This window comes from Paralichthys olivaceus, chromosome 18 (genome assembly GCF_024713975.1).
Source record: "Paralichthys olivaceus isolate ysfri-2021 chromosome 18, ASM2471397v2, whole genome shotgun sequence".
In the NCBI taxonomy this organism is placed as follows: Eukaryota; Metazoa; Chordata; class Actinopteri; order Pleuronectiformes; family Paralichthyidae; genus Paralichthys; species Paralichthys olivaceus.
The window spans coordinates 8,932,007-9,076,185 of NC_091110.1; the positions used below are offsets into that span (position 1 = coordinate 8,932,007).

Here is a 144,179-nt window from a genome sequence, read left to right on the forward strand (position 1 = left end):
CTGAAGTGATACAACTCACTGCTATTGTGATGCAGTGTGATTCAACATGATCGAATTCAATGTAACAGAATGCAAAGCAAAATAATATAAAGGTGCAGGAAGACTGATTTTTAAACTTTTTACTTCACGTGTTACTCCAGTCCTGATCAAAATCAAAAGTATTTATATATATAATCACTGTGGTTGTATGGCTCCTCTGATAGAACATGTTTTGTGAAGCCACTGTGACCTTTGACCTCTGAAATCTGATCATTTAATCTATGATTCTACATAAATGTTCGTTTGAAATTCCCCCAAGGTGAACATGAGATGTTGCGTTCATAAGACCAAAAACTTTTTGTTGGCAGAGTAAGTTTTTTAATTTTATATTATTTCTTCAATTTGAGTTCCAGCACTACATAAATAAATGAAAACGATATGTATGATATAGCTTCTTATTTATCTTACAGATATAAAAGTGGTAACGATACAAGACAGGACATTCAACATCAATCTTGTTTTTTCTCTTGCAACTCCACTTCACTTCATTTGGTGGTGAAAACATTCTTATCATGCACAAACTGCATTAAAGTGCCATTATTGACATTTAAATATTTATCAGACCCTCACATGGGGCTTTTCATTGACCTTTTTATTATTCACATTTTTTGAAACTCATGTTTTGTAATTTTCTCTTGCTTCATCATTACTAAATGTTGTATCCTTCATTACCACGTCAGTATTTGGTTTGACTCAGGAGGGGCTGCAGGAGCCACCCTGCGCTGTAGATGTGGGTCCTGCTGAATGTTCTGCGGAGTGCAAAGCAGAGCATCATGGGACTTAAGGAGGATTTAAGTGGCACAAGTTGTGAACCTGGTGCGGATGCTCTGATGAATAATGCAATGGAGTCTGAAGGGAGCAACACAGTATTCTTATACTGGACCATTCTGGAATAAATCAAAAGACGACTCTAAAACACAGGTGCATCTGTTTGATTGATTCAATTTAGTTTTTTTAGCGTTAATTGTTGCTATTTATACATTTTGTTGTCGTACCTCAACAACTATAGGATGGATTGTGAAATGTTGACACACATAGCCCCCAGAGGATACTTCAACAATATTGGATTTGGAGATCACTTATAACTTTGAATCCAGCACCACCAGCAGAACTAACTTTTCCTCGGTCATAGTTTACATGAAACATCCTACTGACTGATTGTCAACTCACTAACTTCACGTCCGTCACCACTAGCAAGTGAACATTTCTGTGACTTTTTAAAGTTGGCAAAAATTGGCACTTGCATGGTAATTATGGACTTAACTTAATTTCCCATTTTATTTTGTAAAGTGTTTTCCTCAAGCTTTTCAGTAAGTTCTACTTCCTGTCATTGTTCAGTTTTCCGCAAGTTTTCTCTGCTCACCTGTTTTTAATCACCCAATCAGACGTCCTTGTATTTATACCACGTGTTTCACTTCCTGTTTGCCTTTGTTCTAGCAGTACTGCTGCCAGCTGCTTCAGCCCCTCCACCACCCCAGCAGTATATAAGTATTCACTCCCATCATATCTATGTAACCATATCTTGGGGAGTGATTGTCGGAGCCTAGACGCCAAACACTAACATGTGAGTTGTCTGACTGAATTTCAGTAAAATGTTTGAGCAGCTTAGTCTTTCTCACCAATTTCTAATATCCGTTTCTAACTAAATACGCACTGACGCTCATTGTGTCCTCTTCTACTCCAAATCCCCTTTATGGTGCATCACCCCTCGCGGCAGCCTCAGTTGTCTAATATCTCTGGCTTACAAACTTTATGCAGCGGCATGTCCATCCACCCGTTGGCTCGCGTACAGTTCATCATCAATGGCTGGGGCTTTACCTCCCGTGGTGGGCAGCCAAATCTGGCCTGCCACTCCCAGAGGTTTGAAGCCAACTGCAAACAACGGAGAGCTTTCATTTTCAATGAGCTGTTGCGCAACAACATCTGGGAAAGGGACCTTGAGGGACGAGCTTCTGCTGTGATTACATCAACAAACCAGCAATCCCCTCCTCTCTCCAACCCCCCCAACCCTCTCTTTGGAATCCTATTTTTTGATTTGGAGCCAGGAACAAGAATTTCTTTCACCCGCCACCCTCCCTTTTTTATTTATTTATTTGCTAATGATGTTGAAATCGGGAATCATTTTGTATTCTCAGTAATCATGACCATCTGGTGTTCGCCATCTGGCCGTGTTGTTTTGTGATCGGCTTGACCATGATCATAAGTAAAAAATAACATATAACTGTGCAAGCTTGGTTAAACTGAGCAATCTTAGCGGAATGAGCGATGTTCAGATATTTCCAAGCACAGGAGGTGAAATATAACTGAAAAACGTTTGCATTTTTGGATGTAAAACAGGTTATAGCAGAATTAACGAGGCAATGCTTTTATGCTCTACAGATAATTATCTGGTGTTGAATTTGAGACAACTCTGAGATAAGTATTCTGGGATTACACAAATGTATACGTTTCCACCATTAACACAAGAAACACGAGTGTGCATGCTGTAGGTGGGGGCAGAGAGATGATGATACAGGAGAAAATGAGGCTGGTTAGGGACCTAGTTAAGCTTCCTCTGAGCTTAAAATGCTAAACGATGTAGGCCTTTGTCACGCAGCACAAACTCCGCACCTGGGATAATGCACATGTTGCACAGACTCACAAACACTGTTACACACTTACATGTCTGCGTGACTCATACTTCCACACTCTGCTGTCAAGCAGCGCGCTCCAGCTGCCAAACTGTGTCTGCAGCGTAATCACAAAGACCAAAATAGCCACGTCTCACCTTTTCTTGTGATTTATATTCTTGTGAAGTCTACATCCATACATTTCTCCCTCAGGTTAATTACCTGGAAGATTTCTTCTCCTTGTGAGAACAATATACGATCATTGATTTCTTTTTTACATCCTAAGACCCATAATCATAGATTAAATTAATGAAAAAAAAACTCTTGGAATCCCACTGACAGTGAAGGTAAGACGGGCACAAACGTGCAATAGAAATGAACATAAAGTCTGAAGAAGAAAAGCAAATTAGAGAATCACCACAGAGGAAAACATGGTGAAAAAAAGATTCTCAGATTATGTATTTCCACTTTGCATGAAATGAATATTGAAGCCTCTGACTGGGAGGAGGCAGCAGAGTGCTGCAATGCAGTCTGTGCGTGTGCAGACAGTGTATGTGACAAAACGTCAGAGGACATATACTGCCTCGATATACATGCATGTGAAACGCAGCCTCCTCTGGGGAACAAGAATGTGAAAAACTGTTTACTCTAATTTCAGTTAATTCCAGATAACAACTCAGTGTCACCAAATAATACCTTAATGGTAGAAGCCTGTCTGCTGGGCTGAAACCACATTGCTTGTAAAAGCTAATGGTTTAATCAAAAGCTAAACAAAAGAGACTTGTCTCGTGTATACAGAAGCATCTGAAGCGGATGAAGGGGTCTCTGGTAAATACTGGTGCAGAGCGCACAAGTGGCTGCTGCATTGGGGACATTAGTCTGAAGAGCAGGAGAGAGCGGTGATGGTCGAGGGGGCTTGAGATGGGCTGTAGATTCACTTGAGAGTGCTGTTAATACAATTCTGTACATGTGCATGTGCATAGACAGGCATGCAAGAATGTAGGGAGAGCAAATGGATACAAATACATAGAGATGTTCCAATACCAGAATTGGAAATGCCTCAGATACTAATGCCAGGTCAGGAGTATGCAAATCTATGTACCACTACCACGTCTTTAAAGTAGTAGTTTCACCAAGATAAAACGTTTTTCTTTTTCCATCCTGCTCACACTGTTGGAGAGCTGATGATACTGTATATTGGGCCAGACACACACTTTATTCTGTGGATTACATCATTTTCTGGGATGATGCGCTAATTGAACTTTAAATTATTTGAATTCATGACTACACATAGGCTCCTACGCTGTATGTTAGAGATCCGGGAGAATTCAATTTGCAAACCTGACCTACATAAAAGTCCTTATATGCTGACATCAAAGCCTTGAAGATTATATTTTAAGCAGCGCCTGTGATTTATCTTCGGCTTCTTGGTTAACTGCAATATTAATCATGCAGCCAACTGTGCCTGGTTTATTATCTAAAAAAACCTGCAAATACAACAAAGTCTCCTCGTGCCTGTGACGTTCACGTTGAACAAGATAAAGAAAAGAATTCTCACGTTGCATGAATGGGGATTTTATTTCAGTTACACTCTGTTATTAGAATTGTTCAAGGTTCAAGGACAATTGCATTTTAGTATTTGGTCCATTGGTTTTATAACACCGTCTTGTCAGTCCAGACTGAATTTAACTAGATTAGTGTGAATATAAATTATTAATAGTATTTGTTTGTTAAGGAGGATGATCCCAGAGATTAATCAGGTGGTTTGTGTCCTTTCTTTGCACTTGAGCTGTCTGTGATCAACTCTTACCCTCCAGTGCCGCTGTGAGTGATGTGGGTACTGTTCTAGCATTACACACAAAGTGTCGGGTGCGCTTGTAAATGCACCCCAGTTAGAAGACAGAGAGAAGTGGCACTGAGAAACGTGAGAGCCTCTGCCAACCTTTCCTGAATGAGTCTACATTCGAGCTTAACCTGCACACAATGACACCTACACAGATAATTATCCCTAATGCAAATTAGGATTTCAACATGTAATGCATTATGTAAAGTGTTGTTTTACACTAGTGTTAATTCTTAAATGTAACGATGGACATATACTGCATCTGACAGATACAGTAGCATGTGTGCAACTGTAATATGTGAACCCACTGGGGAGAGCTAACAAGGAAACACTTCTCCCTCATTTATCATTGAGAAGTGGATTTACTGCACAGCTCTGTCATGTCTGGGTAACAAGGTAGAGGACATGATTAATTCAAATCGTTACATGTTCATATATGAAACAAATCATGTGGACATTTAAAATTACTTTTTTCTTATAATTAAGATGCTGTATAATATTGAGAACTGGCTGATGAAAGTATACCATATGGAATTTTATGAAAATTCATGATTACAAGCATAGAGTTGACACTCTGTGGTCCCTGGGGATATCCATATGTTATGTATATATATGTATATACACACGGTGGCCCTAAAGCTGAAAATGTGAATTTAGATTTGAGAGTAGATTTCTTGTGAAAATACATTCTTTCTCATGTGGATGTTGTTGTTATGATGCTTGAAATGGATTTACCAAAGTCCTGGGTCAAAAAAAGTAGTGAAATAATTGTATTAAATATCACATAAATGTGGAATTACACAATAATCTCATACATTCACATTAATATATACACATGATATAATATGTATACAATAGCATATACACATTATCCTGAAATTGAAATAATTCAAAACTAGCAGTAGGAATAAAATAATACATCGCTCTCGGTAAAAACCCTGAATCATCATGAAGCTTTTTTTTATAGAATAAAATAAATAACAGTGAAAGAATTGCATAATGAGATGAAACAAGGGGAATGGTACATGGCTGACCTCCAGGGCTAAGTACGCTGGCAGAGAGAAGGAAGGGGGGGGGGGACTGGAAGCTTTACCAGCTGTTCACCACGTGTTGCACCGGCTACATTATTAGTATGATGATGATGGAGTCAGAACATATATTGAGACTTGTTTTTCTTTGAGTTTCGATTATGGCTGCAAAACAATGATGGACAGCATGCACGTGAAGATGATAATGCATGCGTGTGTTTGTTCATGTAGCAACGTGTGCACGCTTGTATATTTGTATGCTGCCTTCAATTAAGGCAATGTTGGGGCTTATCAATCACGATGGTGCTCGTCCCCCTGTGCGTGTGGTGGGCGGCTCGGTCACATGTCCCATACAGCTGCTGTTTACCTTTGCTGCAGTGGCGAGGGCAGGACGTTACGTCGGGTCGATGGTGAGTTTTCATGATTTCATCATTTTGCCCTGGGATTAAAATGTACAGCATCTAAAAGAAGATTTCTGTGGATACACATGCGCAGGCATAGGATAAACAGGAGGAGACACGTGACAGCTGTGTCATTCTTGATTAGTGGGGGACGTCACCGTGACCTTTCCATGAACTATAAAGGCGGGAAGAGCGAGAACCTTCTGCCCTGACGTCTATAAAGGTGAAAAGTTGAGAGCAATCCATCAGTGGCTGTTATGTTCTGGCTCCAAAAATTCATTTTCTTGAAAGCTTCTTCATGGCTACATCGGTCAGTGGCGGGACACTGTCAGCTTCCCGACTCCCGAAATATGGCGACAGTTTGTACCCGCTCAGCTGGAGCCTCTCAATATTGATAGCTTTCTGTCAGAGGGGTTACGGCTGCAGAGCCAAAGGTTTTTTTTTCACGTGATGCATGACTGTGTGATGTAAGTAGGTGGACGGACTCTGAGTCATCCAAAGTCTGTGTCAGCCAAGCAGATTTATTGCCGGCTTGTAAGCGGGAGCAATGAAAGATGGGGAGAAGGAACATACACTGTCTTCAAATGTGTGTGTGTGTGTGGGGGGGGGGGGTTAATTTAATCTTATTTATCTTCATGCATTGTTTTCCAGAACCTACAGCTTTGTCCGTGTCACATGAAGAGAGGAACAGATACTTACAGGTCCTCATTAGTTAGTTTGAGCCTCAACTCTAAAGTCAAGCAGATTGATGATCAACAGGACTGTCGCTTTATTCCAGCGAAAAGATTAAAGCAATTTCCATAATCCATCAAATGCTGTAAACATGGACTGACAGCTTTGTTGCAGAGCCAGAGAAAAGTTTGCAGCAACTCACAGAGTCAGACACTTTCTGAGCTGAGCACCAAAAACAAGCACACATAGAAAATAAGGAGATTTTTATAGCTTAAGTTCTATAGGTGGATGTGTATGGTCTTTTTTTATTGTTTTCATGGTTCAAAGAGATTGAAGGGTTTCAAAAGAATTTCATTAGTCATTATTGTTTCCAGAATCTCTTTGAGGGCCACTTCCTCCAGAACATTTATTAAAAATGTGAATTATATTCAACAAGGAGATCCTGTTTTCACCCGTTTGTTTCTGTTTGTCAGCAGGATTAAGCAAAAAGCAAAATCAACGAATTTCCTTCGGTGGAACAATGGGCCGTGGGCCAAGACAGAATCCAAAACATTTTGGGGCCCATCCGGCCAGAACAGGCAGGTGTATGAGTTATTTACCACTTTCTCTAACATTATGAGATAAGGGCATTTTTCAACATTTGGACCTTGATTAAAAAAATAATAATTTGTTTTTAAACACAAAAAAATCAAATTGGGCAGAAGATTGTGAGGTTTGGGATGGAGTGGAGAAACCACTGAAAACAGCATTGGATTCCAATTTCCCGCTCTCTGTCAAATTTGAACAAAATATTTACGGACGACTCAGCCCTGCTTGTCTCTGCCAAATCCTGAGAAACAATATCTGAACCTCCGGCATCGCTGGATATTTTTACTATCTTCACCAGCCAATTGTTTACTTTGGGTCTCTGCCACCTTGTCCTGTCCAGGTACTGTATAATCAGCGGAGAGTTTCTGCCCACATGTTTTATGAATATTGTTTCGCTTTGCCAGGAAACCAATATTTATCCTGTGACCTCTCGGTCAGACGATGGCAACAACGCTGATATTTTCCGGAGCGCTGCATTAGATCAGATACAGTTCATGTTTGCTGCAGTGATGGATCTTTCACATTAATCCACATCAATGACACAGTAGGAGATAATCACTGATAATATGATCAAATTTGATAAATAAAACCCACTTTAACACTTCAGGGACAAACCAGACAAACTCAGCAGGTGTGATGAACAAATAAAGTCAATGATACATTTACATAAATAAACACTAAGTTAATAAAATGATATTGAACTACAAACTGCAGATGAGATCAGATGTCATTTCCATAATTCATTTCCTTTGAAGTGATTCCATCTCATTCTTGTGGGAATAGTTTTAGAGTTGTGTACTGTGACAGTAAAGTCAATGATACAGTGATCCAGGGACTGGTTAGCATGGTTCTCTATGGATTGTGGTTAAAATACAAAACAGGATTTATTTTCCTATCAATGGCCCAATACATACAAAATAGACATCACACACAGATGTTTACTGATGTTATAAAACACATGAGAATCTGGGTCATTTTCTACTTCTATAGAAATGTACTTTTAGGTCAGAGTCTTTCCCCCTGTTAAATCCTCAATATTTAAGGAGGGTGAGACGAGCAGAATAATATAAAAAAGACTAACAACTGTTCTCTCATCCTCTGGGGAAATAAGAGTTGCCGGAGATGAGGCACGAGAGGAGCTCTGACACCTCGAGCCAACACTTGAAGTTAACGGAGTCATGCTGAAGTGTTGCTGGTTAAATGTTGGGTCTACTGATGTCAAGCCTGATGAGCTAAGTGAGCCATTAGTGATAGATTCATTAGCCTGGGATCGAACTGGGGCACCTTGCCATTGTGGACCTGTTAATTATTCATAGGGAAGAGCTCAAAGGACTTAGACCTGGATTTAAAGCTTTGTCCTGGGCCTCTGTTGACCCTAATGAATGCTGAAAGAAAGAGATGCAATGTAAACCTCAGGCCCTATATGTCACCATAAAATAACATATCCCCTTACATATTCATGTAGTCAAGCTAAGGTGATTAGCATCAATACATTACCTTGTTTACTCAGAACTATAAACCTACCCTACAACCTGTGTTTTACTGGAGCCTAAGCATCTTGCTAAAGGGCACTTTGGTAATGCCGTGGTGCAGTTGTTCACAATTTAATTTCAACCAGTCTGATTAATTAACTAGCAAATAAATCACACGTTTAATCAGGAGTGACACCACACACTTAAAAAACTTGATTCCCAGTGATCAATGAAACATGACGAGATTGTGTCAGTGAGCAGCAGCTTCTTATCTCACTTTCAGTCACAGAGCATCATGAATATTGCATCAGTTTGTGCTGCTGTCGCAATCTAAGCCAATTCAGTGCGTCAGTGACGGATACTGTGTCATGTAAAAACGCAAATTAAAGACGTTTTAGGTGAACAAGTACCATTGCTTTATAGCAATAGAAAAATCCACAATAAGAGGAGGGGGGGGGGGGTATTTAAATTTGTTCAATACTCAATGGTCAAATCAATTGTAAGATTGTTAGAAGATTGTCTTTACTGACAAATGGATAAGTATCTTTATTTCTATATGAATATGTTGAGTATTTTGGTCTTTGAACTTAAGAGTGGAAGACCTCATGGGTCCTAATGAAGCAAAACTGAATTCCTTAAGGTCCTGGATAATGTGAATTGTTCATGGTTAAGGTTAGAGACACCTAAGAGAAACCTCAGGGGTAAGCATTTAGTAGTGATGGTTAATGTTAGGGTAAGGGACTAGGGAGTGCATTGCACCTGTTATAAGTAATGTTAAAGTCTTGTTCCCATACTGCAGTGTATCTGTGTGTATAAAGAAAGGGCCACATAATAAAGCTATTAAGTTGAAGCCAATCCTGAGACAGATCGGCCACATTACTGTAAAATCATTAGCTCCTTAGTAACTTCTCTGAAACGACACTAAATTATCCCCAGTGGACATGTCTCCACTGTGTTTCTGTCAGGAGTTGGAGATTGTGCACATGACTAACAGGCCTTTTCTCACTGCGGATATTTTGACATGTCAGAGCAGGAAAAGCATAGGTGTGATTAATAATCTCAGCAACCGACCGAAGTGTCCAAGGTAGCCCTGCCAATCAGCCAGCATGCAGAGCAGCAGGACCCTGGGACGGGCTCAGACACCGGAACTAATGTTATAAGCTGCAAATGTGTCAGACGATGCAAAATGGCCACTGCAGGAACAGTCTATGACCTGCTATTATTTAACCTTTGTACTACAGCATTTAATCTGTCTGTGCTTGTTTTTAGCGACACACTCTTGACCATTATATTTGACATTGTACTGTAAAGTCAACCCAAGATTTCAAGTTGTAAATCCCTTTAATCATATAATTCATATAATAAAAACCATTATTATTCTTTCATAATCATGCAACACGTATTTCTGAATGCGACAGGAGGAGGCTCATCATACATTTCATTTTATCGACGATGAAACTATCAATTCATTTAACGGGACCTCTCTGTTCCAGGCGACACTGTGACACACACACACTGGCGTCTTCATGAGGATTTGCCGACCCTAAACATAATCATACGATTGGTGGAGCTTGTTGGGGACAGCTTGGGATTAAGCTCTGCCGGAGGGGCTGAATTCAAGACAAGAAAGTTCAGAGATTAAGAGACTCTGTCGATGTGAAATGACCCTGACTGCTCCTTGACCACCTCTAAGCTCGCAACCTCTTCACCTTCATCACAGCTGTGTTCTCACAACACGCCGATCTGCTCTGTAACAGATGCAGTTAACTGGTGCTGCTGAGACATTTCACACAAACACACGCTGCACTTAGTGACCAGTGAAATTCTAATCACACAGGCACATTCACCACGCTGCATGTTTTTCAATGCTTCCCCTTTGTTTACCCTTTTTGTAAAATTTTGTAAAAAGTATAATCAAGCCTGAACACTGTCATTCTGCCAAGGTGAAAGCACTGTATGTGGTAAATGGGCAGAGCTGCAGGGAGCCTTGTTCTTTTGGGTGATTTAACCTTGCTGAGGCAGCAAGACGAAAACACCAGGAAGCCTCACGGCCATGACAGAGAATGAAAGAGGGCTGAGAGATGCAGGGGTTGGGGTTTAGGGAGGACAGCCGGAGAGGTAACAGGAGGATAAAAAGGGGAGGGCTGGCGTCACTTTTAAAAAACATGTGTTGAAAGAAGAGTATAGTCAGCGAGGAGGCTCAGTGTTTTCACAGAAAAACGAAGGATAAAGCAGAAGACGGATGAGAGGAGAGGCGACGTCACAGGTTACGTATTTGCGGCAGGTTCTGCAGAGTAACCCTTCACTTCATTTCCCCAGCCTTGGACTAGGAACACATCGTATCCTCTTACCCTAAAACGTTCTGAATTCATCTAAAATAATTCCCTCCTCTTGTTCCCTGCCCCAAATGCAGACAGACGCAAACATATGCCCATGCACACACACACACACACAAATACACACACACATGGGCGCACACTCGTCTGTCTGCAGCTGGCTGTGGCCTGCGCTGTCTGGGAGCTAGAGTACTTCAGATCACCATGGATTACTACGGGATTTTCCCAACAGCCTCTAAAATCTCTGGCTTTCAAAGTTTAGGCGATTTGACTTTTTGGAGCCATAATTAACATTTGGATTCCTCTCATACTCAGCCAGCCATGACGTAGCCATTGTTCCACTCGGGGGTTTCAACTCCCTCGTGGCATGGCAGACGTGAATGACCAGCATTTCTGAAATGAACCATGGATTATTCATTTAGCCTAAAAAATAAGAAAAGTCACTCTATAATCATGAGGGAATACTGAATCTACAGACTGCAGGTCCAGCCACTTTTAGGTAGAATCATGCCTTAGAGAGAAAGGACAAACTAACACACACGATATTCAAGACCTGAAATCTGCACCCTCACTAACTCAGCTGTTGACTATCCAGGATTCAAGATTATTGTCTATATACAGAAGGTGGAGTACATTTGAAATTTTAATTCAACAAGATTTTTTTCCTGAGGATGGAGAGTATGTAGGTTGTATGTATCACAGTCCTTGGTGTGTATGGTATGTGCACACCACAGTCTCTAAAGGTGTGTGTGACAGTCTTCGGTATGTCGGAGGTAATGATGCAGTCAGCGAGGCAGTACTAAGATGTGAGAGGTCCCAGAATCAGGTTCTCATTTTAATAATTCATTCACATTGTTTAAAGTAAAAGACTTAAAGGGATAGTTCACCCAAAAATGAAAATTCACTCATTATCTACCCACCACTATGCTGATGGAGGGATGGGTGATATCCTGTTATCCTCCTCTGGAGCCGTGTTCGCACAGACATGGTGTAAATGATGCAGTTTCAAGTTTAATTTGAATGTTGGGCTTCAGACACACGGATGAAACAGTATGGAGGCATTTCATGATATTCTTCTGTTGTTTTTTTATATATGATGAAGTGTTCTCGATTTACTTCAATTGTATTGGATTTGGGTGCAGCGGTTTTTACCCCTGAAATATAAGCTAATGAGTCCCCTCCTCTGCTGCTACAGACCACCAGCCCCCTTCTCATTCAATGTTTATTAATAACATGTATCACATGTCCAAATTACACCAGATTCAACTCTGTCGCTAAGGTGAACGGTTTTCGAGATGCATAAACCACAATCAGTCAGAAAGAGATTTCTGGAACTAGTAGAAAGACAGTGAGAATAGGAAAAGCCATTTTTCTTTCCTGATTGCTGCACAAAATTGCTTCCAAAGATTCAGAGAGGTAAGAAACATACAGTATGTTCGCCTCTGACTGAGCCAGAAACAGAAAACTGAAATGGGCAATCACGGATGCATTAGCAGGAGCACTTTGAAAACACATCTGGGTGGGTTAGAGTAAAGGAACAGTGTAAAGGTGGAAAATGCTGTGTTCCTTATATCTTCGATGTGTAAGTCAAGTCACAGCTCTCATTTCTTTACCTTCTCCTATTTCAGCTCAGCTGGTATCAACTCCGTTCTGACAAATCATGTTTCCTATAGGTTATCAAACATCTGGTCCTCGTGGAGCAGAAAAGACGATGGGATGACAGCGAAAGCAAACTTCGGAGGAACAGACAGTTGAACAAATCAACGCTGCTGAACACACAGTGGAATAACCTGTGACAGCCACAAGAGGATCTCCATCACATTCTTGTTTGGTTTTCATTATGACCAGTTTCTGAAAGGAAAAAACAACAAAGCAACTTTCATATATTAGACGGGAAACCTGAAATCATTTGTCTATAGGGTCATTCAAGCACTATGTTTGAATCTGCAAGAAGATCTACACACACACACACACACACATACTGATCAATCCTTTGCTCAGTAAGGCTCGGACACTCCTCCATGACTGTTCTGAAAGACGCCACCCGTCAAGGGATCAACGGACGTCAGTAAATCCATTACTAAAAATACTTGCCAATCCTTTGGGATTACTATGCTTAGCAAGTGGACACTGTGTATACCACAAATCTGGAATTAGGCAGTGAAATCACCTGATCCACCATCCAGGCACATGTGACCCTGCAGGGGAAAAGGTGCCTCTACCTGGGCCACTCCAGGTGACCTGCATCATATGTGACGGTCCACTTCGATTAGCTCCCCCGTGGTGTGAGGTTTGTGTGTGTACACAGTTTGTCGAGCCTTTGAGAAAACCTCTTAAATGATTCAACTTGCAATTGGCCTCAATTATTAGCCCTCCAAGCTAATCGTGATCAGGTGCTGGGTCACATTGTTGAAGTGATGCTATGTTGTAGCCACATTAGGCAGGGACTAACTGTGGCTGTGTCTTTTTTATGATAACAATTGTTTGAGGACGTTTCTCAGCAACATTCACTAATTTCAGCATCTACTCTCATACGTTGGTTTTCTTAGTTGTCTATAGGGAACTGAATATAATATAAAAATGTAGTTTGATGATAATAATACTAATTTGTGTTTTCCGACATCCAAATCATCAAATGATGAATCCATTAATGAATAAATATTTATCAGATTAATCAATTATGAAAATAATTGTCGATTCTGTCCCACAATACATTGTATGAGTAAACCAGTATGTGTGTATGGGTCAGGCACCGGCCACAGCTGAACCAGGCTTCTACAAAACTGACAGGACTGTTACAAAAAACCTCTCTCGCTCTGAGGGATGCAAAATCTCTTCCTTACGTGGTGTTGATAATTGTCAGAATTCATGGATATGAGCTTAAAGGTTAAGTGCAGCTGCAGCCTCATAGCTAATAATCTGCAGAGGTTAAACAAGCGCTCAGCTGTGTGGATCTAATTATGATATGGTAATGCCAACTGTCACATTACCCTCGCAAACATGTCACCGCTTAACTGATTTGATTGCGGCGTTAAGTCCCACCCCTCTGTCCTGTTGTAAGACGCAGCGCATGTGGATGAAAGCGTTTTCTTCTAACTTTTTTATGCTGTATCAGGATCCCAACAATCAACTAGTAGGGATTCTTCTGTTCAAATTCATAGGTCATAGCTAGAGTGACACAATGGGATGCCGTTCCTTTGTCTATTCAGAAATTGGGTATCTCGTTTAGATCTTTATGATGCTATACCCCATCTTTTTATGATAATCATCTTTTTGATTGAGCCTCCGGATGCTTTCATTCGCTCAGGCCCTTTGTTAATTAAGTCAACCTTGTTCTCCGCTGGTCACCGTCCAACGGCTCGGCATCATCCCTGAGTTCCATGATACCCTGATAGTCGCTGCTGGAGAGGGACCAAAGCTCGCAATCCTATTACAACACTACCATCTTCCCCAGCCCCAATCATGGTTTAGTTAAAGTACATGAGTCCAAAGAGGACAAGTGAATTAGTAGTCATGTCTGGGCCCGGGAGGTGGAAGATTTGTATTTTTAATTTGTGTCCGCTATTGATCTTTGTCTCAGGTGATTTACAAGAGAGGAAATGTTAACATGCAACATTCACCATATTATGAGTGTGATAAAAAAAAAAAAACTAATAAACCAACAGAACAGATTTATTCAATTTAAAGAAATAATGAAATGATTTTTTTTACTTGTTGTGACTACAAGATTTGCACTACATTCTGCCTTAAAGATATTGAGACCAGAAATATTGTCTCTTGAAGGAGAAACTATACATTGAATGACTTGCAGAAAATGAAAAGGGGTCAAGGGGGGGGCATTGTAACATTATGCCTCCATCCTTTAGCGGGCTGATGCTATTTGTGGCATAAGAAATGGCTGGCAGTGCAGGAGTATGTAATGTTTCATGTCCAGATGAGGTATTGACTGTAAGGGGAGATGACTGGATGTAATCTTAGAGACACAATGCAATATCAGCGGAGCCAATGGGACCATCAGAAGAATCAGGAACTCATTACTTTACCCAGCAGAAGGGAGCAGGACATTGGGGCTGAATGTTCTTTTCTGGATATTCTGTATTATATTGTGAGGCAGGATTAAGACCCAGCCGCTTAAACCTGATCAACATACAGTTTATTCAAGTGTTAGATGTAAATACGCAAAATGTATGAGATTAGAAATCCCAGGCATCCACTGACTATGATGAAAAATGTGTTTGAGGAAACAGCGTCGTAATTAAGGTCATCACACCCTGTGGTTACTTGTTCAGGGGTGATCCTGAAGTATCAGACGTACTTAACACACGAGGAACCAATGAAGAGAATTGGCCAAATCAAAATAAAGCTTTACCATCTCCTGTGACGCACGTCCTCTACCCTGTACGGTTGTTCTTGTTGTTTATTCCCAGACATGTGAATGGGCCATCTGGCACTTGCACTTTGTTCAATATCAGTATTACTTTAAGCCATAAATCTTATGCAACATTTTTGTTCTATCTCAGTACCCCCCCTCCCTGCCCTATTAACTGTGTAATTGAAGTTACACAAGCCCTGTGTAGGGGAAACAGTTGGCATGCAAGCTAATCCAACTCAACACAAACCCAGCTGAGGGAGAAAACACACACACACACACACACACACACACACACACACACACACACACACACACACACACACACACACACACACCACACACACAAAAAGTCAAGGAATGTCTGTTTTAATTAGAATAACATTCGGATCATTACATAATAATCCACTGCCAAACATGCAAAATATCCAAGCTAATGTCTGTGCGCAGCCAGCTGCTGTTTTGTGCAGCCACGAAAAGACAGAGTGCACGCGTGGGTTCGGCGTGGGTCTGTCATGCCACAGTGTAGAAAGAGGCACAGCAGCATTACTCACTGGTGCTCTCTGACTTCACAATTTAATCAGAATCACAGTTATTGCCAAGTAGGTTTTTAACATACATGGAATGTGCATGAAAAAAATATTAAGTAGAAAAGACTTCAGGGAAATATAAATACTTTTGTGTAAAGAGAAATAGACAAGATATCTAATGTGCCAGAGCAATGACTGGAAAGCTATGCAATAAAATTATATATACTAAGAATAAGGATAAGTAATAAGTCAAAAAAATATAAATACAAAAAATATGTATTTATGTATGTATAAATATATCTTCCGTTTGGTTTTGGGCCTGAGTTAATTTCACTTCCTGTTTTATTTTGTAGTTATCTGTGTTTCTCATTTCAGATCTGTTCACTTCCTTCCCTCTCTTCCTGATTAGCTTCCCACGTGTTAGGCCTCACCTGTGTGTTAAGTGTGTTTGTCTGTTCTGAACCAGTCTCACCTGTCTGTGAGTTTTCTGTCAGTGTGTCAGTGCCAAAGTGTTTTGACCTTTGCCTCTATGTTTTGGATACCTCTGCCTGACCTGTTCACCACATACACGGTGAGTCAAATTAAAGACTTAGACTTAGAATTTTGGAACTGTCCCCATGTGGGTCCTCTTCTGTGATCAGTCTTGACATAAAATGTACTATCAGCAAATTATTCTTTAAGTATTACAAGTACAAGGACTCAATAGAGAAATGTGATATTATTCATACTAATACATACATGAGAAGCAGTTTTCATAGTGAAGTTCATTTTTATGACCTCCACCAATGAGGTTATGTTTTTGTCTGGTGTTTTTTTGTTTGTTGGCAAAATTATTCAAAAACCTTTTCCATTAAATTTTGCTTTGCTTTTCAAAATTTCCGTTGACTTCTCAGAATAATTAAATGTTCCTTGTAGAAAAAAAGCATGTTTGAAAGTACTTACAATTCATCACTGGCCCACGGATATATGTACATAACTAATATAAATATAACAGACATGCATTCATGTACTTCATGTATACATATGCGTACATATGTATATATACACACACACATACATACACACAGTATTGCACAATGTATCCGTGTATATATGCTGGATACAAGTTTGTCTTTTAAATATTAGCTGATACCACAGCTCCATGTGAAAGACGGTGCAGTGGCTTGAGATTAGTAATACACATTCATGCAGTATTTGCCTCACAGAAGGGGCAGCAGAGGATTTCCCTGAAGAATCTGTGGTGACTCCAGCTCTTTCACAAAACGCTCTGCATGTTAGCAGTGAAGTCTGTGCTGTATGTCCAGAGCAGATGGGTTTTTGTGGCATGTGGCACTGCAACGAAGCCACCGTGGAGCGAGCATAAACTGGGGTATTCCTGCAGAGAAACAGATCTGTGCGCTCGTATCACTTCTGCTCCTCGTCATCCCATGATGCAAGATATTATTAAGAGCTACGTCTTATTATTACATCTGCTAAGGATGTTATGTTTTCACCATCTGTCCGTTTGTTTGATTGTTTGTTTGTTTGTAAGATTACACAAAACAACTGGTTTGGATTAGCATGAAACTTAGTGGAAGGTTGTGGTATGAGTCAGGGAAGAACTCAGATCAGAGAGTCAATCAGAGAGTCAATCCACAATAATATATATATATATATATATATTTATTTAAGAGATAGAGTTCATCATGGTGGAGGAGCTCCAACAGGGAGCCGTCAGAGCTTAAATAATAATTACTAACTCCAGTTTCCACTCAATAAAGCACCAGCCACAGTTTGCACAGGTAAGAACTGTATGCCTCCACTTTTTAAATTAATATCAACTAGGATTAATTGCAGTCTAGTTTTTAAATCTTAAATTCAACGATAGCTGGAAGGGTTTAGAAGTCTCTAGACTCATATTACTCATACGAGTGTTAAGTTGTTGATGTTGTAATCACCAAGTCAACACTCAACAGCTTCTGGTGTTTTGCACTGTCCTTCTGCTGTCACCGTTCTCCATAATAAGTGTCCTCCTCCAACACTTCACTCCTCTGCTATTTTCTCCCAGTTCAGTTTTTTATGTGTGTGTTTGTGAATCAAATTCACCTCCCTCTAAGATTTTCTTTCCTCTTCTTCTGGCTGGGTCTGTTTTCGGGAGCCATCCATCTTCATTTATTTTGGACTGGTGCCCCAAATAAGAGCTGGTTTCTCAAAACAGCAATAAATCCCATAATTCAATTATAAATGTCTGGCCAAACGTCTGAGGGGCTGCAGCCAGTGGTGTAATAGAGTAGTTGGTCATAATGCATTCTGCAAGACATTTGGCATCATCTAATTTCATCCATCAAGAGGGTTATGTTAGTTAGCGGCATCTTCAAAAGCTACTGAATTGTTTCCACCTTGGTGGAAGGATGTGAGTCAGGGAAGAACCCGTTAACATTTGATGTGGATGTGATTCATTTCGTTTAACATTGCAAGATTTTTTTCGAGAGTTTTACCAATTTCACCGAGAATAATTCATGGTTCTTGCAGATGTAACCCACTATTCTTGGTTGGGGGTGTGCTCCAGTTCTTCTGGCTGTGGGTAATTTGGAGGCAACAACTTCTCTTTAAAACATAAGGTTGTACTCTTAGCTAGAAAATGTGAATAAACACAACCTGTGAGTATTTGCCTGTTGTCCTCTGGGCCTGTTCTCCTCTGGGCTACTGGTTGGAGTGATCACAGTTGCTGCGTTGTATCTGTTGTGGAAACACCAGAGAAGCCAGTGCGATTTGTGTGGGTCCAGCTCAAGCGGTTGTCATGAATGGCGAAACCACTTCGCCTTGAGTGAGAGAAGCATTTCCTTTGACTTTGTAATCTCATTGAGCGTAAAGTTTGCATTGCGTTTGGTGTGAGCGTATAAAAGATAATAAAACAATGATGTATTAATCCTAATTCCTAAAGTGGGCAATAATGCTGTGGGATTATTCCTGTTAAATGTAAATCACACAGCTCTATAAGTAACTTAAATTATTATAATACCTAATGTGTATCATAACTTCGAGTACATGCACATACACGTCCACATTTCTTTGTAGTAGTTGCAATGCATCCAGCTTGCAACCATATAGTGCATTCACACTCTACATGTTGGATCGTATCTGCAACACCTTGAGAAGGTGTGATATCCTCAAGATGTTCCAACTTCTCTCACATGACCAGCGGCACCATCTCTAAGATCACACCGACGTTAACAATCTGTTTCACCGTGTTGTCTTCTATTATCACTCCTCTGCAGGAAGCACAACCTGCCAGGAAGCTGCACATGCTGCATGATATGATTCAAAAAAGAAAACAGGTCTCATTAACTATATGTACCACTGAAATACATAAATACATTCACTCTGCTCCTACAGTGTTGGCCCTCACCTGCCATGTGTGAAAGTGATGACAGTGGAGAAGAGGGGGGAGGGGGGCTATCATGAGCCACATTATGTAAATAAGGTGCAGGAGCATGTGCCAGTTAAACCGCAGTGCCGTGCGAAGTGAGACTATACAGGCGGAGAGAGGCTTTGGACGCCAGAAGCCGGGGCCGTCGGTAGATGGCGGTAACCCAAGAAACCTGATCCAGCGGGCTCTCGGGCACTCTGTCTCAGTTTGCAGCACTGAGCGGTGAAGGCACAGAGGAGCCGAACACTTTTGAAGGACACTAAAAAACGGAGAGAAACAGGAGAGCTCGCGGCGCGTCCTCTCCAGTTTTTACGCGCAGCCCTCCCGAGCCGGAGCCGGAGACGTTCCGCCTGCCCTGCCTCGTCTCAAAGCAGAAACAACGGGAAAACTAAAGGCACCATGGAAGACAAATCCAATTCATTCTCCAGCAACAAGGAGGAGAAGGCGGATGGGAATAATGTTTTTCAGAGGCAAGACTCCATACAGAAGAACAACACGGGCAGCCAGAACATGAAGGACCACGGCAACTCCGTGGGCTTCAAGGGGGAGCGCGAAGAGGCCATGGTGGGCTTTGACGATCTGGAGGGGGCGTCCAGGCAACACGGTTTCATGCAGCGGCAATTTGGGGCCATGATGCAGCCCGGAGTCAATAAGTTCTCCCTGCGTATGTTCGGCAGTCAGAAAGCCGTGGAGAAAGAGCAGGAGAGGGTCCAAACGGCCGGATACTGGATCATTCATCCATATAGCGATTTTAGGTAAGGGCTAGAAAAAAAACTCCCCCCTTTCTCCTCCTCACCCCTTTTTATCCACCCCTCCCGTCACCCCTGGGGTCCATACACTCTCACACATACCGCTCTGTCATCGCCCCCTCCCTCCAAAGCCCCTTACGCATAATCTACCCCCTGTATTTAAGCAATCAGGCTTCCGCAGGCTGAGGGCTCCACTGTCAAAATGTACGTGTGCGTCCGCGTGTGTGCGTTCCATTGCGGCATTTTTATTATAATAAGAGAGGAATGTGTTGAGGCTACAAAGGTGTGCGAGTGAGATGTCCTTGGAAAAAGCCCGGTGAATGTCAGTGGTTTGGAGGAAAAAGACGCGCACACAAGCCCAGGCTTCACACGCGCACACGAGCAGACACAGAGTCAGCTCCGTCTCTTCATTGCGACATATTTGGCTCTCGTATATCGGGGCGACAGTACCTGGACACAACGTGACAATGCCACTGCACCATCACGGGTTGTAAACATCTCATAGGCGGCGGTAAAACCATGGGCCTGTGTGCAAAACAAAAGATGCTCAGAATGCGGTAAAAAAAACGTGCAGGGGAAGAATTTAAAGGGAAAATGGCCGTGTTTTGAATGCATTAGTTGAAACTGATCTTCGGATCTGTTTGACAGCACTGGTGCAAGCATGAGTGGTGGGTTGTTTTCATTTTGTGCAGCTGCCCTGCTGAGGAAATGTGGTGGAATGTGTTTGTTTGGAGCTGCAGAAAGCATCATGCCACACTTGCTTCCCTGGCATCCTCTTAATGCCACAGGGACATTATCACTGTTTCTTTCTTTCTTTTTCTATTTGGCATGTGTTTCCTTCAGCAGAATAAACCTACTGTGCACTGTCCCGCTGAGAGAAGCTCTGATAATCCACAGGAGAAAGAAGTGAAACCTGCTAGTCATTTGTGGCACAGTGACTGCGTTCAGATGGTAAACAAATGAGATCAGGTTCAGACAGGACTAGTTCTCCACAAGCTGCGTGTTTACAGTTCACCACTTAACCAATTAAGCATCAGTCTGTGCACCAGTGTCCCCTGGCACGGCTCAGCTCGGCTCAGCACGGCGGTGACAGTCACCCCCTCTAGTTCTCTGCTGTAGCAACGTGCCAGGGAACATAGCACAGAGCTGTCCGTGGTGCTGAACTTAGAGCAGGCCTTAAGCACTGAGTCTTCACCCTGCATCAGGAGCACACGTGCCCTAAAAGTTGAATTCACTCTTTCACCACCGCTTCATAACTGTAGCTCTGTGCAAAAAACGATCAGTAGATCACATCGATATGTTTTAATACCAAACAATGCTCAGCTCCAAACTTTCAACTGCTTCAGTGTTCACTTGCAATTCCCATATGACTACACACAAAGTACTGCTAATAGGGAGATCCTGAGCTCACCCACACAAAAAACACAGACATATGCACATGCCCATGTGCACACACAGATGTACTATGATGGTGGGCATGGATTAGTAGCACAACACAACAGTCAATGACCTTAGCAGTCTGAAAACAATTATGTAAGGAGATTTGACCCCCCCTTCTGAAAGATGGCCAAGGGTAGGGCCAGAACTCTTCACTGATAATGCCTACCTTTTTTCAGTTATTAATTATTGTTTCAATCAATTGGAGCTATGTTCAAATGTGCCAAAAACTAAATATGAAATATAAGCAGGGAAGGCAGATGAGGCAGTAAATTCCTACAAGGGGTATGAAGGGGTTAAAAAAAAATTGTTTCCATGTTGTTCAATAAGATCAAACTAAAATTCAGACACACATTCAGACAAAACAAGAACAGGGCAATCAGAAAAGGTAGGGGAGGTAGGGGAAAGAGAAGCTCCTCTTCCTCTAGTGAAGACACAACCCTCGTAAATACCCTGGTATATATCTATCAGAGTCTGCATCCTGACTCCAGAGTGGTACTGCGAGGTTGTGTCCTACTGCTTTGAGCTCTCTGTCATGCTGGTGCATAGATGATGGAGGTGCAAGGGTCCACTTTGCTTGGCAGCTCTCCTTCCACTGTAGCATAAACGTTAATCTGTTTCTCTGCTGTGGGGCTTGACTTAACAACGTAATTATTTTTGGGGCTTTTATGTGTGCATCACTAGCAATCTTTGCATAATTGAATAACCATGTGCTGCCTGTATTCATTGCTGTACTTTGCATGACCAGAAGATAAAAACTAAAAACTGTTTTGTCCTCTTACTGAAAAGTCTTACGCAAGTACTGTCCATGAATGACACCACTATCCACATGGGCTTTATATTGCTTTGTGGGAGTGTTTGAAACTTAATATCCAACATATTCTTCGTACACAGTGGCTGCTTAAAGATTAATGGCAAGTTAGTAATATTCATTATTCATAGATTTTTAGAGAGGCCTCATGCACGGTCTCATACACCTCTGTTTATGCTAAGCAGTGTCCTTTGTGGCAGTCGAAAAGACTCAGTGATGTTTTCTCTCCCACACACAGAATAGACGCATGGGTTTGTTTCAGCCATCACATCATAGGGGCAGTGCCATGTTGTTGTCGTTTTGCTTGACATTGAAATTTTTCTCTGGTGCTTGTTATTAACTGTGCCGGAAACGGAAAGGCAATTTATTCTCAGCAATCTCCCCAGAACCATTAATAAAGACAGTTTCTGCAATAGCTGCATAGATGTCCAAATGTAATATTGCTACTTAATTATTCCAATAAGAACTTCTTCTTAGTTCTAAGTTTTAAGGGTGAATTACAGCTAGTTTTAGCCTTTTAGCATTTGCAAGTAAATGTATTGGTCTCGATATCTACAGGGAAAGATGTTGCAGATGTTTCTTTACCATATGATCACATAAATTAGTCCTTGTCTGATATTTCTTTCCAACATGTGACATCTGCAGCACAGTTTATACCCATTACGTTGCAGATTGGACAGGTCAGGCTGTGCTGAGTAAGATCGTTTGGGGTTCCCTCCGTTGCTTTGCAGGAGTAGTTGGGCATTGATTATGTTGTATTGGGAGGAAACGTACGAGAACAAAACGGGCCGGCTTCATGTTCAGCAGGATTATTATGATAGAGATTCCTCTGCCTGGTTTATTAATCCACCACTGGGCTGCCACGTTATCAGATTGTCACTATATTATTATGGCTATAATGATAAAACAATACCTATTGAACAATTCAAGTAATAATGCTGAGATCTTTCTGAAAAAAGTACTATGAAAGGTTTACATTTTGTTGGGATCTGGATATGATCTGGATTTTGTGAATCAAAATAAGTATGTTTTGGGGGGATCTTTATTCAGATATTATGTGGTTGTAAATTTTCCTTTTCAAACATATTGGAATATTAGTTTTATGTCAACAGTTTGCAGAAAATGTCTGTGCACATTGTATGTTTATCTGATGCAATATGCTGATTGAGTGGCCAGTTATCTTTGGTGTAAATATGTGCTAAACCCACCAGAATGAATTATCTTCAAGGTTTTTTGTTGTATGGCATTAACCAGCACCTTCATTAGCTCAGTTCATTGAGCTGAGTTGTAAGAACGGAACTGTATTCCCTCTTGGTTGGGTCTTATCATTTGAAAGCTTTTTTTTTTACCTGTGATTGGGGTAACATCCGCTCATTTTTTCTCAGCTCTCACAGGGTGTATAAATCAGCCAGAGGACCCAGTGTTGTCTCTGCAGCGATACTGCAGCACCCAGTGTTTGGGAACAGTGATCTAGTGATTGCATCTCCCACTTTTATCAATCAGAGCTGACGCTTGTGCTTCTGAGCAGATACACAAATTGACGCTGAACCCAAGAAAGATTAAAAAAAAAAAAAAGAACGGCAGAATGCAAAGCTCTTGTCGATGTAATTTCATAGCTGGGGTGGGACCTGTGGTGCACGAGTGGAGGTGAGCGTGCTGCGAGAATCACCATGTGAATATGAGTGGAGTGCTTAAGGTGCGCTGCTGGAGCTGTCAAACCTGAAGGAGTAGTCACTGAATGCATTGCTGGTGCTGGAGATGCGTGTTACAGTTGGGTTCACTGCACTAGCTGACTGGTTTAACTGGGACTGGCTGCATGCTGAGAACAGGGGCACTGGAGCAAGAGGCTGATACAATGATGTGGCGAGAACTGGACACAGTGGCAGAGCTGGGAGGCAGTGGCATGATTTTGACCAGCAAGTAATTTAGAAATGCTTCACAATGAGAACGTCACACAAATATCTGATCTTCATGTTTTTGAAGTCTGATTTGAGTCAAACGTCTTCCGAGTTCTGCTGCTTTAATTCAAGACACAGAGAAACATAATGTTTTATTCATTAGATAAGTGGGTGTCTCAGAGGTTAAGGCCAGTATACCACCTACCTCAGCCTAGAGAGAAATAGAAATAACTTAGAGATGTGGGCACTCAGTGGGATCTCATTTTCAGCACAGGGCAATTGATTATGGTAATATGTGAGGAAAAGATCCACCATTTACATGATTTGAAACAGTAATTTAACAGATAAGGATGATGAATTCTGCAGTGGTATGAGGGTATGACTGATTTATCCTATTGCTCACTTGTGGTTTTGAATCACTGTACTAAATAATATAATAAAATATTCTTTGTGTTGTTACACTGTTTTAAAATAAATAAAATAGTACATTTTCACATTTCATTCTCTAAATGATTTACTTTGACTCTGAAAGGTCGTTTTCTTTATTCTAAGTTAGCTCTCTGTTTAACCACAGGCTAATGAAGCTATCTTTATATTATTTCATACAAATTAGCAGATCTCTAAAAGCATCTTAATAATCAGGGGTTCGTCTGTATCTGTGTTCTTGTTCCCCTCAGATATGAATTGTTGCGTCTTGTGAGGCGATTATATAAAATGGATTTTAGCAGATGTTTTGACTCACAGCCCCTTATTCAACTTTTAAATATAAATAATTAAAAGTATAAATTATCTTGCACGTACATACTGTCTATGCATTAGCCCAGCAGGTCAAACTAAAGGGTAACAATACACTGAAATGTTGCATGTTGCTAGCATGTGCACTTAGGAGGAATGAAGAGCATCCCTCAGTGCATCATGTTATCTGCTCAAGGTGTTAAGTCAAGGCTCTCCATATGAAGAGTCCACTCCACAGGCCTCAGTTCGATGCCTGCTGGTGTAAAAATACTGATTATGGATATCAAGAACCACCTCACAGACCTCTGTTTAGATGGAGCAGAGACGATTATCGGACACATGATCTGTGGATATTTATAAATCCAAGGCCTCTGCTTAATTTACTTCATAAACGATCCATTACTTGGTGGCCAGTCTGCCAGACAGACAGGCAGGCAGCCTGCCAACTAGCCAGTCCATTTCCACCTTCGACAACAGGCCACGACCGGACGACGAGGCAGAGCAGAGGCAGGCGGCAGCGATGGCGTCAGTGGAGAGGTTTTAGCATGAGATAGGATTCCTGAAAGCTTCTATTTTCATTCATGGTTGCTCTGCCTTTATGCCTGATGAATCACGTCTGGCTCTGCTCATCACCAAACAGAGGGCAAGGACATAAACACAGCCAGACAGGACTTTTGGTAACAACACAAGCAGATGAGGTTGTCAGAACTCCCCTTGACAGCTTGTCAGGACCTCAGAGACTCGGAACATCCACGCATAGCAGACCAGAAATTTGTTTCAGCAATATGTGATCTAATGTACAGAACATTTGCTATAGCAGGAAATAAGTCACACAATAATAACAAAATTGGGATTTCTTTTTGGGAATGTTAGTTGAGAGACGGTTGTGGGTTTCGGTAACTACTTTGGTTGAGGCAAAAATATGATCCAAATTAAAAAAAAAAAAAAAAAAAATTCATGTTCCCCAGATGATGCACCAGAGACGTTCAGATACCAATAATAGAATCAGAAATGCATCAGATGCTGCTGAAAATGCCGGCTCAAGCTAATCTATGCACAGGGAAGCCCCACAAGTTAATGAGTGTGCCATCTGCAAGACTTTAGTTTAGCGGGGATTCACTAGTGTTGCAATCAAATCAAATCAAATTTTATTTGTTTAGCCCAAATTCACAAAACACATTTTGCCACAGGACTGGTGTCCTCTCTGTACTCTGTGTCAGCCGATACAAAAAGACCAGGTATTGTGATCTGTACAAACGAAATGGTATAGAAACATCTCTACGAGTGACACCTAAGTATCAGGATACCCAGGTTCTTGTCTTGTGGCGTCATTAAATCAAAATCTCTCTTTATGTTTGACCAAACACCTGCTCTGTACTCATTGTTTTTTGATTCCCTGCCTGATACAAAACATTGATGAGAAAACTGGATAGCTTCATACTCTCAGGACGCTTTCTAAAGATGTGGTTGCAATTCATCCTGATAACTTGTTTTAAACTTGTAGAGTCTGACCTGTTTTAAGTTAATTACAATTGTTACCGGCTCATTCTTCTCCTGCTTTATGGACTATTTCTAATTAAATGTCTCCATGTTTTCGCACTTGCGTTACTGATTTGTGTGTGTCTTGTGTGTGCGTTGCTCCTCGCAGGTTCTACTGGGACTTGATAATGCTCATCATGATGATGGGGAATCTAATCATCATTCCTGTGGGAATAACCTTCTTCTCAGAGCAGACCACCACCACCTGGCTGGTGTTCAACGTGGCCTCGGACACAATCTTCCTCGTGGACCTGGTCATGAACTTCAGGACGGGGATCGTCAACGAGGAGAGCTCCGAGATCATTCTCGACCCCAAGATCATCAAGATGAATTACCTGAAGAGCTGGTTCGTTGTGGACTTCCTCTCCTCCATTCCAGTGGATTATATCTTTTTAATAGTTGAGAAAGGTTTTGACTCGGAGGTTTATAAAACGGCCCGCGCCCTGCGAATCGTCCGCTTCACCAAGATCCTCAGCCTCCTGCGTCTGTTAAGACTGTCCCGACTCATCAGATACATACATCAATGGGAGGAGGTGCGTATATATACTTTATTATTTCATGAACAGAATAGAAAAAAGAAAAAATAGAAAAAGAAATTGACGTAAAAGCGGCGAGGCAGTGACTCAGAGTTCTCGTGCACTGTATACGCCTGTGATGTATTTGTGCAGCGGGGTGTGTCTTACCGTGGCTGGGTGCTTTCCCCAGCAGCACGGCAACAACCTTGAAAGGTTAATGCACAGATATAATTGTGCATGTATAAAACTAATGGGTGCTGTCAATCACCACCGGTCAGAAGGCTTATCTGTGGATAACAAGTGGTTTTGCCAGTTTCAGCTCATTGATGGATGAAATTAATTCAAAAGGAGAATAAGCAATTGGCTCCACTTCTGTGTTAGTTAAAACTATATAGTGGATATACATGGATTCAGTGTATAATATGCTGTAGTTTAAAATGTTATAAAGTGGTTTATATCCGAGGTTAAAGGAACTTCTGTCTGGATGTTTTGCTGGTGTCGTTGTTACGTGACTCTGGTGGATATCCTGTGAACACCCACAAGGTTAAACAAACACCGGACATAACCCAGAGCAAGACATTATTACCCTTCATCGAGTCACTGCGCTGCCTGACTCAGACTATTTAACCAAGCTCTAGTGTCCTCCTCCTCCTCCTCCTCCTCCTCCCGGTAACGATTTCATTACACTGACTGATCTAAAGATTGCGCTCCCCCACATCACGACCCAACCATTTCCAGCAGCTGCAGCATTGACACTGTGGCCGAAGCACCGATGTTATACATTTGCTCTGTTAAAATGAGAATAGGCGACCATAACACTGTCAACTGTAATGAGCCGGTCTCATGCTCGTCCTGAATGTCCTTGCCCTTCCTGCTCCCCGTCCACCTCCCACCCTCATTGTTATTGCTGCCGCTGTTATCCACGCTGCGTGTTGTTGTTGTAAGGGCTCAACCTGAGTGCACATACTGCATGGTTCACTAAGACATCTGTGATAATGGTGACCCAGAAATGGATAATTCACTGTGTAAAGATGTGTTCGGTTACCTAAAAGGTTGAATGAGTGAATATTTACAGAGCAGGAAACGATCACCCTTGGTTTTCAGTAGGAATGACCATCAGACTTTACAGATATAATATGTTACTGTGCTTCATTAAATAGTCTAAAAACGACCAGACCCACCTTTAAGGATGGAGCTTTGGGTTGAACATTATGGGGGTTGAGGTCACTGCCTATTTCCTTTGGTTTTGATGTATTTTTAGTGGAATTTTAGCCGAGTCTCAAAGATTGAAACATCAATTCTGAATAACCCCCAACTCCCACCTAAAAATGATAAACAGTTTTTCTAAGATCGCAAATTAAATTGAATCGAGAAAACCTCACATTTTATAGTGTGTTATTTTTACGAGTCACATTATGTAGATTTTCATGGACAATGGCGGTGAAGACAACAGTTCCCATGATCCCACCCTGCTTCACGACATCGTCAAACTAGGTCTTGTGTTATTGTCTTGACTAAGAGACCTCTAGTGGCCAAAGTAAAATATTGCTTATAGCACTGTATATGTTTAGTTTTCATTCCTCCTGTATATGACAAGAATGAAAAACAAAAACATTTTTCGGCAAAGTGTTCTCAAATATGGGTTTAGGATCGACAGACACAGAAAACACTCACCAACTGCAAACCATATTCTGAAAGTGGGCATCATATGGATTTCAGCCGCTCCGTGTTATCACCCTGGCATGCACGCTATGTGGGAAGTTTGGTCATGAAATTCAGATAAGGCAGCAGCACATTATGCTGCAGTATAGTTTGCAGGGCAGTGTGCAGTGGGAGGATGAGACGGTATGGACCGGGGTTAGCAACACAAATAGATGGTGCCGCAAGGTTAATGAAAATCTGCAGTGAACATGCAGGGAGGCAGTGCAGTATAGAGGGATGTGTCATAATGCCTGGATCCAACAGTCGAGCTCAGCCCTGCACCCTCAGTTCATCTCTCTCACGCTCACTCATTCCTCTTTGTCTCCATCCGTCTTTCTGCTCATCAAATTCTTCCTCTTTACTTCCCCCCCTCTCTTCCCCTCACATGTTTTTTCACGACCTCTTACTCACGAAATGTCATCCTCCTTTAGCACTCATTGTCTCAAGACGTTATCGCTTCTAACCTTAAAAATACAGATAATGTATAGAAATCGAGTATAGGTCGGCGCAACAACATTAAATGGACACGCCAAATAGTAAACGGCGACTCAGACACATCCACGGGAGACGTGAGAGGAAAGACAAGGCACTCAGTGGAAAAATTCCAAGCTGTCGTAACGTGTTAGGTGCAGGGTGCAGGATCAGAGCTTTAATGGAAGGACAAATGCAGTCTTCTGTGATCATAATGGATTTCAAGCAGTGAACCATCATTATATCAGCCTTAGGATGGACTCATCTTAGTTAATCAGTCAATTTTCTACAGTAAGTCATCTTCCAGCCTGTGTGTCCGTCATTTCCTTCAGCTGTTGTGATCTCTCTGCCCCACTTTTTCATTTTGTTGCCATTTCCTCTCTCCATCTGTGAAGTGTGCAGGCGGTACGGTCGGAGCCAGGCTGCAGTCAGACAGGTTTTTATCAATAGTATTGGGAAGATTCATAGGTTTCATTAACCTAAATGAGCAATAACCAGACAGAGATTGATGTTTGTTGAGAAAATGACCTGAAAGTTGGTCTCAATCTTCTTAATAAATATCTATGAGCTCTTGTGCTGAACCAGAAACCTCTTATAGGCATTACTGCTGGGAAGTGGCTGCTGGGTATTATAGTCAGGAACTGATGCATCTCATGTATTTATTAACTGTTTACCCTTTTATCGACATGATGCACAGAAATAGATATTCAAATGGTTGGAGTATGTGTTTAAGTAGGACAAATTCAAACAAACTTCCTTTTGGGCCAATTTGACAGTGCTACTAGATGCTACTATTTCTGTCTATGTGCACGATTCTCTGTATGTTTTCTCAATTATTCATTCCTTCGATTGCTCACACATGATTCTTGTGCTGTGCTTAGGGAAAGCGCTGTATACAGTGTGATGGTCTCCAGCCAAATGAAGGCAGGTTCACAAAGACATTCATTATTCAAATAAAATCTGTTTCTAGTGAATTTCAATATGGTTTTATAAGAGGACTGTTGGGCCTTGGGGAAGTTCTACACTCTACCGAGTTAGCAATTGGTCAAATGTAACGTGAACTCTGCCACATAAGGCATATATCACACAATTCTGCAGCATTTTAGCATCTTTCAGCTGAACGTTTTGGTTTCACATCCGCAAATCATATATAAAACTAGTATATCAGATGTTAATAATGTCCTTGAAGCAACATTTTCCACCCAGAGAGGTAAAGAAAATCCCTTACTCATAGTTTCCTATCACTAATGGTGACCTCCTGGGAATCATTAAAGACTGAATATTTAACAATTCAGTGAAATAATGAGAATAGTCATCAAGGGCAGTTTTTGCCCTTTCATTTTTAATTTCACAGGCATTTTTTTGGATCTTCCAAGGACATTTTCGCCCTCTACTCCTCTTTATTAATAATTCTACATCCCTTATGTTTCTCTTATTATTTCATACCCTCTCAGATAAAGAGCTAATTATCCTAATGACCTTACAGTCACGACAGACTGTTGTACTATGGCTGTTACCTTTGGATATCCACTAATGCAGCAGAGATCTTTGGGAGTTTTTTCCCTTCCAGAAACCACATCATCCAGTGCTGATTTTAATAATGAATGCAAACAGTAGACTGAGAGGGTATAACATTTTTAAACTGCTGCGGAGAATCCCCACAGCTCCCAGTGCCACATCTGGCTCATCACAGCAACCAGGCCTCCCGCCAGACCCCGACTCCAGCACAGGGGCTCAGGTTGAGCTTGTGGCAGGAGACCGGTCCCCAGGGGTGGCCTCGTACTTTCCAGAGCCTCGGGCAGAATCCTTCTGCTACTCCACGCATCAGTTACAAATCAGCAAACATAATCATTATAGCACCTTGTTTACCAACATACTGAATTACTCAACTTCTGTGAATAATGGCATACAGGATACAATCAGGAACAAAACTAAATCAACAAACAAAATCCACAAAAATTTCACCTTCAGGCTAAAGTTTGACTTACAAAACTACTGTTCTATCGTTTTTATAAGGCACAGTAAGCATTTAAAATTTATAACTGTCTCCAATTTAACTTGGCTCCTCCACCATTTGTTCTATTTTTACAGTCACTCTTTTACAGTGTTCTCTGCAGAAAAGTCATCAGTGATTGCCTTGTAAGACATCTGCTGGGACCTAATTATTGTTTCCCTCTGTGATGCTGCAGTGGAAATGTTAATGAATACATTACTATAACATTTTGACAGCTAGTTTAGTAAACTGCATAAAATCAGAGACCTAGCGTTATCCTAAGCTTTGATAGCTAAGGTCAATAATTGATATGTGACAATTTTCTTTTTAATAAACAGTACTTCTATTGATCAATTACATCTCTGGCAATGTGACACAGGTGTGTGTGAGTGTGCGTGCGTGTGCGTGCGTGTGCGTGCGTGTGCGTGCGTGTGCGTGCGTTCGTGCTCAGGTTATTGTTCGGGTTAGTCATGGCTGTGGTTAAGGTAAGGGATAAGGCTTTGGTTAGGCTGTCCACAAAGAATGGAACTTAATGCCAAGTCCTAATGAAAGCTGCACAAAAACCAGTGTGTGTATAATATGGAGACACTTTTCCTTTAATTCAGGGCTTTTTTTTCTCTTTACTGAAGAAGATATTGTTGTGTTTATTGTATTTTTTGTATTTCCCTGATTCCCGCCTCCTACAGTTAGTACTAACACGTTGAAGAAGCAGGACATGATCTCACCAGTTTCACCTGCTGATTACTCACCTGCACTGCTGTGACCTGGTTTTATTGTTATTTATATGTATTCTTATGAAATAGTGCTGAATCATCGCATTGACAGAAGCTACAGTATAGATGCTGGCAGATGTTTTCTCTTTTTTCAATGTCCTTGTTTTTAAATTTCTGGAGGAATGAAACTTTCATCATCATCACCTCCTGCATGTGTTTGTTCTTTATGGTGGGTGGGTTGTTTGTTTATCACGTTTATTTGATCCCTGGCACGCAATAAAAGCTTTATTTTTATCTTATAGGAAAATATACTGAATGTGCGTGTTGCACTTAGCAGCTACGGCAGCCCCAACGTGTAACTCCACTTTGTCTGTATCAACCGTCCTGTAAAAGTGAAACCTGTCTCTGTGAACATCTGATCAGATGGTTTCTTTTCAATCACCAATAATATATAATGTTTCTGTTGCACAAACCCTAACCCTCTGAATACACAGGTACTGCTTATGGTGGATATGTGTTTTTCACAGGGCTATATTTAGGAGGCAGTGTCTGCTGCAGCTGACTGCAGAGCATGATGCAAGTGATCTGTTTAATTAGAGTGTCTGCAGGGATCTGTCGTCCCAGCGAAGGTGCACAGTTGATTCACAGCTCAGTCGGTAAATTGATCTGAAAGGGGGGAAAATGTGAGCTGACTGACCTGGGTATCTAGTTCACTGCGTGGGAACAGTAGAGGAGATTTAGCCAGTGTAATGTAGTTACACTGGCTAAATGTGGTCTCCACTGAAGTAACACATATATTATTGTGCACAGCAGACATTTCTGTCTAAAGCTTCTATATCAATAAAAACAGACTTTTCAAGTCAAGGTATCAGACAGAGAAGGTTGAAAATACAGCTGCTTCTCTAGATTATTTTGTGTTTTAATCAATTCTTTGAGAATTAATTTCACTTTAAAAATTATTTAGGTGATTTCTTGTCCAATCAAGATGACAAAACCTTAAATTGCTTACCAATCATGAAAAGCCCCAAAAAACGGATAGGTTCACATTTGAGAAACTGGAAAATACTTTTACTGAATGAATAATTAATTCTGTCAGCCAAGCAATAAATCAGCGAATCGTTACATAGAAAATGTCAAAAGGCACATGTAAGGTGCACAGAGGTGATGATCAAGACACAGTTTACTGTAGTTTTCCTCCTCAGCAGCAGATGATCTGTCTCAGAGTAGGCCTTACAGTGTTTGGTGGCTTGAGGCCCCGACAGTCTCCTGCTGCAGAGGTCACAAGTGCATAATCTCTCCTTCACTCAGAGACACACATATATACACACACACACACACACACAGAAGGTGTGCTGAATCATGTACTGCTGAATCATACGTGAAGTTGAAAGAGAGACGGGAAGACTGACAGAAAGAGAAAAACCCAGAGGAGGAAGTGTGTGAAGAGAAATGTGCCTTTTATCGTTGTGTGTTTATCCTCATCATAGACCAGCAACTGTTCCATGTCCCTCTGATTGATTTTCTATTCCGTCGACCCGGGTTTTTTCTGTAATTACACCTTGTAGAAATACAGCACAAAGGTTTTTAAATGTGCTCCGATAATGTTTTTTCTATCTTTACATTTTAGGACACGCAATCCACCTCTATTCTTTTAAAACTGCACATACATGCAATCTATCACAGTGACTGTCGAGCTAAACAAAGACCAGCTGAATCTATACAGAATGTATACAATCCATTTATCACACAGAACAGCCAATGACATTTATAGGAGGATAATTAAAAGGAGCCTGCCCTCATTACCATGTTCTCTCAAATGCCATTTGGTTGTAGGACACACACACATGCACACACATATACACTTGCACACATGCACATGCACACACACAGCAGTGAGGAGCAGGGATGTGAATGGCTGCAGGACTCTCCTCTGTAAAAGAGTGGTGTCGCAGCAGAGCCTATGGCTGATGACTGTATACAACTGTTTCCTGTTATTGGACGTGATTTGATGTGAGCTGATGTGATGTGTGAGGCTGACGACTGTTGGTTGAGGGACTGTGTCATAGATGTGTGTGTGTATATCTGGATAGTTTATACCCTGTAGCTTAGAGGTGGCATATGGTAGCTTCCTGGGACAACAGATCTTTTTTATTCCTGTATTCACAGGCAGATACTTTTAAGCGAAACATAGATATAAATATATCATAGGATCATTTCAGTTTACATATTACAGATTCAACGTGCTTGAGAGGAAAAACTCTGACCACTGATACATTCAAAGAAGTTTGGAGCAGGTGTGAGTTTGCCCAGATTCTATATGGCTGCTGCAGGAGGCACACGTAGCCATGGATGCACAGCTGGTCGTGTCCCAACAAGAACCTGGCACACTGGCTGCTGTAGTGCACAGACGAGTCTGATATCACAGAAAGGTTTGCTGAGGACACAGAGGAGCTACTTTGTTCTGCGCCTGGAGACGCACATGTCATTTATCAAACAGTGGCAGCAGCCTGGAAGTGCCGTTTTAATCTAAAGTTGTTGCTTGTGTGTTTACGTTTCTTTTCGCTGCACGGCAGAAGGAGATACGAGTCTGGTTGACTGAGTTTTGGGGAAATGGCATCCAGATAAATGTGGGAATGTACACATCTAAAGAGAAACCTGGCATCATATCAGTCCCACCAAGACTCTACATGCACATATATATTCTCTTTTTATTAGTGCTCAAATGTTTGCTATATACTGTATATACAGGTGTAGTCAAATTATGAACTCTAATAATTAACTATATCATTTTTTATTCTATAGGACATATTTCACTACATAAATGCAATTCTGCTGTTGACTGAGTATTGTGCTGAATTTAATTCAATTAAATGCTACTAATTTAAAGGGTGCAGTGGGTATTTGGTGGCTGTGGCTGAGGGTTAGAGCGGTTGTCCTCGTACCAGTCTTCCCCATCAGGACACATCCGAAGTGTCCTTGAGCAAGATACTGAATCCAGAATTGCCCCTCATAGACAAATAAGTGCTGCTAATAGATGCACTTCATGAATGTGTGTGTGAATGAATGAATCTATCGCCATTTTTCTGAAGTAAATAGAGATGCCTACTGCCACTAGCATTTCAACGGTGTAATTGCAATTATAAATCCTTGGCCCAGAAGCATGAATCAGCCTTTACGGTGTCCAAACAAATGTAGCTCCATCTTAATTTGATATCAGTAAAATGATCAGTCATTTGTCACTTAAGCATGTGCAGAAGCAAATTTGCTGTCCAGTCCTACTAAGCACTTGGCTACGGAGCAGTGAATTCACTCGTCCCTCCTCTTCTCCTGCATTTTTCATCAGTGCTCAGGCTCCAGAGTGATGTTTGTGCATGCTTTGTTGCATTTGGTTCAGCCAATCTTGAAACATTTATTTACAGAGAGAAATACGAAATTTTGTATTTTCATGTTACCATAGTTGCAGTTGAATAATTTTGGTGGTCATCAAAATTCTTATATTTGGGAACCCCACCCATGTTACAATGCTGCATAGCATGGCCAGGGGAAGCCATGACAACTGCTTTGTCATGTGTCTTTAAGTTCAACTATCTGACTCTCACACCTTTTTATAAAATGTGCATTGCAAGCCATAATTTCTGTTCAGGTTTATTTGAAGTTTCAGACCTGCCCTCATTAAATACATTAAGGTTTTTAATGTGTACAGTTGATATTATCTTTGCTAAGAAAAAGCATCCACACATTTTTGGCAGCACATATCTTTCTTTTGAAGCAGCTTCTACACCAGCTCTGTCACTTTCCTCCCTTTTTGTCATTTTTCCCTTTTTTTTGTCCTCACAGACACACACACACACACACACACACAGACACACACACACACACACACACACAGACACACACACACACACACACACACAGAAGCCTAATGGACTCCTCCAGTCCAATTTTGTCAAGCAGACAAAAATGAGGGGCAGTGCTCTTTTTTCCCCGCTCTCATGCTGTCAGTGCTCATGTCTTCTCTGTTTTAAGACAAGGCTCCGACCATGAACATAATGTGCCTTGAATCCTTGTTCTTGCTCAGCTCACAGAGGGAAGCTCACTCTTGGCCCATGGCGTGGAAAATCCCAGACTCCGACGCCTGCAAGAGAGAAAGACGAGTTCCTCTCGTCGTCCCCATTTTTTCCCTTGCCAATTTACTGAGCACTCCTTCTGCTGCTAGTTGGTCTTGTTAACTGCAGTGGGGAGTGTTAATTGCTGAACCATATGGTTTAGAATACAGAGTTAATCGTAGGAGCTGTGGAGAGAGAAGCAGTGCTGCACGGTGTGACGTAAACCAGAAAAGTAAAGCAATTCTCTGTCGTCAAAAAAAGGACAATACCTCATTTTGATAGATTGTGTAGATGCTAATAGGCGTAGTGGTTGTGCAAACTGTACAAGAGTATTTATATATGTTATTTTGCTTCAGTAGTCGACAGTTGGGTAAAGCCAACGGACACAATAAATCCTGCCTGTAAAAGCTGCGTACCCACAGAAACGCCAGCAAGTGACGGGTTATCAGATGTGATAAATAACATAGTAGCAATAAGCCCTACATTACAATTTGATTTCTGCTTTTCAAGCTGCTAAATATCAAATAGAAAAAAAGCACCAATTATATACTCAATCAACACTGTTAGTAGTAATAATGCATGTACATTTTATTATTTCTACTTACATGGTCAAAGATACCTCATAGTCTAGAAGACATCTGATTAGTGTATACTATGTAATTTGATCACACTATGACCTTAATCTCATTATTAAATTTAATTATTAATGTTGTAGATGTACTAAATTGTAGTTAAGTGTTTTGATAGTTTTTTCATACTCTAGCTGAGGGTGAAGGGCAGATGATTTTGCACCTTAAACCTATAAGACAAATTCCGATTTATGTGTGTATTTGTATATATACAAACATATCTTTTTGAAGCTAGTTTACTTGCATTTTAAAAACCTGCTCATACCTGCTAATTTTGGATTAGAAGACATATAATAATAAATATTGTTTGTCTCTAAGCTGATGCACTTTGGCAGAATTATGTATGAATGTAATTTAAAAAGTTGCTAGAGTATCATGCTCGTCCTTCTTGGATTTCATGTTCATCCACACTCTCCATGCGTCATTCTGTTATTGTGAGCAGATGTATGACATTTTAAATGCTGTATACTCGTCCACTGGGAGTATACCTCTATTTATCTGGCCCTCCCTCTCTCTTCTCATCCCTCACTGTCAACATCAGTCTGCCTCTCACTCTGCATTTGACATAAGATATATAAACAGACATGTCTGCACAATGAGACAGAAAAGCAGTGACACTGGGAGGCAGCGACTGGGGGGGGAGAGGAGGAAGAGTTTGTCAAAAAAGGAGGACAAATCTTACACACTAAAAAACAGTAGTTTTAATCATCCATATTTCTTTTGAAGGATGAAATGAACCAGGTTTCATGCTATACAACATTAGTGAATTAGAGTAGTGAGCAACACACACACAGTGCCCTGCAACCACTGCCATCTTCTGTTATTGAGCATGTGCTGAAGCAGCCCCACAGCAGTCAAACCAAATCAACATCTGCTACTTCTCCCAACATCTGCTGGTTATATTTAGCATAATTTTGTTTTTAGGATCATGTCATGTTTTGATATTCCGCACCAACATTTTTATTTCCTCTCTCGATTTGAACGAACCCCCTCCAGAGTTCTGAGTAAAGAAACAGTGAGTGAGCGCAGCTTTGATCTCCTGTCCATCCCCATGGGATACCCCCACCCACCACCCCCCACCCGTGAACACAAGTCTCCCTCTGCATGGTGTGCACGATACAGTAAGCAGACAGATGACAGATATAGTCTTGGGAGAGGGCCGAAGTGATAAGAGCGGAGATTAGGCTAATCTCGGTTATTTTTGCCTGCTGGGATGTTGTTGGTGGTTGCTGTGTGTGTGTGTGTGTGTGTGTGTGTGTGTGTGTGTGTGTGTGTGTGTGTGTGTGTGTGTGTGTGTGTGTGTGTGTGTGTGTGTGTGACTTCAGGGTATGCTGGGGGGTATGTGGGGAAACGGATGCAGTGGTGCTCCCTGGTTGTTAGCTGGGGAAAGCTCTTATAATCTCTGCTCCACTGTCCATACTAGTAACAGTTCTCCTCACCACTGAAAAATCTGCTGAAAATTGCAAAAGAACAGTAGAAAATTGCAAAAAAATACCAATTCTGAAAAGTCTAAGGTGATATGTCAATGTCCTCAATTACCTCAATTAAATTGTCTTTGATTTCAGACGATGTAAGACAAACTTTTTATTGTTTTGTTTAAATCCCGTGCTCTCACTGTTCATGACCAGTGTCTTCACAAGCCAGGGAGTCGTACACGGCTGAGGCCGAGACAACAGCCAGAGTCATGGAAAAGTTTCAGTCGTCAGTCAGTGCACGTTCATGTGTTTTGGGGCGTAGCTTTGCTGAGAGGGCCAATGGGAGGGGGTGGGATGTATCGTTTTCATGGATTACCAATCCCATCTTTAAAATCTAAAACCCAACAACATTAAATCGCTTTAATTCAAGTTAAGGAAAAATGGAGCAACCTCACATTTAGATGCTTTCATCATTACAGCTTTGGCAATTTGTTTGAACCACAACTTGAATGATAATTCCCATTTTTAAAATAGTTCCTGATTAATTTTCTGTCCATTTACCAATTAATCCTCATAGCTCTACATACATACGTGACTGATGCAGGAGGCACATAATGATCCATTGGTTATTTAGAGGAGGGTGCGACCAAATTTATGTAAGACATCCTGTAATTACGCCTCGTGCCAATTAATTAATTAGTGACTAGTGATGCATTTGGTGTTCGTCTACTTTCACTTCCCAAAAGTTAATGTAGTGGTGGATTGATGTAGTGACGCACCCATCATCCATCCATCTGTCATGACGACAGCCGGGCAGCAGCAGCTTATTATGTCTCGTATCGGGGCATCATTTTAGAAAATAAACTATGACTACTTTATAGATGCGCATTATTATGGTGTGATGACACTGAAGATTAGATTGATGATGCAACAGCAAACACAGTGGGAGGTATGTGAGACTAGATAATGTGCTGTAGCTCCACTGTGGATCATATGACTGTGCTGTGTATTTACTGTTGAGCTGCTGTATTAACTGCGTATAGCATCACCTGTTTCCCTCTTCAAGATAAATGTTGTTTTTGTGACGCATTACACTCAGAGGAAACACAGCCTCTGTTAGAGTCGTCATAAGCCACGTTTGAGCCTCCAGAAAATATCAATGGCAGCTCTGCATATGGATGATCAGTCTGAAATCACACCGTGAGGACGTCTCTGCCCCCCCCCCCCCCCCGGACGTATGGCGGGGGTGTCTTGGCGGTGGACTGTGGGAGGAAGGGTCCGTCCTGCTGGTGTTTACGCGAGCGTAGCACAGGTCACCCTGTGCAATCCAGTCAAATCCTTCCTTCTCTCACATGGGCACTAATCCCCCCTGACTGCCTTCTTAGCACAACTACAACTCAGGCTACAACACTCTCCTTTCTCTCTTTCACTCCCCCCACTACAACAAGCACTTGTCTTCTTCCCTCTTTTGCTCATTTCTTTCTCCCCCCTTTTTTTTTTTTCTTTTTATATACCTGCGTGCTTGCCTGTAATATTATTATATTAATAATAAATTAATAAATAAAAGATATGCAAAACTTGACTCCTCAAATTTTGGTTTGGTTTAGAAAATCCTGGTTTAAAAATAAAGGTGTAGTTTGACATTTTTTTAAAATATCAGCTTATCAATTGACTTACTTATCAATTTTTTATTTTTCCCAAGACTAAGCAAAAAAGATTGAAAGCACTCTTATGCTTCTGAGTTTGCGACAGAGCCAGAGCTGAGAGTTGAGTTGATTAGCCTAGCTAAGCATAAAGACTGGAGGGCAGGGGAGCAATGACAGTAGCTGGGCTTGTTTAATACTCAAACAGAAATGTTAAACGATGAGTCATGGTTTTATTCATTTATGTGCTGGAGCTATTTCTTTGCAACAAAGATAATTATACTGGTGCACATAGTGTGGACCAGAGACTTTCCCTGTTCCCAGTCCCTGGTTCCAGCTTCAAATGTAAGAGGCATACCACACATAGGAGTTGCACCAATTTTCATGTCTCAATACCCTGAAGCAATTGATTTTTTTATCACTTAGATATAATATTTTTTATCCCTGCATAATTTAACACATGCCGACCGTAGAGAGAGAAAGTGATGAAGACCATGATGTGAATATATTAAAGTAACTAGTGATATTACTCATATAAAACATAGTCCCTATAACCTAGCAACAGTTTTTGAGACACCATATAATATATAATGTGATGATGTATAGCACTGCAGCCAATGGATCAGAAAGAAATACCCCAACTGCACCCTTGGATGTTAGGGACACACACCCAGGATGCTAAGTTTGAACATCCGCTGCCGGTCGCAAACGTCCGCTACTGGTTGGTAGCTTGTCATCATCAAACAAACATAGAAGACCTTCAAACGTACAAGAGATACCCACTATCTTGTCCTTCGTCCTAAAAAAAACCTCACAGATACATACAAAATACACATCAAGGCTTTATTATTATTGAATGATCCTTGATGACTGACCTGCATACAAACCAATGAGATGTCATATCTATCCTCCGTCACCTCCCTGTTACCTCTTGTTTGTCTCTGGCCCTCTCCCGTCTGTCAGCCCTCCGTCACAGACAGACTGACTATGATTTAATTCCTGGAATGATGCTGTCAAACTGTCGGGCTGAAACAGACTTGCATAACCAGACATTTGGTGTAGAAAATGGGGTCACATGGGAAAACGGTGGTTCTTGAGCCAACTGGCGCATTTTTGAACAATATGTCCACTCGCACTGCACAATTAATTTGTGTCTCAGCGATTTTCTAATGAGCTACAACGCTGCTCGTGTTTAGAGATGTCACTCGTTTGTGTGCGTGTTTTCTTAGAGGCGAGCTGATGTTATATTGTTGGCACTGCTCAGCTTACAGGTACAAATCAATAGAACATTCAACCTCCTCCTCACCCGTAAATACATTCACTTGTTCATCGGACACACTGGTGCCTTTTCCCGCATATAGAGCAGCCGTGAAAGAAGTTTCTCGAAGAATGTGCACAAATTAGCTGCATACATTAATCCCCTCTGAGAATAATGACCACATCGGGACAAATCGGAGGCTTAGCAGTGAGCGTGGGTCACAACATTTTAAAGGTGCGGGATTCTTATAGAACATTTGAAGTCAGTGTTTCAGTCCTGAAGCACTTTAACCACATGGTATCCTCCGTACACGATACACAAAATGAGTTCCATGCAGAAAAACATCATAAACATGACTCCTGCGGCTGTGTGAGCCTGTGCCCCAGAGGATGCTGCCTCTGCCAACGCCGCTCTGAATGGTAGAGCACAGATTAAGGCGGAACAGAAGCGTTGGGGTTATCACGCTCACACGACCAAAATAGACGCAGAGCGGGTGAGACAGCGGGCAAGGCAGCGAGGCTCGCGGTGGAGTGTGATGTGCTTAGTGGAAGAACAAGAGAATACTGCTGACGGACACTGAAATGATGGAAAACGGAGCGGATGAGCGGCAGAGCTCCCATAGGAGAGGGAGAGAGAGAGCGACTCAGGCAGTAGGAGTCTTTATTCTAACTTGTGACTGAAACATCAGCAAGAGATGAATCATCCAAATACATGAATGCTTTGATTAATGGTTGGCACAGGCTAACCTGGTAAAGAACAGCATTGCCATACGTTCTACAACCATCTATTTGCACCCTACACTCACACAATTTCACCTACACTGGGTCCCTCAATTTAAAGAGTTGTTGTATTTGATGATAAACAACATGCCTCTATACTGATGCTGGGTTCAGATATTTAAATGTTACACAAAATTAATTTCTTCAGTTTAGAAGAATGCAAACTGTAGGTATCACTGCAATTTGTGAATCCCCTTGTCGTGGTGGTGAGTGGGGAAAGATTTTAAAAGTCTTTTCCCAGCGAAACTAATGTTTGGTTCTTTTTCTAATTCTCTGGATAACATTCAAAGTGTTTTTTTCTTTGATTAAAGAGCTGTGCAATCATCAGGTAGTAACAGCTTCAAATGGTTACCAACTAAACAAGATGAATGAGTGACAGGCTGTGTAGCCTGTCTCAAAATATTGGCCAAACCTAGAGGTGAATTCAATAGTCGATGGATTACGACATTAGGCAAGAGGCGGCGTACAGCCTGGACAGGCCGCCATCTTAACACAAGTCACCATACAGAGACAACAACTATTCACACTCACATTCACACCTATGGTCAATTTAAAGTCTCCAATGAACCTCACCCCAATTATCACGTCTATGGACTGTGGGAGGAAGCCGGAGTACCTGGAATCACAACCATGCAGACACAAGGAGAACATACACACATGAAAGACCTCGACCAAACAGATTCAAACTGGTGGAGTGTACTCGATGTGAGCCGACCATGCTAACCACTGCAACATATACAAAACATTATCAGCAGAATATAGTGGCAAACATTTGACTCCCAGTTCACTTCCAATCAGCACGTGCTGGGGGATAATAATCATGCAGTTGCTTAAACATAATGTATTGTAGTGGTAATACTGATGTACTTTAACCTCCTTTACTAGTAGTTCTTGGACACCATGCTGTGTTGGGCATGTAAAGCAGACGTACGTGCAGTGAAGAAGTAATGACCTCCTCTTTCAAGAGTTCTGTTACATTAATAGATCTCTACTTGTTTTCTGGCTGTGCAAAGATCCCATCGATTACCACCTGCCTTTTAATTAAGTCTCTGCATCCAAATTACCGTCAGGCCTCATTACCTAAATGTACTGCCTCTTTGCTAAAGATTCACTGCTTTTCTTATGCAGGGTAAATCATTGTTTTGCAGTTTGTTTTCTTGACGTGATTCAGAGGGATCCAAGTGGAGTGCGACACTGCTCATCTTGTGTCTTTGTTGTGTGCAGATTTGCAGACTGATTAGCTTGTCCAAGCATGCATTATGCAGCCTGAAGCTCTGAAATAATGCCAAGGCTATTTATATTTATTTAATGCTGTACTATACATATATCAACATGATTACGCATAGCACATTAGATTAACGGGAATTGTGATTACTTCCAGCAAACTGCTTTTCTTTAGGGGAAGAGAGCGGCAGTGGAAATGTATTTATGGAAATTGCCCATTTTCATATTTGTCCACAACAACATAAAGTGAATTGTCCAAGTTTTATTTATTTTTAATAACCTGGGAGATTTATTGAACAGCAACACTTAAGAGGAGGGAGAAAGAAGTAGGAGGAAACACTTGCTAAATCCCAGTGAATTCCCCAACATGATAATATGATTTTTCAAATCCAAGTTCAACTGTAATTTCGTGATTAAGCAAAACCAGGAGAGAGATCCAGAAAGGAGATTTGCAAGACGACGTTAAGCGGGAGAATTCCAGATTTTCCTGGAAGCAGTTTTGTCATCCCTCAATGTAATAGCCAGTGGTGGATTTAATCCCCTCAAATTAGTCCCTCGCTAATCCTCACTAACCTCAAACAGAGGTCACTCGTGTCCAATTTGAAGATGCATAAAGAACACTTTGTAATTGCGTGTTCCAGGCCCACAGCTTGATGATGAGTAATTCTCCTGCATGCTCTTTTCTCTGCACATCAGATTCAAAAAGTCAAGTCTACAGTATACACACAAGTCAGCCTGACTGACAGCTGCGCTTTAAACTGGTTTAAAGTCAAAGCAGAACACATGTTGGATCACATTTATGATTTTTACACTCAATTCTGAGTCTGATCGACACTTTATCACTCTCGTTCAAAGACGTTTATGGAGCTCCCTTGTTCACGTCTCGTACTCCACCATGCTGTATACTGATGAATGGACGGGGCAGGGCCAAATGTGACTGAGCGCTGCGCTGGCGAGACACAGCCGGCGTGTGACCTTGTGTGGCTATCACATCACATCTTGGCTGTTTGACTCTACTGTATTAGAGGATTATGTCGACCTCTGCCCCTGGTTCCCGGTCAAATTTAAGCTTGATGCACTTACTTCTAAGCCTATATTCTGCCCATGCCAGCTGTGAGGGATGGTGTTGCTTTTTGCTCTGTCAGTGCCACCTATTCCCTGTAGTAAATATGGTTTATGATGCTTATAGTGGCAGAGATCACTCAGAAAACCAAAATATCTGATATTGAAATGTAGAGCTTGCTTCACAGCCTTTTTGGGACAATGCTCTGGAACATCAGTTTAATGTCACTGCCCTCCTCTGTGTGTATTTGTAACGCGAGCAGGTGAGTTTTACACAATCTGAGACACACACAGGCATAGTCATGTTACTGCACAAACACTAGATACATGGATTAACACAAACAGATGGCTACAGTCCCTAAACCAAATCAATACACTGATGAAGAAGAAGCGCAAAGACACATCACACCATAGAAATGCAAACAGATGCAGGGCCCTGAATGGCAGCACAGTGGAAGCTTAAACTAGTGCTTCTCCTGAGCAGCAACTAATCAGAAGCCTTGAATCTCAACAATTAAAATTGTCAATGGCCTTTCATTGTGCAAAAACCAGGGTTTTGATGCCCCAATAGATATTTAGTATAATGGCCTCTTCAATCTCTAATTAGCTGTACTGCTTTGCTGCACATCATTGTTAAATAGAACTGCTATGAATTACTTTCCAGTGGTGCTAGATCGTTGAACACACAAATGTTTTAGCGTTGTCAACGTGGTGGTGTTTTGTTTTGTACGTGTTGAACAAAGTGATGAAAGCCTCGCAGTATGCGGCGTATACAGCCGACACGTGTACACACTGTGACATGCACAAGTGGTCTGCTCTTGCATAAAGTGAAGCAACTTCTTTTGCAGAGACCTAAACGTCCTTCCTTTATCATACATTAAAGTAAGAAACAAGAAAGTAAGGTGCTGATGAATGTATTTATTTGCATTGGAAAAAGCTTTGATGCAGGATTTTTAAACAAAGTTGTGCAAACACATTCTTTGCATTAAAAAGTAAATTTGTTACATGGAAAGATTGTTTTTATCTTAATAGATATTTTAGCAATCGCAACAACTGAAACCTCACATAGTTTAATTTCCTTTCACTATATTCCTTCATCACAATGAAGGTTATCCTGTATAATCCTCTGGCCAGTGATCTCCACTCGGCGTGTCTATTATTAAGCGAGCTAATAATAGACCACTACCTTGTGGCTATACCTGCTGCCCCTAGCAGACATTTTAAATGGACACCCCTGAAATACAAACCCAAACAAATCCCACATCGCGTTCTAGACTTTCTACATCTTTCCCTCCACGGCCTTTGTGACTCAGTGTGACCCAAAGGTTGCCGAGGCCTCACAGCAAAGTGAAATAATCCCTGGGAATTTGCAAAATCCTCTGTAACCTTTTGAACACACATGACCTCATCACTTGCTGCACCCTATTTCCCTGAGGCCCCTTTGTTGTGGTATTTAAAATCCCACAGCAGTTGAAGGAGGAAAAGTGCAGAGAAGTAGTTGACCCTTTTCTATTTCTTGCCTGGTGTGAATCATTTTCAATTCAAAGAGGGAGCAAAGTGCCACTTGCTGTTTTCCACACCTCAAACCCTCCAGGAATATGTAGTTACCCTTTTGTCTTTCTTTTGTGTCTGGTTCTTTTCTTTCATGTCATCGAATTGTGATGAATCTGGAGACACACACATACACACAATCACACACACATACGCAAAAAGAGGGTTCTGCTAAATTAAGAATAAAGATGGAGGCAGCCATCCTGTACGCCAGTGGCTAATTTTAGCCCTTCAGGGCACTGCACTGTATCTCCCTGTGGATGGGTTGAGCTGTGGAGGGATCTGGGCCTCAGCTCAGCCTCTTGTTCTCTCCTCTGTGCGTGGTCACTGTCCTTTGTGCAGAGAGGTGACGGAGCAGGCACAATGCACCGGGCTGAAGAGCTGTGGAATCAAAGAGCTTTTGATGAGCTTTTATTGGTGGATTTTACAAAAGCATGGTGAGACTGGATCAGAATTGTGCTAGTATATACCAAGTCCTCACTCAGGCTCTCTGTGTTGTTTTAGATTAACTGCACTATGAGATGAGGACCTGAGTAGCCTTTGCATTAGGTCAGAGGTGTTCAATATTTGTTTCCTCCAAATCTTCAGGTAAACAATCCAGAGGTTGCAAAACATAGCTGATGAGGAAAATTTGTGAAAAACCAGAACAGTACTGAGTAGAGCACATTTCTGCATTGAGGTGAAAAAATAAAATCTGTGCATTATTCTGATTAATTAATGGAATTGTTGAAAAAAGCACTATGCTGAGTGAAAAAAGTTCTGTATCTGCCCCTTAAACTGCATCTGCACTGACATTTAATGGGATCTTGCCAGACACAGGCTCATGTTTGGTGGAAATCAGGTTTGGCCTAATCCTGCTAAATAGTAAACCAACAAATCTCCTTGGCGAAAGTACTAAAATCAGAATTAAGATTGAATCTAGGGTGAGAAGTAATGTCAAATCTAATTCATTGATCCTGATAAACTAAATCTGGCATATTTTGGGAACTGATATTTACTGTTGGGCCTTGGCGGAGGTATGTGCTCTGCTGAGTGAAGTGAAGTTGTAATTGAATGTAAACTTAGGCCTGTGTGACTTCAACACTCCTAAACATCACTTTTTCTGGAAACTTTAACACTTATTAAAAGCTTACAAGACAAGAAGTACACAATTTCTCCCTATCTATAATCTGTTTTGACAGTGGGGTGCACCACTCTCCAATTACTGCAACTATTATGAGCAGACTGGGCAGTTCACTAGATATGGAAAGCCATCAACTTAAGAATAGATAATTGCCGGAAATCTTTCATTCAACAAATTGGCTAATGGGTCAGGTTTATTATGCAAAACCCATCAATCAGGGACCCTCTTCCTTTTCCATATATAATTTTAGAAGGAGAATCGAGCTTCAGCGTGTGGAATAACTAACCTGGAAAGAAGTGATGGGTTTCACATGCTAATGAGAGACTCATGAATTAGCGCCCCAGCCAACCGGGCATGAGTCAATTCTCTTTGCCCAGATCCAATGTAAATGAAATGGCTTCTCAACGCAGATATGGTTACTCATTCTGCTGATGACTTTCTATTCTAAAAACTTCCTGCACTAATTAAATAACCGCGTGGTGAGACTCGCCCCAGAGCCCGGCATTTAAAAAAAACACACACTTTGCGGCTGATTATTCCAGAGGCCTGCACACACTCTTCATCGTTTAGCATTTCATTCTCTCTGAATTACCTACTCTGCTGTATATGTGTTTCCTACACTGGTTCTGTTTGTTTTGGACAGCAGCCATTTTGGATTATGAACAGTCTGACATTTGTGAATGCAAGGATGCACACATACAAACACATGCACACTTAAACACACTGGAAACAAGCACACAGGCACGCTATGCCTCAACTTGCAAGTGACGTTTCACCTTTCAGAATGTTTTGAGGCTTAATCCTGCTGCAGAAAGATTTCAGTTTGAAACCATGCAACTTCAATTACCCACATACTTCCATGCATTCATAATTGCATGACTGTTAAGCAATACATCCAATAGAGGGCAACACAGAGGCGAGTTTCTCACACACATGGCCACGGAGAGAGGAGTTGTGCTAATGTACCTTCCTTCCTTGTGTCCAATGGTCAACTTGCTTGAACTATTGGGTACCCTGCGCCCCCTGTGATTTCCAATGGTACTGTTCAGTTTTGTCCATAAGCTTTCAGAAGACATGAATGAGTACAGAGGAAATGAACGCAGAGCACGAACAGAACTGACTGTTTCCAAATCTTTAATGGACCTTTTAGTGTTTTTTCGATAAGTTTGATTTTTTGGAGTTTTCATTTTGTGAGCTTAAGAGACACTAACAATCTTCATTCAAACCACTGTGTGACTGTGATGACCTCAGTTTGATGTATGATCAGACACACTGACAGAAACTAACGGAGGTCCCTCTTTCTCTCTTTCTCTCTTTGGCAGATTTTCCATATGACCTATGACCTGGCTAGTGCAGTGGTAAGAATATTTAATTTGATAGGGATGATGCTGCTTCTGTGTCACTGGGATGGCTGTCTACAGTATCTGGTGCCTCTCCTCCAAGACTTCCCTCCCGACTGCTGGGTGTCCCTAAATGGTATGGTTGTAAGTATTACACACTCTTCTCTCTTGTTTGTTATTTTGGAAATGGGAATATAAAATGTGTATGTGACAATGGTACTGTCTTCTAATTGACCGTTCACTAAGCCCCCCTGCAACACAGTGAGTCAAGCTTTCTGTTCTCGTCTGATTGAGTTTACAGGTAACGGTGGCAGATACACCTTTTATCATTTTTTGGAAAAGCCCCCCATTCAAACTTAAATTCAAAGTACTGCACCAACTAGAGCCTCATTTGTTCTGTTAACACATGCAAAGATGGGCCTTCTTTCATAAACTGGAGAGTCACTGTGTGTGGTTGGGTTTAGTGACCATTCAATGTGTGTGTATACTTTATATGCTGGTGTGTTTTGATCAAAATCAGCCTCACAGTTGAGCTCCAGGTAAGTAAATTCAGCTTCAGGAGTTAAATCAAATGCTGAAAGGTCAATCAACAACAATTAACACCGACTTGTTATAGTGAAATATTTAAAGAAAGGGATCAAAATCAGCTCCTTTGCTCTGCATGCATTTGAATAGGTAATCAAATCAAGTAAATATCTGTCTGTGTACTAATACACTGTTTCAGCTTCAGGTGACAGGAAAAAGAAAAAACATGTAGTTTTCAAAAAAAGTTAAGTCTCTTAACACAGTGACTGATGTGACTCAGTCCAGGAACACCTGCTTTGAACTTCATGTTGTCAGCTGAAGCATCTGAATTTTTTCTGCAGCGCCACCGTACACAGAACACCTCAGGATAACACTCGTCTCAAATGATATACCTGTCAGCCCAACTGCAATGATGATGGAATATCTGTAGAAAAGAATTACAACACCAGCTACTCGCTACCCGCTCTTGACATGTTACAGCTTCTTCTGCCACGGTGTCTGGTGAACTATGATTTGAACAGCTAATGATCATGTTCAACGTCAGTTACGTCAGTAAACTGTGAGTCTAAAGGCTGACGAGTTGATATGTAGGTCTGGAGTTTAAATGTGCAGAGACTGAAGATGTTGTGTTTCTCCAGTAACTGTAAATGTGCTGAGAAACGAAAAGGCTCAAGTTATAATGAGCATTTAAAAAATAGGGTTTTAAAAACCTGTAAATAAAAATATCACAGACAAAAAGCAGGGACAGTGAGTTCTATGACATATTGAGGTGTGGATACAGGCTCAGTCTTTTGTTTTCATATGCAATCTAATTTGGAGCGCTAGTCTATAAATAAGAATTGCAGGCACATTTCATCGGGGACAGTGTTGCAGGTACATTAATGTTCTGCCAAACTACAAAGAAAAACACTGAAGCCTAATGAGGAACTGAACAAACAGGACAACAGTAGAGCAGCTTCATTTCTACCTGTGCAAAAAGAAGCGTAAACGACAGAAGATGATGTTTCACACATCATCATCTTACGCTTGCAGCTGTGAACACAGTATATAGGTGAATAAAACAGATCAATAAGTCAGAACGAAAAATATCGAACTGACGTACATGTTCATGAAAATAGACTTTCTAATGAACAAAAAGGGATAAACAAGACTCCTCCTGTGCTGAGTGCACTGTGAAGGAAAATATTGAAAAAGAAAAAGTGTTTCCCATTAATCATCTGGACTTCGGTGGCCCACCATATTCTAATTTGCTGCACGACAAACCAAATAAATGTTAACACTTCTCACAACAACATAAGAGATCTCTTGCTCGGTGAATTGTACAACTGTGTGCAGCGCTGTTTACTGGTGCTATCGTCCATAAAGTTGTTACTGTTCACGCAGACAGTCAGACCTGATAGATTCAGCTGCAGTTGTACACGTACCTGCAAGTGGAATGCAATGCAGTTCTCTTTCATTTTTAAAGCTGTTCCTGTCACTCAGAATCTGTTGCACATGACAGTAGCGTTCGTGCACGAGCACCAGTGCTACCGACATAGATTCAATGAATAAACGATGATGAAAAAAAGTGAATCAGAATTCCTGTATTCGCCCATTTATTCGGAGCCACTCCAAAGTATAGCCGATTAATTTCTGAACCCATACTGCATCGTTCCACCAAGTTTTGTGTAAGTCTCTCTTGTAATTATTGTATAATCCTGCTTAATAACAGATGGAGCTCTCTTTCCGAACTAAGTATTTTTTTAGATTTTTTCTATTATATTTTATTTTTTACTTATTTATTACCTCACCGGTTACTGTTACCTCTTATATTTCACTTTTCCCTTTTTGCTGCTTCTAACACAGTATTTTTTCCCCTTAGTGGGACTAATATATAGGATTATCCTATTTTACAAACAAAGTGAAAACTTAACCTCCATGGTGAAAGGTATTAACGATTATATATAATTTAACTATTTATTTGACAAGTGATGCTTTATTGAAATGACAGCAGCACATTCAGGATGACAGCAACATAAAGAAGTATATACGAACTAAGTTACCTCTCAGAGCTTATTTGTGCCAATTTACAAAGGATCAAAAAAAAATTTGCCGACGATATGAAATAAAAGTCAAAGAGTATATAATATTGAGTTGTTGATAGTTGTAAATTCTTGCAAGCAGAAAGCAAAAATAACTCCATCTTGGATGCAGAGCGGGCAGCTGCCTCCGTCTCTCTTGGACTCACGCTGGGTCTGGGTCTGCAGCTGCCTGTACCCGTCTCTTCACAGAGAGAACAGGACGACTTGACGTAGTGGAATGATTTAAGTAGCATGAAAGCAAGAAGCGCTCACTCTGCAGAAGTACATTGCAGACTGACTGACAAAAACAGCTATGACTTAGAAGGGGCAGCAAGAAAGTACAGAAACTGCATTTTTCTTTTTTCTTTTTGAACATTAAAAACATTCACAGCGAGTATCAGATCGTGACCTCTCCACACAGAATATTGCTGAGTTTGACTGTTTTGTTTTTCTGAGATGGGGTCAAACTGACTGTGGCTGCTCCTCCCGGAGCAATGTCAGGGTGTGTAGTGTGTGCAGGCCTCCTGGGCGATGCTGATTGTAAATGCTCGCCCGGGGAACTCTTCTGCCTTTTCGATCCCCCCTCTCTCTCTCCAGCTCACATCCCTACGCTCCATATGCACGTTGACTGCTCAGAGGCATCACATTGGAGGTGCAAATGTCAGCTTCCCTAAACATCACCGCTCTGCATCCCGCTCCTATCTTTTATTTCACTTGCCCGAGTGAGACCAACACAGACGAACATGTGTTATTCATCCAAACAGACGTTGTCAATTGCTGCTTGCATCAAAATTAATTTGCAGTGATAGAATTTCCCACGTTAACAATCCCAGTTGTATCCTAGCTAATGGGTTAGGGCCAAAAAATGGCCGAACTGATTGTAATCAACATTTCTCTGGATCCATATTTACAGCTTCAATTCCTCGAATAAATCCTCCTTCTTTTATGGAAACTAATGGGAATTGTGGAAAAGGTTAATTTGCTGCCCCTTGTGGCAGGATCATTTGCTTCATAGAAGGCTGTAACCGCAGATTGCAGAAGGGCCACTGGAGGTGAAGACTAAACTTTAAATAGAATAGAATAGGCTATAGAGAAACAATGATTGTCTGTAGAATAACATGTAGGCTAACATACAGAGCTTCACACTGTACAGGAGCCCGAAGGGATAATACTTTTAATCAGTGTATACAGTATGTCAGGAATCTGCAGTCAGATTTTCTTTCTGTGTTCAGGTATGAACGTGGACATTTTGACATCAGTGCTGGATCAGTCATTCCTAGATTTTCTGTTTTCTATCACTTTTACTTAAATTGAATATTTTTGGGTTTGTGACCATTGACTGGATAAAATACTGTAGTTTCTTTTGATAGGCATTTTACCCCACTGACATTTTAGATATGATCATGAATCAGTACTTTTGATGAATCAGTACTTAAGAGAGGATTACTGCAATTACAACACAATGCTGCAGCTCAAGAAGAGGGATTAGTCTCATTACTATACCTGAGATAAATGCAAAATGATTTTCAATGTGTGTATAAAAATTCCTTTTGCGTAATTTATGGTGTTCAAAATTGTATATAATATAAAACAATCCACAAAAAAACAACCAATCTAATACATTAGTATTTTTAACCACTGCTGAAGAGGTTTTGTTTCCATCTACGTTTGTTTTTTGGCTGGATTACCGAAAAACTGCTGGACAGATAACAACAAAACTTCAATCAATATTTATGATTTTGTGCAGTGGTGCAGATCCAAATCAAAATCCACATCTAGTGAATTTAAATGTGATTTCATGAGGCGGCGGTTATGCCTTAGCGGATGTATGTGGTACTGAGTGCCATTCTGATGTTTTCAGCGTACTGTCAGGAGGATTACTCAAAAACAACTGAACCAACTCCTGTGACATATTGTGGATTGGTTGGGCTTGACTTGAGATTTTGAAATGCATTCATTAACACCTTAAATTACTCAAATGTCCCAGTGAATGATAAAACACATTTTTGTAACCAGTATACAGACTAATTTCTCTCCATATAAGAAGACCAAACATCCAAAGCTGAGAGGGAGATAAATATCAAGGTCGAACAGATGCATCATTTCACAAAAACCTGGGATTAATCAGATCTGAAAGCAATTTAAATAAATTTCCTCATCACTTCCTGTATTGATTTCTCCTCCATTTCTGTGATGACTGAAAATTCATTGGACCTAAGTGTGCAGTCTTCCCTTCGTCAAGATCCAAAATTAATTAACAAAAAAGTGCTGACAAATCAGTTTAAGGTCCACATGAGACATATTAGTGTTAAAAGCATGCAGCGTACATGTAATTAGGGCTGTATGTCAGCTGATGAGTAGCCAACATAGTGTTACTGAGGGTGATGTGGTAGGATGAGCAATTTGTGGTAACGCTTCCCTGTGGACCCCGTGTGCTGAAGTCTGTGCTGACTGCAGTCTGGTAAATTCAAAGTGAAAAGTCTGAGCCACATGTGGGATCCTTCTTCTCACACCATCACAATGCATTAGTCTTCTTAAGCAGAAAAAAAAATCTTGATAAGATATCGCACCCTTCCTATTTACCGCAGGTATAAATACATAATGTCATCATCCGGCCTGTCAGGAGAGCGACTGTCGGCTGAAGGTTACGTCTTTCAGTTGCGTTCGCTCGGTGACGACTTAAAATTCAGATTGTGTCATGTGTTTTTTTTCCTCCTCTCCGTGTCGTTGGTTCGGTACTTTCTGTCTCCAGCTGTGAGAAGAGGAGTGGGGCCAACGAGGACTGCAGATACTGCTGAGTGGTGCAGTACAGGGTGTAGGGACGTTATCTGCTTGACTAATGGCCTGAGAGTAGCTTCTTACTCTTTAGAGGCTGCATTTACTTAATCACCACACAAGATAATGCTCGCTGTCGCTGTGTTGGCTCGGATGAGAGGGCACAGTGCTGTTGCTTTTGTTTGCAGGTACAGGAGAAAGATGTTTTCAGAGTGTATTTGTGCTTATACTGTTTCTGTCCAAGCTCGTGTTAAGCGAGAGACATGTGAGGAGGATTAATATTCCGGAGAGCGCTAGAGCAGATAGTATAGGTAAAAAAAACTGAAATGAAAAGCCTTGCTAACCATGCACAACTGCCCTTCAGCATCAGTCACCCTTTTCAGCCTCTTTTATCTCTGGACCACCCACCACTGTCCCCTGCCTTTCTTACCAAATCCCTGAATGAGTCACTTCCAACAGCCTGGCTCAGAACATAGTTATGAAATAATCAAACTTTTTTTCCTCTCTCTCCTTCAAAAAGGAGACAATCTAGTTTCCTGTTTGTAAAATTCAAGGCCGCTATTGGGATTGTTGTGAAAAGCACTTCTTTTAGGCTCTTGAAGTGGTGCAGATTACACACGATGGGTTAAAACTGTGTTTCTTTGTTGAGTGAGTTATTTACCCCTCAGCCTCAGAGTCCACACAGGGATTAACAGGAGTCGCGGAGTCTAAGAAACGCAGGTGTTTTTCCTCCAGGCTCATTGAGAACTCAGGAAGACTGTTTGCCAAGGAGTTTATGTTTTCTTCTGCATTTGTTTAACTGTCTGCCACTTAGTTAGCAAGATATGCTGAAACTACTAAACAGATAACCACACAACTTGTTGGAATAATCTGGATCAAGTGAATTTAAATGTGGTTTCATAATGGGACTGTTGGGCCTCAGTGGAGGTATGTGCCTCATTTCCAAACATGGTCCTGGCTGAGTTTAACCTTTTCTGATTTAGGATATGTTAATCAGTGAGTGTGGCTGGTGCAGATTTGTTTGCCAATATTGATTGAGAAAAGGAGAAGTGTTTTTTCTTTTCAGAATGTCATCCTTTATTCATTCATAACCCTTCAGAGACATAGAGAAATAGATGAAAAGAAAAATCACAGAATAACATGTTGGAAAAGACTTGAAATACACTTTGCATGCCTAAAGCTCAACAGACAAGTAGAGCTGAACACATAGTTGATGAAACGATAGAAAATTAATAAGAAAAGTTTTTGATGCACTCATGAGTGCAAGCGACTCAGATGTGAGAATTTGCAAAAACACACAAACTCGGACAAAACAAGGAATTTCAAGATGTTAGCCTTCGCTTTTCCAAAACAGTATTTCACAATTTATGATATTTTGTTAATTGAATTAAAAAAAGTCTTTACATAACTATAGTAGTTATTGCAGCCTTACACCAATATACATATGCTTGAGCAGCCTGTTCCCAAGCAGGATCCTTCATCGCTTTACTGGCCAACTTAGTGTTTGCTACTCATGCATGGCTGCAAACCCCTTCACTTCAACGCTCATGTGTTCAAAGACTGCTGTGCCTTCTGTGCCCTTCCAGGGAGAACAGCTTGTACGTAATGTTTGATTGTGTTATTTAAAGAGGAATATTGTGCGCTTAGTTATTTTTACTTTAAATCCAAATTTAAAGCTCTCTAAAGTTTAATTTCCATCAGAATATGAAAGCAAATATATTTTGTGTATGATTTTGTGTATTATACAATGTATTGTATAATGATGTTGTACTGCTGCAGTGAAACTAGGATAACTAGTGAATCAGTGAGCATCTGTGGGAGTACAGATGTGAACTTGCTGGGATTTTTGTTTTTTACCATACGAGCACGGCTGTTGTCGGGGGTCAAACTGTGTCCTTTGCAGCCGAGCATTACTTCCTGTTAGCCTCAGAGTTATCCGTCAGTGTCAACAACAACCGACGCCTCTGGGTAACACTCGGCACTGGGACGCCTGTGAATCATCGATTGCCTCCTTGGTCACATCACCAGTTACAACTTGTGCGAGAAGACTGTTGGAGGCACGATGTTGTGATTATGCACAAGCACACAGTCAAGCGGCTCGGTCTAATTACAGAACATTCTAAGCTGTAGATTTTTGACAATGATGTGCGATGGAATTAGTTTTAATGTGTGTAATAATGACGTCTGTGAGTTCCACAAATAAAACATAGGAAGTGGCGCCTAAAGATGAATATGCAGAATGTGAGGCCACTTGTTTTGCTGCATCAGGGCTTGATTATTTTTTAATCATATTTACAACAACTCTGGAGAAACCAAAAACATCTTCATTAGAATCAAGGGATGATGTATGAGGGAAAATGTATTTTCAGCAATGACTCATGCTTCCCAAAGGACAGAAGGCTGTACAGTAAAAAACAAAGCTAAACAGTTCTTTGAATCAGATATTTGATACTTAACACAGTGAACATACTGAAAAAACCATAATTAACTGCACCAGACCAGCGTGTGAGTCACAGGGTATAAAATACATTCAAAGAATAAAACTGTTTAAACATAGATTTAAACCACAAATTCATTTCTCACTCTTTATTGCTGGAAATTTTCTTTGTTAACTCTGGTTCCTCTTTCTCACAGTCTGATAAAAAAGTCTGACGACAACTAATCACAACTCTGGTCGACAACCAACACTGATGCATTCCTTTGCTGAACAGGGAGAATGAAAGTTAGTCAAAGTATTGAAAGTATTTTTATTATTTTTCGAGGAAAAATGCCAAACATTCACAAGTTCTGATCTTCCTTTGTGATTATTTGCATGAATATCACTGAATATCACTGTAATTTTTGAAATTGTTTTATTTGTTTTGATATTTCATTATCCAATCCTTTAAAACTAGGGTTAGTTAAGTTCACTCGCTAACTTCTGACTATCGTCTCTGCTTCAGTGTTGTACGTTTCCCTGCTGTTACCAATCCTTCCTTTTAATGGAGAAATAAACAGCAGGCAATTTCCTAAGCACTGTATGACTATACGCTAAATTCTGATGGAGCAATGCAGACGACCCCTGTTATATCCATTTGTCTGAGCTCCAAACACGTACAAGGACAAACAGCGAAAAAGTGCTGTGAGTCACTCCAGCCTACCTGATATGATCTAGTGTATTTTCTTTTCCACCCACACTAATGTGTCAAGACAAGCTGTCTGCAGTTTTGCTCAATAAGATGTCTCCCACTGTCTCTGCCCACGCAGGCTAAATGTACAAATGTAGAGGGACACCCTAAGGTTCATGACCTCCCAAATGGCATTTGTTCCAGGGACACGCTCTGGTGCTTTTCTCCTTCTTCAGTGTATGTGTTGTGTACCACAATAAAATATTACATATTCACATGCAGTAACTCGATGATTGGCTGTAAATTTACTAAATCCTTGTTGATGAACTTTGTGGAGCAGAGAGTGGAATGACAAATGGAGACAGTGGTGCATCGTGTAGCATGTGAAACTATGTCAGACAGAGAAAGAACTATATTTTCAATAGGTCTCTCATTTCTTTTATTTGCTATTCTGTTTTGAGTGAGAAAGGTATTCTGTATGCAACTCTTCCTGAGCACTTCTTGTTCACAGGGAGTGAAGCTATTGGAGGAGTCAGCAATTTGGCTACAAGGCCTGTACTGGAGAGCCATTGCATTTGTCTCAACATCGAGACTTACTGGGTTTTTGCACGTCCCCGGGGAAAAAGCATACTTTCACATTTGACATATACTGTATTAATTAGGAAGCTAAATCCTGCTCTGACTCCTAGACAGGATTTTCTCCTTAGGCTGAAGCCAACAATAAAAGTAAATCTGGAAATATCTGAAATGTTGTTGAAAAGGTTGTACATTTTGTAGGGAGTGATAACTCAATGCACAGTAAATACGCAAACAGTTGTTTTATAAAAAGTGAAGGACTTGCCTAGAGGCTGGGATGTGCTCAAAACAAACTCATACAATGTGACGCATCTGAAGGCAAAAGTGTTGATAGCCTCTCAAAAAGCAGGAAGAAGAGCCTGGCGTCATAGCGAGGCGTGAGATGCAATAATCACTCAAATGGGGATAACAACACACAAATCTCCACTCTGAGGCATTCATGTTGTGATGCAGACATTTGTACAAAAGAAAACTACAAGTATAAAAAGAGTATACAAAGAGAGCTTGAGGGTATGGATGTAAATTTGTATTTTCTTTCCAACCAATACATGGCCAGAAATTGTACGGTTAGTCTGGAATTTTTCATAGATTCTTTTAAACTGATTAACCAAACGTACAAGTGGTCAAAATTCTGATAGTCAGTTGATGGTTAAAGATGAACATCCCTAAATCGTCCCTTCTGTTTTGGATCGCCAAACCGGACAGAAGGGCGCTTGCTTGTCAGATAGTTGGTTTCAGTTCAAAGAAATTCAAAGAAATTATTTTGAGGAGGGGCAAGGGGGTTTCAGACACTAATGAACTATGCAACAACCACAATGCTTGAAGCATATCCTCTCATTACTTAGTGTAGGATTAACCTCTAAGGTCTCAACATCTCTGTATCTGGTCAAAGAAGTGACACAACTCAACAACTGTGTGGTCCCCTTCACATCCATGCCTCCTACTACCCCAGGATTAGAGTCCGTGTTGTCAAATTCAGAGGGAGCGACTGATGAGGTTCTTCTCAAACGACTTAGTTTAAGTAATGGGGAGTCAACAATGAGATCAATCCAGCTGGACACAGCTAGATAATAAGGGAGTCATGAACCCAGCTCGAGATATTATTATGTAGTTAAAGGCGCATATGACGACATGACTTTGAGAGGAGAACACACGCCGCGAACGATAAAAGGAATGACTTTCACTGGGTGCTAATCACTTCCCTTCTTTTGTAACAAAGAGCTGATGAAGTTGCTGGTGACTGACTCACTTCCGCAGGGTAGACGCTCATACAGCCAAGCTGGTATGTTACATGACTGTCAGCTCTGAATCCTCTGACAGCGTTACAGGGACTGCAGCCATGGTTCCCTTCCTCCAAAGTCTGCGTGTCTGTTCCAGCCTCCAACGCACAGAATTACAACACATATGAAAAATCAAACCTGAGAGAGCGAACACAATCCAGCCTCTCGCTTCCACGGGCCGCTCACTGTTAAGGAGGCCCTGGGCGTTTTGGGAAACAATGCCTCAGACTTCTGTAAATAATACAAGTTGTGGCTGCTCTTTACACACTTGAAACAAACATGAACTTGTTCTCCCACCCTGTGGCAATCGGGAGAGCGAACAAGGTCTGTTATATCCTGGCAGAGGGAGAGCAGAGAGGGAGAAAAATAATGTGACTCGTTGAAGGGCTGAAGGCTGAGCGAAGGAGGAGGCAGAATAAGACGAAGGTAGAAAGTTCATTCACTGAGTGAGGGCATCAGGCTTTGAGGCATGGAGAGTGTGCTGGCAGAATGTTCGGTAGAGGTTCAGTGATCCATCAAAGGGAAGCCTGTCTTTCCACTCTGCCTGCCGGAGAACCTTCCCTCTCTGCTTTGCCTCGCAGTAACTCCCCCCACTCCCTCTTTGTCTCCCCCTCTCTCTCTCCATCTTTTACAGAACGTGTCCTGGGGTAAGCAGTACTCTTACGCCCTCTTCAAAGCTATGAGCCACATGCTGTGCATCGGGTACGGCGCCCGGGCGCCCGTTAGCATGTCTGACCTGTGGATCACCATGCTGAGTATGATAGTAGGAGCCACTTGCTATGCCATGTTTGTGGGTCATGCTACTGCTCTAATCCAATCACTGGACTCCTCGCGCAGGCAATACCAGGAGAAGGTAAGATCCGAGCAGTGACACACATTACAACGTTTAATACCTGAGATAGAAAGAAGAAAGAGCTTAGGTTTAAATGTGATGCATGATTATGGATGTTGATAAGACAGAGGAAATCCTTTAAAATGAATACTCCATATATAATGTTTTGTTGTTTCAAGGTAAGTGATTAACACTGTGATGGTCTTTTATTCATTTGAGGGTTTCGTTCTTTTCAACTGCATAAAATCCTGCTCATTGGAGCTAGACTTAAATAAATTAGGTCTCACGGATCACGATATCCGGGGCGATGACTGGGAAAGAGGATTTTCTCCCCCCAGGGAGATCACACAGGGCCAATGGGGTGAGGAGGTCTGCGACATGACGAGCCACCTCACTGCCCGTGTACTGCCAGTGAACACATTTCATTCTTCCATTTCATTTCAGTCCCAATTGCATCTTTTTTTTTTTTTTTTTTTTTGCAAAGACAGTGATTATCCGGCATTTCAGCCTAGCCACCATCTGTGATCCCGCTGAGGGGCCTGGGCAATTCCCCAGAACACACAGCCGTGACTGATGCTCAGTGAGCTCGCACGCAACAACCCGAGTGTAACCCCCCCACCCAAACTTTCCCTGTGCTTGTTCTGCAGAATTCAATGTACATACGTATTGTAGTGCAGGGGACTATAATCCCTTGCATGGTATGTCTTGATCTGCTTAAAATGAAGAGCAGATCTTTAACTGCAGCAGCAAAGATGATGTATGTTGATTGATCCATCTATATACTATCTAAACAGTTTTTACTTTTACTGATTTGGCAAAGGAACCAGTGCCTAAAATTTTTAGTGCTTGCCGATTTTCTCTCTTATTCAAGAGTAGACCAATTCAGAACCTGTGGCTCAGTTTCATCTTTTACAAAGTGAAAACTTGCTGCCTTTGTCCGTGAAAGATTCACTTTGCCAGTTTGAATATTCTCTGAAATTTTGCTGACAAAAATTATCAAAACATTATTCTCTTTTAAAGAGAGCTTCAATTAATATATTCAGGCTCTGGATGGTTGGTTACAAAAAACAAAATTCTGATGGATCTCCAAACAATTTTCATCATCAATTAATCTGTTGCTTGTCTCAGTTAAATGTTTTTTCTTTTAGATGACAGAGAAAGCTGAAAAAAAGTAATCAAATGTCCATGAGTTGTGTTTTATCTCAGCAGAAAAATTTGGATACAAGCAACCAGTGAAATATAAGCATATTTGCATAACTCATTAATTATGTGATGGATCATTTCAGCCCCACAGAAAATAAATTGATAATAAATAGTTGCAGCTGTATTATCTCCATGCCCACACACACAAATGCAGGTTAGACTAGAGAACAAAGTATTGGTGGGTAAATGTAAAAGCATTTATCCATTTTCAATGTTCTCTACAGTAAAACAATGGCCTGAACTTACCGACCTCTCCTATTGTCGATCAACCTGGAGAAACCATCCTTCTGTTTTACATGGCACTTAAAACTCTACAAAACCACCCACAGTTTAGCCCAGGAGACTAATCTGGTCTACTGAAGACGTTAACGTCAGTGAGCTCATGCCTGGAACGCTGATTACTCAATTTCATTGCTCTGTGACAGACTCAATTTCAGCCTCACAGCGATCCCCAGCAGGTTTGCCCCGAAAATCAGCTGCTGATTTACACTGAACTGAGAGCAGATCAGAAAAAGTCAATGCAAACATGTCGGGTATACTGTATATATGTATTGAATTCACACTAAAGTGATTTCTTCATAAGCAGGTTTTTATCGTGATGCATAATTTTATCATTGATTTAAAACGGGTGTCACAGCACATTTCCACAGAAAATTAATGAGAGCAGGTCGCCCACAGCGAACTATTTAGCCGCTCGAAGTCACCCTTTGAATTAGTGACATGTCTTTTGCTCACTATGTGATTTACATCTGCTTCACAGCAAATCTGCTTAATCTACATCCCACTTTATCCGTTCGACATCCCTCCAGGCATTGAACTGACAACTCTGAGGCTGTGAATGCCATGTTCATGGTAACCGAGCCCCAGTGTGGAGCCAGATTCAGCTATAGCGCTGATTTGCTGCATGGCTGTGCATATCGGTGGAGCAGGCTGAGGAGCAGCAGGGATGGGTTGAGGGTGCTCAGCCTCTAGTCATCACATCTATCACTGCCACAGCTGGGGGGCTGGGAATATGCATGGAGAGGGAGGGAGGGAGGGATGTTAGAAGTGAGCTAAAGACAGAGATGTTTAGTAGAAGGACACGAGACGATATAGGAGCAGAGATAATGAATCTTGTCAATGTATGAGCCCTTAGAGTAGTTTTTCAAGCAGGAGAAAAAAAAGTGAAACATGATGTAGGCCTAAAAGATGATATCGAGGGGGAGGGGATTTGGAGAAGTAGTTGGTGTGTGTGGAAGGAAATTAGGGTGTAAAGCAATACATGATCTGTGCCTGCTGTGATGCCCCGGTGCTGAATCACTGTGATCCATCACACAGCTGCGTGTCATTCACGTCCAAGTTATTTCAGACATGTTCAGGCCGAGCCTCGATTCATACACAGGCTTTAGAGTCTAATGTAAACCTGCATGTTTGCTCTGGAATAATGTCTCAGTTGAATTCGTGTCAATGAAAAAGAGTTTCAATCATTGGTGGATGCCCTCAAATATATTTCTTAGAGTGACATTAATAGAACATCACTTTCATGTCTGTCTGCTAAGTATGGAGCTTTGTGAGGTAAATTCCATTAACATATGTAAAAATATTTTAATTTAGTTTTTGTATGCACCAACAGGAGACACTCTTCATTTTTAAATAAACAAGTAAATAAAGTACTTCATTTTGTGGATATTCAATTAGCATTAAATGATACGTTCATATTTAAATAGGATTTACCATAGGCAGTTGACAGTACATGAAAACATATTTCCATGGCATGTTATTTTTGCGGATAACAAAGTGCCTCCAGGCTCTGTTACAGCAACACTAATGGCTGGCCGTGCTGCTGGCAAGAGCACAGAAATGGCTTACTATTGTGCCAAATGGTTAATCACAATGTGATGACTGAGCAGGCCATGACTACTTCTAAATAATCCACAGTAGCAGGTGGAACTGGATTCAAATTAAAACAAATTAAAAAGATATGTGAGAAATTAAGTCATCATCATTATAAAAACTTGACATGATGCCGAAGGCCACAAACCTGAAGTATCTGAGATGTCACATCATGCCACCCTCTCCTCTGCTGTAAAAATAACCCCAGCTACTCAAACTTCAACTGTGTGAACTCCAAATAAATCAATTTCCCACAAACAAAAGCCGTTGCCCCTTATCACCTTTCTGCAGCCGGGTGAGGAATCAATGCAGGAGCCATTGTTGCCCCAGTGTCTCCCCTCTCACCGGCCACGGAGCACGCCACCGGCCAGAGCCACAGACGTCACAGCCTGTGTGTGATTACCAGAGGCAATGTGATAGACGGTGTTTATTTTCAGGTGTCAGGGCCCTGGACTGGGTGGGACGATCATGTTTGCAGCGAACTCAGTGAGGAAACAGAGGCCGATCAAAATAGATGAGCCAAAGTATTTTCTCCCTCTTGTTCCTCTCCTGAGGGACAATGATGGCCTTCAGGTTAGCGTGGGTCGAATTTTATCTCCCACTGAGATTCGGCTAATTACTACAAACCGGACACTTCTCACGTCTTTATTAGTGGCAGTATTGGCACCAATGGAAAGGTCCTGCATCCTGACAATACGATATAAATGATGATGTACCGGCCATCTGGCTTTCTTACAGTGAGGACAAAAACTATTTCATCCTTCATCAATGTTATTCTTCTGGCATGTTTAGCAATAATAAAATGGATAGCTCGTTTTATTTTTAAATCCAAAGACCTGAAATCAATACATTTCTCTTTATGAAAATTAGGGCTGGGTAATACAACAATATCAATAATTATTGCAATTTAAGTTTCATCAATAGCAATATAACCGAGGTTCAATATATATTGATGTGATGCTTATGCATGAATTTGAAGTTAGATGACACTGATAATCAATAAACTGTAATGCTGATATATCATGTCTCTAAGTTGTAGACATGATGACCCGTGTATAACAACTGAAGCAGTTTCAAAGCTTCACATTTTTAACACTAAACACAGAAAATAAAAAACGAGACAAGCTCAACAAAGGTCAATCCATTTGGCATCACTTCGGATTCTTGGCAGATGCTAAAAATCAATTCCACTCGTGTTCTCGGAATTAAAGAAATCGCAACAAAATATTCAGGAGGAATTGTGTGAATAATTAACACTTCATCAGTCATGCAAACCGCACCATCTGGTGCATAGTCGGTGCGGCTCCAGGATATCAGGTATACCTCGCTGGTTCACATCAGATCATAGTTCAGCCGCGTATTAGAACCGGGCTTCCTGCACGGGTGAGATAATCAGAGCTGCTACCTTGGTCTGACATAGCCCAGGGCCTGTACTCTTTCCTTCTCTCTTCCACCACCTGCCTCCCTCGTTCTGCCTCTCCCTCCCCACACGCAGAACCAGGACATGCCTCTGTGACTGTGTGAGAGCACGGCCTGTCCTCAATACCCAGACCAAATACACAAAATGTGAAGGCCACAGCTTTTTGTGTTAATTCAAGGAAACTGAAGCTTGTTTCTGTTAATTATTCCATTACTATTCAGTGTTTTAAATTGTGATGCATAACTCCTTATCATCTCCGTTTCTTTCTCTCCCCAGTACAAACAAGTGGAGCAATACATGTCCTTCCACAAGCTTCCAGCAGACATGCGACAGAAAATTCACGACTACTACGAACATCGCTACCAAGGCAAAATCTTTGACGAGGACAATATCCTGAGTGAACTCAACGACCCACTCAAAGAGGTGAGACAATTTCTCTATTAAAGACCCTGAACAGTTTGCATCATCTTTTTCAGAGGCTCCTTTTCTCCGTTTGAAATCTTTCATTTTATTTTTGGAACAAGTAAAAAATATACACGTCTTAAATCTAACAAAAAAAGAGTTTTTTGACAGGTAAGCTGTCACACTGGGTTTAGTTTTCGAACATGAATGAGTTTATTCCCTGAAGATTTGGAGTGAATCGACGTTTTGCACCTTTAAATGCGCATGATGTGAAACTGAAATACCAACACCTGTCATCTCGTCTTACAAGGTCAAGGAGAAAAATAACAAAACAGATTCTCCTCAGTATCTTGGGTGAACACAGAGCAAGAATCAGTCAAGATACAAGAATATTCTTCACAAAAACAATAACTGTTTCTCAGTCACAGAGCTGCCAAGCAATTTTTCAGTTTTTTACAATATGTACAGGTCTGTGCTGCAACACCATAACCTATATTATTCTGAAAGAGGTCAAAGAGAAGGAACCTTAAAGTCAGTGACCAGGTTTTATGTTCTTGGCTGACCTCCTCATAGCAGCACATTACATGGGTAATTATGTACTGGGATATGGGAGAGTAGGGGAATAAAAAGCAAAGCAGGCGTGGAGATCGTGACCATCCCTCATGCAGCCCCATTAAGTCACCTTGCAGAGTCGAACGCTGAGGTGTGGGGAGCTGCTGCACATTACCAGACACTCGCAGGGAGGGGCGGGGATTTAAAAACGATTACTTACAACACAGAAAATCCTACAGGCTTAGTTCACCGTGCATAGCAAGCAAAGTTAAAATCTGCATGGAGACAGCGTTGCTCGATGAAAGCCCATGGGACAGACGGGTAAAAACAAACTCAGTTGCAGCAGAGCAAAGCAGGACATCCGGACTAGACTTTGTCGTCATTTTGCAGTATGACGGCTTTAATGGTTTATTTCTACCAGATGAAGTTATTCAGTAACCCAAAGGACCAGTTTTGTCTGTGTCCTTTTTTCTGTAAAACATCAGAATCAGAATCAGAAATACTTTAATAATCCCTGTAGGGAAATTCAAAAACATCATGACACCCCTGGTTCCTGTATGAAATGATCATAAAGAAACCAGATCCTTTGGTTTTGCTGTAAAAGTAAAAGTCATACATACTACTTAAGTGTACAGAAGTACAATCAGCAAAATGTAATTTAATTATCAAAAGTGAAACAATGTGTCCTGCATATACCTCAGATATATACAGTGTATTACATTATTAGATCAATAATATTGATGCATCAATATGTGCATCATGTAGCATGTTACTGTTACACTACTGTTTCATGATCTAGTTGTTGTTATTGCCATATTGTACATGATAATTATTCTGTTCTGCACTGACCCCACCTTTTAAAAAGCAACATGAGTAACACCAACCTTCTTGTGTCTGCCAGTGACACATTTCTTCTGCCAACTCCCATTTGAATCTTGTTAGACTAAAAGCAATTGTACACTATATGTACATAAATGAAGTGGAGCTTGCCAAAGTTCTGTAGATGCCTCTTGATTTATCAGTGTGGCAAAGCTAACGGCAGGCTTTGCTTTTGGAGTAAAGTGGCCACAAGTTTTGTTATAAAATCAAATGATTAAAGGAGAGGGGAAATTTGTTTTTCAACCTCTGCTGCGGTCTGTGTCCGAGAAATCAATTAAGGCAGCTTAAAGGCAGACCTATTCCAGGTGGACTGACTGAGGCCTCTGGGGGAGGGGGAGTCAGGCTGATTGCAGCTGAGTGTCTGTAGTGCTACGGCACAATTTTGGGGCTTGCTGAGTTGTAGGTCAATTTTGGATCAGAATCAGCTCCACTTAGCAGCACTCAGACTCGCTTTGGGACAGCGGAGGACCACGAAATCAGCCCAAGTATCTGCTCGCTGATTCTGGCACGTCCTTTATCACAAGATTTAGGCAGCTGTTGGCTCAGGCAGTGATGACGATGTGGCATTTAGATGACTGCCAGTTTTAGTTTGAGGCTGGATGGATCAACTGTAATGACAGCAAAGATATTAGTAGCCATCTTAATGTGCAGCAATGGACCATATTAATCCATCCATCCATTATCTATACCGCTTATCCTTAAAGGATCACCAGGGGGGTTAGAGCTGATCCCAGCTGACATTGAGTGACACCTAGGTCGGGCATTGTCACCAAACCCTTTCAGTATTTCAACCTTTACACCCTGACATATGAGCTGTTTTCAGACATGCACTGAACTCCAGATAGTCTCCTGAAATGATTCGGTGGGGCTGTATGTGAGGACACAAATGTCAGAGTCAATTGCTCTGGACAGTCTCTGGAGTTTTTCCAGACAAATTTCCAATGAATGTCTGAGTGAGAACACACGAGATTATGTCCAGAGATTGATTAACAGTGTTGAGGTGGATTGATGATGTGTCTATCATGCAAGAAACGGGAAACTGAAAAAAACTAAAGAATGCATAAATCCCAGGATGAAAAAAGAGGTGCCATGCACTGAAGCAGACAACAAGGAAGATGTCAGTTTTGGAAAGGCAACGTGATTCTAAAGCTTTTGGGGATAAGGGCGTACTCTGGTTGGTATTTGCTGTAAGCTAAAACATATGATTTCCCCAGTGAATGTATAAGTTACATCCTGCCTCCTGCATACTCTACACAAACGACACCTCTCACCTGAAAACTCCAGAGATTTTCCTGTTACTGTTTATGTGTCTAACTCAGCAATCTCCTGCTGCCCCAATTGTCTGGATGTTTTCCGGAGTTTCCGTCTGAAAACAGTTATAGGGATGAATAACCATTCAGTCTCTAGTCTCCAGACAAAGATAATTTTTGAGCTCACAACAGAAAAGGCTGCAACCGAGCGGGGATTCAACCATGAAACCTCTTGTTGTGAAGTGACGATGCTCAAAATTGTCATAGTACCTACAATTCCTTTCCAAGAATCACTGATTATATTCAGCTTGCTATGAAAATCAACTGGCAGCCAAATCACACTTCTTGAGGCCAGTAATCCATCTCAGTAAAAGTTTCTTGGTTGAAGGCAACCGTGGGAAGAAACTCTCCCTGGCATTGATTGATCGTTATGAGCTGCCAAGAAGCATTTCATCGATGAGTAAAAGAAGCATGAGAACTGTGAAAGAAGAAAATGTGGTTGTTTCTTTCATTAAAAGGTTTGTTGTTCAGCTGCCAGTGCCCATTAATGCACCTTGATGTTTATCCCTAACTGCACCTGCCTGCTATAGTAACACAACACGATGACAAAGCGACTTTGACAAAATAATACCATAAGAGATGGATTGTGATGGATTGCCTGTCTCGGGCAAGTTTAAAATTTAAAAGTTGTTTTTCAGACTCTGTTAAAGGAATAAGGAGAAGAAAAAGACGCATATAAATAAAATAATGTAAAGTATATGCAGTTTTTCAGGTAATCTGCTAAATCATGCACACAGCAGAATAACACAATGGCCAGACTGCTCTGCCGTTCTCTCTGCTCGTCCACCCCGCCTTTCTTTTCCTCTGTCTCCCTGTTTCTTATTCTCCACCATATGACTGATCTTTAAATAGGCATAGCCAAAGATTGTTTCCCCAAGAGGACTCCTGGCTGGGCATGAAAACTGCTTACTATGTAATTCATTAGTTCTGGTCCATGATTGAGGTCAGCGCCCCGTGGCATTAGCTGACACCGGCATCTGACTCTGAGCTAACATCTCTCTGCGTCGCCCCCCCGTCTAGCAAGCAGAATGTCTCAGAGATTGGTTATCTCACTGTTAATGTCCTGTTGTTACTGGAGGAGAGTTATCCCTCATGGGGGGTCAACAACACACCACCGCAGATGCCAAGTGCCCCGGCTTTCCATCTGCACGGCAACAGAGATGTGTGGGTAAACAGACAACAAGCTCCTAATCTCCTGCTGGGTCCGAGGGGACCGGATGAGACCAGAGAGATGGCCGGCGGCCGGCACCAGAGGGCAACCTCATCAGGATCTGACTCATGTGCCAAAAAGTCTTATCTCAGGAGTGATGGGGGAAGTGCTTTAGAAGTATTAGGGATGAGGCAGCAATATGCATCCAACGTACTGTATTATGCCAACGGAGATGAAGGATTTGCGGCGTTCTGTGTCCAACTCCACAACTAATGCTAATTTTTCATGTTTCAGTTGGACAGGAGAGTTATTTATGGCACAATCTCATCATTCCTTTTTTTCTCCTTGTTTCCTCTACCAGGAAATTGTCAACTTCAATTGTCGTAAGCTTGTGGCCACCATGCCTCTGTTTGCCAACGCCGACCCCAACTTTGTGACGGGGATGCTGAGCAAGCTGAAGTTCGAGGTCTTTCAACCCAACGACTACATCATCCGGGAGGGCACGGTCGGGAAGAAGATGTATTTCATTCAGCACGGCGTCGCAAGCGTCATCACCAAGTTCAATAAGGAGATGAAGCTGACGGATGGATCATATTTTGGAGGTAAGAACAACAACTGAACAATCGAAACATTTTAATTAAAAGCAAACATGTGTCTGCTGCCATGCAAGAGCAAAAGACTCAGTCTTTTGTTTGACGCTTTTTAAAGTTAAGTTATTACAGAAGTAGATTCTCATTAACCAGTGTTGGATGCTAGTCAGCCTTAACAGTTACATAACCTCTCATCTGGTAGTTGGAGTGGGCCAAGGCATGGATCAGGCATCCCTTAGGACACAGAGGTTCCTCCCCCACTCTTACCCTCTCTCTCTTTCACACACACACACACACACACACATACACACAGGACCTCTTCACCCCCTCCATACATCCCCGCTGCACATGCTTGGCACTGACGAGATCAGCTACTGTAGATGTTCACTGTGTATAAAATCAGAAGCTTCACCCTCGAGCTGCTCTCTGCTGTGCTTTCGTTCTTCCCTCGTCTCCTTCCCTCTCCCATTCCCTCTCCTAAACACTACAAACATCATTCATTTTTTAAACGCATGTAATTTCACTGCACGTTGTTTACTCCAACAAAATCCGCAAGGGCAGACATTGCCGTTTCCACGTGAAAGCCAAGCAAAGCCTCAATTTTAGAGGTTCTTGCATATTTTATCTCATAAATTCATCCCCACTATGGAAGTAGGCTGAGGAGTCTAAGAATACCTTCACTTTGGAGTGTCTGCCGAATGCAGTTCATGTCTCACAGGCGAGCTGAGGAAGGCAGTGAATCAAACACGAGACGAGCTGTCTTTTTTTCTGTTTGGTCAAAGCACAAGATTATTGTCGTACACCGTTTCATGTCGCCACTCAGTCTTTGCTTAAATGTACGACTGCCAGAGAAGGAGGTGCATCTTAAATTCAGCACAGAGTGAAGACTTGTCACACAGCTAGATGTGCAGCATTTGCAGGGCAGCAGCACATCTCATTCAAGCTATTCAATCTCCTGTCCCTATAGCTAAAGAATCACAGTGAGGATAAAACCTTGGGCCAATAAGGCTCAGATAAATGGATCTCGCCGGCAGGGAGTGTCGGTGCATTTATCAAAGAGTTTGAGACCAAGAAAAAAAAAAGGAACCGAAACAACCACAGACTGAACACAGGAGAGAATTTGTTTCTTGACTAACAGAATTTTTTATTAAACGCTTTAGGAAGCTAAAACTTTAAGTATTGTTCGCCTCCTGATGGTCTTTCTGCTGACCCGAACATGTGATTAAGCCGAGGACTAGAGCTTCCAACCAACTGTTATTTTGTAGATTCATTTTTTTTCATTAAATGATGGATGGTTTTGTCCATAAAATATCTGAATATAGTGAAGATTTATATTTGTGTGGTTGCAATTGTGTGGGTTGTTTTAATTCAGTGCAGAGATTCTGAAATAACTGTTTGGTCCAAATTAAAGTAATTAGCAGAATACTTTAAATCAGTTCATTCTAAAGACCTACTACAGATGTATCCAGATGTACAGTACAATCAAATGACTAGTTGAAGCGCAGTGACGAGGTAAACTTCTGTGTTGAATTTATGGATGTGGCTGTAACAGATCAGTAGAACCAGTGTTTTGGCTGCTATATTGCAGATTATATATTATTAGAAAACATGAAAATATTATATTAAAATTGCAGAAATAGTCAAAAACTAAACAGGAATAGTTAGACATTTAAGAAGGTATAATAATAAGTTATTAATAAAAGTAATAATTCCAGAAATGTCTGTCTGTCTGTAGCTTATATCTAAAGAAGCGTTTATCTTATCTGTTTCACACTTGCATGGTTTAGGGCCCAAGGAAGTGCAGCTTCGATTTTGGTGCGATTTGTGATATGTTAATAAACTTTGCATTAGCAAGCAATCTGTAGCAGTGGCGCCATGAAAACAGTGCGTCCACGGCAAAAACAACTGATTCTCCAGTTCAGAGGTTTGGAAACTGAATCCTGCAGCCAGTCTTTACTCGCCGCAGCTTAATACTGAAGTCACTTTTACAATTTCAGACAGAAAACTTCAACCAGCATTGAAGCATCGCCCACCTGGTGTTTTTACCCGTTTACATCCATTAGTAGAGTTGGGAACCCACAGGACACCTCGCCCTTCCTGCTTCTTCTCAAATAATTCCCACTCCCCTTATGACCAGACTGAGAAATCAGTGAAGGGGACTGACACAGAAACAGAGGACGGGGAGAGAGAGAGCGACAAAACCGAGTCCAAAAACAGGAAACTATTAGCATAGTAATGAGCTGGACATGTATGAGGACAGTAGGTCACAAAGTACCTCCAACCATGTCAACGCCTCACCTGCATACTAAAAAGGTATCACGCTATAATCACTCCCGGGCCTCCGTGAATGGGATTACATATTGGTTCCACTGCTCTGTAGTGAGACCAAGGGACTAATAGAGTTTGACGCTAGAACAATAACAGCCAGTGGATAAAAATCCCTGCTGGGCGTCAATGTCTTCCTCACATGGGACTCCATCCTCCTCATCCCGATGGAGAGGAGACCGGGGATAGGGAGCTGGTTGCCATGGTTGTATCCGTGACACATGAAGTGATTGAAAATTATCCACAATGTCCCTGGGCTCACTGGTAACGCTTTGTGACACGGCAACAGACACGTGTCAGGACGCATCATGTGAAGTGTTAGCAGGGACTCACCTGACTTGCACCCACAAATACACACCTTGAAATAGACACAAAGGTCTTCCAGGTGACAGTGCTAATGTTCCCCTCAGTTTGAGTTTGAATAAAGCTTCACTAGTCTAAGTACAGTCGAACCAAAGGGGTTATTTTCCAAAGTGACAGTCACTTTAGTATGAAACTGCCTCTTTGTGTTACAGTTTCTCCACTGCAGTTTAGTGAGAAAACACTGTCAGGCACAGTGGCAGCATAACGTATGATGTATGGACACAGTTATATGGAAACAGTGGTGTTAGCAAAGCCTAAAAATACAGACTTTCCTGCTTTCTTGTTAGCTCAGTGTCGGCGTGGCGCTTTCACGTTCTCCAACAATCGCTCACAACTGGAGGTCAGTGTGGTCTGACAGAATGAATTAGCACCGTTTGAAGCTGTTATTTCAACAGAGGAAAGGAGAGAAAAATAGTTTTGTCTCCCCAGTTGCTTATGCCATTATTTTACTGTGGTTATGGGGCGGTGCAGCAAATCATTTATTTGTAATATTATCTGTCCCCCTGTCTCTGACATGCATGGTTATTGCTTGTTTCCCCTGATTTCAGATAAAAGAATGAGCCCAGACATTGTGATGGACCAGAACCATAATGTCATTTAGAAATTGTTGTTTGAAAGTGGACATCAGGACCCAACAAACCAAGCCAGGTTTAGTTTGGGTATAAACTAGAATTACCAGATTATTAGCTTGGCTAACTGCCTCCTGGTTTTAGCTTGATAAAGAACAGACTTTCCACTGGTTCTTAACTGGATGTACTTTCTTTCATGTCTAATTATTCACATTTAGTTTGAGTATTCCTGCGATTTTGTTTGAATATTTTCATGTTTTGCATATTCAGCAACATCCTTGCAGCCACAGCATCGGTTCTACTCATTTGTTAGTTATATCCAGAGAGAACAGTAAATTCAACACAGCAGCTTGCCTCAGCACTACTTTCAAACTAATCATTTGATTGTACCGGGTTCATCTGGACACATCTGTATTGGGTTTTCAATATGAACTGAAGCTGTAATTAGAAACCTCTCTTGCTTGAGGGGGAGAAAGTTCACTTTCAACTATAACAAAGCTGGCAGGAGAGGAGCATTTGTTGTTTCAGTTCATTCACTGGCCCTTTACTGTCAAACACTGCATGTACCTTTTAATGTAGAACCACGGAACGTCATATGAGCATGTTGGGAGTAAAGAGAGATTTTTATCAACCTAGGCGAACCAATCAGTAACTGTCTTCCTGTCTTGTGAAGTTACATTTAACAACATGCATGCTTTTCTCCGTGCCGTCTTTTGTTAGCAGAGGTACCATCTAAAGGGAGGTTTTTCCATTCCTGAGAGCCCCAACACCTTATTCACACACACAGCGTCGGAGTGTTGCTCTCACATCTCGCACAATCTGTGCTCTATTTTCGTGACAGCTCGTGGCGTAGCTAACAAGGATCACACCACGAGTTGGCATTTAACAATTTAATTAAGGTGGAAGTTCTACTATAGGCTGGTGCAAATGTGGGTGGAGGTTGAGCCGCGTTGGTGGCTGAGCAGAATCAAAGAGAAAGTTGATATGTAGAAGGTACAATGTGAATGAGGAGGATTGTTCACTTTCTGGTGCTACTGATTCATATAAGCAGTGGATGTCAGGTTCTACACATCATCTAACACACATATGCTAATCAGGGATTTACTGATGATAATAATCATGCAAGGAAATGTTGATCATTTTATACGTCCTTGTTTCCCAGTGAGCTATTTTTGTATTCACATGAACACAATGATGCAATAATATCATCATGGCGAGAAGCAAGGATTTAATCTGTCGTCACTGACTACACAAGTTAAACATTAATATTTTAGGTTTCATCACTGATCAATGAGAAATTGTATCATGCTATTTTCCTTTTATTTAACTTTAACCTCACTTTATTTCCGAGGGAAATATTATACTTGCTGTGTTAGAGTACGATAAATGTACTCAAATTAGTTCCTTTTCAGATTAAGATTGTTCATAAAGATATGATAATATCTTAATGTCTTGACCAGTGATTCCCAACCTTTTTTAACTTGCCTAGTCACGTCTCAGAGTTAAATGTAATGGACTGTATTTATAGAGCTTCTCTTTTCTTAATGATGACTCAAGTGGCTCAAAGTAGTTTACATTCACACATTCACACACAAATTCACACAGCGCTTCTATATCTGGCTTTTTGTCTGCCAGTCATGCATCTCATTCGCAGGTTGCCCAAATAGCCGTCAGGAGCTATTCTGGGTTGACTTTGGTGTGTGAACTAGTGAATCGAACCACGATCCCCTGATTGAACGATCCTACCTCCTAGGCCAAATCATTGTATTTGTTTTAGGTTAAAATATGCAGTATATATTGTTAACTGACTACTGTGTCACATTAAGGGACCATTAGCTCTCTGCAGGATGATGAATTATCTGAGTATAATGCAAGTGACAGCACTGCTGATGGGCTTCTCCTTTTATTTACATTCACATTAGCATCTGCTTCTCTACCTTTTCCCACTCTCGGGTCATCTCATGCTAATTTGTACTGTAATTACTGGCTTGAATTCCTTTAAGCCCCTCTGCACCCTCCACTATGCTTACTGTCTCTTCATGTGTCTAATTTCTCCCCCCTCTTTATCCTCTTTTCCTTTGTGCTCGTGCCCCACAGAGATCTGTCTGCTCACCAAGGGCAGACGAACGGCTAGCGTGAGGGCGGACACCTACTGTCGACTCTTCTCTCTCTCCGTCGACCACTTCAATGAGGTGCTAGAGGAGTACCCCATGATGCGACGTGCTTTCGAAACCGTCGCCATCGACCGACTGGATCGCATCGGTAAGCCCTGCCTCGATCTAACTGTCCGATTGGTCGAATCTCTTGCCTGTCATCGTGCCTTGTTGTCTTGTCTTTCTCAGTATTCGTTTGCCTTCCTTGTTCATAAAAGCATTGTGTCTGCCATCTTGTGCTGCATGACATGTATGCCGTTTCCCCCCCCCCCAACTTCCGTCTTTTTTATTGTGTGTCTAAAATATTATGAAAGAACATTTTTATGTAACCAGTATTAATCCTTCTAGAGAACCAAAGTAGTGTTTTATGGTTGGATTAACTGGGAGACAGTGCATGCCGCTGTCCGGGAGGGAGTCAGGTCGCCCCCTCGTTGGTTTGGTGTCGACCCCCCCCGCTGGATGCCACCGAGTGGATGGAAGCTAACCTCACATGCATGTGTGTCTGGTCCTCTTTCCACTCATCTGCACTCCTGGGTATGAGCAGCACCCCACCCCATATCAGAGATGTCAAAATCAACCAGACACGAAGCCCATGAAAAAAACGGGTGACGTCAGGGAGTTATTCCCAGTCCAGGCAGGACCCTGTAGTTTCATTCAGCTTTACCCACGTCATCAATAACACTCCCTTCTTTTCACTGTCTACATTTATAGAAGAACTTGGCCATGAAAGATTGTAGTTAGAATAGAATAAGTGGTAAGACACACTGTAGATGTGTTACAGTTTAAAAAGGGGCACATGTATGTATCACAAAGAGGGCAATAATTGGTTGCATATTCTTTTCTAAGACTTTGATTGGAACTGACACTGATAAATAATACACATAGAAGATTATAAGATAACGAGTGTTGTAGTAGAACATATGTCTTTGTCTTTGCTCATATTCAGCCTCATTAGAAATATGTATATTTTTTAAAATTGTATTGCTCTCCTCCTAAAACCTTTTTATTGATAAATAACTTGACAACACACTATTCTATATGTCTCATGTATCGAGTGTATCAACTTTATTGAAATGATTTATATTTCAAAAAATAATTATTGGATCTTGAGGCTGCAGGTGGTGAAAACGTTGCATTTTACACAACTCTGCTGTTGTACAGAAAGCTGCTTCCTCATTTAAACCTATAATAAATCTCTTAAATAAGCCAAATTAGAGATGATTTATGGTTGATATCATTGGCTTATATGGCTGCTGGACAGGCAGCTGGTCATTGGCCACATGTTATCAGTGCGTTTGCCTCTGGCTTTACTTAATAAAGCTGCCTTCTTGTCAACGTTTATGCCCGTCGATAAAGCTAAAGCACGTCATGATTATCTATTTAGTTACTGTCCAACAATTACATCCACCTCAAAATTATATCTCCTGTATAGAAAATGTTGAATTTGCATAGTGACAGTGTGCCAATGTTGTCTCATATCAGTGGTTAAGCTTGCAGTCTGTATCCACTTCTCTATCTGTTCCTGTTGATTTTCTTTGTCATGGCTTTGTATTTGTGTATTATTTTTGCCTGATACGGGCACGTCGTCAGTATTGAATTGCTTTGCGACCCAAGTTTTTGACACTGAAACACTGTAGTCAGCGACAGGCAACAACAACAACAACAACAACAAGACCTCTCCAAGTCAATCAGAACCCAACAACAGATGTGTGTCACTGCATAGACAACCTTTTCTCCTCAGAGATATGTTCGTATACAACTGTGATTTTGGAGGGAACATCAAGTTGTCTGGATCAGGGCTGGACGATATGGCCATATAGTATAAAAATGTTCATATCAGTCAATATTGGTAATCATCATGATCAGTGGGACATTATCATTTACATTAAAGACTGATTTCATAAGGACAGAGAATCACAAACACTTTAAAACATTTTACGAATCTGAAATATATTTAATATGTATTATACCTCTTTACTGTGATTGCACAATGCAATATGTCTTTACACATTAAACCTTTGTTGTATTGCTATTGATGAAATTATATTGCAATATTTCTTTATTGTCCAGCCCTCTTCTGGATTATATCAAAAATATCTGATAACAAATCTGCAATATTCCATAGTACCCATGTCTGATTAATTATTAACAGTCACTTTGTAGAGCAGTTTATGCCCTCTGCAATATGTGCTCATACCAAGTATGCCAAGTGAATATGGTGAGTGCTAGGCAACTAAAACAGTTTGGTTCAGTCTAGGGAAAGATTGTGGTCATGTTTACATTTTTACAACCCTAAAGCTGCCTTCACATGATAAGAAACTTGCTCTTAATTCACAGCTCGGTAGGGGGCGCTGACATTTCCGGAGGCGAAGGGCTGCACAGGTATACGTAATAAAGAAGCACATCAGGAGGCACATAAACAGCGTAGCTAACTTTCCTTGAATTGAGAAAGTCTTCCTTGGGGTCAAAGTTTCAATGGTTTAAATTTCAAGCGCAGCACTCGGTGGCGGTTTTCAAGCGGTGTGCCGCATCAGGGGTAGTGCATCCACCTGGTCGGGTACCACCTCTCCCCCTACAGGAAAACAAGGGAAGAGTCAGCACAGAGCAGTTATAATCCTCATCATGTGTGGGCGGCATAATACAAGATGAAATCTTTTAACTTCTTCCATTCACCCACCAAATACTATGCAACACATGAATGCTACACTGCATCTTGCATTAGAATTGAACTATAGTAAATTAGCTGCATATGAACATATTTCACAGGGGACAAGGTTGCATATTTTTACTAATATACAAAAAAACACACATCATCTGTGTTTGCCCTGTAGTGAAGTGTTTAATTTGTTTTCACTGTGCCCTTCTCAAACACACTGTATGCCCTTTGACCTCTTCAGTCCTTAATCTACATTTGCCCTTTTTCTGAGAGCTGAGTTAACTTTTCACCGCAGCTGAACGTTAGAAAAAACGAAAGCTGCCCACTCTGAGGGACACCTCTCAGAGTGACATACAGTAGATTGGATCCTTCCAGACTGACCATGAAGGGGGTTTTGTCTCATACGAGGGAAGATACTTTTGTCATGATCCGTGCTGGTTGTATCGTTTCTCTATATGAACTGCATTTGGTTACATGCTTGTCTTGCTCTAAAAAAGGAAAGAAAAAGTAACCATGCTTTGAAACCAATAACGTGTTGCACATTTGACGTTATCTTTTATCTATCTAAAAATCATTTGACCAGGAGTCCGTCTTGAGACGAGCACATCTCGTTTTCAAGAGTGTCCTGGCCGACGAGTAGGCATCAGGTAAACACTTTATTCCAATTCCAACATTCGAACAGGGACAAATTGACCTTTAGAGGTTTGCTAAATGGACCCGGTCTCAGAGTCATCCTCCAAGAGTTTGACCTCTTGCTAAAGGTTACATCAACTGTTATTAATTCTTGCATAAGTGACACGCAAACCAAGTCACCCACACTAGTCCTGCACATGTTTTGCTGGACACATTCAAAATAAGACAATCAAGGAAACAAAGAGACCTCATTCAGTGTCACATGTCATGTTTTATTTTGTGACCTATCTCTGCACAGAATAATCAGATGGATTATGAATACATACTCAGCTCGATTGCTGTGACATTTTTATGTTATCTTTGAATTCTTTGTTCAAAGTCGACTCACAGATGAATTCATGTCTGCAGATTAGTAAAAACTTTACTAATGCAACGCCACCTACAGTTTTTGTTACATGCAGAAATCCCATTTCATTTTCTATTCATGTTTTCACCAATAGAGAAAAAAATTTGTTTCTGATTGTCTGACTTATATTACTTTAGTCTTTTCTGTCAATAATTTAAGAAAAGACAATAATGACACTATTGGCACTAGTCAATTAAATATTTTGGCTAAAACTTGAAGCAGACACAGAGCTGCAGTAATGTCATGTTGTTCACATGTGGAGCGTAAAAGTTTATTCAACCCATTAAGAATCATTTTATCACGCACATTTACACCAGTTATACCCTTTAACATTTTTTTCAGTAATTTTGCAGTTAATAAAATCTGAAGAAATGAATCTCCTGTGAAGAGATGAATTAAATAGAACAATTTAATGTATTACAGACTTATCAGAATACATTGTAAGTCAGAATTTAAAATGTGTAATTGTTTGGTGAAGCCTTAAATGCATCTCTAAATGTTTTTTTGTTTTTTTTACAAAATACTTGAATATTATTTATGTGATGTTATTTATGTGTTGTGTTTTGATTGTTCTTTATTGGTTTGTTTGGTGCTTTTGTTGGCTTAAAGCAGCTTCAGAGGATTTTTTTCAGATATGGGTTATTTACTGTATTATCTTTTTAATCAAATTGATTGATTAATGAAAAATATATATTTAACTAATCCTATTGGTTCTATTATGCGTGAAAAGACGCATTTATATATTAATACAGGTTTTGTTTCAAATGGTGATCTGACCCATATCTGATCTATTTTTATTTTAATATTACAAGTTTTATATATATAATAGAAACCTTTATGAACCCATGGGTGGTGTTTACATTTTGTTCATGTTTTAGTTTTTCTTGTTGTTTCTTTGTATGTTTTCATTTTGTTTGTTGGCTTGTTTGTTGACTTCCTTTTTTTTAGTTTATAGATCAGATGTAATGCATTTTATGGACATGTTCAGAAATGATCACTGGTACTGGAATATTTTGAACGTATACATAGAGTATAAGCCAGGTTTTGTAAGGTTTAAAGTGTCCCACTCGGTTGACCCCTAGTCCTGTAGATTTGCAGTGTGAAAATAAGTGTGGGTTAAGCTCAGTACAGTGTTAATTTTATACCATTAAGTTTGGAATTAATTAATCATTTGATGCAATAGTGTATTGCCGGAAATGCAATTCTGCAGCTCCACATCCCGATCACCACCGCGCAGACTATGGCTCCAAATTATATTAAAAGCACTTATATCTGGGATATCCATCTTTATTTTCAGTCTATGGTTCACACCATATAGTTTTGTTTGGGCTGCATAAGTTCATAACCTCTTTACCTCCAGCCCAACCCCCCCTACCTCATTTCTACCTCCTTCAAAAGTGACAGTTACACCACCTATATACTCCATGCTGAAAAGAGGCTATCATAGCTATTCACATTGTTTTTACCAATGGAGTAACTACATCCATCAAGCTTGAACGAACTACAGAAAAATATCAGCTCTCCAGAAGAGATACAAAGTGAAATATTCTTCATATAATATGCTGCAAGCAACTTAACTTCAAGTGTATAATACTGTTCCTCTTAAAATCGGATAAATGTTTTATGTGCCTATTTATCTTTTGCACGTCCTTAACTGAGTAACAAAAAGGATGAGATGAGGAGATTAACTGAATAACAAAAAGGATGAGATCAGATGAAGAGATTAGAGGAGGAGAGAAATAAGAGGAGGCCAGAGGAAAACAGGAGGGCAGCAGGGGGAGGAACACATGAGACAGATGGCCTGCACCCCGGAATAGGTCACAGAAGCCTGTAACAGTGCAATTTGTATGAGCTGTTTCTTGATTCAGAAGATTGTTTGTATATATGACAGTGCATTTCTCCTTTAAAATTATGAATATTTTACACAGTGACTGATGCCAAATTCCCTGAACTCACAGAAATAACCCTTCGTCTAACCACCTTGTTGATGAAACCAGCAAATATTCACATCCTCACCAGGTTCAGCTTTGGAAAAATAACAAACATGTGTTGTCCTTCCGATCTACAGAGTTTAACCCCGTCACCTTTAAAAATGCAATGAGAGCAGCCTTGTAAGTTCACAGTAGTGCTATATTCAAGTGCGTGGTGCTAGTTCTTTAGCTCCTTACTACCCGACCTTGTAGTGACTGTTGCCGTCAAAGTGAACGTGAAACGAAGAACTTCATTCTAAGACGCCGACGGCAAAGATAAACACAACATCCATCCATTTTCAGCTGCTATGGCAGTAAAGGTCCTTCCTTTTAGCTGAATGCACGGGTTGTAAGCAGCCTTGAGGAGGAGAGAGCCGCACAGCAAGTCCTGCAGACTCGACGGGAAACTTGCCGGAGAAAATATTCTGTCCACAAGGACGGAGCTTAGTGATTGAGTGACTGTGGCTAAAGCCGTCACCGCACTGAAATTCCACTCTGTCTTCTTTGGCGACAAATAATGCTCCGCAGCCCCATCGATATGCAAGGTCAAAAGTAATTACAAGAAAATGCATCTTCTCGATAAACGTGGACAGAGTCATTTAAAAGCAAACACTTTAAAGGGAGCATTAATCTTTAGTATCATTATCACCTAATGCGGCAGCTCCCTCTTCAAAACGAAAACAAGACGTCTTTCATTTAGTAGCATTTTACCACAGGTTTGCTCCTAAACTCCCAAAGCCTCAAACGCGTTTGGTGTTGCACGACGCCATCTGTCAAACCTTTTATTATCATGGTTCATGACTTTATGACGAGCTGGGAACGAGTTCTAAGCCTGTGGGCTGAAAATGCCCTTTAGAGTGCACAACTGAAACTATATATTTACTGTATTAAGGGAGCAATTTATTTTTATTATACAATCGTGTAGATTTTACTAAAATAGATGTAAGTATCCAGATCATTTCATGCAAATTTTAATGATAAAGATAACATGACATTCTGTGGTAAGAAAGTTTATGATTATGTGTTAATATTTACCTATAAAATATCCATGGTAAGGTACAGTAGTGTATGTAGGAATAGATCTTTGTTGCTGTCCTTTCTTGTTTTTATTGAACCTTAAAAACTCTTAAAGCTTATCTGAGTGTCCTTATGATGTGTTTTAGTCGAGTTGTCATTGTGATTTAAATAGAATGTGACTTTAAATTTATTCTTCCAGTTTAGACCTTTTGTCTTTTCTTCTTAAAAAAACTGTCCAGTAACGTGTGTGGGTCCCACTCATCAGTATTCTTCTGTGTCCCATTGTCCACATCAGCACCTTCCACAGTCGACGCTATCACATCACTCTTTTAGTAATTTTTGTCTCCTTATGTGTCCTTCACCCCTCTGTATACTTCTCCATAGCCATTACCATACAATGTTCTCCACACTTTATATTCAATATGACAAAACTTAGTGGACATGAAAAGATGCAGCTTGTAAGATTAGACCATTTCATGGAATCAGGAATGTGAAACCTCTGTATGAAATTTGGTGCAAATGCAAACATGCTTCAGTCTTACTACTGAAATCTACAAGCTGCATCTTTATGAATACTGTCCTCAATTCTGCCCTGTCCCTGTGGTTTAGTGTAACCAAAGTTTGCCATGGCTGTATGTGCTCACTTTTCCTGACTGCACCCCAACAGGGAAGAAGAACTCCTTGCTGCTGCAGAAGTTCCAGAAGGATCTGAACGCCGGCGTTTTCAACACGCAGGAGAACGAGATATTGAAGCAGATTATCCGTCAGGACAGGGAGATGGTGATGATGGTGGACCGCAAACAATCGGTCACCGGGATGAACTCAACACCAATGTCAGGAAACTCCATCATTAACTCACCAGCCCAGCCGCCCTTCGCTGCCTTCGGCACCAATCAGCTCCAGCAGTCCTCAGTACCCCTGACCTTCAGTGCTTCAGCTATAGCCAATGCCTCCGCTGCCCGCATGCTGCCTGCCGCTGCTGCTGCCGCAGCGCAGGGAATTTACCCCGTACCCAGTGTTTCCCATGGCAACCTGAGTTCTTCCTCGGCCAACCCACAGACCCCGCTGCAGCAGCAGGGAGCGATCATGTCGCCCTGCTCCTTCACGGCTGCCATGTGCAGTCCGCCCGTGCAGACCCCTATGGCAAGCCGGAGCTTCCAGTACGGCTCACGCACAGCCTCCCAGCTGTCACTCATCCAGCAGCCCCTTGCCCAACCATCTCTATCAACACAGCAGCAGCTTGCTCAGCAGCCCGCTGTGTCAACTGCAGCTGCAACCTCTGCAGCGCAGCAGCAGCAACAGCAGCCGTCGCCTCAGCAGGTCCCTTCACCTCAGCGGGGAGACATGCACAAGAGCACACAGGCTCTTCAGTCAGGCAGCTTGAGTCGAGATGTCCGACACTTATCGGCCTCCCAACCGTCACTGCCACATGACACATCTCTGGGGCCCAGGGTGCACCCAGCCTCAGGAGACTCTCTGGCCTCCATCGTACCACCAACAGCAGCAGCGATCCAGGGAATGAATCTGCAGAGTGGAATCCGCACCACGGTGCCCCAGCGGGTCAACTTGTTCCGGCAGATGTCATCAGGAGCTCTGCCCCCAGTTCGCTCAGCCACGGCAGCGGCGGCGGCGGCAGCAGTGGCAGCAGCAGCATCTTCATCCTCAACCCAGCACAGGGAATCCCCCGGATCGAGGAGAGATTCTGTCCTGAGCAGTACGGAGACTGAGCAAGACAAAATGCGTTTTGCATCAAATTTATGATCCCATTTTTGTTCCCCCTTTTCATTTTTTAAACTTAAACATGTTTGGAGATACAGCAAAAGAGATGAAAATGAGGAACTCCAGCATTTTTGTTTCTCTCCGGTTTTCTTCTAAAATAACCTCAAAGAATTCCTGTACATACAAGCCCTTGTATTATATTTTAGACACATTGTCTCCCTAAACTTAAGAATGTATATTATACAGACACATCTGTTTCTTTTACGCCATATTAATCATTTATATATATAAATATATGCAGCTATACACGTACATACAAATATACATGTATATGTATGTATGTATGTATGTATGTATGTATGTATAGCTGTGTGGATGGATGATGTGTGCGAGTGTGTGTGTGTATATGACTGTGTATAAAATCCAACTACAATATTTGGCAATGGCAATTTAAAAGCTGTAGTATAAACATCAGTCTTCCTTTCTGACAAATATAAAGAATTATATATGATGTAATTTTTTTTTTCTTTTCTTTTTTTGCTTTCTTTTTTAAAACTGGAATGCATTGTGGATTACGACAATGAGTTTAGTTTTTTACCACTGAAGAAGAGGAAAATCATCTTCTCCTATTAAGAAGCTTTAGGCACCACTGTGGAATAATAAGTGCGAGCAACTCTGATGAATAATCTCAGAAAGCACACGTAAAAATAAATCTCACACGCTGATTTCCTGAACCTCCATCCCAGAAACCAACGAATACTGTAACTAAGTGTTATGTTGCTTTCAGCGATGAGATATCCAGTCTGCTGAGCTGCTATATCCCCACAGCGGCTCGCAAACAAACTCTTGACAGTGTTATGGGTCAAAAGGGAATAGATAATAGAAATGCTGATTTCTGTATTTTTTAGTTTGGAGTGTGGAGAAAGATATGGATGGATGCTATTGTTTTTCTATTTCTGATTTCAGATGGCTGAGATGTTATGTAACGTTGCTTAAAAATTCTGTGTATATTTATAATATTTATAAACTAAAGATTATCACCATTATGCAATAGACTGTGACATAAAGATTACCTATATGTGTGCTGTAAATAGTTTTGTAGAGCTAGTATTTACAGATACTGTGTGGTGCATTCTCTATCATAACAATGTCTTACTTCTAACAGGAACCTGGATCATCTATATGAGACAAAAAGGTTAAGAGACAAAAATACGTACGTTTCATAAGAGATAGACAAACCTTAATGCAATAGCTAGCACAACTTAATGGTGAGAAATGTCTGATCGGAGGACATTTAATAATCCCCCCCTCTCTCTGTATACTACCCCTAGCTCTACTATCGTTTTTAACACATCAAGTGAACAACAATATTTACCTTCATTCACATCGTCCTATTGAGAGTAAACACGTCTTTTCTTTGTTGCCTCACTTCCTCAAAAGCAACTCATTTTAGGAATGATTATTTTGGTTTTAAAAGTCAAGCTGATTATTTTATGAAATGGATTATTCAAGGACAGGCTCACGTTTTTTACGTATTTAATTTAGATTTCAGTGCTTGCTCATCTGCTTCTTGAGTCAAACTGTACTGTACGCTCTCACATCACAATTACTGTAATTGAACAGCCTGGCCTCAAAGACGTCAGGTTTCCAGTTGCTCAAGTGTGTAGAGGGGTTAGAATCTTCACTGAGGTCATTCTGTGCCTCTGCAAGTTTGGGAGGGGGGTGAACGCTGGTTTGCATTAAGGTTTCTCTCTCATGTAAATCCATTACATGGGCTTAGCCACTCTCAACTGACCCAGACTGACGCTCAGAGGGGGAAGCAAGGTCAAGCCAGAATACTGTGACTCACTCTATTAAAAAAAAAAAAAAAGAAAGAAAAAAAAAGGATTTCAAATATTTTAATCTTATAATAGCTAAAGTATTTGATGACTCTGCAGCCATTACGGCTAACAGGTCATTTTCCTGCACACACTGTTGATTGTACATCGTGCTCAAGCCCTCCCTGTCTGTGTTCTGTCATTTCACTACTTCTACATAGAGTCATAGTTTTCACGGCACCATCAGTTCGGAGTGACTAAGCCCTCGGTCGGTGATGACGGTATTTTAAGAAGACCTCGAGTCTTGGCTCCAGATTATGTCGATAGTGTACTGATACAGCCGATCCACCAGTTGTCATGAAAGCATGCACTGTCACAAATACTTAAAAGAAAAAAAGATACTATCTCAAAAATGTTGACGTTAAATGTTAATGTTAGATTACGTTTCGTTCGCTGTCCGTCTGCCTAGACTCTGTGTGTGTGAACAGAAGCATCGACTCTTCACATGGACATTCTTAAGTATTCGTGCCTAAACTATAGCCATGTTCCATCCTTCGTTAAGCGTGCAAGCTCGTTGCGTGCGGGGGGATGGGGGGGCACTTCCTGCACACGACCGCCTGTTCATTTTTACTATACTCTACGTGTTCTATGTCTCAGTGTTTTTAGACGGGGAAGGAGCAAGCGATGATGATGGCCAAATGTCTCCGTTTATCCAATTGGTACCTTTTTAACTTACAATGTGAACTTCTATCTAGAGCCAGGTTTTTTTTTTCTTCCTTAAGTTCTCAGTCAAGCTATTTAGGATATTTAATGAAGTTGTGTACAGTTTAAAAGTTAAAAAAAAAAAAAAAAAGTGCAATCTTTAGACTTTGCAGTCAGGTCACACTCAAAATTGGGAGAACCTTTATATGTTTCTTTGTCACGAGTCGCTGATGTTTGGATTGAATATTGATGCGTGGAAGGAAAACTGGCCAAAGCAAAACATTCTGAGTCATTGTCTTTGTTATTTAAATTGCACTTTCTGATAATTTAAAGAAGGAAAAACAAAAGAAAAGGGAGGGATTCTTTCAGCAAGATTTAGAGATGTTGAATGAGTCCGAAAGGGAGCAACATCCCCGAGAGTTCGTGCTGCCCTGATCCTGTACGAGGTTCTAAATGATTAGGTTGGTGGTGGTGGGGGAGGGAGGGGGGTGTTCTATTTACAACAGAGAGCGCTTAATCGTGAATATGCCATAGTGAATAGGAACTAGTGCACAGTCAAGATGGATAGCAGCACTGTTGGTTTGTGCTGTTTTTGATACTTGCCTTTGGAGGGAGAGCTTCCCAACTATGTGCTTTTTTTCACTATACCAATCACAAACTAACATACTGGAATGGGCATTAATGGTGATGTACAACACAAAACTAATGAGCTTACATATTAGCAGTATAGAGACTCTCAACAAACCAGCACATATATTTGTATATTTCTTTTTTTTGTTTGTTTTGTTGGTTTGAGGATAAAAAAAATAATAGTAATAAAGAGATGCAAAAAGAACTGAGTATAATGCCCAGAGAGGACAAACCAAATGCTCGTTTGGTTTCCGACGACCACAGGTTTCATATGTTTACTGATGATGTGCGTAGCGGAGCGAGGGGGAGGGCGGGAGCCGCAGCGAGCCGCAGCGAGCCACTCCGTCCTCCTCTGCGCCGCTCACACGGTCATTGTTCAGCTCATGCTCATGTAATCCAAGGTTTAGAGACAACGAACTATTAGTTGGTTATTTGATACAGACGAAAGAAAGGTAAATGTAGACTTTCTTACAACAATATGCAGACAAACAGTGTTTGTCAAAAAATCTTTTTGATTTTTTTTTGTTTATTTTGTTTGTAAATAATAAACCTTTAAAATATAGAAAATAAACGACAAATTGTCATTTAAAAGCAAGTGTGTGTCGTTCTGTTGTTGGGCAGTTTTTCATTCATTTGCAATTTGATGGGGGGAGCAACTGCAGAAATGAAATCAAAGACGAGGCAGTGATGAAGAGGAGTCAGAACAGTGTCTGTCAGCAGTTACAGGTGAGGTGAGAAATCTGTGTGTGTGGTCACCTGGGATTTCCATTCATTAGCACTTATCAGTCATCTGAGGCCGCTTTCAGACATGACCTCTGGAGGATGTCTAGAACTGGGTCCAGACTTTCTCCAGAGGTCGCCTTTCACACATGAACAACGCAGCAGCGATCACGTTTTCTTTACAGCACATCACCAGCGACGGCCCTTATCACCAAAAGCTCCCTTGACAGCCTTGTCTGTCTCCTGTCACTTTTCAGAGATATTTATATTCTTTTCGTGCGTTTTTTTTCTTTTCATTTTTGTGTCTGATTCTAAAACTGTATTACTGTTCTGGGTTATACTGTGAAAAAGGCACAACCATTCATCTTCCATTTAGCTGGTAAAATTGTCCATCTTCTGTTTAGTTAAAGAGGTAGTTGGTCTTAATTGAGCAAATTACGCCTGATTAGTACACTTAAACACTGGTAATTGTGCCACAGCCAACATTATTAGTCCAGATCTAAAAAAAAAGAATAAAAAGAAAAACAGCCCTAGTGCAATCTTATCAGAAGTAGCTGCCCTATCCAAAACAGGCTGAAGAGCATTGCTATGGATGACGAGTTCATGCTCCGACAGTATGAGCCACCCAAGTCCACCCATGACGAAGAGGAAAGCAGAGCTGACCAGGGTGAGTGACACCCACACCAATGACCAATATGTGCTCTTTCCTTGATTTCCACAGTTAAATAAGGACTAGTGTTACAAGCCGGTCAAAGTAATCATGGGTCATTCCATCTCATATCATCACACTTTTGAGCCACACCATCAACTGTCAGTTTGGCGTGCTGATTTGATGAGGAATCTAAGAAACAGGAATTCTGTGTCTCTGAATCTAAAGGAGATATGGGCAGAAAAAGTTTGAACTGTGACTTTGACATATCTCCTTTAATAGAGATTCTCTCTCTTGTCCAGCCCCATTATTTATCCAAACAGTATGCAATATAATCAATAAATGCACTGTGAGTATTTGTAACAGTTAAAGTTGAATTACAAAACAAATCCTTGTTTTAAAATTGGTCAGATTTCCACCTGAGTTAGTCATCAACATCTCCAGACAGTTAGGTCAATGGTTTTTGAGTCGATGCCAGAATACCATCACTTATCAGAAGTGTCACCACATCATTTATTCCTTACAATGTTGAACAGCAGTTAGTGATCAGTGCAAAATACCAGCAACCAAGCACTGCATTGGTCTCATCCTTTCACCGAGTTTCATGGAATTCCATTCAGTAGTCTTTGCGTAATCCTGCTGACCAACAAACAAAGTAACAGGGCAAAACATAAACTCCTTGGTGGAGGTAATTGTTACTCAAACATGTAACTTGCTATGAGGAAATATTATGTATTTACTTTCACTCAGATACAGTTGTTTGGTTCTTTGTGGCACAGTCAGGATATCGTGAATCAGTTCAAGGCTTGTTTAAAAAACGACCAGGGAGCAGAGACGCCAAAGCAGGCTGTCATGCATAAGTAAAATAGGTCTAACTCCCAGGTTGCACTTGTCAACAATGCTAAATCAAAAAGTTTTTCGTGCCAGTGTTCCTTAGCCTGTCACACCCTTTTTTCATAGTAGGCTTAGTCCTCTCCTCCAGGCCTGCATGATTATGGTTAGGATTGGAAGGCATTATCAACTTTGAAATAAAATTAAAATAAGGTTACAGGCTTAGGTTTGACCCCCATTGATCCACCTGTAACTCAAGGTTGGAAAATGTGTTTGAGTCAATATTATTATTATAAAATTAGATGTTCTTAAAAGTAACCTTCACTGGGACATCAAGAGCCAGACCGATGTCATATATGTCAGAGGGAGGTAATCACTACTTGTACTGCAAAGCTTTAAGTCTATATAATATGTATGTGCTTTTACTGTGGCGGGAGGTTTTTTTTTTAAATATAACCAAACTGACAAAGAGTCAGTGGAGCAGAGCACAGCTGCAGATAGGCTGTGAGGGGAGGAGGCTCAATCTCTGTATGACGTGTCCCGTGGATTTCGCCATGAAGGAGCAAAGCGAGGACGACGGCCTTTTCCTGGACAGAAGTCAAAGTCAGTCTTTGGTCGAGCTCTCCTCGGGCTCCTCTTCCTCTGTTTTCCCTGTAAACAAAAAAGAAACACTTCAAACATTATATCTGATGTCAGCTGATAAAACCTCAGTGTTGCATCATGTAGTGTAACCACGTGAACATGGATGAGTTGCATGTGAGCAGTGAACTTACATAGTTGTCCCTTGCCGACCAGTCAGGGTAGAGCTGGTTGTGGATCTGCCTCAGCCTCGCAGACTCCTCATAATATTTCTCCTGACCCTTTTTCGACAGCGCCCTCCACTGTGGACACACAACATGTCAGTTAACAGTGCACACAGCAACACACAACTACATGTAACTGCACAAACACAACATGAACAGATCCAGAGGTTTGAGAAGTGTTGTCTTAGACGCTGCATATGAGGTGAAGCTTGTGTGACACTGAGAGTCTCAAAGACACCTACCATCTGTCCAATGATGGTGTTGACGGCAGCACAGTCAGAGTTTCTGAGCCCAGCCAGAACTTTCAGCCTCTGCTCATTCCTGTACACCATGAAGGCGTTGGGCGGCTTCTTCACGTATGGCCTGTCATTCCCCCGCTGGTTCACACGCTTTCTCTTTCTGTGGGGAAACAGAAGAAAACAGATAGAGAGCATGAATTACCACTGTGTAAAACTGTGAGGAAACAAACATGTTAACTAGGACCTTGGTGCACAAGTCAATATAAATATATGAAATATAAGAACCAGACTTACTGTGGACTGCAGGCGTTCACTGGAGGAGGAACTGTGTCTCCCGGAGCCCCGTAAATCATCTTTCCCTCACTACAGAAACACAATCAGACACATTAGAGAACATAAAACAGTGAGGTTGAAGATTAAAACAGAGGCTCATTGGTGTGTGTGTGTGTGTGTGTGTGTGTGTGTGTGTGTGTGTGTGTGTGTGTGTGTGTGTGATACTTACAATAATCCAATAGGATACAGCCTCACCTCAAGGTGTTTAGTGACAGTCTGTGGCTGATTGACAACCTGGAGATGTGAAAACAGAAAATACAGGAGGTCAGACAAACTGCATCCTCTGTGTCATCAGTCAAAAACGCAACTTGCACATATTTATACCAGGCCCTTGTATAATCACTGTCCTGGTCTTCACATTGTCATTAACACCAATCACGTACATTTTTCCCAATTTAATGAAAGAATGACGTCTTCTTGTCTCTGAGAGAAGGTGGGGCACAGGAAGATTGTACCAAAGTAAAAGTCTCTAAACCTCAGTCAGGTTCACTACTCTAAGAATAACCAGTTCCTCCATTAATATGTAATGATAATACTAATACACTGTATTTATATAGAACCTTTTACAGTTACAATGTGCTTTGTTTGTTTGTGTGATTGTTTCAAAGAGAGGGAGCCCTGACAGAAAAAAGCCTGGTAACGTCTGGTCCCCATGCGTTTCATGTCATCATAAGCAGTGTATAGGTACGGGACTTATATTGTGAAGGGTCACCAACGGAAGTGGTTGATCTTTTTGAGCGAGATTTGTTATACAGCAGAAGCGTGCGGTAAAGACTAAACCTTTTAGCTACGTGGGGATGAGACAGGTGAGCGCAGGAGGTTTTGATACACATTTCAAATGTTCGCCACGTGTGTTTAAAAGTCAGCACTAAAGTCTGGAAACTAAGAGTTATGTGCTCTTTTAGCAGATGTAGCTGCAGCGAGCTGTAATCTCTGTGTTAAAGTATATTTCTGACACAGGTATTGATCCAGTTGTTGTGAATCTGTCTCTAACCTGCAGTTAGGACCTTACCTGTGTCTGGCTGTGCACGGGGCCCGGCTGCAGGAAGCTCTGCTGCGCGTCCATCATGGGGGCGAGCAGGTCAGAGCGAAGTTCCTCCATGAGCTGCTCCAAGGTGAGACTTGTGCCCTCCAGGGTGGTGTATTCAACACTTCTCCTCTCCGGGGGGGACCAGTCATAAACTGGGACGGCCTGAGGTGTAGGGTTGCTCAACACCCTGCAGAGCATCTCTGCAAACTCACAGGTCGCGTCCAGCTGAGCGATTGTATCCATGATCTTCTGTTGCGTCATTGAGATTTAAGTGAAGAAATGTAGATTTGTTTCTCCAGAGGTTTCTCCTTGTGTGAAATGACCAAACCGTCGCTAAACGTCACTTTAGAGTCCCAATAACGTTTGAGTTGACTTTGATATGCACCGATTGATCCTTTTATCCTTTTAGGTGCCTTTTTTCTTTTGAAATTTAAAACAAAACAACAACCATCTATATTTTTTCAAACAGGATCACATATTATATTTGTATTATAACACCTATCAGGGCCCCCATCTCTTCTCTGGCCCCTGAAATACTCCTTATTCACTCAGTAATGAAATGTAACTAAGTACTTTTACTTAATTGAATGGTACTTGCCTTCACTGTCAAAAGTAGTAGTTAAATTAATTAATTGAAGGTAAATTCAAATTTTAAAAAACAACTTAGCAACAAGTTGAAGTCTAACATTCAAAATCCTAAAAAAATATATACAAATATAAGGTAAAACAAATTCTGAGTGTTTATATAAATTGCTTGTGGACGTATATGAGTAAAATCACATAAATAGAAATATATTAAACTACAAGTTAAATAACAAATAGCTGTTACTCATATTTACACATATAAGATCTTTTTTTTTACGCAATACTGATATTTTTCTTGATTTTTCACAAGATAAATCTCACACATTCAATACATAAACTTAATAAAATCACAACACAGTAATGATAATGAAGTGTTTCTTTGTAATGTTTATAATCATCTCAGAATTATTATTGTTATTATTACCTCCACTGAGGAGTTTATATTTTCTATCCTGTCAATTTCACTCAGATACAGATGTTTGGTTCTTTGTGGCACAGTCAGGATATCGTGAATCAGTTCAAGGCTTGTTTAAAAAAACGACCAGGGAGCAGAGACGCCAAAGCAGGCTGTCATGCATAAGTAAAATAGGTCTAACTCCCAGGTTGCACTTGTCAACAATGCTAAATCAAAAAGTTTTTCGTGCCAGTGTTCCTTAGCCTGTCACTCCCTTTTTTCATAGTAGGCTTAGTCCTCTCCTCCAGGCCTGCATGATTATGGTTAGGATTAGAAGGCATTATCAACTTTGAAATAAAATTAAAATAAGGCTTAGGTTTGACCCCCATTGATCCACCTGTAACTCAAGGTTGGCAAATGTGTTTGAGTCAATATTATTATTATAAAATTAGATGTTCTTAAAAGTAACCTGGGACATCAAGAGCCAGACCGATGTCATATATGTCAGAGGGAGGTAATCACTACTTGTACTGCAAAGCTTTAAGTCTATATAATATTTATGTGCTTTTACTGTGGCAGGAGTTTTTTTCTAAAATATAACCAAACTGACGAAGAGTCAGTGGAGCGGAGCACAGCTGCAGATAGGCTGTGAGGGGAGGAGGCTCAATCTCTGTATGACGTGTCCCGTGGATTTCGCCATGAAGGAGCAAAGCGGGGACGACGGCCTTTTCCTGGACAGAAGTCAAAGTCAGTCTTTGGTCGAGCTCTCCTCGGGCTCCTCTTCCTCTGTTTTCCCTGTAAACAAAAAAGAAACACTTCAAACATTTTATCTGACATCAGCTGATAAAACCTCAGGGTTGCATCATGTAGTGTAACCACGTGAACATGGATCAGTTGCATGTGAGCAGTGAACTTACCTAGTTGTCCTTTGACGACCAGTCAGGGTAGAGCTGGTTGTGGATCTGCCTCAGCCTCGCAGACTCCTCATAATATTTCTCCTGCCCCTTTTTCGATAGCGCCCTCCACTGTGGACACACAACCTGCCAGTTAACAGTGCACACAGCAACACAAAACTACATGTAACTGCACAAACACAACATGAACAGATCCAGAGGTTTTAGAAGTGTTGTCTTAGACGCTGCTCGATGAGGTGAAGCTTGTGTGACACTGAGAGTCTCAAAGACACCTACCATCTGTCCAATGATGGTGTTGACGGCAGCACAGTCAGAGTTTCTGAGCCCAGCCAGAACTTTCAGCCTCTGCTCATTCCTGTACACCATGAAGGCGTTGGGCGGCTTCTTCACGTATGGCCTGTCATTCCCCCGCTGGTTCACACGCTTTCTCTTTCTGTGGGGAAACAGAAGAAAACAGATAGAGAGCATGAATTACCACTTTGTAAAACTGTGAGGAAACAAACATGTTAACTAGGACCTTGGTGCACAAGTCAATATAAATATATGAAATATAAGAACCAGACTTACTGTGGACTGCAGGCGTTCACTGGAGGAGGAACTGTGTCTCCCGGAGCCCCGTAAATCATCTTTCCCTCACTACAGAAACACAATCAGACACATTAGAGAACATAAAACAGTGAGGTTGAAGATTAAAACAGAGGCTCATTGGTGTGTGTGTGTGTGTGTGTGTGTGTGTGTGTGTGTGTGTGTGTGTGTGTGTGTGTGTGTGTGTGTGATACTTACAATAATCCAATAGGATACAGCCTCACCTCAAGGTGTTTAGTGACAGTCTGTGGCTGATTGACAACCTGGAGACATGAAAACAGAAAATACAGGAGGTCAGACAAACTGCATCCTCTGTGTCATCAGTCAAAAACACAACTTGCACATATTTATACCAGGCCCTTGTATAATCACTTTCCTGGTCTTAATATTGTCATTAACACCAATCACGTACATTTTTCCAAATTTAATAAAAGAATGACATCTTGTCTCTGAGAGAAGGTGGGGCACAGGAAGTTTCTACCAAAGTAAAAGTCTCTAAATCTCAGTAAGGTCCACTACTATTATGCTCACTCTTTCTTTCTCCCCCTTTTAGCAGATTTAGCTGCAGCGAGCTGTAATCTCTGTGTTAAAGTACATTTCTGACACAGGTATTGATCCAGTTGTTGTGAATCTGTCTCTAACCTGCAGTTAGGACCTTACCTGTGTCTGGCTGTGCACGGGGCCCGGCTGCAGGAAGCTCTGCTGCATGTCCATCATTGGAGCAAACAGGTCAGCCCATTGATCCTCCATCAGCTGGTCCAAGGTGAGACTTCCATCCTCCACGGGGTATTGTTCAGCAATTGTATTCTCAAGGGGGGACCAGTCATAAACTGGGACAGCCTGAGGTGTAGGGTTGCTCATCACCCCACAGAGCATCTCTACAAACTCCCAGGTCGCATCCAGCACTTCGTCAGTCTCCATATTCTCCAGAACACTGTCAGTTTGAGCGTTTGTATCCATGATATTCTGCTAAAATGTTGAGATTGAGGTGAAGATATGTAGATATCTTTCTCCAAAAGTTTCTCCGTGTGTGAATTGACTCTGATATGCACCAATTGATCCTTTTATCCTTTTAAGTGTCTTTTTTCTTTTCTTCCTTTTATAATTTAAAACAAAACAACAACCATCTATATTTTTTCAAACAGGATCAAATATTATATATTTATTTTAACACCTATCAGGGTCCCCATCTCTTCTCTGGTCCCTGAAATACTCCTTATTCACTCAGTAATGAAATGTAACTAAGTACTTTTACTTAATTGAATGGTACTTGGTAAAATCAAATTTTAAAAATCAACTTAACAAGTTGAAGTCTGACATTCAAAATCCTAAAAAAATACAAATATAAGGTAAAAAAAATATAAATAAATGTATAAATTGCTTGTGGACGTATATAAGTAAAATCACATGAATAGAAAAACACTAAACTACAAGTTAAATAACAAATAGCTGTTTTATTGTTGTATTGGCAGAAATTTAATGTAGAATAAGCCTCCTGTTTTAACTTGTTCGTTTCATCTAAATTGTATGAATTGTAGTTTTCTTTACCCCAGAAAAGGCCCTTTATATTGAAATACTTTATATTTACATCGAGGGGACCCTCTTTACGGAGGCCGTCATGTTTTTTACATTAGTCCAGACTAGACAAACTAAACACCTTTTGAGTTTTTATGACAACTTAAGGCTACCAGAGGTTCTCTTTCATGTTGGGAAGGGGACAGTGAGGTGAGGGGTATTCAGCTGCAACATGCAACTTCACCACTAGATGTCACTAAATTCTACACACTGTACCTTTAATTATAAATAACTTTAAATAAGAAAGTACAAACAATTATACAGAAATTGAATAAAGAAAATAAAAAATATTATGAAATTTAACATAGATGCATCTTTTATGAATTGTTTATTCAGTAAAATTAAAGTTTATATAGTAGCGCATATTGGCACACATGATACAATGATACCAATATGTCTGTGAAAAGTTCATATCAATCATTTATTTTCTCTAATGTCCAATGTTTCTCTATGGGTTAAGTGTTATCTAAGATATTGCATTGTCTGTAGAACTAAATAATGTATTAGGCATAATAATTTGCATTGATGCTTATTTATTCTGAAGTAATTAATAATTATTAATTAAATTAATCGTTCTAGTTAACTATGTTAAAGGTCCAGTGTGTAAGCTTTAGGTGTATGAATTGTAGTTTTCTTTACCCCAGAAAAGGCCCTTTATATTCAAAATTCTACACACTGTACCTTTAAATGATTTTTGTTTACAACTTTAATTTGTCATGTGTAAGTTAACATGGGCTCAACAGTACAATGAAAGTGTTGGATGAGAGGAACAGATCAGCTCAGCAATCGAAGCAATGGCATACAAAATATAAAATAAGCAGAAGGGAAAAACATAAATAGAATAGTAGTCTATATAAATCCGATCAAAACTTGCTACATGAATTGACTGCTTGTTGAAAGTTATTCCATCAGGGTGAGTTTGAGGTCCTCTCATATTTGTGTGGTAATTCTGTGATGTTGTAGTTTCAGTATTACACCCATAGAACATGCGCTGTAACCTTGGTGTGACCATAAAAAGACTCAAGACCTACAAATAAATGTGCTTGTCCTTTAGAACGCTGTTACCCTACAGAATCAATTTATTTACAGTTGCATATCAAATTGTTTTATTTGACCTGCAGCTCTTAATGTTAAATTACGCCAAGGACAGTACAGCCCATTATACTGGGGTATAATGCAGTATAATGGACTGTAGAAGTGTATCATAAAGCATCTCACTGGTGACCAACAGTCCCACTGTGGACTTTTCTCGACAAACAATGCATTTTAATTTAATTCCCATTCAGATATTTTCCAATAAATCTGACTTATGATTTACAATTCATCCACTTAACACATAAGTACTTAAAAGGGTTTGGTAATATATGTTTTATAGAAAATGACTTAATTTTGTGGTTTACATGTTGTAATAAGCTTTGCAATTTCATAAGTAGACAAGTATCATTTGCATAAAGCAGTAATCAAATGCTCCAAACATTGATGACCTTTCTTACCATCCAATCGCAAGCATGTAATTAATTACTACACGTGCATCAAACAGGAAGCTCCCTTTAGTTTGTGTCCTGTTTGTCCCAGAGATCAAATTTCATCACGCCACTCGAATCAATGTCGGCCTTACTCTCTTCTCCTCCGTCACATTTCATTTTCAGCAATCACCTCAAGACGTTTGAACCATTAGGAACTAAGCGACCGTTCCTCAGGCGTTCAAGTAAGGTCGCACCCATCAGGAGAGACAAGCGTAGGGTATCTGAGAGGCAATTTTTAGAGGTTCTGATCTGAAATAAGTCATACTTTTCATTTCCTCGACAGGCCAGAGATGGATTGTGGACTTGTTTTTAGCAGGGTCACCTCATTTTCCATCTCCCGCGGCCTCCTGCCTCCTCTCACCTCTGATATTTCCCCCGCTCTATCGAGTGAGAGTCATTTTCCTCAGGAAAGTGTGTATGTGTTTGTGTTAAATCGGTGTCTGTGCAAGCACTGATGAGACACACACTGTCCTCGGCTGTCGGGTGAGAGCTTCCTGGGAGCCAAAACAGGGGACTGATTAGAATGCAGGAGCTGGCCAGCCGCTGTTTGGCCTCTTCCTCTGCTGCTTTGTCTCTGTCTGTGTCTGCCCACCCTATTTGTCTATTTGTCTCACACACACACACACACACACACACACACACACACACACACACCAGCTGGTCTGTTTTGTGCTGTTTTGTTTCTCCTGTTCTCTCTCTGGTCCAAATGTCATTGACAGGAAAATAAGAAAAAAAAAAAATAATAAATTGCATATTTCGTGTATAAATACAAAGCAGCAAAAACATGTTTCTGACCTGACTGCAAAGCTTGTTGCTCCTTTGACCTCAGAGGGAACACAAATTCTTCCCCACCTAACAAAAGGGTTGAGTATGGCACCAGTTCCTACACGGAAAACACCATAACAGACCACAACTCAAAATGTTTTTTAAAAGTGTATTATTTATGCAAGTTAGCAACAACCAAGGAATATGAACATGAGGGTGTGTATGTTTCCCAACACAAGGAGTCTGCTCTGGGTTTTACCACGGATCTCCAAAAAACACAAATCAGAAACTTCAACAGAAATGTCATTGTCATGATGGAGTTAAAGACAACAGAGATTTATTTACTATATACAGTAGGTTCTAGGCACTCCCTGTAGCATCAATGGTCGGTCAGTTTGTCAGTCGGACATACAGCGTCTTCCTGTAACCCTGTCAAGGCCGGTAGCGCCAGAGAAAAAACCCAAGTGGTGACAACCTGCTGATTTAACATGCTCCCAAAACGTAACCAGATTATCCTCTCCGACTCTCCGCTCCCCCATACACGCAATGACTCAAGCTATTAGCCACTTGCATATTGTTGGTTCAGAGTACGCAGGGCTGTGGTCTGGAGTTGTGATTGGATTATTGAATGATTGGTTGTGACTGTGGAAAACATGAATGAACTCTCTTATAGGTGATCTAACACTGGTCGCTGCAATTTATCACAGATTGGGAACCAGCCAATGACTTCTCATGCTTTCTTTATCGGGTAATAGCTTTACAAAGGCACTATGGCAGCACCTCCATAAACTATGAGATCAATATATATATATTGCTGAGATGTGCTGTGCAACACCACAGGTGTAAAGACTCAACATGAATCTCAGAAACAGAAGTGTCATGTAGTCTTGCCAAAAAGAGTTCAGGTATAGATTAAAATAAGGTTGGGGAATTTAATATGGATGGCAAAAGATCGGAGGACATTTTAAAATATGCATTGCAATGGAAATGGAGCCATCTCACTAGACATCTTCTTCGAGGAGGACACAGCAGGAGCACTGCCTTTGTGATCTGAACTCAATATTGAAGTCTGAGAAATCGATCAAGATTAGCTCAGTGAGGCCTGCCCTTCACGGGAGGCCATGTTCAATGTGGGACACTGCAGCCGAACAGAAATGAACATTTGGAAAGTGTTGCTCTCTATATTCTTCAACTATTCATTTCTGATGAATGGAGATATAATTGTTTTTTTTAAACTGCTGCCTTTCATATATACTCTGATTTTTAAGGTGATTCATTTGCATGTCATTTCATATTTTTCAAAAGTTAACGATACACTTACAAGGCAAACATTGCTCTGCTGAAATCCAACTTTATCTGATTTGCTTCAAGGTTGTTTATTTATTGTTTTCCAACAATGGACTTCCTACATGACAGCTCAAAACTAGAATTAGAAGTATAGATACCTGCACCCTGAGCAGATTCATTTATATCAAATTATGTAAATGTTGTTTTTCTGAAACAGATGCTTATGGTCTGCAAAAGGTACACAGGTGCAGGCAGCAGCAGCAGCAAATCATTTTTTCACACATTTCATGCAGATTATTTGTGACAGTAAAAAAAATCTGATCTATAATATCCCAAAAACTTTAGCCTGCTCTGACTTTTTGTTCCATCGAAACAGACAAATCTGGAAAGCTGGACTAAAACAACAAGCAAACACTACTTGAAGACAATTAATTTACCTAACATTGTTATTTTTTTGTGTCTATCATGCCAAATTTTAATGATACATGTCAATCACAAGTTTCTAGAAATTTGGTTAAAACTTAGATAAAAGATGAAACATTGAGGGTAAGAAATTGCAAAATCTTCCTTGCATTCAAAAGAATATACAGTAACCAGCAAATAAGTGGTTATTATTTGATTATTAAACCTGCCATTGATTTATTTTCAGTTGATTGAACAATGGATCCTTTCATACATGAACTCTTGTACCTGTCAGCCCCCCCAGGAATCACACTGAGAACAGCAGACATTTCCTCAGTCGAGCAGAACTTCTTTCTTTTTTTGTGTGTTTTCTTTGCGTGTGGTACCCAGATGTGCTGTGAGTCACTTTAACCTTTTCCAAGCACCTTGCCTTCACATAGCATTTAACCTCAAATATGACTGCTGGGTGTCTCCACTGACCTCACGGTAGAGGTTAGAGGCTTCTTGTTATCTGATAACACAGACACACACGCTCTCTCTCGCTCTCTCTCACACACACACACACACACACACTTTTTCTGTTTCACCCTGAGCAAAAGCCTCAAATAGCTCCTGCAGTAGCAAAGGCTGAATCCCGATTATCAGCAAGTTTTGAGAGGACAACATGCCTGAGGGGGAAAAACAAAACATAATGAAAGATAACAGCGACACAAGGCAAATTTAAAAGTGAATATTATTGTAATAGCCACCTCGTCTGTGTTGTGGCCTGCCGCTTCATGCTGCTAATGCTGCCTCCCCTCCACCGTTCAAACACCTATTGATGAACTGTCAGCAGATGGGGTTCATCATCTCCTTCATGGAACACGTCTTTCCATCCATTACACCTGCAGGATTCCTCTCTATGCTGAAGCCCTTTGCTGCATTTGTATTCGCCTTTCGTCCTCCTCGCAGCCCCAAAATCTACCACAGACACAGAGTCAAAGAGAGGAAGTAACGATGAGCTGTTATAGGTGGGTGGGAGTCTATTGACGAGTGGGTCTGACAGTCCATAACAACTATGCCAACCTTGTTTCTCTTTAGATTAATTACTTTTAATTGCTTAAACATATGCCACACTTTCATTGGTTAATGTTGTTTATTTTTGCTATGTTCTCGTGTTGTCAGCCCATCCCTCCGCCTCAGTTTTGTGAAGAAATATCTGCACAACTGTTTAGATTTGGGTGGTCAAAGGTCAAAGGTCAAGGCCATGGTGGCCTCACAAAACATGATTTTGGTCTCTTAAACATACCTCAAGTTTGAGTTTTTGGAATTTCTTCAAATTTTGACCAGTTTTGACTCAAAGATTAACCGATTAGATTTTGGTGGTCAAAGGTCACGGTGACCTCATGTCTCTGAAAAAAAATGTATGTAGGCTGAAACTGCTCTGGTTGGCAAAGGCATACAGTTGCAGGGTCATAATTGTAGTTATATTTTGTTGATTTTGTAGTGCAGTTACCATTAATCCATACCCATAAAGCAACTAAAATGATTAAAAAGGCAGAGAGCACCACAGGTTTGTCACAATTCAATTGAGTCTTACAATCTGGAGATAGCTGCTGTATAAACTATTGACTAACTGCAGGGATTGGAACACCAGATACTGTAAGTGGGTTATTAAATCCACTGAAAAACTTTATTTTGTGGCCTTCCCCATAATCGTTTATCTTCATTTACAAGCACAAATGCAATTTAGAAATCCTCCTCTCTCAGGCTTTGACAAGGATTCATTTGTCACTGTGGGTAACGCTGCATATCAAACAAAGAATCTTGTCTTGTGCTATTGAATATGACATCAAATGCCTGACACACAGCACTGTGGATGAATGCTTGATCCCATGAGAAGCTCCATATCTTCAGTCGCTCATCTGAATCCCTCTCTCTGACTGACTCGCAGCTTTGATCGCACACACATACAGTAGGGGTCCTCTTAAGGGGTCTTGATCAGTAGATTATCTTATAACTGCATCAGCGATGACAATGCAATATCCCCTCACCAAACCCACTGTTCTGCTCTCCAACATTAATCTGTCTGAACAAGCTAGGATTAATACTTTCCTAGAAACGCCTACAATGTGAACAAGTGACAGGGCGAAGGGAAACCGGACATGCTCAGACTGATCCATCTAAGATCAAGGCCTCGTATGTACACAACAGATAGTGTTGACAGATGTGCACTTAGCGTGAATCAGTTGTACACTGGACTGATCTACACTCTCTGTTTGAATAAAACACAATATTGTAAAGAGGTTAGGTCATGATCGAAAATCTGCCAATGTTTTCTTCTCATTAAGGTTTCAGTTTAACATTCATCACAATTTCCCAGAGCCCATGGTGACCTCAGTTTTTCTTTTGTCTAAGCAACGGTCCAAAATATTTAATGTTAGTCAGGGAAAAGCAGCACATTCTTACGTTTCAGGGCCTGGATCTGTCAAACATTTAGTGTTTAGTCTTGCTACTTCATTTTTTGACAAGGGACATATTGATTAGTCAACTAATTGTTCCATTCCTCCTGAGTGGGACCTGAACATGTGTAATAAACTTCTTGACAACTCCTTGAATAATAGTTGTTGAGATATTTTTTCCACAGACAGTGACTCTTGTAATGCTGCGAGATGTACAGTCTAGGAAAGTTTCTGGATATACAGAGAGGTAGAATACAGAGAGGTTTTAAATACAATACAGGTCTGTTTTTCATTGGTAACTCTGCTGGTATAGTTTTGGTTAAGCATCTCACAGTAGCAGAATTATTAAATTAAACAAAAAAAATCACAAATATTCTCTTGCTAACCACTAAGACTATTGCTATTTATTTTTTGCGCAGCAGTAACTCCAGAACTGGTTCGACACATTGCACCTTGACACTGTCACTGCTACCAGATCAAGTGCAACATGTGGCTCAATTAGCTGCAATGACCCTGACATTGTTGTGATGTGACACACAATACTCACCACTCTCCCAAGCAGGATCTCTGCAGCATCAGTAATTCTGCCCTGTAATGAGGTTCTACTTAACTGTAGAGAGGATATGTGTAATAATTAATTCCTGGACTCTCCATTAGAATGATGGAGCACCACACACAGAGAAGGTTACTGACAAATTAAAAAGATGAATGGTCATTCTGATTCAATAGCCAAAGTGGTAATCAATTTATACTGAGTGGATTATCTAGGCTGTGTTGTATAAGAACAGTTATGCTCACTTTGCAAACTAAATCTTAAGAAAATAAGATGATGTGTGCACACATACACTATAATGTATTCCTTCAATTATTTGCATGTGCAATATGAGGAAATTGTTATTGGACTGTATTTAATATCATAATAATAATAAAATGTAGACCCAAATGAGTTTGAATTCTTATAGCAGGAAACCTGAATTGCTAGCTTTCCATTGTTGAGCTGTAACAACAGCAATTACTCAGCGTCAGAAAATATTTTCTTTCTATTAAAATCCATGAATTTAGTAGCGCCTGCAATTGAGTGTTTGATTTCATTAGCTGGTGCTTCCATTGCTGCATGCAAAGTTCAGGACGTTCATTCAGTGCACTTTACTAGGTTATTAGGTTATTATACGTAGAACTGCCTTAACGTTCTTATTTCAGAATAAGTGACATATCGAATGTTGCTTCTTCCTGGTACCAAGTTCCTCGATATATTCATATAAGATTATAGAGACTGACTTCAGGGAGCTTTCCTCATTTTCTACAAAGAAATTACAGTACATCTTGAGGCCTGTGGCGCTATTTTAATTAAGGTCTAGTATCACTATCACAATAAACCTCAAGAGCTGTCGTTGTGAATCACATCATGTCCTCTCATTTACTCTGCTGTGTCTGCTTTCATATTTAATGGCGTGTCAATTACAATGTGCATATCTAATAATTTCAGGATGCAGCATCTATTACCGACTGATCATATACATGCTACAATAATTCTAAGTGATTTGACACTCAGTGACTGTATCTCATGTAGAGGGTAAGCCACAGTGAATGCACAAGGGTGACAACCAAACATAGTGTGTAGCATTAAAAGCCAAAGATTACTAATTCAGGTCAAAGTGACTTATTACCATCTGTCTGCACTGTCTACAGCTACGACTATAGGAGCTTGTTCTTGTTCGATTGGTTACAGATTGATTTTTTAATTAGTGTGTAATTTGCTATAGATTATATATAGCACCATGGTAATTTTAGGTGATAAGTTGGAGGGGTCATTTATCAATTAAGTGGCTATATATTCTATTAAGTAAACTATCCAAATTGATGAAAAGAAAATAGAATATATTAATATAATAATTCATTCTTTTTGACGTCCAAGCTCCCCATGTCAACTCAGAAGATCATATGCCAGTTTTATGATCCTAATTAGTTTTTGCTGCCCCAAAGTGGCCACCAAAATTCAGTTATTGTAGGATCAAGTCTTATTACCCCACCTAGAGCTTTTAATCCTGTGTAGTGGGAGCCATGTGCTACTGCAAAGATGATGGTCTGCTATGGTCATTCTGCATAAACACATGTAAGATATGATGCCTAAAATCTCAGAGGACCACTACTGATATGCTGAATGTTAAGTGCAAGCAGAAAATGTAAATAACCCTGTCATCTAAGTCACGTTGAGTTTCATATGCAGGGTAAATATGTTACTCAACATTATTGTATCATCAGTTGTGTGCAGTTATGTCCCTGCAACATTCACCTCTACCAGAGGTTCTCAGTTTGTAGTGAAGCATGAAGGGCTCCGACAAACAACAAAAGCAACCTGCAGGTAAATATTACTCAAAGAGAGTTCAGTAAAAAACACTGCACTCAATACTCAGACTTGATATTTCAAAACAGTGTGTTTTAAAGCATCATTAGGTTTTAATCATAGAGCTCATTTCATTCACCGAAGTAGATTCATGGTGCTGTATAAGGACATTAAAAGCTGCAGAGACAACATTAAAATAAATCAGTTTAAGATTAGAAAGCAGAGTTTTAAACCATTTTCAAGTACAAAATAGATTAAAAATTGTAGAAAAAGGAAGGTAAAGATATGAGAATATATAAATAAAACAAAAAGGATAATTCTGCATAACATTTTTTTTTAAGTTACAAGGAGTAAAATAATACAAATAAAATTGATAGAACTGCAAAAGTTATACAATAAAAATTGAATAAAAAACAATGAATTAGTAAAATAGTAAAAAAGTGCAATGGATGGATCATTCCTCAGACCATCAGGCAGTTGTGCTGCAAAATGACTAAAGCTCAAGAGAACTGAATTCTGCCACAAGTCATTAATACGAATTCAGGTTTATAGAGTTTACACAGGTTTATAAATCAGACTTGTGCAGAGAGACGATCAGCAGCAGAGGAAACTCCCAGAGCAATAAGAAAACAGCTGTTAGCATAAACAGAACGTAAACAAGATGTTCACCTACCCTCAGTGAATCACTGAGTCTCCTCCTGTCAGAATCAAAACTCCGGAGAGTCACTGCTGGTCCAGGACGAAAGAAAACACTTATTCCGAAGTTAGCAGCGGAAGAAGTGTCGTCCTCCACCTTCTCTGCTCACATGGCCCAGAGCTAGCTTCATGCTAGCTGCTGGACGGACAAACGAGTGTAAGTACACAAAATGAACTCCTACACATTCATTACAACACAAAGAGAGACATGGCGGAGCTGCTAGCAGGTGTAGCTACATGATAAATGTTATAAAAGCAGCAGAGGAGCGAGCTGCTGTCCTGTAGCTTAGTGAGTTAGCATCGAAAGAGACTGACAGGTGCCAGTTTATTAGGAACACCTAGCTACAAGCTAATGCAGGGTGAATGCAACAGTGCTGCAGTGAAGCATGTAGCTTTATATACTGTTCACTATGTGTAAAGTGCTGATTCAAATGTATGGAGGCTGAAGTTTGTTATGTTGAATTAATTTTTTATTATTATATTTTTTGTAAATATAGCCCAAAGAAAGTTCAGCCCAATCACTGCAGTGTGTTTTTAAAGTTTGACCAACACCAGCTGACCATCCACTAAAATACAATATAGGGTAAAACATTTATCAATATCCAAATCAAAGCAGTTGTTAACATGGTTTTCCGCAGAAGTTGGCGTAAGGTTATTTTTGCACCTTCTCTCTTTTGCTTTTTAGATTTTGTGAATTCGACAAACTGAATTTAGCTGCTGCATGTGTGGCTTGCTGTTTGTTAAGACATTCAACGCAACTCCCAAGGTATCTTCCCAAGTCCATCCCACTGATGTAATTACATTTACATAAAAAACAAATACTGAAAAATATTGAAGTACACCACTTTTCTGCAGCACTGCCAGTGATCAACCAACACCAGAGATTTCTCATTTGAGAAGCTTGAAACACAGAATGCTTGTTAATATCAGCTTGAAACATGACTAATTGTTTTATGTTAATATGTGGTGTAATCATATATTTCATTTGTAAAATCTTAGTCTGCATAGAAACTTAGTGTTTTGCTTTTAGTATGGGTACTGAATTTTAATGTAGTGAAAGGAAATGACATATGATTATGCAATTGCACCAGAGATCGTGACATCGTGTGGTGTTATATCATCAGTTTAAAACTGGGGGAAAAGAGCAGCCAGTTGTTGAGGTCTTTGTGGCAGAATGTTTTTTTTTTTTCTGCGAATTGCTGACAACAATTAATAACCACAGTCCAATGCTGTGGGATTATATTTGATCTGAGGAAATGACATCTGCCTCCTTTCCAAGCATGAATGAGTCGAATCTGGTCTGGCAATCTGTCACATGCCATGGCATCCAATTTTAACACCATATGCCGAAGAAAGATCACATTAATGATACACACGTTTGTGTGTATGTTGAATGGTAACTCTTCCTTAAACGTATACAGTATCTTCCTCTCATTCGTGATGTGATTATGGCAGTTTTATGCTTCTCAAAGTATCAAAAACTGTATTTGAAACATTCAACACCAGTGTGTCTCGTAAAGATAATGACACAGTTACTCACAATTGCCTGCAGACCTTATTTTGGACATTTTGTTCCACTGAAGTATTCTGAACTGCCTCTCTATTTCCATTCAGCAGGGGTCATTATGTTGCAGAGAGATGTTGCATTAGCAGACGTGAATTGGAAATGTGAGCGTTTTGTCCCTGCTTATACATGCATAGTCTGTGGGAACATTGTGTTTTTGCATTTTGTTACACGGTGTGCATGGATGGACTCAAATCCTGGCCGTTTGGTATCAGTTAGTCATCACTAAAGTAAACTGTAATCTGGTCAGTTGGAGGGCAAATGGAGTCAGAGGTTTCCCTGTGCTGTAGAGCCCTATCCCTATCCTAGACTCTGCGGACATGTGACACTTAAAGCCTCCTGCGTAACAGTAAATAATCCTGCCATCGTTAAACCCAGCCAGATTAAAGCAAATCCCTTCTGAATTGACTTTTTGTTGTAGTTTCCATAACCATATTAATGATAATATTATGACTCTCCCCTTATTTTCTCCTCTGTGCATCATCAGGACGTTGACAGATTGCAGTGCTGTTGTGGGCAGTGGCTTGCAATCAGGGCAGAGTCATGCACCATATAGGAAAACTAATGCATGAAACGTTACAGCAGCAAAATCAAATGTACAAAATATCTATTTGTAATTTAATGAATTGAGAAGTGAATGACCTCAGCAGCCGGTTTAGTTTAAGCTGCTGAATCCTGAACCGTCTGTTAGACGACTTAAGCTTTTATTTTATTATTTTTTCCCCCCAAATAAAATATGAAAGGGATCTGATGTAATTCTATTATTATAATGATACTGCCGCTATTTCATCTGCTAGTGGTATTACTATTGCCTCTACTATTCCTAATGTCATGAAACCTCTTTCACCATATCTTTATTGGATTTTTTGGGTGAGGATTAGGGAACTGAAGCTGTTTTGGACGTGAACACCCAAATTGGGTCTGCCACAGGAATTGTTCAGGTCAGACGCTTTCACAACAACAGAAAAATTTCCAGGACATAAATGCAAGGGGTAGAGGCTGGTTAGCATGCAGGAAGCAGGACATGACATATAAATTCTGCTGTCAAAAGTATAGTGTTTTTTTGACAGCACATTGTGTCATCGACACTCCTACTTTACCTGCTGTAATGTCATCTGTACTCACTTGGATATTTTACGGATGTTTTAATAAAATGCTGTCAGGAAAAGTTTCTGTAATGTCTGACTGAGTCAGACATTTGCGTTCTCACATACAGCCCCTCAGGATAATTTCAGGAAAATGTCCTGACTTCAACACACAATAACTCCGGCCACTAGGGATCTTTCAATCAAAAGAATAAGTTTGATGACATCATGAAGCGGTGTGGGATTGTGGGAGTTGTTGCAACCTAACAGTATGTATTCCCTTGTCATTGTTACCCAGGAAATAATATCAGAGACACATTAAAAGTGGATATGACCCAATTAAAAGGCAACTAAAATTAGATATCCAATTACCTAAAGTTAGAGATTTCTCTGGGTTTAAATTGTTGGAAACATTTTTTAAAAATGTAAGTCCACAAGTCATTTTTAGACTTTTTAATGGAGAATTTTTACATGTTCTATCTTACACTGCATGTCTGTCTCAAGAAAAAGCACTTTTACACTCTGCAGGCTCAGCGGCTGTAATACTGTCAGGTCCATGATATCCCAAAGATGCTGATGAGCAGGATATGCTGAGAATGAAATGTGGGTGGATATTGTAATTTAATATTGTGATACTTTATTGAGCCCCGCAGGAAAATTCTCTTTGTTCCCCTGTCCTCATGGAGGTCAGACTACAGGCTGAGCTACGCAACAACACTGCTGCAGAGAGGAAGATAAATTGTACAAGAGTGCAGGTGCAACATGCTCTGGACATTTACTGCGTCCTTGATGCATGGTCTGCAGAGTTCAGTGTCATACATCGGTAGAACTGTGAGTTATTGTTCATTTGACAGTTTTTCAACAAGGAAAGGGTTTTGCAATCAACATGCATGTAAACAATTCCCAATGTTACATTACTTAGATGGGACATTCCTATCTTTGCAGACCGGTGCTTTTTATATCTGCTCTAGCAAGTCAAACCCACGGACGCATCTTAAATTCTTTCCACTACATAGGTCAGCAGATTATGTTTCTCCTTCGTGACACTCACAAGTCATATTGTGCTGTTTACTCAGCTCCTTGCATGACAGATGTCTGATGAAATCCTGATATAATCTGGCATTAAGATTGAACCAATAGAGACCGATGGAGAATTTTCTTTTTCTTTTTTGTTTTTTGGTTTGTTTGTTTGTGTTTCGCTGTCATCATTGTCTTAAGAGGAGACATTTGTGGCCTCTTTTGCATCCGAGTCCTAGTTTCTGTGTTGACGTAATGCAGATTTGTGTCTGAATTCCTCATGTGGCCTAAACTGAACTCTAATATGATTATTATGTAAGGGCCAACAACAGAAAGAATACTGCCCTAGAGTAAGGATAAGTTTCATTTTTGATACACTGTTCGTCAAATTTCTGGGTCACATAGTGTCACATGTATTTTTTAACGAGACAGTATGAATAAAAAAGTGTATTTCTTTCCAATTAAGATGCTGCAGCATGAATATGTATGATCAAATCTAATAGACCACAATAATACAAAGAAAAGGGAAATTGAGGTGTCATTAATATTATGGAGAATAAGACTGGAGCTTCACGAGGGACCAGAAAGCCTTTAAAGGGCAAAAACATGTCCATGAAAAAAAGCCATCTGCGTGACCTGACAGCCCTCCTCATGTTGCAGGGCTGGCCCTCGCTGCTCTGACAGAAGCTGTGTGATAATCAAATGGTTTCCTGTTTCATCAGGAGGAAGTATTGCATCATAGAACAAATGGACATGTACAGATGTGGCGTAAAAGTAGCCAACCATGTCGCTGATGGTCAGCCTGAAGTAATAGTAGGCACGCTTAGTGGCCATGTGGCTGTTACGCAGGCAGTCGAGCCACAGAATCAAAGCTGCACGTTTTATAGCCACAGGTTTGACCTCCGGAGGTGCATTAACTAACACATGCAGCAGTTTGCTCTCATGAATAACCTTATGAGTAGTTCTGTCTCTTCATCCAACTGCAAATGCATCCCAGTCAATATCTCAACAACTATGTGCTGCCATAACATTATTTAGAGAAATTCATGGTCCACACAGGCTGAATCCCACTGACCTTGAAGATAAGATAAGATCCGTTATCAACCCTACTTTGGGGACATTTGCTGGATTGTAGGAGTAAAGGGGATTTCAAAATAGAAGCCTCAGTAAAAAATAAACTCCCAACACATGTACTAAATATACATACTCTAAAAGATACTTCTTTTCTTCAAGTTTCAAATAACTAGAAATATTGAACGAATGAATGCTGGTGGGAGAGGGGTGAAAAGGCATTGTATTTGTTCCCCCTTTACAGTGCATTGGTCATATTGATCCAATCAATTTACATACTTACACAAAGAATCTCTGTGTGTGTGTGTTTGTGTGTGTGTGTACTCGGTGCTCAGATTCTGGTGAGTTTCTCTTTGTCATCCTGACATTGGAGTGAGATGAGAAGCTATTCCTGGATCAGTGTTTGCTCTTCGCTCTGATGTGGCATCCCAGAGGTTTATTGACAGGAGGAGGAGAACTGTTGCTGTTAGACACACGCCACTGGTCAAACCTCAGGTGACCCCAACACAGTGATGGAAAAAATCAGTGCTTATTATAAGATGAATGGACAGCAGGCTGTGGTTAGCATTTGCATGTTTTCTTCCATTGTCTGCGTGGGGCCCTGTGATGGGCTCACAACTCCGTCTCTGGCCCAACATCAGTTGGGATTGTCTCATGCCACCCTGTGACCCTGAAATGATAAGTAGAATAGCTAATAATTATTACCTGTTAACAAGTTATTAATCACATTAGTATTTTTGTAAACCCGCTGTATGTGGTTGTGGTTTTCTTCTTTCTTTTTGCAGTCGATACAGTATGTTCTCATAGATGTCTCGTTTCTTTCTCGTCTCTCGTCTTTGGCGTTGCCAGTGACCTCCTGGGAACATACAGCTCTCCAGTTTCCATCTCTTGGCCTTTAACAATGAAAAGGTGGAAGTGGTTTTCTTTTAAAGTGGTTTTCTTTTTAAAACTATAGTCTCAGAAAGTGCAACTACTAAGTCACACTACAGAAGCAGTTAATTAAGCTCAATCGACCAAGGAAGAAAGAGATGAACAGTGCAGATAAACAAGTTAACACTAATAACTTGTGGTAGTGTGTGGTATGGGTCAGGGAAGGAAGTCATTCAATTTTGGTACGACTTGAAATCAGGATCCATGAATTTTTTTTCACTTTCTTTTACATGGCAAGATAGAACTGTAGAAGTGAAAGTTATTTTAACATTGTCTAAAGACTGCATTGCTATTATAACTAAGTCAACTATTAAACATTCCCTTCTCAGAGAATATAGATAGAGAAGATAGAGATATGTGTAAATCATGACCCTGACTGGTGTTGTGGGATAAGGGGTGTCTCTGCACCACTGTCTCTGAGGGTCTCTCCTTGACCTTGGTTGTTATGGTAACCACCAATGAGGATTGGGCAGCTGGATACTTCTGCTCCACCAGAAATAAAGCTTGTAGTCACCTCTAGAGAAACATGGCCCTATAGAGAAACTGGAAGAAGAAGGAAAAAGTCCCTTACACCAAACAATGAATCATACTTTTTATTATGAGCTACACTGACATTAACTGTCATCTGCAAATTTTAAAATGTGTCTGTCCTTGTTTTAACTTCTGCTGTAGTTAGTGAAGAGAGAATAAACAGGAGGGATGGGACACAACCCTGTGGGGAGCATTTAGAGGAGAACACATCATTTAATCTGAGCCTCGGAGGTCTACAAGTCCATCTGACGATATTAAAATACAAATTAAAATGATGGAGCAGTTTTATCAGCCAATATATTGGCACTGATTCTATGAAAATGAGTGGGAAATTAATGAATAGGAATGTGCCAAGGTAGTTTAAGAAGTTGCAGTTGCATCCTCCACCTCATTATTTGCCCCACAGTCAAATTACAAGAGGTCAAAGAAACCTTGCACCCTGCTGACAAGCTGAGTCCTGTCTCTTGAATACCTTCATTACCACTAAAGTTAATGCCACTGAGCTCCTTTGGGGACATTCCCTTCCTACTGATATGATTAAGTGACATGATTTACATAGTCCTGTGTCGAAAATACTCAGAGGACTATGGAAATAAGCCTAAAATTAATGAAAAAGAGACGTGCATTTATATTCACCATTATCACCAGGACGGGGTTGTTCCATCATAAAAAATCTATAAACACTGAAACTGAAACCACTTGACATCATTAAAGGCCTATGGGTCCAGAAAGTCGACTGTTTTTACATTTTCAGCTGCAACACCACAACATCATTCGGTGCCTGTTTCAACCCACATTATGTTCTTGCTCAGTAAGGTATTCTCTCATCTCCTGCACACAGCCATATCCATTTTGTTCTTGTCATCTTGAAATTAGAGACAATATACAAGTGGTTATGGAACCGAAAGCTGTTAAGTTGAAGCAGCGTTTGCTCCTGTGCTCTTTTTTTTTAGATTGCATGTCCTCGGGCAGGACATGAGAGAACTGATAGCTTTTTGCCAAGTGACTGTGTATGCTCTCCTCTATGAAATGCCAACAATAAAAAAATCTGTAGCTTTTAGCAAAGTTTTCCCTCATGGAGATAAAATGGGATAAAAGTAATAACTAGTGTGAATTGGCCTTATCATTTACTACCACAATCTTATGCTTTATGATATTATTATATAATATAATATCAAGAACAATTAAAAACAGTCAATCTCATATGTGAATTTTCTTTTTAACAATCTGTTTTAAATATCCCCATAATAATGCAGAAAATACTATTGTATCGTAAACTCAGTTCCAGCCCCTATAGTTAATACATCCATCATCCAAAGTACCACAAGGAGAGGATGTGCCCTCAGTCCGTCGACTCCATATATCAGATCATGATGCCAGATAGAATTTTCATGAAGGGATGAAAAGAGTTATTATTTGCTGAACTTATCACATTCATGCATTCATCCCCTGTGACGGTTGGCAACTTTTTCTTAATCACCTGTGCAAGAACATTGTAGAGAATTCAGGATGGAAGTAAATCATGTCTCAACTGATATTAATCCGATTTGATATTAATGTTTGAATGTGTAATATTTATCCTAACTTTTACTGTGCTATACAGCAGATATTGTAAAGCGCTGAGAAGAGCAGCCCTCCCGTCTTCTTCTCTCCTCTCTGTCTCTGTCTGTCGTCTTCTGAATTGCAAATACGTCTCCACCATCCTCTGTCCTTGAGCCTGACTCACTGGTAATTAAATTAGCAGGATGAAATGTGCAGGTACTTCAATAAATTCAAATGTTTCCGAAGTTAACAGCCCTCCAGTTGACCGACAGTGTTTGCTAATTAACTTAGTGCAGGGGCCCAGAACATGCACAGCCCCTCAGGACTACATGGTGAAGCCGTAGACCGTGTATAAAGATGGACGATGGGTCTCCACTTCTTCCCACTATCCAGAAAATATCTTGGATATGCTGAAGGTGGTGTAATATGGCAGATGATTAATCTTTGCAGTATTCTTGATTCAAGCAATAGCTGATTTGATGATTTTGCTTAACACTTAACACAAAAAGTTCAGGTCTGAATTCAGGGTTAATCCCAGATTTCTGGCCTCGTGGTCCACCACTCAAACCCTGGGAAATTACCACCCTGTGTGCTTTAGGTCCAAACACTGTCCTATACGGAGCGCAGGAAACCATGCCAGTAAAAGAAGCATTAATAAATGATAAACCAGCAGCTGTGAGCGTCAGTGTTATGCAATCATATTGAATCATGCAAAGTGAGATGACCATGTGGCTGAGGTGAGAGAGAGAGGGAGCGAAGTTGTGAAGACTCCAGTGAGGAGGATGCATGAGACCTGTCCATATCGATAATGTATTTACCTCCGCCGCCTCCCAGCGTTGACCTGAGAGTTACAGTTTAATGCATTATTTAAAAGGCTTGAGGGAAGTACTCTAAACAACATATATGGTATGAGAAGAGTTGGATATTTCATGCTTCGGCGGCATACTGTGAATATATATGTATATACAAATGACCATGGAGAACCATATGTGAAGTGTGAAAATGGTCTCCGAAAAATTGTGTAATCACATCAAGCAAGTAGCCAGTTGGTTAAGGGTGTGTCATGCTGGGTGCCTCGCCTCTGATGGTGCTCATGTCACCTCAGGAGCACAATGCATTGCCACACAGCAGTTATGAGGTAGTGATTATGGAAACAGTTTAAATGTAAAGCACAGCGTGGGGCGTAGTGTTCGACGATTGCAAAGAAAGAGGGATTGAAAGTAACTGAATACAATGCAGAGAGGTTTAACACTGGCTATATACAGTATATCCAGGTCACTTTACATCAAGCTGTCTTTGTCTTTTTAGTTTAGTTAAACGACTCATCATGGCCTAGTTGTTGTAACAGTTGAAATCCACAGAATGATCAAGATTGAAGTGTATATTGAAAATATTCACTAAGTGAACAACCGAAACAGAGAACAATGTGATATTAATGAATGAAATCGGTATGAGTGGAAGCAATGTGACACTTTGCTTTCATTGTATTTCATGTCTGTTGTCAAACAGTTGTTTAAAGTGTTAGGTTAAGGTCAATCTCGGAAGCCCATCGGCTATCATCTCACAAAGAATTAACCTCTGGGGGGCAACGGCCAATATTTTGATGCTTCCAGTCTAGACGGCGGTTATCAGGGGCAAGACTTTACTGATATCCTTTGCCCGTACACTCTTTGCAGTCTGACTTGTAATATGAGAGACAGGTTTTATTGTTGCTACAAATTAACAGCCTGCTTTTGAACATGTCAGAAAACAAGGGCTGTGCACTTGAGGATGCCTTCTACTTGAATTCAAACAGCACTTGTCCTGATGTGAACTCCCGAGACTGTGACACAGCTGGACGAGGACCCACAGTGCGAAACCCAAAGCCACTCTGAGGAGTGTCCAACACCTACACAGTGAACTGAACTGTCTTTACTTCTCTCCAAGCTGTTGCCTCCATACTTAGATTTCAAATGTATGACTAACGAATCAGTGACAGTCCTGAAAGATAAATCAATCAGAAGAAGAAAAACTGGGGGGGGGCGTCCGCTGGCTGCGGTCTATGATTGGCACCTTGGCCGGCTAACATGAAATTCAATTAGGTGATAAAATCAGTTGATGACCTCTAAGGCAGAGCAGTTGGACAGTGTAGCAGCGATCTGCATGACATGTAGGACTGACGGGTGTTTTCTTTGGCCAAATTAGAAAGACTATACAATAGTGAATATGTGATGAGCAAAGATCTAACTTAGTGTCATTTGTCACAGGTTTTGTCAGTAAATGCTTATTATCGGGGCTTTGTTGTGTCATTGTGGGAACTGTACGCTTCCAGCTCATATATCAAGCTTTCTACAGGGAATCCAGTGATGTGTTTTACTTGCGCTTTTACACAATGATTTGATCGTAACAAAAGAAAACGCAATGAAAAAAAAAAGTTGATTGTATGTATGTATGTTGATTATGGCATCATTTGTTTGCAAAGAACTTCAGCAATAAATCCTATAAAGCAATACTGGAATGGAAATAAACTGTAATTATAATTTTACAAGCAGATCATATTACATATTTATACAGCAAATTTATGTTATTAATAATAACAATAACATTGTTATCATAATTTATTATAAATCTACCTTTTATATGTCAAGTGAGAACTAGGGTTATTCTCTCTTAAACTTCATCAGAAATAGAAAGACAGCTATTGGAGTCACCCTCTGCTGGTCATCTGAGAGAACACATGTTTGAGGTACTGCCACGTCGGCTTCATTTTCCAAACCCAGAGTGGGTATACCTGTATATCTATGGGCATTTCATGCTCTCTAACAATAAACATTTTCTACTAAGCGATTCTGACTGCCCTCCATAAATGTGCATGCAACGAAACAGAAAATAAGCATAGAATAAGTGGAAGAATGTTTTCCTAAAGTAGGTGTCGGGTTTAGTTAAAGCATTGCATGAGCAATGAAGATAGACAGTGAAGTTACCCATCCAGGGGCCGTGTCTACATCTCTGTTGTTTACAATGTGCCAGGAAGGATCATTGTAACATTGAAAGGTGCACTTCTGCACACTGAACACTGCTGTAGACAAATGGAAATAATCCACAAAGTTCTATTCTCATCAATTTGATCTTAAAGTAATGACTGCTGGGGTGAAAAATCAGTGATTACTGTCCCTGCTGTATCCTGAGAGTGAGAAGGGAATAAATGGGTATGATAAGAGCTTCCTTAAACATTATGGCTTAGTGTAGTGGTGCATGTTGCCAACTGTGCCATAAATTCTCTGATATCCAGGTCCAATTCTGTCTAATGCTTTGGAACTGATTTAAATGATGATGAGCCATATTATCAGACCTGTGCTATAGTAGTGGTCACCACAGCCCGTCATTATCTAAAGATAGGGAGAGGTATAAAGCAGCGAAGGGGATAAGCTTGGAGGCACTCGAGAAGAGCATTGAAAGATATAAAAAAGATGGGGGAATATTGTTAAAGACATTATATAGTGTTCATATATAGATCATATTTTTGAATTTAGATCTGTGAAGCGTCAAGCGTTACAAACTCTAAAATTGCCAGAGGTAAAAACGCAACTTTTTCCTCCCATTTTTCCTGCATGGTTTGCCACAGTACAACCATCTGCTCGCTGGTTCTGTGTTTTAGTACATCCAGATCAAGAAATATGCAGCACACACAATGATTCTAAAGAAATTAAGTCATCCTTGTGATGTTGGAGCTGGCAACAGTCCTGACAGGGATCTAACTGACGGTTAAAAGTAGGGTTGTTGAGTTTTTTCAGAAGCAAAATCAGCCATTAATAAATATAGTAGTCCCGAAAAATATAAAAAACCTCATTGTCTGTCTTCGTCAGACTGTAGTAAACTCGAGCAAATGAAATGATTGAGTGGCATGCCTGTGTGTAAGTAGTCAACTGCAGATGATAGAAACCTTCAGCCAGAGGTAGCCAGAGGTTAGTGAGAATGCTATCGGCTTCTCACAGTGGCCTGTCTGTGAATGTTCCTGTGTTGTGGGGGCATAGATTTGACGAGAGGGCTGATGGGAGGGGGTGGGATGCATTGGTTACATTTTTGCTAGCTTTTCCAGGATTACCAACCCTAGCTTTAAGCAAGTCAGCAATGTCCACTTATTTTTATTTTATAACTATTTTTCTCTACTTATTGGCTCCACATGCTACTTCACACACACACACACACACACACACACACACACACACCACTTTGTCACAGAGGACAAGACCAATGCATTATTTTATCTAAGAGTATCTGGATCTGATAGGATGAGAAGAACGGATGAATTCAAGGAGGGATGCAATGGTGTGTGTGTGTGTGTGTGTGTGTGTGTGTGTGTGTGTGTGTGTGTGTGTGTGTGTGTGTGTGTGTGTGTATGTGTGTGTGTGTGTGCGCGCGTGTTTGTGTGTGTGTGTGTGTGTGTGTAATGTATGTGTGATGTGTGTGTACGTGTGGAAAAAATGAGCTAAAGGAGGGGGAGAGACATAATGGCAGGGAGGGGCGGTGAAATGTGGCCGTCCCAAGGACACTGCACTGACGTTATATTTATTGATCCCTGCACCGTTGATGGGACACGTGCACAGACATGTACTGTAGCAGAGGTAAATTCTAATGCCACAGTTTGTGTTTTTTGTATTAAGAACACTTTAAATCAGCTTAGTCCAAATTCTAATTGTCAAATGAATCTGTGATTGGACTTGTAGGATTTTAGCAAATATAAATCCATAATGCAATATTTTGATCATGCAGCAGCACTTTGTATTCAACACCCTCCTTATATTTGCTTTCCCAGAGTCTCTTCTGTGTGCACGGGCCTGTTTTCTTGCACAGCACATCTCTTTACACCTTGTGTGACTCACCAGTGAACCTTTGAGCAGCTGGTGCTGGTGAAGGAGGAGAGTGGAGGGAGGTGGGGGAGAGAGTCAGAATCACAGTGACACGTGGTGCGGGAAATTGTTCTCACTGAGATGACAGGACGAAAACGCTGGTATTAACCGTCTGCCACAACAGAAGACGAGTGAGAGCCAGAGCTGTGAAGGCTGTGCTTCACTCGCTCTGCTTGGCCTCCCTGTATATCATCTACTGCTATGTGTGTGTAGATGATATAAAAACGAACACATACATTTTAAATTTTAACAGCTTATAGATATTTTTTTTAAATCCCTTCGTTATTTTAAATGGTTAATTTATGTGTTTTTAACTTTGAGGATGAGCCCAAATTAAGGGATAGGTCCACATTTTTAAGGCCTCTGTGCAGATGAGGAATTTCGGTTGTCCGTCTGTCCATCCCATTCTTGTGAACATGATATCTCATGAAAATATTTGAGGGAATGTCTTCATCTCTTATAAATATTCTCAGTTTGACTCACAGATGAACTGATCAGAAATCAGTGGTCAAAGGTTGAAGTGACCTGGTCTTGTGAACACCATGTCTCAGAAACACCCAGAGGGAAGTTTGTCAAATGTGATAAAAATACTCACTTGAACTCATAGAGGAACTTATTAGATGGCCAAAGGTCAAAGGTCAAGGTCACTCTGACCTCATGCTCTTGTGAATGTGACATATCAGAAACACCCATAGGGAATTTTATTACATCTGACACAAACATTCACTTGGACTTGGAGGTCAATGGTCAAGGTCACAGTTACCTAACAAAACCTTTTTGCCTTGTGAATGTGTTATTTTAGGAACACCTCGACATACTCTTTTCAGATTTGGCACAAATATATTCACTTAGACTCACAGATTAACTGATTGAATTTGGGTGGTAAAAGGTCAAAAGCTCACGCAGGCCTCACATAACATGTTCTTAGTGAACATGATTTGTCAAGTCTGCCTTTAGGGAATTTCTTCAAATTGACCAGTTTTCATTTGGACTCAAAGATTAACTGATTAGATATCAGTTGTCAAAGGTCACAGTGACCTCATATGAATCTGGTAAAAGAAATTGTAGACTGAAGCTGCACTGATCTGTGGATGTAGCTGTAACATGCTCATATGTGCATTTAAACAGGTTTTAGCAGCTGTAATCATTTCAGCTATTTATATCCACTTGATGAAACCTCATTTTCACTTCAGCTGTACTGAACAAAACAATGACAGTGTGTTGTTTTGTCACCTATTTTTTATTTTGGCATCTTTGTGGTCAGTAGAGGAGAAACACTTGTAGAAATAAAACTGTCTCAGTGTGCTTAAGAGCATGTGAATATTGTTTCAAGACTGACATTCGCTGAATATTTCTAATGTACTATTACTCCACTCAATTCTGTTGATGTAGGAGCATCATAAAATATTGCATATTCATCCCATTTATTACTTCTTTTATGTGAGATATGAATCATGATGTAAATGGATCATGGGTGTATTTGTGTTAGAATTGATAAGCGACAATCTAGTTCAAGTCAAACATGCAACATTTCTGTACATGAAAAAAAAAGCCATTGAAGTCATTTACCAGGCAGCTTGAAAAATGGAAGAACAGCCAAACATACCATCAGATTACATGTATATGTTCACACATCATATTTGGTTTAATGTAGCTCACCATGATACTGCTACTATGAAATATTCATAAAGAATCATGCTGAGATCTAAAACAACAAAAACAATATTGAACATAGAGACTGGAGCTTTATAGAATGAGTTAAACACAGTGTAGAGGCATTGTATTAATGAGGGGAATGAAAAATTAATTACTGTAATGAAAAAAAAGGTAAAGTAGAAAGGTAGTGTGATACTGTATGTGTTTTACTCAGTTTCTCTACAGAGCTCGTGGGTGGAAAAGTGACCTTGGGTAAAAAAGAAAGCCCCTTTAAAGATAAGGTACCTGTACAGAACGCGTCCCCATCAGCAACATTTTTTAAATGTCATTTATTTATTTTGTCCCAGCCTGCAGTGAAAATTCACGGATGTGTCAGCGATGCAGGCTGTTAATATTTCTGTTGAGCTCAAACTTGTTGTGCCTCTCTCTCCGTCTGTCTGGGCATGTGCAGAGCGGCACTGCAGTGCTGCACTGTGAAAAGAGAGAGAGAGAGAGAGAAAGAAAGCGAGAGAGAGAGAAAGAGATGAGTTTTGGCAGTGGGGATGTTCATTCCCTGCAATATTCTTGTTATTTTTCAATGTGTCACCGAGCACTTATAGGATAAAACACTGTATTTGTGTACAGTCTGTTGCTGCAGCCCAGCCCCAAAGAAGCATCCATGAAATGGTTAATGCAATGTCAGTGAACTACAAGGCTCTGAAAAGAGTTCCACTGCGCATATTCTCATTCATATTCTCACTCCTGTGTTAGAACTTGTGTCCTTTGTTGTTTTCTTACCTTACAAGGTCTACTCACTGCAGTGTAACCCCCTGAAACCTCCACAACATCTGAGATTAGCAGTCTTTAGGTGTGCTCCACCCTTCTTTACCACTCCAGCTGTGTTTTTAGGCTCTTGCATCGATCTCAAGGACAGCTCCGTAATCAAACAACCCAAAGTCCCATCACAAGTGGTTTTAGTATTTACAGCCTATTGTTTGTTCCCATACAAACTCGGCCTGACTGTGTCCTCTATCCTGGCATCACTCTTTTCTTTTTCATCTGATCTAGTTTCGGGGTTTTTGTTTTTCCTGCGGCGTTCTCTCCCCCCTTCATCAAGTTCAGTAAAGATAGGATGAGAGTTTCGACTGAAGTGGCAGTATTGCATTTAAGACAGAAAAAAAGGTCCACCTGTTCTCTGATCAATTCCTCTGTGTCAGGAAACACCGGACGATGCTGAGAGCAGGAAACAGATAGTGGGACCTCTGTGTCAGTTCGGAGGATGGCAGCGAATCGCAAACAGTTCTGATTTAAGCAAGGAGGCCAAATGTCATGATAAACAAGATTTAACTACTATTAAAGCTACTAGTAGTTATATAACAAGAGACTGTAAAGTGCATCAACAGAGTAAAGGGGATAAAATCCTTCCTGTGATCTTCTGTTGTTGTTTCCTTAAAAATTGATGACCTGGCATAACAGTCACAGATAATTATTTCCTATCTCAGAGGCAGAAGATGTTATTAGTGTGGTCATTAGCCCTGTAGCTTTGATACAGTATCAGCATGCAGCATTAATTGGCTACTTGTGCCTTGTGCATCCTGCCTGCAGCCCTCGATGCTGCTGAGGCATCAAAACAGGTGGAACATAAATGGCACAGCATGTGCACCTCAGAGTCGTGACGCACCCTGGTACTTCTAAAAGCTGTCATCCATTTTGTGGGCAACGATGACGACAGTGGCGAGAGGAGTGGGGGGGAGCGGCGGGGGCCAGATCTCTTGGTAGAAAGGGCCATCAAGTGGACGGATGTTGAACTGCACCCCCTTCACAGTCTGCTGCTGAACTGAGCTGCTCTGTTGAAAGGAAAGCTGCTGCTTTCCCTTGAGCTGGAATGGTCATGCGTGAGTGAGTCCTTTGAAGCAGGCTCAAGGTGTAATTTACTGCTGAATGACACAGGCACAATGCACACTCCGCAATAGAAAAATGAGAACAAATGTAATGGGAAATACTGTATTGAGTCTCTCAATTCTGACTAATATATTACAAAACAAAGTAAAATCATACCTGACTGACCTCACAGATTAAAAAATGTGACCTCAGTGGCTGTAAGTGACACCACGGTCCTCTTGTTTCGCTGGGATATCCTTTACAGGCTCCTCCACTATCCAACCTCCTGTAAGCCACACTGCTGCCTTCCTGAGAAACTGAAGAACTCCCGGGTGCTGCAGGTGCCAGCGAACGTGGCTTTGTGCTCAGGTCAGAGGTCGCACAGAGGTGAAGGTCATTAAGAATGAAAGTCGGCAGCATATCGGTTCAGGGTTTCTAATAAACTCCCTTAGATCGCCCGACCCTGAAGAATGAGGGAGATAGAGAGGTGGGTTTAGTAACAGAACATGGAAGTTACAGCTTAATTCCTGTTTAAATTGCATTATTTAATTTACGTAATTAATAAATGGTAAAATACAGAAACTGAATCAAATAACCGTTTTTATTCACTACTCTGATATTTTGCACCAGTGTTTCAACACAGTAAATAAAGATTGTTTTGTTTTAGTTTCAAACGTTTTTAAAAGATAATCAAAGTATAGATTCACTTTTCATTTCATCATTAGTTTACCTTTTCTTATACAGACCATCTTCCCTGACAAAGCTGCCTGTTTGTTATAGAAGACTGATGGAGTTCTAAATTCAAATCTTAACCCCATTGATTTTACCTCCATAAGTTTAGACTTAAGAGTGACATAAACAAGTGGTCTACGTTAAAAACTGTGGATTTCTGTCCAGATGTCCTGTAGCTATAGATATCTGGACCAAAGTGCATGGTCAAAAAGAGCAAAAAACTAAAGTTGAATGCTTATTTTTTTCCACAGCCTGTCAGCAGTAGTCCTTAAACTGCTGATTAATCAATTACTAACCACTAATAAAGCTATTAATTACAGATTGCAAATCCATTATAAACACACAATGCTTATTTTCACTAATCGCTATTTCATTAACAGCCACGCGGTGGTAGCAAAGATGTAGCTGCTGATCCTGACGCACAGTGCGTCCTGCTTTCCTGAGTGAGTGTGTGTGCGCGCGTGTACTCGGTTTTCACAACCATAAGCCTTAGGAAATATTTATATGTTGCTCAACTCCTCCTGAAAGATATTTTGGGGGATTAAAAGTGTTTAAAAGAAAAATATTTCGGCTTCTTGAACTTGTCAAAAGTAGAGAGAAGTGAAAGTTGAGTCTCAGTTTAGTGACACGACAGAAATCAAAATCCGTTCATTCAGGAGCGCAGGCTGAGTGGGAGGGTCCGTGCGCGTCCTCCTGCGCCACTATTACGCACCGAAGTTGCAGCGCGGCACAGAGGTCATCACTACTGCCAGTGTGGATTACTGACAGCACCCAGGTGACTGCACCGATGAGATGATACTAAAACACCACAGGAGTCCTCTTCTGCTCACCGTCACCTGCATGTACTTCTCAGGGGGTCTGCTCTGGTCCTACCAGGAGGAGGATGCCAGTGACGGGTAAAGTTTGTCTGCGCCAAAATAAGACCGGGGGGACCACATGCGTCTGCAGATAAAAACCAAAAAAAGTGCTTAACTTGGCTCCAAATGTTTTCCTCCACAGTGACGAGTGTTCTGAAAATAACATTTCTACAACAAAGTACCCCTGCGTGAAGTCGACTGGAGAAGTTACGACGTGTTACAGGTAGTGTGACTCTGCTCTTGGATGCTGGATCATAAAGAGTGTGAAATTATTAAGATGCTAGTGGGGGACGTTCTGTGCCAGTGAGAGTGGGTTCAGAAATATGTATGCAGATGATGGAAAATGAGACTTGTCATTTATCACCCAGAGCTACTGTGTAACACTGTTCACTGGTGCTTGGTGAAATGTTAGTGGAATAGTTTGGACTTTGTTTATTGCTGGGCACAGTTCTGCCTCATGGAGCACTTCAAAATAAATGTTGCCTGAGTGAAATCACATCAAGTCTTATTGCCTGAAGCTGTTAATGGATTAAAAGGAAGTAAAGGGAAATTGCAAGGGCTGTTAAACATGCCCCTGCACTCCTTTATGCATGAGATTAAATAATTTCCAATTAGTCTAGTCTTGGTCAAATAAATATGAGTTTTAGGCTGTTGATCATCACAGATATTGCAAAACATCTTTTTTATGATGTGTTGAAATTCAGGGATTTCTGCAGATGAATGGACCCAATGTGGATTTTCCTCTTAGTCACCCTTTGTTACTTAAGGGGATCATAGCAATCTAAATATCCACAAGCCTCCAGATTGGCCTGTTATGCTCTGACGCCACCGGCTGTAATTATGACAGTTCACAGACACAGTAGACGCTGCAGTGTGGCCGATCAGCAAAAACTCAGAGGCTTCGGATTAAGTTGTTAGAAGCCAATCTGTCTTCATTGCAAGTAGCTGCCTCTCTGGTTTAATGAAAAAGACTTGTAAATGCAGTTGTTTTGAAAAACCATTCAAATGTCTATGGGATAAATATGCCATATTCTCAAACTGAAAAAAGGCCTTGAAAGGTTGAAAGTGTTTGAAAACTTTTAATCTAGTAAAGCAAAGATTTAGCATGATTGAAATTAAGTTTTGAAGCCTGCCATTGTGTTTTGATGAGCGGAAAAAAGAAATGCACATCTCTGCAAACATGATTTCATGTTTGAGTTTTCCCTCTTTCAAAAAAAGTTCTTAAACTTGAGTTTTGAAAGGGCAAAACTTTTACTTTGAAACTTTGCTGACATACACCTGAGCTCCTGTTGCGGTCTGTTATTTCAGAGTACGACACCCACTTTTCAGAGATTCGCCATCATTTGTGAGCTTGAGGATCACATGATTTTTGGCGGCATTGTTCCTGCAGCTTTAAGCAGAAACTCTGACTCTGATTGTTTGAAAAATGTCAGGATCCTGAAGGCAAGGGGCATTTCAGGCAGGAGAGTTTCAACCTTTCTGAGAATTTGTTTTCCAGTTTCGGGAATATGGTTTATATTTAGCCCTTAAATATCCCCTTGTTTTGAAGAAGTGTGATATTTTGATGAAGATGTATAGAGCAAAACATTTTTGATGAAGGCCAGTCACTTTAAACAAGAGCAAAAGATCTGCCACTTGACATCGCACATGTTCTTTTAATATACACTATTTGGAATGATTGAATTTTATCTTCACTAATGCTCTTTGTTTCAGGCAAAGTGTAGGAGATGTACTGTAGGCTTTGGAAACCCTTTGGAAAAATAAAAAATTATTCAGGGTACTCAAACATTTTGTCAATGAACTTGATTTACAGCAAATGTATTTGTGTATGGAAAAAAAGCAGGAGGAACTTGAGAAATACCTCATTATTGAGTTTCTCTTGTGAAACGTCATGTACGGGTTCTGTGTGGTCTCATCTCCACATCACTGCCGGTCACGGTTCACGCTCGGAGTGACATGACGTTTGATCTTAAAATCTCTAACACCCTCTAAACATAATTATGTTGGTTTATGGCTATTGGCCACAGCCGCAGTTGTTTCCCACAATGTTTATTTAAAGAAGAGAAAGTGTTTGCACAGAGACAATGTGTGGGTGCATCTTGGTTCACCAGCGCAGTGCAAACTGATGACCCGTCAGTGCTGTCAGGGTTCATAGAGAAATTTTGTTGTGTTGCCCCAAAAAGCTAAAATCAAATGAATGTTCTGAATTTGATGAGAGGAATAAGATGTGTGATGTAATAAGTATTCAGGAAATTGAATCCATCCGTCAGTGGTGAACACACACTTAGAGCAGCAAGCAGCAATGCTACAGCACCCAGGCAGCACCCACTGGGAGGTGAGGTGCCTTGCTCAAGGGCACTGCAGCGTTGGATGCTAAGGGAGGCGACCTTTCTCTAACCTCTTGGCTGCCCACGTTTGATGAATATGGTATTTTCATTCTGCAAGTTTTTGCAGTTACATACCAGCGAAATTACCCCTTGGCAATGACTGAGATGTAGTTCAAAGGGAACCGAGTTTGATTTCTGTTGGCACAATGCAGTTTCCAAAGGAAAGTATAGGCTCTTGGCATTCATTAGGCGCTCTGTGGAGTATCAATGTGCCGACACATCTCAGAACAGTTTGTTTCTGGAAAAATATAGCTTTTTCTGTAATCGTTGTTGCTTGTACAGACAAGGTCTACAAGTTTGATGCTTTATGACACAAGCCCTTAATAGCCCAATGGCCCCCCTCTTTTTTGTATGCCAGCTTTAAACTTTAAAATCTACTAATTTGTAAAGATGATCTGTTGATATTCATCATCTTTAGGTGCAGTATCCATTCAAAGTATAAAGTCTCATTTTTTACTATAAATTTAAAGTTTTTCAGATGTGGCATTTCAAATTCTGTGCATTGTTTTTGTAAAATGACAAGACTTTCCATTCTATCATATTTAATGCACATGATATTAACAGAGCCTTCATTGGGTGTTTATACAGAAGTTGTGGTCATATTGCATGTAGTAAGTTTGTTATAGTTCTGAATGAGCAGTTTAATGCAATTATCACCTGTGAAATATTATCTGTTCATCACAAACACATCACAATTATCATAGATTATAGATATATGTGTAAATGCATATTGCAGTTCTTTGACCAGTGGTCTTTCTGGGTGGACTTTGCATGTTCTCATTGTGCTTGTGTGCAGTTTTCTCTGCGTACTCCGGCTTCCTTCTAAATCGTCTGTAGGTGTCAATGTGGGTAGGAATGTTTCTCTCTGTATGTTGGCACTGCAATACGCTGTGGGTGTGCCCGACGTCTTGCCCATTGTCAGCTGCGACCAGCAACCATCCCACAACCCCCCGAAGGAGGTGAATTGTGAAGATGATGGACATAGCAATAGATTGCCATGAATCTGCTTATTTGCTCTATTCCAGAGTGGGATGAGGAGAGTGATAATACTCTTATGTCTTGTACAGTAAGAGCCTTTGCCAGGAAACCAATCGAAGAGTTTGGAAAGTCGCTGCCAAGAAATATTCCAGTACATAACCTCCCACCTCTTACACTTGAGTCTTTGTACAGATTAAACAAACAAGATATGACATGTTAATTAGTGGGTTTTATAGGTGCTGGCAGGTGGATTTTGTTACCTTTGGACCAAGCCAGGTTAACTCCTTTCCCCTATTCCCCCAGTCTTGATACTAAACTAACAGCCTGCTGATTTTAGCTTTATATCTGACCAACGGATGTAAGAACGCTGATATAACTCTTGACGAGCAAGATAAATATCATATTTCCCCACAATGTCAAATAAGGCTCCATTATTACTTTGTACCTTGTTAGAAGCATTGAATTTGAAGCCTAAAGTGAGAGGAGAGGACCTGATGATGGAACTGAAACAGGCCCCCCTTTGGTCATGGTATGCCACAGTGTGCACAGTTTAACTCTCATCCTCAGAGCATCCGTCATGTTGTGAAACAGCACCAGAGGACACACCAGACACTCAGAGAGCATATGTCACAGCACAAGACAAGTACCAGGGCTTCGGCTGACTTTGGCTATATCTGTCTCACTGTCAGCGCAGGCACCATCCTTCTCTGGCTGTCTCTCTGAGTTCTTTTATCATACTTGGGTTCTCGTTTTAAAGGCCTAGTGTGCTTAGTTCAGCATTTCAATATACAGGGACGCTGGAAGTGAGTCAGAGTAAAGGGTGCTGAGAGAAAGTTCATATTATATTGATATGGCCAACAACATTTTACAGCTGTTTTATAACATTTTACACTGAAGCAGACAGCAAACACCAGCTCACTGTATGTCAAAGCTGCAGCTGTGGACAGCACGGAATGCAGGTCTATACCCCAACATGCTGTATAAGTTACGTTCTACATTAGTGCATCAGACAGAAAAATACACTGACTCTTCTAAAATGAAAACAAACCTTATAAAAATGCCACTATGCTACTGTCAAAATGTTACCCCCTTGTAGTTACACTCCTTGGCAGTAGGGGGTGCTTCAGCCACCTGAGCACCCCGTACTTTCAGCATCTTTGTCACAATACTTATATATTTGAATGTCTGCGGTCTTTAGAGTTCAATGTGCTCAGTGTGAGGGGCTGTGCAGAGTTCTAGTTGCTCTCTAATCATGAACGCCAGCGATTGCAACACAAATGCTTTGATTAGAGGCTTCGATCAAAAGGATAAGGTGTTTTAATTTGGCTACACCGCAGTGTGTGTTCACTGCTGTTGCCTTTCTGCAATGTGCCTCCCACGGATGAGTTTAGGACATGGCTTGTCTGTAAAGTTTTTGATTTAGATTCTGTCAGTGTCTGTAGTTTCTTCATTGGTTTGGCCCTGCTGTTCATTGCTGGCTATGCTAACCATGCTCCTCTTCCGCACATTGTCTTTTTTCCAGACCACGGTTGTTGCTGCTGAAAACATTAATCCTTCACTTTCTTTGTCCAGAGAATTTTTCTTTCTGCAGCCTCGTCTCACAAAGGAGGGTTACCGAATAAGTTGGACGAGTGTAACCCAGCAGAGGCTTCTTTTTATTTGAGTTCATGGTCTGTATTGGAGGCAATGCTCCAGTTGCAGTTCCAGGCTTTACTCAGCAGTTTATCCAGCTAACTTCATAATCCTCGCTTTGTAGTGACAGACCCCCTGGGGAAAAATACTACCTGACACCGACTGTTAGCAAAGGGCAAATCTTTTTCAGGCTTTTGGCTAAATAGCTTTATTCAATTGGCAATGGAGCATGGCAGAAACAGACAACTATGGAAATAGTTTTTATCCTGTTAAATAAATATAATTTTACAGAGCTTACACAGAACGTTTTTTCTTGTTGCCGAGATGAACTGTGATATGTAATCCACGATGAGAGCCAGATCCAGTGTGTTAACCATTATAGCATCGAGACGCATTAATAACCTGTATTTAGAACTTTTCTTAGGTGACAAGAGGGTACATGAAACAGTGATTACACTAGTGTGATTTATTAGGTATACGGTAACGGCCCTTACCTTCCCTGTAAGGGGAAATGCTTCTCTGGATAAGAAGCAGAACACAGGCGGAGGGAGTCTTTCCACTCCGCAGCTGTAACAGTTAGGACATAATTGATGTGTGGCATGTGTAATTGTTGCTTTGTTATTTCTCCAAATAATTGTGGTGGTACCAAGCATTATGTTGTGTTATTCACCCTTTACTCCCCTTTCTGCTCCGCTCCCTCCTCTCCAACTCTGGAATTTAGGACAAACTCAGATTTACGCAGTGAGGAAACTGGGATAACATTTCTCATGCCCCCCCAGTGAGACGTGATACCCATGATACTTCACATGCACTAGGCTGACACAAACAGCAACATTTGCATCCCGGAAAATGTCCCCATCACCTCATTCCATTGAACTGCAGTGCAATTTATTTATAGCACATTCAGTCTATCCCTCACTTTTATTTACTCTTTTTGTGAATTATAGTCTAGGGAAGCAAGAGATTTGAAATTTGTTAATAGGATTTGATAGATTTTCCATATAAAATCAATAATTGATTTATAATGCGACTCCATGTTGGGTTCAAACACAGCTGGGGGTGCAGCTCAGTTCCAGTGAAATGATCACTCAAGTCTGGTTCTTAGACTTGGCGACGAGGACCTGCAGACGGTCTTGTATCCATGGTTCTCAAATCTGTTTTTCACATCACATATAAATATGTTCTGCACCTTGGAATAAACCTCTCAGCTGAATTTATGTTCCTTCTTACAATTCAGATTGCTTTCAACATGGGAAATACACTCTTCATTGTCATATTGTCATCTCTCCAGTAATCTTCGCTCCATGAAGGATATACTGTGGCACAGCTGAAGGAGTTCACCAGACCACATTTAAGTTACTGAATGTTGTTGCTGCGACATTTCCACTGTAAACATTCAGGACTCAAAACTAGAATGAGCCTAGATTTATGGACAACATATGAGTAGCATCTTTCTGATGAATTTCTCGGTGGAAAACTTGTTATCCAAGAAAGCCCCCATGATGCAACTACAATAAAGTAGGTTGACTCATGGGCACACATCCAAGTCTGTCAGTAGGATTTTGTAAAAACGAATCAACAGATTTCCACAGAACTTGGTGGAAGGATGTTACTCGGGCCAGGACAGAACCAGTTAAATCTAGTTGTGGATCTGAAGAAAATGATTTCTTTTTTCACTTTCTTAAACATTGTGAGATATGGTGTTTTTTCACCAATTTCTCAATTTTGGTGCAAATTGCCTGTTTGGCATTGGCAGCGGTGTGCGCTGAGTGTCATTCTAGTTACTGCATGTTTTGTGCTGTTTGCTGTGACATTTCAACTGTAAATGTTCTGAAATGAAAACTAGACTGAGCCTTGATTTATGGACGAGTTGCATCATTCAGGAGAATTTCTAGTTGGAAAAAGTGTTATCCAAGAAAGCCTCCACATTGTGATATCACTACAATTATGTCAGTTGATGCATGGGCACATTAAGTGGGGTTATAATAGGTTCATTATCTCTGCCAAGGGGGATATGTTTTCATCTGTGTTTCTTTGTTAGTTGGCAGGATAACACAAAAAAGACTGATTTCCATGAAGTTTTGTGGATGGGGTGTGACATGACCCAGGGAAGAATTCATTAAACTTTGGTGCAGCTCCAGATCAGGGGGCAGATATACATCATTACCCCCTTTTTTTTTTAACATAGTGAGATTAGAACTTGGACCTCTGACCTCGTTGGATTGTTTGTTTGTCAACAGTTGGCTACTTTGCAAAAACTAAACAGATTTCCACAATTAAAGGATGTGGCATATGTCAAGAAGGAACCCATTCAAGTTTGCTATGGATCTTTAATTTTCACTTTTTAGACATAGAGAGAGATCTTGTGTTTTTTGACATTTTCACCAATTTCTCAGAGAATAGTTCATCGATCCTGACATAAAAAATCATGCATATATGTATATATGGAACTGATATGTCTGTTAAATTTAGTTCAGGTTGATTGAATTTGAGGGTCTGTTGGACGTTATCGGAGGTATGTGCTCTAATGAGTGTCATTCTAGTTTAATAAGAGGCCAAACTTATATTTTCCAAAACTTTTGAATCCCGGGTCATTCTAAGGTTCAAGGTGAAATCACATAAAAGAATGAGAACTCATTCCTGGAAAATATTACGCTCATCCTCAGACGTTCACTATAGATGTTTTTCTTTTATTACTTACATGCACAATTATCAGCCCCCTGATGTATGCTACTTGATATAAAGCAGAGTTAGGAGGCTTGATTTGCTTGTCAAGTCTTGTCTACTTGTTTGTTGACGGAAAAAAACTTTGAGAGATTCTGGCAAATTGCACTATAGCACTGAAGCAAACCATTACACTTGCTGTAGCTGTCAGTTTCTGATGGTTTTCTCTTAAAGGTTTCCAGAAACAGAGAGGAGGTGCCAAAGCAGGCACACATTTGATTTATCAGAGCTCAATCTGTATTTAGACAGAAAACCTTTTCCTTAGATTTACTTTAAACCACAAATTAGCCACTGCAGCTTTTTGTATCTAAAAAGACAAAAATAAGGATTCGTCATGATAAAGTGAATAAGTTGACGGGGAGGGAGCATGGAATAAATCCAAGTTGTTTCCCAACAGCCCTTCGAGGGAAACAGAGTTTACTGCCGCAGTCGATGCAGAATCAGATAACACTGCTGAAGATCATGCCAATCAAAAATACCTGAAATAGTTTCTCATACTGTAGCTGGCATCATTTCCCAGCAGGATGAGTCTGTCAACTGTAGCAGCATAGGTAGAGGGGAAAGCTACACAATTACATTAGACCAGCAGCTCTATTATTAGAATACAGCAAACGTTTGCTTTTACAAACATGCTAAATAACTGACATGAGCATGAGACTGCGGTCAGATGTGTTCCATAATTCATCACAATCCAAATGTCCTCCAAGCATAAGACATCACCATCTGTTTTCTATCAATCCTGAGAAAGAGGCTACAGAGGTTGTTAAGTGAAGTGGTTTTGCTGTTTACTGTAAACTGGATTCAAAGCGTTTAAGTGAAAGTTTGCTGTTACCCTTTAATGACAGTATACAGTTGAAGGGAGGTCGGCTGCCATGAAGGCTCCTCGTCTGTTTGTCTGACAGAGGCTTAAAATGAATATTTCCAGTGAAATACTGATGATAACTTGTTCTTTTGGTTGACATGTCAACAGCTCTCCTCTTGGTGTCAACCTGCTGCAAGGCGGTGAAATGATTCTCACAAATGGGTCAATTTGATGAATCACAAGCAGTTAAAAATGAACATGAGTCACTGTTACCTTACATGTCTGCATGTGGATCGTCTTGCTTTTCATTTAGGCCCCAATGCTATCAGGTTAGAGCGGCCACACTGCCTGCCTGAGCCCTGCGTCAGAGTCTCGCCTATTTTCTCCTCATGGTGCAAACGGTTCATTGCAAAATAGGCACGTAAAAGCACTCAAGTGTTTCCATTGACTGAATCAGTTCATTTGTTTTAATAATACTTTTTGTTATTATTGCAGGAAATGAACGTAGAATAAATTCAACTCCACAGTCTTCACAGTGTATATGAAGTGGTGGTCCTACAAGTATCATGTTCAATTCCATCAAATGCATCTTATAGGTTTTACATCCGTCTCGTGTGAGAAACCGCATCAACACATGAATTCTCCAGATATTCTCCTGCTGTATTAAAAACTCACATGGTCTCATTTGGACATCAGTTTTTTCTAGGGGGCTAGCAGGAGAAACTCCGGAGAATGTCCACAGCAACTGAGTCGGACATGCTGCCTCACCTTCACCTCTGTAATCTCCTGAAATTATCTGGAGCACCTTATATAACTTTGGTAAATTGGTACAATCGCCTGTGAGAAGTGTGTAACTGACTGACAATTACAGCTTAAACCATCAGATTAAGGCCCAACAAGTACAAGAGTGATGCTGAACTGTAGATAAGCTAAAAAAGACTTAGAAGTCATGGAAAACCAATGTTTATCTTCAATATTCAGCAAGGAAACCTTTAAAATATCAAGAATTCTATATAGGGTTTGGTTTATTTGTTACAGCTGCACCAGGGATCACGGGTAATATCCACCGTTCAGCTGTGTGGCTGCATAGGGCGCTGTTGCTAGGTAAAAGTTACAAAGTGTTGCTTTAAAGATAAATTAAACATTAAATGCACGTACTTGGTTTGTGTAATGTAAAATGTGTGAAAAAGAAGGGTTACTCAACCTCGGGACTTGTTTTTCACTAATGTCTGTTTTCCCGTCGCATAGAGATATTCATTTTGATGTTAATAATTCATACCACATGCCCCAGAGCCAGACATTAGCGTGTCATTTTAAAGCTTCCGCACTTTGCACCATTTCTTTGAGTAACAGAAGTCGAGCCAACTGACTGGCTCATTAATATATTAGTTCTCACAGTCGCTGCTGAGCTGTGCTCTGAGTGGGAGGAGGCAGGTTTTCAAGTCTGATACACATCACATTCGTCATTCACCTTTGCTCCCGTAGGGGGGGATATTTCACAAAGCATCTTAATAGCAAAATGTCATTGTTATTTGAACATAGATGAGAAGTGTCTGTTTAAACACGGACTTGTCAACAATTCAGCTGATGGGCCCTATTAGGTAATGCATGAATCAACGTAGATTTTTCCTTAAAAGCACAGAGGAAGACACAGCAGGGACGTAAGTTATCATGATGAGAGCAGGGGAGGACATGTTAGTGTTTGGGAGCATTCCTCAGTGACGGATGTAGAGCACAAGCAGCAGCAAACATCCTCTGTCTCCCTCCTCTCTCTTATTTTCCCTGGTGCGGTGGCCTCCATGAGTTAAAGTGGTACGTCAGAAATACATTGGTGTTCATAAGTTTGCTATTAAATTAATGTCATTATTTTTTCAGTGATCGACAAACATGATTCTTTCTTACTTACAATTAAAAACGTTTTTGCCATCTTTTTTTTTTTTATCTAATCAGGGGCGTAATCTTGTCAGATTCTTATCAGATTCAATATTTGACTGTTTTCAGTATTGTTGGACTGCTGGGAGTGTAGTTTGGTTCGGTTTGCTGCAAATGCATCTTGCCATCTGTTTCCACTTGAAAGAAGACTGTCATGCAAAACAAGCCTTTACCGGAAAGAGCGTGCACTTCAAGTGCTTAACGTGTCCAAACGCCTGGAGTCAATCGATCTGAGTAGTTTGGTGACTGTTGTTGGAGGATTCTGATCCTATGTGGAGAGAATACATAATCAAACACTGTATAGTAGTAACAAGATGTAGAGATGAGGACTGAATGTGAGAAGAAAAGCAATATTTTTGTAGAGGATGTCCATGTCTCTTTTCTAATTTTATATGGCATGTGTTAACATATGAAGTGGTTTAAGATATTGATATATATGTTAACTGAAAAGTGCTTAAACATTTCTTTATTCAACTCGTGTTCTGACTCTCAAAATCCATTTTAAACACATGCTAAAAGTATACTACATGAATTGAAAGATTGATTTGTTGCCAGCTGACATTTGAGACCTTGTGGTGTCTGTTTCACATTCATCTTAATATTTTCACATTAACTTCTCTATATCATGCACCGCATGATATTTTTTAATTTATGAAAAAGCACTCTTGTTTATTTTGGCTGAGGCTCATTCACTCGTCTGTGTTTTTTTTTTTTTCCATGGAGAGCTGCAGTGTGGTCACGCTTTTGGTCGTACTGTGGTTTTGCAATGGTTAAGAGATGTGATGATATGCAAACCACAGGCTGTGGTTCTTTTTCTGCCGCAATGTTTCTGCTCTGTTTCTCTGACACTGTGCAGAGTTGAATTTAACATGTTATTAGATTTCATTAGTAGTACTAGAAGTATCTGTAGTGTCAAACAGGAACTGCATGATGAGTTAATCAGCTAATTGAGGGCAATAGGATGTGTGTAAAATTGTATTTGTACTTTTTTATTTTTTCATATCTGATTGTAATTCATTGCTGTGCCATTTGAAGCCTTCATTTATTCTCCCATTAAAGAATAAACTGCTAGTTTATCAGCCCTGAAGGACAGCAGTTAGCCAGAGGAAATGTTTGACTGCAGCAGTGAACACACAGCAAAAGACTCAGTCTAAATTATAAACAGCTGCAGCATTCAACATTAACATCACATTTTTTGAAAAGGCCTGTCATGTTCGGTGGTTCTTGGCAGCACAGATGTTGCCCCGTCCGTTGAGAATTATGCTCGCATGCTGCTGAATTTCAATATTTGGGAGTCGGTTATAATTCAGTTAACGATATTCACTACCACCACCACCGTCAATGTGTCTGTCCACCTGTCAAGACCGCACCATGCTGCAGTCTTACAGCTACATGGTGCCAGTCTGGTTCAATTTCTCATTTGCCCCCCCCCCCCCCTCACCTTACCCTTAACTTTCTGTTCAGGAATGTCAAAAATGTTTTATTCGTGAGGAAACATGCACATTAATAAGAGTTATTTTAAATTGAAACCCAAGTTAGCCAATGTGGATAATTTTTATGAGCAGTCCCCAGACAGAATATTACATTTCACTACATGCAAGTATTATAATAAATCCACGAAGCCTCAAATGGGCTAACGTATATCACATCTCAGTTACCTTACACACTCTGTGTCATGAGAACATATGAAACAGATAAAGAATGAAAATACAGTAACTAGATCAATATCTGGGAATAATAATCTCCAGCTATGATACAGCCTCAGGACAATGATTTTATCAGATGTTTTTAAGGAACATCTGGTCACCTGGCAGAGTCAATGACTCACTAAATATGGGTCACATAGCTTAAAAGGCAGAACAGTACAATAAGAGGCTTTAAGCCTCATTTATGCTGCCTTAATGTACAAAGACGATATGTCTGTTTCAAACTGTTACTGTCACTGCCCACATACCTCATTGCATCCCTTACGTTGGTACGGTTGTGAGGCAGTAAATCCAATAGAGGGCAGCACACAGGCGAGAGTTTCTGACAATACATGACAATGGTGGGGGAGGTTGTGCTAATGTACGTTTAAAAAGTAACATGATAGAGATGCCTGTAATGTTTCACCAACTCATTGTCTCTCTGCAAACTGGCTAAACTGCCCCTCACAATTTCCTTTGGTGGCACTCCATTTTGTCTGTTCCATCTGTAATGGTAAGCTTTCAGACAACATGTACAAATATGGATGAAATGAACAGAGTACAGACAGAATGCTCTGTCTGTTTCCATATACGTACCTAATGTTGAGTATACGGTACACCCTGGACAGGTCACCAGAGCATCACAGAGCTAACATGTAGAGACAAACAACCAACTTACACACCCACATTATATACACATTATGTATACACAGTATATGGTCATTCTGCAATTAGTCCAACTCCAATATATTTGGACTGGAAAGATGGATGACCATGAACAACTGTATAAAATCTCCAATACATTTTAAGATATTCTGGTCTGAACCAAAGTGGTGGACCAACTAACATTTTCGTTCTTAGAGACATACACCCAAAATGGCTAAAAGGATAAACATAACCCTTTGTACATCCAGGTGATTATTCACTGATGAAAACTTCAGTATAATATGATTATATTATCTTCTCTTTCTGCTAATAGGTCCTTTTAACCTAAATCTTGAAACCAGTGGAAAGTGGAAACCAGGACAAACTAGTCAAACACCAAAATGATCACCTGAGCTATGAATGTCATAGTTGTACTCATCCGCACAAAAAAGTGTCAGTCACTTCTCGTAGCTTTATGATACTTCATTTCTTTCTCCCCTGTGTGACTGCTGATAAGACACTCATAACTCTGCAGCAATAGAACTGTATTGATTGCTCGCACATATCGACTGGAGGCCCCATTGTCATATAACTTGAATGGATTGAAGATTGAGTGCTCTTTTTTAATTTACAGCACTTTTTCTCATTTATATAGTTCCTGTAAAATCATCAAGAGCAGGTAGAGACACGGTCGACCAACTATGACTACAGGAAGGTCTTAGCCAAGAAAAAAAGAACATCTGCTCTTTAGATCTTTATGAATATTATTGGACTCCATCTTCTGCACTGGAATGAAAGATATCTGACATAAACATCTCAATTTTAGTTTTCCTTTCTTAAGGGACCAGTTTTCTTTCAATACATTTTTACACATGATTTTTTTTGGCAACATTTGCAAATAGGGCCATTCATATTGCAATGATTTCTTTGTGTGAAGCTGTTAAATCTGTGAATAAAAAAGGAAAGAAATTAATTTTGAAAGATTATTTTAAATATTTCAAAAATTGAATTTCCCTGAAGTGGAAGTTGCATGTTTTCACAGTAACCTCAGTGTTTGAAGGGGATCGGTGTAATATCTGGGCTGTGTCCAGTAGAATGGTTTGAGTTAGAAACACATGGAAGGGCTGATGATGGTTAACAGTAACAGGCCACAGACAGCCCTGCTCTGTATAATTTCCTGAGGTGTCAGTGTCAAACATCTCATATACCTCTGCACTTGCCCTCAGCTTTTAAATGAAAATGTATATGAAAGGAAATGTGAGTTTCTCGACTCAAAATGTGACAAAAAAGCAGATATGTTTCATTATGGATTACTTCACATTTTGGAGCATGTGGTCAGAGTCAAAGCTGATTTGTCTGAGGCGTCTACACCACTGAGGAATAGCAACATAAGAGAGGCAGGGGCTTGGATTGCCTCTTTTATAGCCGACAGCCGAGTAGCATTTTGGCTCAGGCTATGTGCAGAAGATGAGCGGAGCTGAAGTGCCTTTGCTGCAGAGAGTCTCATTGAAAAGCTGGTATTTTTGTGGGATTAGTTTGACGCGAAGACAACAGCAGTGCTGCACATGTCCAACATATTTGTTGCAACAGATTGCAGAGCTAATATGAAGAGAGTGCCTTATTCTTTAAGTCACCAGTTTCAGCCATTGATCAGCTGTCATGTATTATAGCAATTTTTCATTTCCTATATGGCTGCGTATTGATCAGACAGACAGGTCAACTTGTTTTCTTTTTTTGATTTGGGCTGTTAGTGTGGCTGGTCAATGCAGTCACTGTGAGAGTCCCTGTTAATTAATAATCCTGGAGCAGGCATATAGTTCTGTTAAAATATTTTTTATTGTTGAGGCTTAGATGAAAAGATTTTCACTCTTGTTGTGGATGCACAATAAATATCAAGCTGGAGTCTGGTAACCATAGACTTTATATAAAGATAGACCACAAAAGCAAAGCCAAATCATCTCAATTGCTACCTGGTGGCTGGCTGCAGTATAGGGTATAAAAAATGCATCCACCATGTTAGTGGATGGGACGTGGACCAAACTAATAATTCAAGGTTACCAGCTGCTGGCTATATCAAACTTCTCAATTGTTTAAGAAAATGAACAAGTGTCCAATATTCAAGTAATCTTTGATAGACTGCCGATAGAAACAATGAAAGGTTCCTTAAACGTGTGTCTGTGTCGTGTAGCTAAACACTCCGGTAGCATATTTTCCTACATTTATCTGACTGTCCTGTTACCGTCACAAGAGAGAAAATGAAAACAGAGGGCAAGAATTAAAAGCTGAGTTTTGAATTAGTGATGTTAAATTGAGCGACACATATGCACAGCTTTTCAAACCAGACCAACTTGTTTGTTTTACATGAGGGGCCTTACGTCAGGGGGGTTATGTCAAAGCTGTGTGACTGAAACAGGCACTGAACTCAAAGTTCAGACAGTCATTAACCAATAGGTTAGTTAATGTACCATGTTAGTGATCTAATAGGACACAATTATTTCTCTGGCCAGACATAAACATGCATGTACATATACATATACATGCACATGCATTACATATTCATAAACAAATATATATATACAGGTACATATACACATGCATATGGACATATACATATACATAAACATATACATATATAACCCAGGATACAGATAGAAACATTATTGCAGAGAAAAACTCATTTTACCCTCTTAGATTTTCAAAATGTGAGTAGAGGTGGGTCGTGCCTTAAGTCCAAGATTTGTGACAGGGTCGTTGTTTGGTCAGACGAGTTCATGTAATGTGAAAGGGGTCCCTCACAGACAAGCCCTCAGGGAGTTAGCTCATTTACTGAGCCTCTTTATCGTCATTAGCTTCACAGTTTTGGTTTTATGGATTTAAATCCTCAAACAGCAACAGGTGGAGGAACTCTATGTTGATTAAAAGATGTGTTGTAAAATATCCTTATAAGTAGGGAACAATGCTCTGGAATATCTGCATTTGCACATGCGACCTCATGCTAGTATCTGGTGCCATTATTAAACATCTAACATATTATTTGTAGAAGAATTGTGCCAGTAACAACTTGCCTGTTCTATACTTGTGTTATAAATTTCAATATGCGTGTAAAGTTCTTGAACAGCTGAGTTGTTGTTGGAACGTGCAATCTGCGTAATGTCCCTTTAGTTTTCACGCTGAGTTATACTGCTAAGTGCTTTGGGGTTATAATGCTATAACTGCTTCCAATGAACAGATGTCAATTTGGAGAAAAACAGTAATATTTCTCAAAACATTGTTTACCTTTTCTGGCATCTGCAATAATTACATTATAATTAGTCACAATAATTTTGAAGTAATATTGCATAGCTAAAGTAACTGCATAGAAAGGGGAATGTGAGTACATTATGAACCCTCGTCCTGTTCTTCTTGTATTATTACCAGAATAAATTACTTTTCCAATAGGGTTTGGGGGGTTTTTCAGTCCGGAGATGTGAAAAGCACAAAAGTATGCAGGCATTCTGAAAACATACCCTGCTTTGTTTTTTATGTCTTCCTATAAACCCTTTCACCTCAGGGGGGTTGTATTTTTGGATACGGAGCCGGCAGACGTAACTGTCCTTCATAATATAACTGTCTTAACTTTATCTCCTGTTTGTAATGTCTATGTGCGTATACTGACATGGGACACATATTGACATGTTGCACTTTTATTTCTGAATGACATAATGTATTGAAATTCCAGCAAGAATGTCTAAAGCAGGAGGCATCACAAAATGCAGTGCACCTTTCTTGAAATTGTTACACTGTGGAGACACTAAAACTGCAGAGGGAGTGTGATGTTTTTGCCTCTGTGCATGCTTGTGTGTGTGTGTGTGTGTGTGTGTGTGTGTGTGTGTGTGTGTGTGTGTGTGTGTGTGTGTTTGGATGAGGGGGAAAAAGTACCATGACATAAATCACAAAAATCTAAGGTGAAGACATTTTAAGGTTAAAATACATCTGCAGGAAATGAATGTAAGTCAATGTAATGTCCACAGAAGTCATGGAGACATAACATGTCTAACATGGCAAGGCCAGTTACTTATGTACATGTACACAACCCCTGAATCTATCTGTTGTGTACTGAATGTAGCTCCTAGTGTGGAGTCCAGAATTCCATGATGTCCATGAAAATAAGATGAGGAATTGAACTACTTTGGTTTGTGTAGTTTCTTGACTTCTTGGGATCAAAGGTTGATTTTCTTTATTTATGATTTTTTTGTTTGGACATTTTCTTGAATCAAAGCTCTTATATCATGAACCGATGAGTGTTTTTGTTTGTCACACTGAATTCAGCATGAGCATCAGGCTGAGTGTAGCAGTTGTGTCCTCTCTCTTTCTCTGGTGTGGAATGCAGACGTGTTGTTGTATATCACTGGCAGCGATGCTGAACAAATAAGCCTCCTCTGAGCTGTGTGTGTTGTCTCACAGCTGTGTGTGTGTGTGTGTGTCCGTCAGTTTTCTAATTGTTTTCACTAAGCATGCTACAATGTGATGAAGACGACCCCCTGTCATTCTCAAGCCCTTTATGCATCGACTGAATAATTCTCCTCCACTTTACTTGTGTGTCCGTGTGAATTAGCGTGTTTCTTTACAAGGCAGAGCCAGACCAGACTGGCCCACCATGTTTTTTTGAGGAGGGGTCCTCTGTTTATAAGGTAATTAGAGTGCTTATGGTTCAACCCGGGTAACTGAGGTCAGACTAATCTACGTCTAGATGTCAGTGGGGGTGTGTGTAAAATGATATGGATCACTGGCAAAATTAAATAACCTTTAGGGTGAAAAAGGCACAGGTGGCAAAACACTGATTGTGTGTGATGTCCTCATCATTCTGCACAAGTGCACGACGCAGTGTGTGTGAAGTCAAATGTCATCCTACAAACTGGTATTATGTGTGTGTGGGTATGTGACTCTGTAAACCACGCTCATTGATATTCTTGCAGAGTGTCATGGAGGCTTTTGGGATATCCTTCTGCCTTGTTCTCTCACTCATGAATATGAATGTAATCCACATGTGTTTTGAATCTGTTTGCTGATTTGCATGAAGTTCATGAGCAGCTAACAAGCTCGCACAGGACGACTGCATTCTTCGCTGTTGTTACGTGTCTCTGTGGTCCCCGCTCAGCATGCAGTTTGTTGTGTGATTTGAATATGATAAAAAATGTTTAATCTTTCGAGAAGTATTGTTAGAGCCACAAAGATAAATTAGTGTCTTTGCTCTTTTTTTTCTGCCCCCATGTGTGCCAGTGTGGAGACCGGTCTGGGTCTGAACTGTCTCTGCTGTTCAAACATTGTGAGAGGAGCTGAGGTCGACTGTTAAACAGCTTTTGGGGAAATTAAAGCCAGATATTGATTGAGACAGTTGTTTAAATCAAGGCAAAGCTATATGGAAATGTATATCCTTTTCAATTGAGGCATTAGTGAGCCTGAGCAGAGGCTGTATAGAGTTTATCCACCTCATAGACACGGCATTAGGCCCTCACCATAGGAAAACATTAGCCTTTTACCCCAAGCAACTAACAGTTTCCATTTCAGAAAGGTGTGTTTGGCATATGCAACATGGGCCATAAGATTTCAAACCTTATCAAGTTTCAGTACCAGTACTGGCTGAATCAATCAATTTCAGATACTGATATATTGGCCGAAACTCTTATACCTCTTTGAAAGGTTCAGCAGATTGCTATTGGCCAAGTGATGAATCGGTCAGGCTCTAATAGCTACACATATGTGACTCTGCATCTGATTTGTGATAAGTATGTAATGAGTCTTTATGTTCACATAACTGGATTATATTTCTGAGACCTTCCATTTCAAATTCTTGACAGATTTTTCTTCTACCGGAATATAAATCCCTTCAGCGCCCCGACCTTCACAGAAGTTCTTTTATCTGTGCAGTTTTTGGAGACATTTATTTCACAATCTAATTAGAGTAAAATGAGGTTGAGTATCATAGAGCTAATAAGTATTTTCTGAAATATATTTAATAAAGACTCCGTTCAGTAAACGTGAATTCAGGACACAGAAATGGATCCAGTTTCCCTGGGACGCTTCTGCCTCTTTCATGATCTTCTGGAGACGGACATGGATGTTTGTTTTCCCACGATTGTTCGACTAACACTGGTTATTTTGCTAAGCTGTTTATTTGCCATAAGTGCCTTCTGTCCCCGTGGAGATGTTATTTTGACATGAAATATTGGGTCTCACAGGAAACCGTCCTCAGATCTACTCTCTCAGGGTGTCTAAGCTGTCGCATCTCTCACCCACAAACACCACAACACAAAGTGCGCTGAAAAGCGATTAACATATTTAAAGACTGGCACACACTGGTTCATTTTACAATACAGTATCTTTGTCGACAACATCTTGTACCACTTTAGTTAGTGGATTTACAGCCACATGAGACACTTTTCTACTTAAAAGTAAATAAGTATGTGCTTTTAAATATACTAAAAGTATAAAAATATAAGTAATTGTCAAGTGTATTTCTCCTACTTCATTATGGCTGCTCTTTGCTCTTGTTGAAGGGGCGGGGTCTAATGTTACCTGCCTGCTCTGACTGGACCAAGGGACCAGTTCCAATTGTGTTATTGATTTCTTTAAAAAGATATAAAAACATTGTGAACATTTAACACAATGCTTTGTAAAAAATCTAGAGGGGTAGAAAGTACATATACGGTATTTGCTGATAAATGTAGTGCAGTGATTATCACCTATAAGTAAATGTACTTAAGTAAAGTACAGATACATGTAAAATGCACTTAAGTACAGTAACTGTCCCACCACTGCATTAGAGTTTATCTGATTGAAATGAAAGGGTCCAAGTGATATATAGCATGTGTATGTGTCCCTCTGTCAGTTGTGTGAAAACCCCCTTCGCATTTCTAGAATCACACAAGTCATGCGCTCGCTCTCCCTTACTCACACACACACACACACATACACACACACACACACACACACACACATACACACACACACACTGTACATGCCTGGCTCTCATGTCATGGGGGGCCTCTCGAGTGAGGATTATTCCTCCTCTACCATAACTACAGGTACAGGGGCTGCAGTGTTGAGTGTCATTACGTGAGATTGTTGATAATATTCTTCGGTGGGAGCCTCACGTTGAGGGAGGGGGCTCCTTATTGCCCCTCTTCAGGAAATAAATATTCAGTTGTGGGAGTGAATAAGTACTCGGCTGCTGTGTATATCCTGTAACAGTCATGACTTTATAAGCAGTCGACTGTACACAGTAGAGCCATGCATTGCAGCGATGCAAAGTCACTGATTTATGTCGCTCTATCGAGATTATATTTCTGTAATGATGTCATGTCTGCAAACAGTGCAGATGGGTCATTTCATTCATAAATACTTTTGGAAACAGGGAATGGAGAAACTGAATCTCAGTGATCCTTGGTTTCAGAATGTAACACTGTACTGTAGGCTACTCTCATTCAGCTCCCAGCCTCTACTGGACCATTTAATGTAGAGATCTCATAAATCAATCAGCGGTCTGTCTTCGGAAAACATGTTCTGCTTTTCTTACTTTTCCACAACGTTCATTAAAACAATTTCCATGCATATCTTCTCATGTGCATGTCTTTATTTGTCATATAATGGGTGGTGTTTAAGAACATGGATATTTTCCCCTTCAAAATGAATCAGTCACTTCAGCGATTAACTTTTTATGACACAGCACTGACAACCGCCAGTGACCAGAGGCATGGTGTTTTTGGGTTGTCTCTGTATTTCTGTACGTTCAATTGGACTCCTATGTGAACTGATTGCTCTGTGGCCCCTATCCCCAGATCTGCTCCTGAGTTAATGTTGTTAAGCTTTACAGCGTTATCTTCTTTCAGTAACTCTTTCAAAGTGATTCAGAGTGTTCTGCACTGCAATGACTTCATAGTGCAGAATGTTTTTATCACCTCGTGTATAAAAGTGACACCTGGTAGCACTTTTCTTCAGAGCAGGGTGTGAGCGAGGGATGATAGCACATGATGACGTGACTTGTGCTGATAAACTATTGCATCAATACATCATCATCGCAGAGATGACACTGATAAAACACAGATGTCTGAGGAAATTATGAAATGGATTTGAAAAGGTAAACTTGTTAGTTTGTTGCTTCGCATTGTCTGAGATCGTTGTTTTTCACACTGCACACCACATGAAAAAAAGGTTCAGCACAAGTACTTCGTCAGTAATGTATGATTCAAAAGATAAATATTCCAAACAAATTGGAAACACCTGTTCATTCAGAACCTGAAAGGGGATTTTACAGTAAATGTTATTCAGTGTCAAGTCAACAGGCAAGAACCAACATGCAACAGCAGGATAGACAGCAGTGTGTGTGTGTGTGTGTGTGCGTGTGCGTACTGGCATGTGTGTGTTGCTTTGAGTGTGCGTGTGTGTGTGTGTGGTCCATCAGGTATTACTTATGTTGTGGGGACCTAAATCTGTTTAAGCAGTCGCAGTCACACTTTCAAGACTCTTCTTGGGACAAAAACTTGGAACAAAAATCAAGTCCCCATAACATAATGATTACTGTAAATTTCAGGGGGAGGATAAGGTTTACGTTAGGTGAAGGTTAAGTTTAGGGATAAGTAGGAGCCATGGTTAAGGTTAGAGTAAGTCTCCATTAAATCAATGCAATGTCCTATGAAATCATGGAGACATGACTGTGTGTGTGTGTGTGTGTGTGTGTGTGTGTGTGTGTGTGTGTGTGTGTGTGTGTGTGTGTGTGTGTGTGTGTGTCCGGCCAAATTCAGTGATGTTTTCCACATTAACACAATCATAAAAACAAACCGTATCACCCGATCTCAACAAGTTCTGCACATCTTTATCCATGATTTGTCCATCATTCTACACAATATGTAAAAATCTTGTACATATTATGTTAATGTTACAGTATTTGGGATTTTCCTCTTACATGAATGTCAATTTGATATTTTACAGAAAGACATGTTGCAAGGGCTTCAAGTTTGTGTCGGGCCAGTGCATTCCTGAAGGTAGGAAAAACTGTTTGGATGTGTCTCCTGTGATTCTTTTCTTTTTCTGTTTGTTTTAATGTCACAGGCGGTTTAATTGCCTGTGACAGGCATGAAAAATGAAAAACGTCTGAGAGATACCATTAGATGAATGTTAGCCTCACCCTTGTGTTCTCTTGCTTTCACACTGATGAAATCACTAATCTCTTACTGCAGATTATGACGTGTGCGCTGGCGCCCCATGTGAGCAACAGTGCACGGACCATTTCGGTCGAGTTGTGTGCACCTGTTACCCCGGCTACCGCTATGACCGGGAGCGCCACAGAAAACGAGAGAAGCCCTACTGTTTGGGTGAGACCTTGTGCAACACGTCATTAAGATTATTTCTCTTGAAAATGAGATGCTTTAATTAACACACACATTTTATTATTGATCGACTAATTGATTGATTAATATACAAAAAAACTATATAACACCCTAGAGGAAAGACAAAATGAGAAAGGATGACTTCTTTAAGGCTAGTATTCTTTACTTTATGTCCATGTGGGTATTAGTTCTCTTGATTGACATTTTGTCTCTCTGTAATTTGCCTGCTGTCTCCCCTCTGTCTCCACCTGTCACTGCAGACTTTGACGAATGTGCAGACAAAAACACGACCGCGTGCTCTCAGATCTGCATCAATTCTGTGGGCAGCTACAGGTGTGAGTGTGAGACAGGCTATTTCCTGGAAGAAGATAGGAAAACTTGCACCAAGGGGGAGAGAGGTAAGGAGACATTCTTTCTTTTTTCCAGGGAACTTCTGACTGTGATGCAGAGCTGACCACACATTGTTATTTTGCCATGTGTGAGTGTGTATGAGTGTGTGAGTACAGTGGAGAGAGAATGGGGTACTGCAAACACAGACACCTGGTAGTCATTACACATCCCACATCCTCGTGCCTGTCAGAACAGCTCTGTCTCCCAAACATTCGGCTGCCCCCGTGACTCCCGGTCTCTTCTGATTTGCTGGATGCATTTGAGGAAAACATCACAAATGGTCCAGAAGAAAAGTCAAAGTCTTT

At 40.5% G+C, this 144,179-nt stretch overlaps 4 protein-coding genes and 1 long non-coding RNA gene across 8 annotated transcripts in view; 3 read left to right on the top strand and 2 right to left on the bottom strand.

Moving 5' to 3' along the window:
• Positions 1 to 1,479: 1,479 nt before the first annotated feature.
• On the top strand, positions 1,480 to 2,851 carry LOC138405454 (uncharacterized). The gene is made up of 2 exons (XR_011239192.1): positions 1,480 to 1,603; positions 1,757 to 2,851. It is a non-coding gene; the product is annotated as an uncharacterized lncRNA (long non-coding RNA).
• A 16,511-nt stretch (positions 2,852 to 19,362) lies between these two features.
• LOC109625960 (potassium/sodium hyperpolarization-activated cyclic nucleotide-gated channel 1) lies at positions 19,363 to 84,216 on the top strand. Of its 3 annotated transcripts, none has more exons than XM_069513637.1 (9): positions 19,363 to 20,051; positions 26,575 to 26,998; positions 47,971 to 48,132; positions 58,946 to 59,164; positions 63,915 to 64,061; positions 68,293 to 68,533; positions 73,876 to 74,040; positions 77,171 to 77,234; positions 81,281 to 81,607. In XM_069513637.1, the coding sequence occupies exons 1-9, from the start codon at positions 19,696 to 19,698 to the stop codon at positions 81,465 to 81,467; spliced, it is 1,965 nt and encodes a 654-aa protein (XP_069369738.1). In that variant the 5' UTR covers positions 19,363 to 19,695; the 3' UTR covers positions 81,468 to 81,607. The 3 variants fall into 3 exon arrangements, with proteins under 3 accessions (XP_069369738.1, XP_069369739.1, XP_019937143.2); XM_069513638.1 differs by lacking the exon at positions 77,171 to 77,234 and adding an exon at positions 79,695 to 79,737 and having other exon boundaries at positions 19,364 to 20,051; XM_020081584.2 differs by lacking the exon at positions 77,171 to 77,234 and having other exon boundaries at positions 19,364 to 20,051; positions 81,281 to 84,216.
• Positions 84,217 to 87,339: 3,123 nt separating this feature from the next.
• On the bottom strand, positions 87,340 to 90,904 carry LOC109626206 (protein pop-1-like). Its single transcript, XM_020081920.2, has 6 exons — positions 90,069 to 90,904; positions 89,226 to 89,290; positions 89,018 to 89,086; positions 88,727 to 88,883; positions 88,455 to 88,562; positions 87,340 to 88,332 (listed from the first exon to the last, which is right to left on the bottom strand). Exons 1-6 carry the CDS (start codon positions 90,345 to 90,347, stop codon positions 88,201 to 88,203), a joined length of 810 nt encoding a protein of 269 aa, XP_019937479.2. The 5' UTR covers positions 90,348 to 90,904; the 3' UTR covers positions 87,340 to 88,200.
• A 128-nt stretch (positions 90,905 to 91,032) lies between these two features.
• LOC138405390 (protein pop-1-like) lies at positions 91,033 to 94,363 on the bottom strand. The gene is made up of 6 exons (XM_069513639.1): positions 93,225 to 94,363; positions 92,763 to 92,827; positions 92,547 to 92,615; positions 92,256 to 92,412; positions 91,983 to 92,090; positions 91,033 to 91,860 (listed from the first exon to the last, which is right to left on the bottom strand). The coding sequence occupies exons 1-5, from the start codon at positions 93,522 to 93,524 to the stop codon at positions 91,983 to 91,985; spliced, it is 699 nt and encodes a 232-aa protein (XP_069369740.1). The 5' UTR covers positions 93,525 to 94,363; the 3' UTR covers positions 91,033 to 91,860.
• A 26,694-nt stretch (positions 94,364 to 121,057) lies between these two features.
• ccbe1 (collagen and calcium binding EGF domains 1) overlaps positions 121,058 to 144,179 on the top strand; it is a 32,776-nt gene continuing 9,654 nt past the window's right edge. The window contains exons 1-5 of one of the 2 annotated variants that reach the window (XM_020081867.2): positions 121,058 to 121,373; positions 121,477 to 121,557; positions 143,087 to 143,139; positions 143,335 to 143,469; positions 143,745 to 143,882. In XM_020081867.2, coding sequence (XP_019937426.1) covers positions 121,270 to 121,373; positions 121,477 to 121,557; positions 143,087 to 143,139; positions 143,335 to 143,469; positions 143,745 to 143,882 — 511 coding nt within the window. In that variant the 5' untranslated portion in view covers positions 121,058 to 121,269. The remainder of the gene's footprint in view (positions 121,374 to 121,476; positions 121,558 to 143,086; positions 143,140 to 143,334; positions 143,470 to 143,744; positions 143,883 to 144,179) is intronic. The other variant, XM_020081866.2, reaches the window with a different exon arrangement.

Bases quoted from the DNA above. Each gene is read 5' to 3' on its own strand.
- LOC109625960 (XM_020081584.2), top strand. From the start codon at position 19,696: ATGGAAGACAAATCCAATTCATTCTCCAGCAACAAGGAGGAGAAGGCG. The intron at 68,534-73,875 runs GTAAGAACAACA...CGTGCCCCACAG, and splicing joins GGATGGATCATATTTTGGAG to AGATCTGTCTGCTCACCAAG. The intron at 74,041-81,280 runs GTAAGCCCTGCC...GCACCCCAACAG, and splicing joins CGACCGACTGGATCGCATCG to GGAAGAAGAACTCCTTGCTG.
- LOC109626206 (XM_020081920.2), bottom strand. From the start codon at position 90,347: ATGACGCAACAGAAGATCATGGATACAATCGCTCAGCTGGACGCGACC. The intron at 89,291-90,068 runs GTAAGGTCCTAA...TCACATCTCCAG, and splicing joins CCGTGCACAGCCAGACACAG to GTTGTCAATCAGCCACAGAC. The intron at 88,333-88,454 runs GTAAGTTCACTG...TTTTGTTTACAG, and splicing joins GGTCGGCAAGGGACAACTAT to GGAAAACAGAGGAAGAGGAG.
- LOC138405390 (XM_069513639.1), bottom strand. From the start codon at position 93,524: ATGGATACAAACGCTCAAACTGACAGTGTTCTGGAGAATATGGAGACT. The intron at 92,413-92,546 runs GTAAGTCTGGTT...GTTTCCCCACAG, and splicing joins GTGAACGCCTGCAGTCCACA to AAAGAGAAAGCGTGTGAACC. The intron at 92,091-92,255 runs GTAGGTGTCTTT...GTGTGTCCACAG, and splicing joins ACACCATCATTGGACAGATG to TGGAGGGCGCTATCGAAAAA.